This window comes from Sinohyriopsis cumingii, unplaced genomic scaffold, assembly GCF_028554795.1.
Source record: "Sinohyriopsis cumingii isolate HCF-2022 unplaced genomic scaffold, ASM2855479v2 utg001869l, whole genome shotgun sequence".
NCBI classification, from domain to species: domain Eukaryota; kingdom Metazoa; phylum Mollusca; class Bivalvia; order Unionida; family Unionidae; genus Sinohyriopsis; species Sinohyriopsis cumingii.
The window spans coordinates 431,661-575,839 of record NW_028316075.1 but is presented as its reverse complement, the minus strand read 5'-3'; the positions used below and the strand labels follow the sequence as shown (position 1 = coordinate 575,839).

The window sequence follows — 144,179 nt, the reverse complement described above, 5'->3', positions numbered from 1 at the left end:
CAGATACACTCTACCTACCTACCTGCAGTAGCGTGCATTCAGGTCAGCCACTTGCAACACTGTTGATATTTATCCCTAGTGTTCAGTACAGTGACGTCACTGACGCTGGAAATTTCGAGACTATAAATATCGACTTGGGGATTTCCACATTTTGTAGCTATACATATATACTAGAATTCATAAACAGGAACGTCACTCAAGCTGAGGCTATAAAAAGACAGTGGGATTTTCCAAAGGAAAAACCCACAAGTTGGAGCTATAAATAGATAGTGGGATTTCATAGGAATTTCAGCTGATTATAGATACATAGGTATTTATCCACGATCGTCACAGAAGTTGATATTGTAAGTAGTTACTAATTTTATCTATTTTATAGTGTGTGTGTGTGTGTGAGTATGTCTGCACGCGTACGTTGTGTGTTTCTGTGTGTGTGTGTGTGTGTGAGTATGTGTGTGTGTGTGTGTGTGTGTGAGTATGTCGGCGCGCGTACGTTGTGTGTGTGTTTGTGTGTTTGTGTGTGTGTCTGTGTGTGTGCGCGCGTACGTTGTGTGTGTCTATTGGTCTCTGTTTGTCCGTATAAAACTCACTTTATCCCTATCAGATACACTCTACCTACCTACCTACAGTAGCGCGTATTCAGGTCAGCCACTTGCAACACTGTTGATATTTATCCCTAGTGTTCAGTACAGTGACGTCACTGACGCTGGAAATTTCGAGACTATAAATATCGACTTGGGGATTTCCACATTTTGTAGCTATACATATATACTAGAATTCATAAACAGGAACGTCACTCAAGCTGAGGCTATAAAAAGACAGTGGGATTTTCCAAAGGAAAAACCCACAAGTTGGAGCTATAAATAGATAGTGGGATTTCATAGGAATTTCAGCTGATTATAGATACATAGGTATTTATCCACGATCGTCACAGAAGTTGATATTGTAAGTAGTTACTAATTTTATCTATTTTATAGTGTGTGTGTTTATGTGTGTGTGTGTGAGTATGTCTGCGCGCGTGCGTTGTGTGTTTCTGTGTGTGTGTGTGTGTGTGAGCATGTGTGTGTGTGTGTGTGTGAGTATGTCGGCGCGCGTACGTTGTGTGTGTGTTTGTGTGTTTGTGTGTGTGTGTGTGCGCGCGTACGTTGTGTGTGTCTATTGGTCTCTGTTTGTCCGTATAAAACTCACTTTATCCCTATCAGATACACTCTACCTACCTACCTACAGTAGCGCGTATTCAGGTCAGCCACTTGCAACACTGTTGATATTTATCCCTAGTGTTCAGTACAGTGACGTCACTGACGCTGGAAATTTCGAGACTATAAATATCGACTTGGGGATTTCCACATTTTGTAGCTATACATATATACTAGAATTCATAAACAGGAACGTCACTCAAGCTGAGGCTATAAAAAGACAGTGGGATTTTCCAAAGGAAAAACCCACAAGTTGGAGCTATAAATAGATAGTGGGATTTCATAGGAATTTCAGCTGATTATAGATACATAGGTATTTATCCACGATCGTCACAGAAGTTGATATTGTAAGTAGTTACTAATTTTATCTATTTTATAGTGTGTGTGTTTATGTGTGTGTGTGTGAGTATGTCTGCGCGCGTACGTTGTGTGTTTCTGTGTGTGTGTGTGTGTGTGAGTATGTGTGTGTGTGTGTGTGTGAGTATGTCGGCGCGCGTACGTTGTGTGTGTGTGTGTTTTTGTGTGTGTGTGTGTGTGTGTCTGCGCGCGTACGTTGTGTGTGTCTATTGGTCTCTGTTTGTCCGTATAAAACTCACTTTATCCCTATCAGATACACTCTACCTACCTACCTACAGTAGCGCGTATTCAGGTCAGCCACTTGCAACACTGTTGATATTTATCCCTAGTGTTCAGTACAGTGACGTCACTGACGCTGGAAATTTCGAGACTATAAATATCGACTTGGGGATTTCCACATTTTGTAGCTATACATATATACTAGAATTCATAAACAGGAACGTCACTCAAGCTGAGGCTATAAAAAGATAGTGGGATTTTCCAAAGGAAAAACCCACAAGTTGGAGCTATAAATATATAGTGGGATTTCATAGGAATTTCAGCTGATTATAGATACATAGGTATTTATCCACGATCGTCACAAAATGGAACGAAAAAATTGAAAAAGAAGAAGAAAATGAGAAGAGGAAGAAAGAAGAGGAGGAGAAGAAAAAAAGAAAGGGAAGAAGAGTGTAGGAGATAAAATAAGAACTTGGTGGAGAAAAAGAAGAAATTAGAAGAAGAAGAAAACCCAAAGGCCCTTTTCAGGGCCAGCCATATTTCTCGAAAAGAAATAGCCTTTCCATTGCCTACCCTTTTTTTAAAATTTTTAAAAAAAAAAAATCACATGTTCCATTCCCCTTGTCCCTAAACAAGCCCAAACTCTATTCCCCATGTTAAATTCCCCTTGTCCGTAGAGTGACCCACGATTTATTGCCATGTTAAATTCCCCTTGTCCGTAGAGTGACCCACGATTTTTCGCCATGTTAAATTTCCATTGTCCGTAGAGTGACCCAGGGGTCCCTGTAATGCTAATTCCCATTGTCCGTAGGGTGACCCCTTTCACTACTTACATTTGTTTCAGACTTCTTAACTCCGCTAAAACGTCTAACAGTACCGTGACCGTTTGATTTTCACACCCTTGTTTCTTTGCCACTGCTACTTCTTCTTGTTGTTTTTTTTTTCTTACTTCTTCTTCTTGCTGCTGTTGCTGTAGGAGAAAAGCTTGTTCCGCTTCCTTTTGTCGTTGTATAAAATTCTCCAATTCTTCTTTCTGTCTCTGTCTAAAATTCTCCACGTGCGGTAATGAAGAAAAGAAGGTGGCGAAAGTTCCGGAACAAATTCTTCCGAGGTAAGAAAATCCACAAAATCCCAGTTCAACTCTTCTGAAAGTAAGTCCGGGTTCCCTTGGGTAGTCTCCACGATTGGTGCACCCCAATTTATCGTTTTCTGAATTTCCGTCATGTTGAAAAACTGTCGCATGAATTGACTGCGCACAGGCGCTAGCGAATCTATATAGACCACGTGACGTCACAGACTGCTCTCTTCGGATTGGATGTGGGCTGACTGAATTTTGTAACGCGTGTTTGGATTGGTCAACGAACTCAATCCGTTTCAATCCTTCTTCTTCCTATAAATAAGTGCAGTTCACTGCATTCCTTCACCTGTTCTCGGCGCCTCAACATGTGGACCGACGTGCAATCTTCCACGCTTGTATCATCCATGATGTTCCGGACGGACATACCAATGTATGTCCGATCCAAGTGGACAGTTGTCCATAGGACAGACACCAGTCTATAGATACGTAGGATCTATGTGGAGAGGCAAGGATGCCTCAAAAGAGTTTTAGTATATGGTCCAACAGTTAGACGAAGCCTAAGGACAAGAAGAAGTCACAGATGCCCTTTATGTTAATATACCTTAATATTAACATAAAACTAAAGGCACTTTCCAGGGCCACTCCAATATCTCGAAAAGACCTTGACTTTCATTGCCTACCCCTTTTTATCTTTTTTTTTTTTTAAAAATAGAGACCCCTCTCTGTTTCAATTTTCGTCTGTTCCATTTCCATAGACCCATCAGGTCGGGACCGTATTAAAATAGGGTCCCGACCCTGTTCCATTTGACGCTCAATAGTCCCAAATTCCCATGTTAAATTTACATAGACCCTATACAGTCCCAGGGTGGATAATGTTAAATTTACATAGACCCTATACAGTCCCAAGGTTTTTGTCTATGTTAATTCCTATAGACCCTATATCGTCCCAGGGGTTTTGTCCATGTTAAATTTACATAGACCCTATATCGTCCCAGGGGTGTTTTTAATGCTAATTCCCATAGACCCTATATCGTGCCACTTTACTACTCCTAAAGACCCAAAGAAAGCAAGATTCGATGTAGTGTCGCCGAGTGAGATCCGCCACAGTATATAAAGAAATATGCATGTTTGTTGCAGGGAAATAACTGTCGTAGTCCGAACCTGGATATTCCGTGAAAAAGATAAACTGAAATTAAACGCGTCAATGAGAAAATCGTCGTTTCAGACAGAAAGCGAATATTCCGTTATAATACAAGTTACTTCAGTGAGAATTGACTGTATAATTTACATTCGTTAATGATTTGAGAGAAGGTTATTGTTGCTTTCATTATTATTATTATTACTCGTTATATTTTTGTGCTTTTTCTTCTGATACGGTTGAAAAAAGAAGATATGCTATTGCTTTAGAACTCGATATAGATAATATTTGAAATTCATCAAAATGTAACGCAAAGAATAAAACTGATTGAATTCAGTTACGCTGTTAACATCTGTTTAAACTTGTAGCCCTACATTACATGGATTCTACAGATGTCTCAGCTAGGAATGCACTGGGATGGAAATAGCAATTTTAACAGCCTTGCTAAGTATGTTTCAATTTCACAGTTTTGTTTAGCGAGTGAATATTTTTTTAATACATAAAAGCAGCAACCACTTTAAGTAGCGATATTTGTAACAGTATGTAAAAAGTGGTAGAATTAAACAACATTAATGAACTACGAAATATTGACAATTTTGAAAATCAAGCAAAGTGGTGACTTGACTTCAGTGGGAAAACACAAATACAAGATAAAATACGTATTTTACATATACCGCACTAGTAGTCCCCTAGGCCGATAAGTCAGTCCTTCACCCGTGATGGTATTGATTTTCCGGTGAGGGGATGATATCGTGCGTATTCATTTAAAGATGCAATTATCAGCATTAAAATTTGTCTGCACACATCTATGTATAATTTATACACTTACCGGTATTTCTCGTGGCTGTGCAGCTACCGTTGGCTGAAGGGTTCTTTTGGTGACATGTAGATTATATTTCCTGAGCAAACCGTACGTTTGGTGACCTGTAAGTCCTCCTGCAATAGCACAACCATCTCTCATGTGGCCATTTTGAATTTCGCGCTTGATATGGCTGATACCAATTACCGGTATGTGTCTAAAGTATACGCGGGTCTGTTCCGGAATCATTTGCATGCAGAAAAATTGCATATTTTAATGAATAATTGACATCATACACACAACATCGATCATCAGTATCAACACAGACTTGCGGGTTTGGTTTATCGGACTAGTAAGCTTCATACAATGCAGACAAGCCTGGAAACTGTACAAGAGCATACTATTGTGTTTCTCAGTGCGTTATTAAAACGTTATTTTAACACCCTCCTGGTCAGTCTCGAGATGTCAATAAGAGCTGAAATTGTCAGTCTTGTATAATTTGTTAGTCCACTTATCAGTAGTTTAAGGATGGTAGTATTATAGAAGCAGAATAGCAAACAAACACTTCTGTAAAATGAGCAAACTCGCTCAATTGCTTTTTCAAACTAAAATTCGTTTCCACTCATTTCTGAATAATTAAAAATATGTGAATTAGTAACATAGCATATTTATTATTAAGACTAGTATTTGGATTTAATTTTCAAAGTATGATGATTTTATGCTTACTTTCCAGACAATCATTAAATGTTTGTCAAGAAAAAAAGGATCTTATTATTTTTAAATCACACGGGTGTGCCCCCCCCCCCCCCCCCCCCCCCCGAGCAAGAAAACTTCATTATACACGATGAAACAAATTCGTAATGAATGCCTAATACATTTGTTTGCATTTGATACATTTAATTCTATGGGCTTTGTTGTTCATGTGCAATTTGGTCGTGAAATAAGGTCACTGCAGTGTCAAAGCCAGTTAAAGCAGAAACAAATATGCTTTTGTACAAATTAAAGTCATAATACTTTAGTCAGGCTTTACTTACTCTGATGTCTATTTGTCTAATAAATTTAAATTTCTCACACAAACAAATGGACCCATTTTCGAGTTCCGTTGGCCTACATTTCAGTTGCCTGGAATGTGATGGAACCCGGGAATGCCGAAATCTGATTAAGCTAAAGTATATTTCTTTAACGAAACGATTAAAAATATATTAATATTAAAGAGAGTGTTTAGATAGCTTCGTTTCGTTCTCAAGATCCTTATCATTCTTTTAAATAATTTCGTTCTAGTTGTCAAACAGTTTAGCAAATCAATTAATAAAAACCCCAAATCGTATCTTCTTGAATTTGCCACGTATTGCTTGCATTCAGCTCTTTGCATATAATTCAGTGAAATACATGGGGTCAGACTAATCAGTTATAGTTCTTGTGCGTATAGATTTAAATAGTAGAAGGGAAAATTTTATCCTTTGCATTGTCTTGACATTGTTTATCAGGAAGATACACTGTAATATTACAATACTTTCTCGGTTCGCTTGCCAAGATATTTTGCGTCGATTGTTGCTAGTGCATAGGGAAAGTGAAGATATTTTTTCAAAGTTTTCTAACCTCCGTTTCGCTTTCTGTGTAAAACGTACTGAAATAAGACTATATAAACAGGCTCATTAATGTCTAATTATGTGCTTGATAACTATACTTTTAAGTAACGGCATAAACGCTGGTCTTGTGGAATATCATTTGCGTTTTGGCCATCACTAAACGTTCGTTTAAAGGACTATTTTGAATAAATACCGTCCCCCTCCCCGGTGAAAATATTAGATTCTGTTAAATTTTGTAATATTTGTATAATTGTGTCATTTAAGATAAAATTGAAACTCATCTGCATTCATTATGTTTATATACGTCCACTTCATAGCAAAGGGCCGTCGAACATGGGCCGGTGTTGGAAATTGCAGAATAATTGCTGAGTTTTGTAGCAACTTCATACTCCAGATTATATGTGATCACATTCTTGCTCCACGAAGAAATAAATGTCAGCAGACAGTTTATTTCTTATAAACAAACTTGTCTTCAGAATATTATCATGTAGCAAGGTTGAGCTGATACGGAAAAACTACAAATTCATGAGTTTTACCTTTTACGCACTGTTGGTGCCTCGATCGACAATATAACTGCTTCTTATTCTGTTCTACCAGTAATGCACTAAAAATATTCAGAACAACAAAACGATATTATAAACAATGGTATATATTTCTTTCTTACATTATTTATCATGTCTCAATTTTAAGTTACCTTGCGCACATCACTATTTTCTTCGAACACGGCAGGGGCGATTTTTTGAAGAACAAAACCCATCCATAAACTAAGAAGTTAGTATATTAAGTAACATTTGATTGATCCTGATATTTATCACATTCAGGATGCAAGTAATTGTGTGGCTGCTTAAAATAATGTATAACAATAGGATTTAACATTATATATTCAAATAGTTTTGGGGACAGCTAAACATGTGAGAGAAATTAAATATACATTAGAAATTAATCGTGGTGCATTTCTTCACACACACACACACACACCCACACACACAGTCATATTCTTTTAGTTTTAACAGCATTAGCTTTCAAAAAAGGACTGTGGGTCTGTACTGTATCGTACTTCCGTTGAGCAAACAAGAAAAGTACGTTTTCAAATGTACTATATAATATGCACTGCCTCTACCTCATAGCAAATGTATATACGGTACTTCATTTTTCCCCAAACTATGCGATTTTTTTTTTTTACAGATATAGGAAAACTATTACAATGATAAGTTAAAATGGAGATTGTTGAACAGAAGTAGGCGTCAAACTCTACTAAGACAATGTAAGCCAATATATTTGCTGAATTTACAGTACCTGATTAAGTGGTTGATAGCTCAGATAGCAGAGCGCACGATGGCCGTACAGAAAAAAAACTAGGTTTAGAACGAGGAAGGGAATATATTTGTTTCTTCTTTATTTTTGCTACCATTTTCACTGTGACAAATACTGCAAATTTAAAATCTGTTTGCAAATAATATTTTCACAAATGATGAGCAGTGACTATGTGGGGATACTCTTCATATGTGGGGAGGTGGGTGGGTAGGTTCAGGTCATATTCATGTTTCGAAATTGATGCCTTCGCAGCAGCTTAACAGTCTACTTTCATAGCGGCACAAAATGTTTTTTCTTCCCACTTTTCCTTTTTCTTAAACATTTATATATCTATTTTTTACTTTGTTGCAATAATTATTTGGCCAAGGCCAAGCAGGTTATGAATGTTAATAGTCTGTTTTAATTTATTTTGTTTTATTTATTATTTTGTGTGCTGTTTAGTGTAGGGGAGAAACCGCGTCGCCAACCGTATAGGCACAATGTATATTATATATAACTTTTTAGTATGAGAGAGAGAGAGAGAGAGAGAGAGAGAGAGAGAGAGTAATCCTTGGAAAACAATATGAATCATCCACAGAATGATAAAAGGCGAGTTATACATTCACATTTTCATTGGCATGCATATATTTGTTAGATGTGGCTGAGACGTTCTTAGAGACCGCTCCGATGGCCTAGTGGTTAGAGCGTCAGCCTCGGATGCGGGAGGTTGTGGGTTTGATCCCCAGCCGAGTCATACCAAAGACTTACAAAAATGGTACTAACAGCTGCCTCGCAAGGCGCTCAGTATTAAGACCTTAGTGTTAGGACTGGTCGGCCTAGTGTCAGGATAATGTGACTGGGTGGGGCATCATGCTAAATGTCTGCGGCATGATGCCCCAGTGCTAGATATCACTATAAACTGCCACACTGCAGATATCGTAGCGATATGACTAAAAAATTGTTAAAACTACGTTAAAAATCACACACACACACACGTTTACAGAGGTAACAACATTGAGCATGTGCGTCTGTGTGTTTGCGTATCATGCGCGCGCGGGAGAGAGATATGCATTATACATGTACATATCATTTATGACGTAAAGAAATGGTTTTCTTTTTCTTCTTCTGTATACCATATCCCGTGGCCGTTTATTTCCGACGTTTGTTTATTATTTGTTTTAATACATACAGGGCCAAAGTTAAATATAATATCACTGATGACAATTGAGCAAATGGGGTGAGATCACACTTGACAAAACAATATTAGCAACAAGAAAAACAATGGAATAAAAGAGAACTGAACGTAGAAGAAAAAAATCAATGTGAGTAAATAAGGTGATATCAGACTTGACAAATTCAAAATTTACAGCAAGAAAACAATAAAATAAAAGTGGAACTGAACACGGAAGAAAATATAGAAACAAACTTGTGATGTATAGACTAAATGGATGAATTGTTTATAAGCAATTGTTCTGACCAAGTGTCTAGATTTTGAAGTGATTATAGCAATGACAGTTCATTTAAATGAACATGTACCATTTATTAAGTTTTTTGTTAATGTGTAATAAGACAAATATTTCCATGTTGTGGAATGAGTGCTTTAAATATGTAACCATTGCATTTTCTTGACATACTTCTGACTAATTTAAGCAAACAATGCTTGTAATAAACATTAAATTTAGTTGATATTAGATTTATGTACCGACAAATATATCTTTCTGTAAGAGTTTTGAAAAATATACTGGAGAGACCAGCAGAGGGCTTCTTGCCAAAACAAACAATTTTGTCCTATGTATGTACGTATGTATGTATGTATGTATGTATGTATATATATATATATATATATATATATATATATATATATATATATATATATATATATATATATATCTGTGTGTGTTTGTGTGTGTGTGTGTGTGTGTTTACACTGCCACGAAATTAAGAACAAATATACGAAGAATATCTTTAGTTTCCAGAAGAAGACAAATACCACTATTTTCGGTGAGGAATAAAACTATGAAGCTTCTAGAAGATCATCAATCGTATCAGCCAGCAGCTTTAACATTATTTCAAACACAGTTTTTATTATTTGATCTGTCTTATTTTTGCAACGGAACTTAGAACAGTTTCATGTTGACTTGTACGTCAGGTTTTTTCGTCACGGATTACTTGGAATAATAATAGCATGCTATTTATACTCAGTAATGATCAGACTGTATAATCGTAGAACTAAACAGTAGATAGTCAATTTAAAAGCAGCCAAAAAATTAAAATTGAGAACACATCTTATAGTAATCGAGCCGAATACAACATAACCTTGCTGACGAAACAAAACAAAATGCAAATAAATAACAAATACACAGTATATGTAGAATAGTTACATTAAATAAACGTTTCTGAAGACATGGAAACTTAGTAATACTTTTGTTTCCTGAAGAGCTAAGTACTGAATACGAATATCTTGCAGGTATGCACAATTCCAAGTAGTTCAGGTCCGTTCCTGTTATTACCTCCGTTCCAGGGATCCTAGCCATCCGATTAGACTCGTCCTTTTCCATTGAGGTGGCGCTCTAAATTTGCGTATTTTGCATGGGGACTTTTTATTTTTTTTTTTAAAGAAAGAGAATTTCCCCGAGTTTCCTCATTAGTTATAATTGCTTCTTAAGATAGACCTGTACATTTTAGGTATTGCTAAAATAACCATTAATTCCCTTTATTTTGGTGTATGATTGATGCGTGAAGTATGGATTATAGATTATACAACAGGACCTTTTTTTCAGATGAGTATCTATCAAAACTCTGCTAGTTTTGCTTGGTCATTTTTATTTCGCGGACTTCAGAGGTATTCATTCTGATTTATTGAGCATATGCGAGCAGACATTTTTGTTCGCCATGTTCTTAGATCGTGTACAATTTCCACAAGTATATGATCCAAAGGAAGGTCAACCACAATACCTAAAAGTATCAAAGTAGTATGCCAACATTGTCTCCACTGTGCATGTTGCAAATGTGAACAACTTCACCATAAACCTATCTCTCTCTCATAAGTTCATAATATCTGTAGAGTACCCTCTTGAATAATAAGTAGACTGGTCCTTGTCATACATTATACATATAGAGTGCAAGATACAGTTCTTTTGGAGAAATTTAATGTTGCACGCACAAGCCTAATATTAAAATTAATAAAAAATAAAATACACGAGTGAGGTCAAAGAGGTCCATATTTTTGGATGGGTATAATAAAGAAAAACATAAGAATATCATGCAGCAGGAAGGGTGAACAGACCAGTTTTAGAGCAAATCTTCTTTGACAATAAAGGTTCATACGAGAGAAAAAAACAAAACAACAAACAAGGTCAATAATACAAAACCGAAGCCTCTAATTGACTGAGATTTTCTCTGATTGGGTTAGCTCATTTTGTTACTTTATTTTTCTTGTTTTCAAATTTGTACGCGTGTTTATTTACCCGTCAGACACTCATTGTTGGTCGTCAGACTTCATGCTGCTGTTTCTTAACCGAAACTTTTATCAAGACCCACACAATATCGCGATCGAGGATCATGTAAATTAATCGTGATAAATTCGTGTGGGGTAGCTTGCGCACGTGAAAAGAAGTGTTTGAACTTAATCATATCCATATCCCCTGAGCACCAAGTCTGATGAATATTTCGCAGAGTATGTGTATCGACTCCATTAAACACAACTAAAATATTGCAGTTATCTCTGATCACCATAGGTATTTGTGTATATCGCTGAGTAACATAAATCACGTCTGTGTTTTTGTGTCTGCCTCGAGAAAATATCCAAGCTGGATTTGATTGTCCAGCATCACATCATCGTATACTATGAGATTATTAATAAATCCATCGAGGTCATCTACAGATGGGGCTTCATCAATATCGGTGATAAAATTGATAATATCATTGCCGTCCTCGTCCAACAATTTTGCGTTTTCATTAAAATCCTTAAGCACATCGTGACATCTTTGATCATCTACGGATGGTGCCACTAAATATAACTTATCCCACCTGAGCCATCTCATTATCAGATTAGGCAACATTTGCATCTTACCAGACCCAGATGGACCTATGATAATTGCTCTGATAGAATTTGGTAGCGCTGTATGATGATTGATTGGCTCGTGCTTTCGTGTCGCTGAGAAATCAATGATATCAATGTTGTACAAATATAATAAATAATATGGATTTATAATGTTCGATGCAGAGCATCCACCCCCACCAGTGGATTAGCAATAATAATACAAAATTAAAAGCGCGCACTTACAGGCAAGTGTGTGAAATGTGGTACAAAAAATACAAATTTATTTCGTCTCTTATGAAGACAGGTGGTGATATCGCTGCTTCCTTAGGAAAGTTATCAGGAGCTCCATGGGCTAAATACCCAGGAGAAAAACATCTTCCTGGATATAATTATTGCGGTTCTGGAACCCGACTTGATACTCGACTTGACGAGCGAGATCAACCAAGTCCTGGAGAGTATCCAATAAATGCAATTGATCAGGCATGTCACGTTCATGATGTAGCGTATGAAAATAAGGATTTACAACAACGGCAAATTGCACATGTGGAGTTGATTTCACTCGTTGAATTCCATAAAAAATAAATGTCTCAGAAAAACTTGCTAGTTTCCTAGTAAAATCCGCGATGAAAGGTAAACTAGTATTGGGTGCTGGTAATTAATCAACTGATTGTTATTATTATAATGAAATCGATTTATTATAGCTCAAGATGATATTGGAGGGGTAGAGCAGCGATTAGTAAACGTGCTGATTCAGCAGTTATCACACGTCCTGTTGCTGCTAATTGGTTAGCACGACAGGCAATATGGCAAATCTATGTACAAACACCTAAACAAATTCAGTACGCACATTTTTACGTCAGCACTCCCAATAAAGTTCATCAAGCAGATATTTTGTTTTTACCATGCGATACCGTTAAAACTGGTAGACGTCAATCACGCACATACAAATACGCGTTGACTGTCGTTGACTTTGCAAGTAGGTATAAAGAAGCAGAACCACCATCAACTAAAGCAGCAATTGAAGAGTCATCTGCGTTTGAACGAATTTATCAACGTGGCGGTATACGATGGCCACATTTGCTACAGGTTGATCCTTGCAAGGAATTTCTTGATGCAGTATCATCTCGTCAAACGTTAAAATCAGACGAGGACATACCGCAAATCATCGCGATCAAGCAATTGTTGAGAGATTTAATCGAACACTTCCTGAGCGATTGTTTGGATATCGGTATGCGAAGGAAACAATTCACAAGACAAGCGATCTCGTGAATGGGTTGCAAGACTATCAAGTGTGATAGCTGCGTTAAATAATGAAAGTACTCGTGCAATTTCTATGAAACCTACCAATGCAATCACATAAAACATATACCAATACAACGACATGACTTCTTCTCAAAACAACCAGTACTAGGTAATGTGACTGTAAGATATTTATATGAACCTGGTGAATTTGAAGGTTGTAAAAAAGAGAAACTGATCCTATTAGGAGTGTGACGACACATAACATTTCCAGTGTGGTAAAATCACGGGTAGACCTGCAATCTATAGACTAGATTCAGCTGCTCCTCAACGTGGATTTGTACGCGAACAATTAAAAGTAATTCCTGAGGATGTACAATTACCACTGGATTCACTTTTGTGAACTGGCACCTCGACATCGATTACATTCAAGACAGGTTGGCATCACATTTTCGCGTGTGTGACTAAGGCTACTATTATTCTATCTACCTTAAGCTGTCTGGGATTATTATTTGAATATTGCCTCAACATTGCTGTGTTAAAGCTCTCACAATGATTAATCTGTTGTTGTTTCAGCGTCATGATAAATTCAGCATCGAGATCAAAATCGCGTTTAGTTTTATTTGGAAACATTGTTTATAACCAGTTAATTTTTTTCTTATTACATCATCGTTAATTTCCTGAGTTTGATTATTATTTTCTGTGAAGTCTATGATAAACTACCCCAGTTGAGATATTCTTCTGACTCGAGACACTACAAGATAAATTAAGTTTGACCATTCAATATGATCATTAACAATCAAATATTTGTATCAGAAATAGTTAATCCTTGAGACGAACGAATCGTTAATGTATATCATAGAGTCCACGGAGTTTTGTCCATCGTTAACGCGCTCTCACTAACACTGACAGGAATAACAACAATATTATTGAACACAAGATTTCGTTTACTACCACAGCCTGGAATTTCAACGTCGATATTTTGCCGTCGAGTATCTGGTGGGCAATACGACAATGGTACGGGTAGATTTTCATTTTTTTTTCTTTATGTAACGGAAATAATTGTTGATGAAGTGTATCACGAACTATCCTTCTACTTGCAACTATCAAATCTGGTCTCCATAATTCCAAAAATCGTTCATAGGAATTTCTGAAATTATCTCACGCATTATTTCAAACTAAATTTTATTTGGTTGTGGCCTGATTAATTTCTTAAGCTCTCTTAATTCTGGATCAAGCACTCTATGATTATCAGTTATTTTTAAAAAATAATCGACGAACTTTTTGAGCTACTAATGTGGGGATGGTCCAACAAAAGGGGTTAGTTGACCATGATCGCCACACATGATAACATCAGTATTTTTTTTCAGTAACCAATTAAGCAATATTTTTAATGTCTCCAGCGACACTGTTCATATTTCATCCAATATAATACTCTCTGGAATATATTTTTTAACCCATTCGTTCAGGTGTCCATGTATCTCCCTTCCATCAGAAAAAACTATGATAAGTATGAGATTTTACTCCAGTTCGATCATTTTTTTTGGCGAGTCTATGTGTAGGTGTTAATCATGTCAAGATTCTGAATAGTTCGATCGCGCGTGTTGTTTTACCAGAACTTCCCGCTCCATTGAGGTAAACAGTCTTATGTATGGTCACAGGATCATACACCGATGGTGCTGATGACAGTTTTAATATTTGATTATTTTCAAAAAAATCCTTAATTTCAACGTCGGCAGATTCAGAATAACTAAGTAACTTTTCTTGTTTTATTCTCCATTCGCCTAATGATGCACCAGCGCCGATATATAGTTGTTCTAGCAACCCTGTATTTTTTAATTGATATAAAATAAATCTGTGGCGACTCTAACCGCGGTATCAGGAAATCAATTTATCATCGATAATAAATTTATCGAAACGTACGTGGGTATAGAAGATCTTAAATGAGTAAACTGCGGTGCCTCACCATCAGTGTAACTCACAATTGTACCTCATTTAGTTCCGTCCGACAAATTAACTTATAAATGTGTTTCTCTCCGTTGTATCAGCAATGATAAAATCAAGTACAGCATCGTTTATAATTAATCTTGTACAAGATCGTTTATGATCATATGATTCTCCTTGTGTAAATTTGCAATATTTTTTCTGCAAAGATCTTTTGCAATTTTATTCTTAAAATCAGTTATTTCAGGATTTCATCATCAGCATATTTCTTTTGCTGTGGTAATCAAACTTGTTTCTGCGGACTATATTATATAATTGCTTCACTTACAATAAACGATATTAATATTTATGCATCAAGCATATATCGTAATAAAACTATTGGAGCCCAATCGAGTTCGCTAAGATTTGTTTCCAAACCAAACAGCGACAATAAGAGACCTTCGGCAAACTTGAATGAAGTAATTCGTGCAAATCTAGTTATAACAAAATTTGGTAGAGTTCCATTTATGATACTCTGGTCATTTCGTGTGTTGGATGTTCAGATCACTTTAAATATTCCGAACATTCACCCATACCGAGAAAACGTCAGGGAAAACATGCAACCATATCAACCGAGATAACATCTTCATAATCGTGTCTGGTATTCCATAATCCACTGTGCCCGTATTTGACACAACTTGATTTTATATCGAGAAAATCAAACCGAGTTGGTTTCAATGATTTTTTCTCTCTAGCAAAATGAGCCGCGACTGATGGAATCGTAAAACAATTACTGAGTAACTTTTCATGATCATTGGTGTATTTTGACGCAAGATCTTTCATTTTTGTATGAAGAAATTCTATTCGATATATCTCACCATTATGTTTTACAAACTGATCAGATTTGTGTGTGTGTGTGTGTGTGTGTGTGTGTGTGTGTGTGTGATTAGGATGTTTAACGTAGCTTTAACAATGTTTCAGTCATATCGCTACGATGTCTGCCGTGTGACAGTTTATAGTGATGTCTAGTACTGGGACATCATAAGAAAGACATGTAGCATGATGTCCCACCCAGTCACATCCTGATACCAGGTCGACCAGTCCTAAAACTAAGCTCTTAATGCTGAGCGCCAAGCGAGGCAGCTGTTAGTACCATTTTTGTAAGTTTTTGGTATGACTCGGCTGGGGATAGAACCCACGACCTCCCGTATCCGAGGCGAACGCTCTAACCACTAGGCTATTGGAGCGGTCGATCAGATTTGTTTGCTTCTATACAGAACTCTGAAATAACCACAATGACACAGGATCATTCTTACTTATTTCGTTAATAAAATCAAGTATATTTCCTTGTTAAAATCGAACGGTTCTATCTCTTGGAAATATTGTTATAGCAGAAGTCTACGCATGCGCATTATGATCAACGATATTTATCGGAGCTCGTTTCGATAAATATTTTGGCTCATATATCAATTCTCCTGTTATTGTTTTATTGTTATTGGGAATTTTAGTATTTTTTTCTAACTTAGCAACATCATTTATTGCAGCTCCGGTATATTTCGTTATTTCTGCCCATTTGTTTAGTTTTTCACGTCCTAGATCTGTTAGTTTATTTCCACGTGTTGCATTTGTAAAATGTTCCATTACTCGTTTCGCAACTCAAATCAGTTTAGAAAATCTCATCGACATGATATATCCAGTATTAGGATTTTCATTGAGCTGATATATTGCATAAATAACCGTGGTCACAGTATACGCTCGTTCATAATACGGTTTGTCAATACCAGTAAACATTCATAGTTTGGAATTTTTATTTAATGTAACAATATTTCCAGTGTGAAGACGGACAGGGTCACGTTTGTCGCGGATAATCCAAGTATCGTCTAGCTGCGCAATACATTTTACTCTAAAAAATATCTTTGTTGAGATAATTAATAATCGGTGTCGCGCATGATTCTGAATGTTGACTACACATGAAATGCACCATCAGCGCGAATTTTTTTCTTGGCGCAATGAATACTTTCAATCTGAGTTTTATTCGTCGGATCAACCAGAGCTCTCCCCCGCAAATCAGGAGTTCTTCTGTCAAGATCGAATCTAGCTATAGCGGGTTTAATCACAGATAATTCCTCAAACTCCTCCATATTATAATTAAAGCTAATATATATTTTAATTGAAGTATAATTATATTTAAAGATTCGAACAAGAATAACTATAAATGGTTAAGGATCGGCTCTTCATTCTTTGGAACAAAGCTTGTGCACAAGAATTCTGTGGATATCACATGCAAAATGTACGAAGAGGGAGTCTAGGACTAAAACCGCGTTTGAAGTTTGTTGTTGGGGTTAGAGAAGAAACAACTGTGTGTAAAATGCGGTGTTAAAATATACAGAGAGCTGAAACGATATTATGATATGAAAAATCCGATGAATCCCCCATAAAATCATTGAAGATTATCTCGCCCGATTTTCGCTCTAACAATAAAATAATTATTTAGACAAATACTATTATTATATAAATTGAACAAAATGAGTTTGCAAAGCATCCCATCATCAAGGGTTATGAAACTTCTCGAGATGGTATCATCCGGAATTTGCGACTAAAAAACCTCTCGGTTTGGTAATTAATACTTGTTATCTCATGTTCCGTGCTGGGGGAGGGTAGCACATTATTTCTGTCATCAATTCGTATACGAGTGTTTTCATGGCCTAATTGAAAAGGGTCTTGTGATCGATCATATTAACTCAAGATTCGAAAGATAATTCCCTGGGTAACTTACGAGCTATTACATAGTCAAAATTGCAAATTTGGTAAAAAACACTGTTACACACAAAATAAAAGCAAGGAGAGATATTGAATCTGTGGATGCAGAGACAGGTGAAGAAATAATATTTCAATCAATGAATACAGCTGGCAAATATTTTGATTTTTGCATACCTTCGGTTCAGCGTGTCGCGGATAAAAATATACAAATCATCATTGTCGAAGAAATATAAACAAAAAATAATATTTCAGTATCTCCCATTGTATTAGATGATAACAGTCCGCATGAATTGAGATAACTCTGTCAAACTAAGCTATCTCTGGTAGAATAATGAAGTAGTTACCTTGCTTGTTACTACGTAATGACCTCGACATTATTTTTTGTATGTCATTGGAACTATAATACAGTAATTGAACTAACTATATGGCAGTTAGCCGTTAGTTGAGTAGCGTAATTTTGTAATAGTTCATAGTAGAAAAATATTTACACCATGTTACTTCGTCATCATCAAAGTCAAGGCAGAAAAACAGTAAATCACACGCTCCCTTTATGTGTACAATACAGCAAAGTTATTTTTAGATCTCTAGATAAGATAGCTGTATACATAACACGGTAGTTTAACTCGGCAGAAATATATGTGCGATTATTTTATACTGTGTGTTTGGAAATGGAATTAAATTTACGCTGCAGTTTTTAATAATTATGATTTACTCATAATATTCATTTTTTGGAATACAGCTTAGGTAACTTCATAATAATTTCTGAAACATATATCCACAAGGATGGTCTGTGGCGCAGTGTTGCAATCTCATACTCGTGGTCTGGCGTTCTGATCCCATGACTGACAAATTTGTCGATGGTAGGGCGATAATCGCAATTTTTAATTAATATATGGGTAGCTCAGCCCCATTCTCGAACTTTAACGAACAAGTATACCTTCTCATCATGTCACCATGTGGTGGATGCTCTTTTTGCACTCTCTTGGGATTGATTAAGGGGAGAGTTTTGCAATTTTTCTGAACGTAGAGAATGCTCCCCGTTTATATATATATATATATATATATATATATATATATATATATATATATATATATATATATATATATATATATATATATATACTCGTCTTTAATCGTCTTGTTTATCCTAAAAGCAAGAACGACTTAATTTTGGTCCACATGTGCGAGACTCAAAAGTTCAGCGAGTTCATCCTTGACCTCGTCAAGGGTTGCATATTTAGACAAATCGCCTTGAGGTTTACCCCGAGTCTTACTCAGAGTAGATCGTCAGTAAATATCTACCATTATACTTTAAAAACTCTGTTTAAAACGACGGTGGAAGGCCTTAACGTGTACTTGTATGCTCGTGCACGACTTTATGAGTTGGTATTGTTGATGATGACACAGCGTCGAGTACAGCAATTACTTCACGGCCACATATTGGCGGATCAGTTATTGTGTTACTGTATGTGTTGGTAATGTTGAATACCAGATCGGAGTGTTTTGAAGATCAGTGCTTTGCACTCTTCCGACATATTTTAAAAATTATTTTGGTGACGCCAACCCATACGAATCAAAATAAACAACTCCATATGGATCAATCGCGTATGCAACCCAATGAGTAGCTGTACCAGAAATTCCATCGAGATTAATGATATCAGTTTAAACACGGTTTTTTTAATTGATCGCGCATAAAACACCTCTGAAATGTTTAATGTTGAGTCGCTTGGCAGCATCAATTAAATCAAAATTGGACATAGGAAGGAGACGCTTTGCATCTAAAGAAGTGTCCCGGGAAGTCTCAGACCTTGACCGTACCATGAATGACGGGTTCCTGGAATTCCTAGACCCTTTCCCTTTTGGTTGGAAATTTCTATTCCTTGACCTGTTGCTTTCTTTAATGCCATCACAGCAGCAGTTACAACAGCACCAAGTGCATATGCTTTTGCAACAGTTAATGCGGCAGAGGCTATTAACGCTGGTATAGCTGTAAGAAGTGGAAATATACCACCCGTCTTTACTGCGTCTTTAACGGCACCCACAGAAAGATTAGGTCTAACACCGGTCTTTGATTGTTTGGAATCACTGAAGCGCCTGAATTGTCGTTCAGTCAGCGATAGTTTATTTGGACCACCTGTGAGCTGTTCTTGTTTTAGTGTGGTTTTTTTTGGTCAACATTTAATTGCTGATTTCGATTGAAGCATTTTAAGTTGACCAGGTGTCAGAGTAAAACTAACATGGTGATATGACATTATAATATCATGAGCAATTTAATTACATGTTTTCCACTGAGGCATCAATAACTCTCATTCGTTCAGCAACACATTCAAGTAGGATTGTTTTGTCTGATAGAATAACAGCGATTGCCCTGTAACCACAAGAATAACTTCTGGACCTGGTATTCTTTGTGGTGATCGTGCTACTAGAGCTCGGAAGTGTATATAAACGACAGATTTCCTGAATAAATCTAAATATTCCAACGAATAGTAATAGATTGGATACAGCTGAGATATTTGCAAACAAGAATCAACATTCTGATCACGCCCCATAAATGTCATCAAACGATGATATGCGTGTGCTACATGATTGCGATCAAAACTCAGTAATACTTCTTCGGATGTTCCTGATGCTCATTTATCCTTAACGAAACTCAAAAACTACAAGCGTGTCAAATGCCATTGAATTTATTGTTTGTGTGTTTTTTCGTGCATTTTCCTGAAATGCGATGAATATATGTCGCGGTGCAGAAACACCCTGCTGTGATACTATCTGCCATGTAAATAAACCAATAACTTCACTTAAACTACTGTTTTTTGTCATCGGCAACCATGACAATGTTGACAACCACCTTGACTGTGGCGTGTCGGGGTTGTTATGCCGACACTGCGGTAGATGTGTTATGGTTGGGGTGGGGTGCTCCCAATATACTATTTAAATTATTATAGAAGTCCCACCCAGGCTCGATGTTGGTTGGATGTTAAATTAGTGAAAGATAAATGCAAAGCTCCGAGCCCCCAGTCAGCAATACCGACGGTTAAATGATTTAATAAACAAAAATGTGAAATTCAACTAATAACAATTTAATGACAATTCAATAATCAAACGATTACAATTCCTCAAGTACTCTATTTCTGCTCGACCCTGTGATAGCCTATTACATCATATGATTTGTAGTATGAAATAGCTTTCTACTTTTCCTTGTATTCTACTCATATATGTATTCTTTCCTATTCCTACAATTCATTCTCCTCTCCCTCCCGACTTTATCTAAATTCCTTCTACTCCTCGACTTCTCTATACTTTTCCTCTTTTTCCACTTTCCCTTCCTCGATTCCTTTTCCTACTCCTCCTCGACTCTATACCGACTAGACTTGTCGACTCCGACTGCACTGCTAGTCTTACTTTCGTCTCTCTTCTTAGAGACTTGGGAATTAACTAAAGTTCTGTCCCCCAAAAATCTTCCTGTGAAAAGACAAGGACGGTACAATATTTTCCCAAGCCCTCTCATCTCACACCACACTCAGCCTATCATCAGATAATGGTTATTAAATTTGTTCGGTCACGCAGTTATCGAAAAACTCATACATTCTTGTATGGTAAAACAAACGTCATAATACAGCACGAAATCAGTTACTTCTCATACATACATGAGTAAATTGCGTCACATCAATACATATTCCTAATCCCATTATACTAAACAATATCACAACAATCAGACGCATTTCTTTACATTACAACTCATACAAAGTACACAGATATTCAGAATGCTCAAGCTCTGATATATCTATACATCCATATTAACTAATCTTACAGACTTCAACATCTTCCAAATTCACAATTCAAACGTGTAAAATCTAACATATCACACAAAAAAATTCACTAGTTTACTACCAAGTAATCTAATTGCGAATTACAAAATTATTCTGACCACAAGCTAACAATCTACATAATTCTCTACATAATACTCAAGCTCATTTCTCAAATACGCGTGTAAATTAAACGCTACAAAGGTAATTCTACGTACTAAACTATCCTAGTAATTAAGTATACATACTACACGTACTTTCAATAACAATGCCGTAATATTCTGCAAAAATCGCGCAAACAACTTACTGACCTTTACGAAGCTTTGTCTTTCCTTAGAATCTCATCTCTAAATTTTACCGTCAAATTACAAATGGTTTTCTCGGAGTAATCATATTTGCTCAGCAATCTTCCCAGCAGAACTTAATTTTCGCTTGCTAGTTAGAAGTTATTCGGATCGAAATTGTTATCACACCCACCATCTCAATTCCGATTGGATGTTGCTTTGATTCGATCCAATCAAACTTAGCGGACAATGTCCTTCTCGCTGTCTGTCCAAGTGGGGATGGATTTAGAACACATCCCGTCCCTAGCAGGTCCCTCTGATCTTGTAACACATAGGTTGGAAGTAGCTCGATCTAACGCCTCTGCAGATTCAAGATGCCGGGTCGTCTCTTTGGTCACGGTAACCTTGCGTAAGATATTAACTCTAGCCTGCGGCATGTTCAGATATCAAACATAGCTTGTAATAATAATACCTTAGTTTATACACGACATACAAACTGGGATGAACAAAGGTGACATTCATTATTGGCATCCACAACAAAAGTTTTGCTTATCTTACTATACATTCACCAACTGCGCCGGCTAGCCAGATTGCATCATTTTCGTTGTCTTTTCTATCAAGCACAAGTGTATGCTTGGCTCCGAAAATAACCTTTCTGACACGTCTACAAAATCTAAATATATGTGATAGTGGAATCACACATGAAAATTCTTCTTCACCATTTAACATTAATCTACGTGCGGAAATATCCTAAGTTAAATTCTGGATTAGCATCATGAACCACCGGCCACACATCAGCGTCAGCGTTGTCGGCGGTGTTTCATGGTCGTCTTATATTATACTGTCTGGATGATAAGTTGTATCCCTAGCAAACATCATTGACGGACCAGCTGATCTTGAGTAATCATCGCTGTTTCTTGCAAGGCCAATTATCATCCTGGCAATATTAAAATTTTCTAGGCATGACTCAATGGGTCTTCCGTTAATCATGTATATGGCACTTTAAAATAAGCCTTAATACCGTTGTTAACAAAACCAGGTCGATCACCAATTCTGATTCCTGTACCATCTGTTTGTAAAAGTCTACCTTCTTCTTCAATGAATGCTACAGCGGGTAAGAAATATCTGCTTGTATCCTGAACTTGCAGTTCGATTCTTCCACGTTGATTTGGCTCTCGTGCGTCATAAGAATAATACTGATAGTGGCGCACCGATTCATCCTTGAGAACTGGTGCATCTATGTCAAATGCTGTACCAGAAACCCATTTGAACATTTTATTATAATTGTTATCGTCGAACACGAAGAACAATTTCGGCTATTAAACTTGAAGTTATTTTTTTTTCTGACATGGATACACCAGCCAGCTCTGCTAGTTTTTGATTTTCAGCTTGATTTATTATTTTACTAACATTTGCAGGCATAACTTCAGTGCTAGGTATTTTACTGGTTGTGATTTTCGTCGTATTAATCGTGCTAGTCTATCATTGATTGCCGAGAATGCTTTACTAACAACATCACTAACAGCAGCAATACCTTTTTCACGAACAACGTCAATAGCTTTCATTCCCAGTTGCTTTGCAATCGGTATTGCTTTTGGGGCTATCCTTCGAAAGAGTCCCTGAACATCATTGCCGAGTCCATCTCCGTAGATCGCTTTATATGTTGGTAATCACGAATTTATCACCATGACCATTATAGGTCCACGCTGAGCATTATGTATGACAATCTTATTGTCTTGTCACTTATCTAACTGCATTCCCTCAATCACTGTAATAATCATCAACGATTTCATCAATGAGAGACCGATAAACATTATTGTCCATGATACCGCATGTAAATAATCGTTGACAAATATTAGCTGCTTCATTACGGGGAATTATTACTGGCTCGTTCCTCCAATGAAGATTTCTTGTCGTTCAACATCGGCAAGAACGTTGCTGGGACAGAGTTTATTAGGTAACGGATTTTTTTGTTTGTTTTTACACTGCCAGTGGCAAGACCTTTTCCGGATTTTTGCCTGGCTGGTTGTTGTAATACTGGCTGTGTTTGTTGTAACCGTGCAAGATAGTTATCTATTCCATTGATAAATGCAATATATCTTGTATCACTATTTCGGGCCTGATCAACTCCGTCGTGTAAGCGAAATATCCATTTGTATCAGTCATCACGACTTACTGTATCATTAACGTAATCGGGTTTCAAAAGTCTTTCTCTTTGATCAAAACTGCACACGGCAAAAGAAGATAATATTTCAATGCTGTTAATTTCTTTTATGAAGGCAATACTATTTTCGGCACATTTATCATTCACTTCAATTCTGTCTCTTACTTATTCTGGTTCTGAGTATGGTTCTGGTTCTGGTACTGGTATAAGATACTTAATATCGGCTACTTCAGAACGAAGTTGGCCAATATTATCAAGTATTTCTTTTTGTTTGTGTTTGTGGTTGAGCCGCAGCTATTTCACCTGGAAGTTCTCTTAAAATCCTTTTTGTTTTCTTAGTTCTTTGTGCTGTTTTTTCCAGCTGCTTGAGCGGTGAGAAGAAGACCTTTGGTAGCCTTTATAACTCCTTCGGTAGCCTTCGTAACCGACTTAAATGCTTGTTCTGCACCTTCTGCACATTCCACCTGAGACTCATGACGCGTTTGTAGTTGTTGCTTGACAGCATCACGATTAGGGATATATTTTTAAACTGACTCTAGTTTCTCTCGAGCTAATCTAGTTGTGTGCGATTCCATTATTAATATAATAATATTTAATTACGCACACACTACAGCAGTAGGGAGGGTGACGACCAACAATGAGTGGCCGACGGGTAAACAAACACGCATACAAATTTGAAAACACGAGCGTCAAAAATAAAGTAACAAAATGAGCGAACCCAATTAGACAACATCTCGGTCAGTCAGAGGCATATGTTTGGTGTCATTGACCTTGTAGTTTTATTTTTTTCGTATGAAGCTTTATTTTCAATGAAGACTTGCTCCAAAATTGGTCTGTTCACCCTCCCTGCTGCTTTCATTCACTTGACCTGACAAGTCAGTGGAAATCCATAAAAGAAAAAAGTTGATGTGCCCCACCCCTACATTTATACATGCATTTTTCATGTCCGAAGGACATTCTTTTAGAAAACTTCTCACGTGATGTCAAAACGTGATGCTCACAGTGCAAACACAAATCCTTTCCCTTGGTGATAATTCTGATAAACGCTGCTTACTAAATATCTTGTTGCAGTTTTAAAATAGTTGTCATCCAGGCAATATTTGAGATACACTACTGGCCTTGAACCAGTGTGTCAACTGCTTTAAGTGGCTAGCTGTGCTTCCTAGCTGACTAGGAGCAGAGAAGTTGAACAGACCACTTTTTATAAGGTCCATGTTGGAAAACTAAGTTGTTTTTGTTCATTTTTTTCGCGTTAGTGTTTTTTGAAAAGGTACGCGTACGAGTTTACCCACCGTGACACATATTCGTGGCTGCACCCTCTCTGCTTCTATCCAAAAATATTATCAAGACCTATACGATATCGTGATCGGGGGTCATGTAAGTTTATTGTTATAAATCCATGCGGGGTTGACTGAGCCTGACTCAATAAATTTCTAAATTTATTTATGTCCATATCACCACTGAGTCTGATGATATTTCACAGAGTATGTGTATCAAACTCCGTTAAATACAGCTAAAATATTACAGTTGTCTCTGATCACTTTAGGTATTTGTGTTTGCCGCTGAGTAACATAAATCACGTCTGTGTTTTTATGTCTTCCTCGAGAAAATATCCGAGCTGGATTTGATTGTTTGTACAGCATCACATCGTCGTATACAACTAAATTATTAATAAACCCATCGAGGTCATTTACTGGTGGTGCTTCACCGATATCAGTAATAAATTCAATAACAACATCGCCGTTCTCGTCCAGCAATTTTGCATTTTCATTAAAATCCTTAAGTACTTCCTAACATATGTGATCATCAGCCGACGGAGCAACTAAATACAATTTATCCCATTTGATCCACCTCATTATTAAATTAAGTAACAGTTGTGTTTTGCCAGACCCGGATGGGCCAATTATAATCATTCGGACATAATTTGGTAGCGCTGAATGATGCTTGACCGGCTCTTGCTTTCGTGTCGCTGGAAAATCAGTTACATCCATGATGTAGAAACATAATAAATAATATGGATTTATATTGTGTGAAATGCATGGCGAGTACCCCCACAGGTGGATTAACCATCACAACAAAAAATAACAAATCAGCACTTACGGGTAAGTGTGAACGATGTGATACAAAAAAAGTTAAGTTTATTTCCGCCGACAAACCAACGGGCAAGACTAAAGAAAAGGGAGGTGATATTGCCGCGCAGTTAGCAAAGTTACCAGGAACACCATAGGCTAAGTAACCAGGAGAAACACACCTTCCAGTATATAATTACTGTGGTCCTGGTACCAGACTTGATATCCGACTTGATAACCAAGATCAGCCAAGACCTGGTGAGTATCCAGTAAACGCTATTGATAAAGCATGTCACGCTCATGATGTAGCTTATAAAAGTAAAAACCTACAAGATAGATATATTACAGATGTTAAACTAATTCATGCGTTAAATTCCATAAAAATTAAATCTTTGAAAGAATCGTTAGCTAATTGGTTGGTGAGATCTGCGATGAAGGGTAAACTAGCATTAGGAAATTGAAAATTTCCGAGCTGGTAATTAATCAACCATGGAGTCGATTTATTATTGTCCAAGCGGATATTGGAGGGGTAGAACAGCGATTAGCAAGCTCGCTGAAGCAGCAAATGTTACACGTGTTGCTGCTGAAAATGGTTAGCACGACAGGCAATATGGCAAATTTATTTACCACCGCCTGATCGAATCGAAAATGCACATTTTGATGTTAGCGTGCCAAATGAAGTTCATCAGGCTGATATTTTAATTTTACCACATGATACTATTAAAATTGATAGACGTCGATTAACGTACAAATACGCGTTAACTGTCGTTGATGTTGCAAGTAGATATAAAGAAGCAGAGCCACTATCAACAAAGACAGCAACTGAAGTAGTTTCTGCGTTTGGACGAATTTATCGACCTGGTAGTCTACGATGGCCACAGCTGCTACAAGGTGATCCTGGCAACGAATTTCAGGGCGCAGTAGCATCGCTGATGAAGCAACATCGCATTAAAATACGACGAGGACATACTACAATTCATGGTGATCAGGCAATTGTTGAGCGATTTAATCGAACACTTGTTGAGAGTTTGTTTGGATATCAATACGCGAAAGAAATAATTCAAGACAAAAGATTTCGCGAGTGGGTTGCAAGATTACCAAGTGTGATAGCTGCATTAAATAATGAAATTACTCGAACAACTTACATGAAACCTATTAACGCGATCACAAAATATACATATACCCGTACTACGACATGATTTTTCGAAACAACCAGTGCTGAGTAATATTACTGTAAGATATTTATATGAACCCGGTGAACTTGAAGGTGGTAAAAAAGAGCAACTGATCCTGTCTGCATTATTACGACACATGCAATTTCCAGCGTGGCAAGATCCACGGGTAGACCCGTAATCTACAGATTAGATTCAACTACTCCTCAACGTGGATTTACACGTGAACAATTACAAGTAATTCCTGAAGACACACAATTACCACCGCGATCACTTAACTAGCACCCCTACTTCGATTACACTCAAGACAGGTCAGCATCACATTTTCACGAGTATGACCAAGACTACTATCTTTTCTGTCTACGGTAAATTGTCTTGGATTATTATTTGAATACTGCTACAACATTACTGCGTTACAGCTTGCACAATGATTATTCTGCTGCTGCTTCAGCTCTATGACAAATTCAACATCGAGATCAAAGTCTCGTTGGTTTTTTTTGGTCACATTGTTTATAACCAGCTAATTTTTTTCTTACTATATCGCTGTCAATTACATCATTGATGGTTTCTGTAGCGTCTATGATAATTCTCCGTAGCTGAGATATTCTACTGACTCGAGACACTACGAGATAAACTAAGTTTACAAATTCGACACGATCATCGATGATCCAAACAACTGTATCAGAGTTGGTTAAACCATGAGATGAATAAATTGTCTTTGCGTATCCCAGTTTCTATAGGGTTTTTACGCGCTCAGCGCATCCTCAACAACAATGACATCAACTGCGACAACATAATTTATACTAAATTCTGTTTCTCAGTCTGTCCTGGTATATCAAATACGATATTCTGTCGTCGTGTATCAGCTGGTCTATAACACAATGGTACACGTAGATATGAAAACTTTTCTTTATGCAACTGAAAAACCGCCGTTGAAGTGTATCACGAACTATCTTTCTACTTGCCACTATTAAATCAGTTGGTCTCCAACATCGTTCATAGATGTTTCTGAAATTATTTTACGCATTATTTCACATTGAATTTTATTCGGTTGTAGTCTGATTAATTTCTTAAACTCCCTTAAATCTACATCAAGAGATCTATGATCATCAGTTATCTCCTCGTAATAATCCACAAAATTCTTTATCCACCAGTGCGGAGATAACCCAACATACGGTGGTGGTTGACCATGATCGCCGCATATGACCACAGCTGTATTTTTTAATAATAGCCAATCGAGAAACATTTTTAATATATCTAGCGACACTGTACATATCTCATCCCAAATGATGATCCTTGGAATATATTTCTCGCCCTTTCAGTCAGGAGTCCATGTGTCTAACTTCCATCGGAAAAAGCTATGATAAGTACATGATCGCACTCCTCGTTTTTCATTTCTCTTGCGAGTTTGTGTGTAGTGTAAAAAAACAACCCAAGCATCCGAACTCTGCCGAAATAATTCAATAACTCGCGTTGTTTTACCAGAACCTTCGATCCGTTTAGATAGACCCTCATGTGTCTGGATACTGGATCATACACAGGTGCCGCAGACGATGATTCTGATGTCTGATTTCTTTTGTAATAATTATATTTAACCACAGCATCTACGGATTCAGAATAATTATATGACATTTCTTGTTTTATTCTCCATTCCGACCATGATGCATCAGTGGTTGTAAGTTGAGTCAGTAATTCTGAATATTTTCTTTCGATATAGAATGAATCCGAAGCAACTCTGACCGCGGTGTCAACGAATTTGTTTATCATCGATAATACATTTATAGAAACATAAGCGAGCATTGATGATCTTAAATTAGTAAACTGAGGTGACTCACCATCAATATAACCAACAACTGTATCTAATCGTGTTCCGTTCGACAAGTAAGCGTTTTCTCGACTTACAAATATATTTCTCTTCGTTGCATCAGCAATTATAAAATCATATTTATCATCGTTAATGATCAATCGTGCATAATGTTGTTTATGATCATATGCTCCGCCTTGAGTGAATTTACCAATTATTCTTCTACCAAGATCTTTTGCGATTTTATTTTCATCAGGTGGTGGTAACCAAACTTCTTTCTGAGGACGGTATGATATAATTGCCTCACTTACAATCAACGATATTAGTATCTTACAATCAAGCATATATCATAACAGTACTATTGGTGCCCAACGTTTTTCTGAAAAGTGTCTACAAAACCAAATACAACAAATAGGATGAAGACCTATAGCAAACTCGAATGACTCAATACGGGTGAATCCAGTCAGAGTAAAATCTGGTAGGGGTCAGTTTATCGATACTCTTGTCATCTCGTGTGTGGGCTGTCCATATCTTCTAAAATACCCAGAAGACTCTTCGTAACCAAGAAAACTTCCCGGATAACACGCGACCATATCAACCGAGATAACATCGTTGTGGTCATACTTGGTTATCCACAATCCACCGTGTCCGTATTCACAACAACTTAGTTGAACGTCTTCAAGAAATTCAAATCGTGTTGGCTTCCATGAATTTTTCTCTCTTGGAATGTGAGCTGCAACAGATGGAACTGTAAAACAATTATTTAATAATTGCTCAGTATTCTCTGTTGAAAATTTTTACTCAAGATTTTTTATTCCTTCATGAAGAGATTCTTTAAGATATATTTCGCCGTTAGGTCGTACAAACTAATCATATTTTTCATCATCGGAACTATTAAATAGCCATACTGATACAGGATCGTTTTTGCTTATTCCTCGAATAAAATCAAACATGTTTCTCCCAGAGTTTTGAGGATAAAATCTTACGGTTCGATCTCGTGGAAATATTGTCATTGCGCTAGTCCAAGCGTGCGCATTATGATCAATAATTTTAATTGGGGCCCAGTCGACTTATTCTTTGATTCGTATACAATCTCTTCTATTATCGTTTTTACGATTATTGGAAATTTTAATTTACTTCCTAACTCGGCGACATCATTTACTGTAGCTCTGGTATCCTTGACCGATTCAGTCCATTTGTCTATTTTTTTTGACGTCGTAGATCTGTTAACCCATTTCCACGCATCGCGTTTGTAAAATGTTCGATTACTCGTTCGGCTACACAGTTCAGCTTTGAAAATTTCATTGACGCAAGATCATCGACTTTGGGGTTATCATTAAGCTGATAAATTCCATAAATAACAGCTGTTATAGGATACAGTCGTTCATAATATGGTTTATCAATACCAGTCAACATTCCTGGTTTGGAATTTTTACTTAGCACAGTGGTTTTGGAATTTTTACTTAGCACAGCGGTGTTTCCATTAGCAAGGACAGGGTCACGTTTGTCACAGGTACTCCACTTAGCGGAATCTGTTTTTGATAATACAACAAATTTTATTCTGAAAAAATATTTCTGATCGCTGAGATAATCGATAATCATTTTCGCCCGCTCACCGTTCATTGTAGCATCAATGACTTCGTCGACTGTCATCGCGTTTAATTTTGAATGTTGACAATAAGCGAGATGCCCCATCGTCGCGAAATTCTTTTTTTAGCATCTCGAATATTATTAATCTTATAATTCGTCGGATCAGCCAGAGCTTGCCTCGGCAAGTCAGGGGTTCTTCTGTCAAGATCGAATCTGGAATCAGGAAACGAAGTTTTCCAAGGCTTGATTGGAGATAATCTCCCAAACTCTTCCATATTATATTTAAAACAAGTATTTAAATAAAAAATATTATTTATACAGTGACTCAAATAAGGAATCAATATATATGGCTGATGATAGGGTCTTCAACTCTTTGTAAAAAACCCTGTGTGGATGAATTCTGCGGACAACATTTGCAAAGCGTGTGTCGAGGAAGTCTTGGTCCAAAACCGTGTTTACGGTGTGGTGTTGGAGTTCGAGGGAAAACGCAGTTGTGTGTGCATTGTGGTGGTAAAAGATATAGAGAACTAAAACCATATTATGATATAAAAAAATAACAACGTCAAGGACCCTGTCAAGGACAACGTCAAAGACTGATAAAGTTATAAGAACCCTAAAGATTATATAGCTACATTTGTAAAGACAAATTATAATTTAGACAAATAATATTATATATAATAGAGCAAAAAGAATTTGTCCGATGTCCTATCATCAAGAATTATGAAGCATCTCGTAATGGTATAATCAGACTCTGTCAGCGGAAAAAACCAGTTGGTACTGTTGATAATACCGGTTATCTTAGATTCAACGCTGGAGGAAAGAGGTATTGCTGTCACAGGTTGTGTACGAGACTTTTCACGGGGTGATCATAAACGGTCTTGTGGTCAATCATATTGACGTACAAAAACTCAATAACTCTTTACACAACCTTCAAGCTATTACACCGAGTGCGAATTCTTCAGGTGCTAATACTGGAAAATGCAAAACAGTTACAAGGAAGTCAGTTAAATCTGTAAATATCCAGACCGGTGAAGAAATAATATTTCAGTCAATGGACATGGCTGGCAAGTATTTCGGTATTATCTCACGTGGGGTACAACGTGTCGCAGATAAAATAACCAATTTGGCATTTTCGTATAAATATGAACAATGGATTTCATTTTGTTATGTTCCAGTCGTGTTAGATACGGACACCATCCTTGATAAAAACAAAGGAGACAACTCTGCCCCTGATATGTAACGTAGTTTATAGAGTTATCGTCGTCCTTGACCCACGTAGATAGATTTCTAAATTTTTGTTAATAATAAAAAAACATTGTGGTGAATTCTCTCTTCGGAGTTTCTGTCCGGGTCATGTATTCCTAAAGTCACAGAATCTAACAGTTAAAAAAAACAATCTGTAGTACTGTAATGTTAATTCGAGAAGCCGAAATTGAACGCGGAAGTAAATAACTACTGTCTGTCGAGAGCAGCTTAATCATCCTGTGTTACACAAGGAAGTACAAACTTGAAGTGCTGACAGTTGTCTCCGTTGTTTTATAACATTCCCCCTCCCTTGATTTTATCAAGGACTGTCAGTGAAAGTAGGTATAATCGTTTATTTAATATAAATGGAGTTTTGTTTAAGAAACGATATTCTAATTTTCCTGAATCCGTCCGGTTTCCTGGTTCATCTGTATTTTTCTGCGATTATATTTAAGAAAACATAAAAATACAAACAGCAAAAAAATCACGCCCATCGTGTCAGCTATTTTCGAAGTTCCAAATATTGGTTACCTTATATACAATACGACCCGTTCTATCATTGGGTGTCCGCCCTATATGCTCGATCTTAAAAAGACAAACACATACACTCCCACCATGTCAACACGTGGTGGAATTATTTTGTACTCTCCCGGGGTTGATTTAGGGGAGGGTTTGCAAAAATCTATTGAACGTATGTTGTGCTGTTCTTAGATAAGATTTATGCATTGTACCGTCCTTAATTAATTGTATATACTATATGTACTGCGCCGTCCTGAATTAAAATTGTATATACATGTACTCTACCGTCCTTACTGTAAACACGCCCTCCTTGGCCTGCTAGACTGTCATATGGCAATCTAGGCCCTCACATGGGGGTTGCGCTGTCCGTAGAATCAAGATTTAGAATTAAAACTTATGTATTGTGCCGTCCTCTGATAAGCACGCCCTCCTGAGCCTGCTAGACTGTTGTTTGACAATCTAGGGGCTCACATGGAGGTTACGTTTCGTGCCCCTGAGCCTATTAGACTGTCATATGGCAATCTAGGTGCTCACTTGGGGTTGTGTCATCCTTAGTGTATAAAAACCCACCCTTCTGGACTTGCTAGAATGTCATACGGCAATCTAGAAGTTCACATAAGTTTGTAAAATATTTTTCTTTTAAACATATATTTAGTGTATAATGTATTACGAAAATATCAATGATATTATTTCTGCTATTAAAAAATTAGAAAAAGATGGCATAAATATATCTGATGAACTAAATCCTGAAAAAAATTATTTCTGATTTTGAAACATTACAAGAACGTAAATATGAAGGTGGATACACACTACCATCAGAATACAGGTTCGTAAAACGAATTCAAAATTCGGTGTTTCAATCGTCGGCTACAGTAAAAGAAAGTGAAGTGAGGGAATTCGTCCCTCTCTCTCTCTCGCAATAGAAAATATTAGATCAGAACTGTCTGGTGAATATGAGGCAAAAATGACAATCAATACTCGCATAAGACAAGTAAGAAAAATTATGTCAGAAGCTGTCAGTGGTAATGAAAATGAAAGTTAGACTCATTCGTGGAAGTGAAAGTATGTCAGATTTTAATCTTTCTCTCACTGGTTTTAGTCGATTTGTCAGTAAAAAATATCCACCCAATGATTTTATCAAGGAGAAAATCAAAGGAGGAGATTATTTTTTTTTTACTGTTTTTAATGTGTATCACGCGTCAGTGACATTTTCCTGGTATGTACTTGTTCCCTTTATAAAATTAATCGGTTTTAGCGGCATCGCTGATGGCTCGGATAGAAAGTTTAAGTCGTATTCCAGTTTTGGATTGTTTGGCTTTATTAAGATGATTTAGCTGACGTTCCGTCAACGACAGTTTATTTTCACCGCCTGTGATTTTATTGTTTTTGAACGTTATTGTGGTTCCGGTTTTTTATTGATGCGAACTGTACTTTTTTAATCTGACTAGGCGTCAGACTAACACTAATATGATGGTATAATGACATCTATAAAATACTCGTGTTTTTAAATAGTTACATGTTTTCACTGGTGCAGCAATAACTCTCATTCGACCACCAACACCTTCAAGCAACATTGCTGTGTCGCTAAGTATGACCGCGATTGCTCTGCCACCACCAGGAATAGCCGGTGGATCAACTACTGCCGCTCGGAAGTGTATATCAACGACAGATTTTCTGAATAAATCCAAGTGTTCCAACGAGAAATAATAGATTGCATACAGTGTTGTAAAATCGCGTTAAGATATCTGCAAACCAGTGTCAACATTCTGATCACTCCCCATGTAAGACATCAATCGATGATATACATGTGCAACATGATTGTGTTCAAAATCCAGCAATATTTCTTCAGAAGGTTCTAGATGTCTGTTTATCCTCAAAGAAACTTCAGAAACTCCAAATGAGTCAAATACCATAGGATTTCCTTCCTGTCGGTTTACCCTTGCATTTTGCCTGAAGCGCGATAAATATGTGTCGAGGTGCTGTCACTCCCAGCTGTGATGCTATTTGCCACGTAAACATCCCAGCAGCGTTAACGGGGGCACTATCTGTGGTCATTGTAAACCATGATAACAACCACTTACCGCCTGTGTTCATGAAAGAAAGTAATCGCTGTTCTTCAGCAAGAGATGGAGTCATTACTGGCATCCATAGCCACAGTTTTGTTAATATTATTTTACCAGGATCAACTCCAGCAGGATGAAATATTGCATCATTGCCAGTGGGTTTTCTAACAAGTACTACGGTGTGTTTAGCGCCAAACATAACCTTTCTAACATTTCTGCAAAATCCAAAAATATGAGACAATGGAATCGCGCATGACCCCCCCCCCCCCCCCGGGCGTTTAATATTGCTCGACATGTAGCAAAACCCAAGTTGAATTCTCGACTAACATTTATGACCACATGCTCTACATCTGCATCATCGGCGGGGGCAGTATGCTTTTTTGGTCGTCTTATAGTATATTGATTACCATTAGGGAAGTCAGTTGTATCTTTTGCAAACATCATCGTTGGTCCGGCCGATCTCGGAATCGTTGGAGGATCTTGTAAGTTCAGGTATTGTCGTGGCAACGTCAACGTGTTCAAGACACGATTCAATATTTTTTACGTCAATTATATATGTAGCACTGTTAAATAACGCCATTACGCCGTTGTTAACAAACCCAACTCGATCTCCAGCTCCGTATGCTGTATCATCTGCTTTTAAAAGTCTACCTTCAAATTCGATAAACGCCTCCGAGAGTAAGAAGTATATACTTGTATCATGAGCCTGTAAGTCGATTCTTCCGCGTGCGTCAGGTACACGCGAATCATAAGAATAATACTGATAATCTCGCACAGACTCATCTTTGGGAACTGGTGCGTTCATATCAAATGCTGTGTCGAGTATGCGCATGAACATTTTTATTATAGTTGTTTTCGTCTAACACGAAGACCACTTCCTGTTATTTATATTTCTTTGGCTGAAGGTACACTAGACAGCTCTCCTAGTTTTTGATTTGCAGCCTGATTTATTATTTTACTGACATTCGCGGGAATAACTTCGGTGCTTGGTAATTTTACTGGTTGTGGTTTTCGTCGTATTAATCGTGCTATTCTGTCTTTGACTGCCGTGAACGCTCTACCAGCAACGTCGCTGACTGCACCAGGAGCTTTTTTACGAATAACGTCGATGGCTTTCATTGACAAATGTTTCGCGATTGGTGCTGTTATGGGAGCCATCCTTGCAAATAATCCCTGGATAACATTACCGAGTCCATCTCCGTAATACGCGCTGTAAACGGGTAATCGTGAGTTTACTACTCTGACCATCACGGGTCTGTCGTTGTGTATGATCATCTTATTTGTTATTTATTCGTTTAATCGCTGTAGTAGCCGTCCGCGATTTCATCAATGAGTTCCCGATAAACATTAATATCCATGATACCACCTGGAAATAATCGTCGACAAATATCAGCTGCTTCATTAATTATTTCCAGAAAATTATTACCGGCTCGTTTTCCTCCTATGAGAACTTCTAGTCGTTGCACGTCATTGAGAATATTATTAGGACAAGTAACAAGACCACTTCCCGTAAAACCGCTACCAGTAGGTACATCGTGAAATTCTTCTTCATCTGGATAATATATTTCTTCTTCCGTTTGTTGTACAGGTGGAGGAAGTTGATAGGAAGGGTCTTGCTGGTGTTGTTTTTGTTTTCGCTGTTCTTGCTTTTTTGTTTCTGTTGTTCTCGTTCCTGTTTTCGCTGTTCTCGTTCTTTTGGTTTCTGTTGCATCTTATCATGCAATGCTACTCCGCCTAAACAAATGTCATAAATATCGTCTTGTTTGGATATCCGACTAATATCCCTGTTTATTTTATGCACCCAATCAATCCACGTATCACGACTTACATTTTTAACATTCAGGTTTTAAAAAGTGTCTTGATAGATAAGTTTCAGCAGCAAAGGAACCAAACTCCGCTACATCCTTATTACTTTTTAACATGCGTCTTTTTATTTCTCGTGTACCAAATTCAGTACATTTTTCCGTAAAACCAGTTTCATGTTTATGTTCTTCTTTACCAAGATCTTTATCCACGACAGGGTCAACGACAACATCTTGTGGTTGTGGATGGAATTGTGCAGCTATATCAGTTGGAAGTTCTCCTAAAATCTTTCTTGTTTTCTTAGTTCTCGCTGCAATTTTTTCAGTTTGCGCAGCAGTTTGTTGTACAGGCACAAGTAGACCTTCAGTAGCTGTTGCAACTCTTGTTGTACCCGTTGTGACAGGTTTAAACAATAGGTCTGCACCTTCTGCGAATTCAACCTGGGATTCTTGACGCGCTGGTAGTTTTTGTTTAACAGCATCACTCAACGGAAGATATTTCTTAATTGCTTCTAGTCGTTCTCGAGCTAATCTAGCTGTGTGAGATTCCAGCGCTGGGGGCATTATCTGATATAATTTTATTTTAACTGATAGCATCAAAGAGGGTGCAGCCATGGATATGTGTCACGGTGGGTACGCTCGCGCGCGTACATTTTTAAAAATCACTAACGCTAAAAAAAGTAACAAAAACAACTAACCTGGTGGAAAGACTCACTCTCGGAAGGTTAGAGGCTTCGGTTTCTCGTTATTGGCGTACTTTTTTTTAGTTTTCGTAGGAAGGCTTAATTTTCCAAAATGGACTTTTTATAAAGTGGTCTGTTCACCCTCTCTGCTGCTTGACTATTGGTATTTCACTGGCTACATACTGTGTAAGTGACTAAATAATGACTACATCACTTCATTTTCAAGAGCAACACAAGCCGGAAAAAAACAAATTCACAGATATATCCATATCTTTAATCGTTACACAATAACAGCTCAAAAAGTAACACAACAGCCTTAAGTTAAGAAATTTCTGGGCCGATTTACGAAACTAATTCATGCTGTCTATGGCTGCGAAACAACCACTTATGTCCGGTAGTTTTCATAGGTGCCGGGAACCAGCCTGAAAATAGCTCGCATAGGAAAGATCCGACGATATTCCGAATGTTTGCATGATACTAGTGTTTATTTTCGCCTGTTGTTGCTTACTAAACTATTTTACGAATCGGGTGGTAGCAGCACATGCAGGATGATAGACTGACGAAGGAAAGAATCACCATGAGCGGTCGCGTAGGGGACCTGAGCCCCCTGCAGGCTGAGACACTTGAAAAGGTCTGGAAGCTTCATAAAGCTTGTATCGTTTGTTCCACATAGCATCGAGATATTTCCCTATCTATACTGAATACAGTACTCAGTACATTTTCAGGTCATCTTCATTAAATGTTGCTAAATGCACCCAACTGGTTTCACACGAAGTATTTAAAACGTATTAGGTTTAGCTGCATTTAATGACGCTGACCAGAAAATTTACAGATGAGATAAATTCGCGATGCCATGTTGAACGAACTAAACTGTAGCATAATCTGACACGCCCCTCTAGTCACGCTGTCTGAAACGTATTGACTTACTTACCGGTCTTGATGGGGTGGGGGGGAGAAGAAAAAAAAAGACAGTTTATTTTGTTATTCCTATTCTTATTGCAGCATATTGCTACCTTTTCACATACGGAGATCTCATTATGAACGCTAAGAGGTTCTAAGACACTGACAGAAAACACGGATAAAACTAAATATTTGTCAGTCTGTGTACCCGTAACAAGTTATAAATGCAGTCTGAGCATCTGTACGAACCAAATTCAACTTCTTATCTGTTTAAGTACTTGCTTGGTAAGGATCACTCTTCTTTTACATCTTTCTTCCTTGTGTGCACCAATAAAGCCCCTCACTAAAGTCCATCATTTTCGGCAACACTGAAATTTAGATGTAATTTATCTTCTGTCCTCAAGTTGACGGCTGCACGATTCACCCATTATTATGTAGTTCAGCAAATTTTTGAAGCAAATTTGGTAAACCAATCTAATGTGTAATGTGCAATACAACCAATTCTCATAGAATTTGAATTTTACAAACATGCAGTGACTTTTAAAAAATTATGTAAAGAAAACAACATGTCAGACTTTTCACAGCCCATTTTAAAACACAGAAAAGAATGGTATGACCTTTTTATCATTTTATTTCTTTTATGCCCTAACACATTTGGTAGATATGTACATTTGTTGGTTGGTGGTTTCACAATATCATGTCAATACACTAGTGTTATATAGTGCTGATCAAAAATTTAAATTGTAAATTTACAGTGATTAAGAAATTAGAAATTAATTTAGTAGCAATGTGTTTACTGCATGATAATGTTTACACTGGCTATTGGAAACTTGTAAAAGGTGAGATGAGCTATATAATCATTGATTAGACTCTGGTTAGGGATTGGTTTTAATGAAGGACAAGCTGAAGCTATCAGGAGACAATTTAATTTAAAAAAGTTAAAGAGATATACTAGGTGATAAATTAAATATAGGACAGCACATTTTAGCATTTCTTTCAGGATTAGATCAGACCGATAGCCTTCCTATTTTTAGCCCTACTTGGTGTTGACCAGAAGAGCTTATGGGATGGCTTGTAATCTATTGTCCATTTGTTCAGTGACACAAGTTTATTAGTGCTACTCCACCTAAACTACTTGATGGATTGCCACAAAACTTTAATTGCACATTCATCCCAATGTTTAGTTGGTTTTAAATAAAATTGGTGATAAGCGGGTATCTAATATGGCAACCATGGCAAACGAATCTGAAAATCTTATAGGCTATATCACGACCTGGCTACAGTATTATGAATAATATGGCAGGAAGGTGTCCATTTGGAATTTCAAACCTCTAGTCAGCTTAAGCTGACACTCTAATTACATATAACAACAAAAGATTCAATAGATAAAAAATTTAAAAAATAATATAAAGTAACTGGCGTTTTTAGTAAATATATTCATCACAAGTCCTCAATATCTGCTTGATGGTTGAACTTCCATATTACATTTTAACTCATCATGCAAAAGTCTATGATTGATTTGTGAGAGAGTTAATCCTTCTTGGGTATTTCTTGTACTTCTCTGCTTCCTCCTTTCTTCCCACTACTGTTACTTTCTTCTTGCATCTTGTTTCTTTCTTCCCACTTGGTCACTCATGTGCTGGCACCATGATAAGTTCTTGTAGGAATAAAACTAGAGACATAGCCTCTTGTACCCATGCTGGTTCTTCAGGTAATTAATTTGTGACCAGCCATACATGGTCCTAAGTACAAACACAATTTTCTTTACATAAAACAGCTTTATGCCACTAAGAATAACTGCTATCTCTATGAATATCATAATTTGCACCATCTATATTTTGATATATTACTAAGCAGTAATAAAACAGAAGTGATTAAAACTTGTTTAAAACATTGGGAAAAGTGACCACTAATATCAGTTTGTAAAATAACAGTTTTGAAAACTTTAATTATTCCAAAGCATAAATAATTTGTTAATCTCATTATCAATTCCCCCACAAAAGTTTATCAAGGAATTAAATAAATTACATTTCACCATTATATGGAAATGAAAAGTGGACAAAGTTAAAAGAGAGGTTATGATTTAGACTATTTCTAAAGGTGATGATGGATACTGATAAATTTATATTAACTTTGAAAATAATTGAGAGTTCTTCTACTGCATAGAATTTGATCAGTTTATTTGAATATGAAATATGCAATATTAAGTACCTGTTGTTATTAGGAGATGAAAATTTGATGACCTTATGCAAAAAGAACAAAGATTTTTGGCAAGATTTTTTTCTGGCTTGGAAATGTTAATAGAGAAAAGTATACCCTGGACAGGAGATGTTATGAAAGTAAGTTTATTGATGAACTCCCTTAAAGAGGTGAACAGGGTACCCCTTTTAAATAGTTGTATTTGTACCGAGACAAGGAAATCCCAGTCAAGGGGTTACATTATTTGTCTCCCTTTGAGGCTTGCCAATGGGGGAGACATATAATGTAACCCCACGACTGGGAGTTCCTTGTCTCAGTGCAAACCCCAGTGTAGATTCTTTATCTCACTCAATAATTTCCTTTAAAGTAAAAAGGAACTTCTCACTTGTGCAATATAGTTCACACGCAAATGTTTACATGCGGTGCATTAATACAAATATGTTAATGAGGACTGTGTCATGATCATGTAATCCGATTTACACTGTTTTTATGCATGAGCCAAAAAAAAGCAACATAAAACATTGCATAGTATTGAGGTAATCTCACATTTAATATATGAATGTTATGTGAAATTAACAGTAAATAGTTAATATTTATTACAAGAAAATGTTTCATTTTCATCAGTTCCAGTTTAGAAAATTATATTGTAAAGAATGAAACGATACAGGGCCCATACCTATATTGCATTGTATAGGCTATTGTTATAATGAACAGTTACATGTAGCATGAGTGTCCGTGCTTGGTTTATTCACGGGCAATTAGAGATCCGAGTCACTATCGTATACAACTCTCCTTCTCTTTGGAGGTGGTGAAACTGTTTGTGACATACTTGTATTGTAATTAACATTGATTGTAAAATTACCACCAGTATGAAAGACCCTCCAAATACAGACCTTAGCTGATAACCATATGATGAAGTTTCAAACTCATGATTTCTTGGAATTTTTTTATTTTCTGTCTTGGAAATATGGCAAGTGTTGCTGTTAGTAGTGGAAGGATCTGCTACAGGGAAATTAGTTTGTGGAATAACATATGGATGGATAAATGATTGTCTCTGGCTGGTAAGTTCATTATTTGTCATCAAAGATTTCATGCACATGTTTGATTCAACTGGGGCATGATGAGAAGAAAGGATGCTTGACATAACACATTTCTAGCTGTTACTAAATTTTTTGTAGTTGTCGAGAGAGTTGGGATTTTTGTGGCCAGTGAAGTGTATAGCCTGAGTGTCTGGAACATTGTTTTCTATTAGTTTCTGACATAGATATTTTCTTACACTAGAATTTGTAATGCGTTTAGAAGCCAAATTGGGCAAGTTTACTCTCATAGCCATTTTTTCATTAGCAATTTAATTTTTCGGGCACCAACTGGTGCTTGTAAAAACCATTGCTCATTTGGCCCAGGTGTATGCATGCAAGTTGCAGGGGCAAGGTAAAATGGATGGTCAGGGTTACAAAAATCACTTGTACGTTTGTTCATAAAACATTTGTAGATTGTTAATGGACATATATCTGGAAATAGAGGGTTAACATACATCCTTGGTTTTTCATTTCTTGTGTTTTTAATGTCCTCCCCTGTTCTCGTCTTCATCTGTCTCTTTGTCTGTCTCTCTCTAAATATTCTAGTTTAAGTTCACAATCTTGCTTTAATGATACGTCTCCCCACTGTATGTTTCTTCTCCCCATCTCCTCATACCCCAAAGTGCAAAATATTATTAAACCATAAGATGTTTAGTAAATTTGACCATGTGCTGGGTCCCAGAAGCAAGTATTTATAGTTTTTTTTATGTCATCATCAGTTACGGCATCATCAGTTTTGGGTTTGTTTCCTTTTCTTTTCTTCTTCAAGTCTTTCTGTTTACTTTTTAGGGCCTCTCTTGCTTGATAAAATTCAGGGCCATAAACCAAGCTGCAATTGTATCTGTTTTGTCTCAGATATAATTTAAAACTTCCAATCATATTTATAATAAATAATAATTAATTATAAAAAGCCATGTACCTAGGATAAAAAATTCTCTGTTTTTTATCATATGTCATCAATGTTGTGGAGGGCCTAAATTGCTTTATCAATCAAGTTCTTTAATTTATAAAGTAATTTACCTATTAAAACTATGAATAAAATTATTGTTCATTACATAATATTTTGTTGGTAATTAGTTATTCATTCTTGCATTCATTCAAAAAATTCATTTATGTTTTAACAAATTGAAAGTATATCAGTTGCGCTTTGTATCATTTTATTTGTGCATACATTGTTCATTAAATTCAATTGTGTGTTATCAGTCAATATGTAGTCCCATTTTAACCTCTGAATGTGGGGCCCTGAGCAGCTGAGTGGTCTAAAGCACTCTCCGTCACAGATCGTTGCCATCTTTCCTCTTTCTGCATGGGTTTGAGCCTGGGGTTCGGCCAATGTGGGTATGTGAGAAAGCTTGCCATTAGCTTCTAGTGGGTCGGTGGTTCTTTCCGGGGTTTTCCCGGGTTCTTCCTCCACCATTTATACTGGCCGCCATGTATAGCCTATCTTGTGCTGAAAAATGGCTTTAAAACCTACAACAACAACCTCTCAATGTTGTCAGCTCATATTCATTCTGACAAATTGAAAGGAAAAATCTTGAGAGAATTTTGTTATGGGCAGGTTCTGGCATGTCTCATTCTTTTTCTCAAGATATTCTTCTAGTAGTTTTGTGTCCCAATGTCTTGTTTGGTATTCACATTTTTATGCTCTAAAACAAAATTTGTGACATATTGTTCATCCACTTCTGTAAATCTGCTCTCTTTGACCGTTTCAGTGTTTGTATTTTTTGTTTCCACTCCAGATATTGTTACATTGTATTTTCTCCAACGAAAGTTGGTTTGGTTTCAGACACATTTATTTCATTTGTTACCAGTCATCAAAAAGAAAAGAAAGATCCCCTGACTCGTGCTTTGGTGAATTTTATGAAATTGCTAGTTCATGTTTAGCATAATTTGTGAAACTTCCATCGTCCAAAAAGCGTACTGTATACGTGGACTAGGTACCCAGTGGGTGGTAAACAAGTATGATTTTTGCTCTCCTACTTTTAAGATTCAAGATGTTTCCAAGCTTGTAGTCCATTTTCTTTTTGTCTTATCTTTATTGTTTTCTTTGTAATCTTCTTTTTGTTAGTTATTTTTTCTCTCCTCCCAAAAAATATTTTGTTAAATGTCCCAAAGTGTTAGCATTTCTTTGATTGGAAAATAAGTCCACCAGGCCAAGCATAAGACAACAATGGTTGCCTCCCTTGATAAAGTAGTCTGTAGCGCATGGACTCCATGACTGGGATGACTGGTCTGAGATGACTAGACTGAGATATGAAAAGTAAGGATAGCAAAACAGCTAGATTTATCTGTCGCATGGGTGAGAATCTTACAGAGTAGGAAAACTGTTATTTACTAAATTAGCTTTAAAGCAAAATATGGTCTCCATATGAATTTCTTTGCATTTCAAGGTATAATTCAATGTGTAAAGTCCTTATATAAAATGTTAAGTTAGAGATAACGACACTAGTCAGAGCATTTATCCTTTTCCATTTAGAAATTTTATGTTATAACAATAAAAGATGTAAAGACTATTACAAATCGCTTTTAGAAAAAGGATGTTAAGCCAACTTGTGAAAATAAATGGAATGAAATTTTCAGTTTGAATATGAATATATGGTCTGACGTATGCTAAAGTTTTTACAATAACAAGAGACTCAAAGTTACAATAGTTTTCATTTTGTGTTACTCATAGAATTTTACCAATGAATTCATTTCTGTTTAAAATAAAATTGTCATATACTGATAAATGTACTATTTTGTAAAAATGTCTTAGAAACAAAACTGCATTTGTTTTGGGAATGTAATGTGATAATCAGGCTGTTCCACTGGATTCAGAATGAAGTGAACATATATATTGTGTAAAGTGCAAAAACTTATAATGGGAGTTAGTAGTAGAGATGGAATATCTGAACACCTTTCTATGTTTTCTTCGTCTACCCAAATACTACATCTATATATGTAAAATGAAAGAGGATATGCCTAGATTAGATGGGTTGAAAGTTTTTCTTAAAGACCACTATAATCTGGAAAAATACATTGCAATAAAATCTGAAAAGAAAGAAGCATTTCTGTTGATGAGGGAACCATTATTCCACCAATAACTAAGACTGATCTGTTATAATTCAAATGCATGTTTCATAGGATCTTTTTATAGTGTATAATGTGTTTGTATTCTAATAGCTAACCAACAGAAATTTGAGACTGATTTGATGGTATACAGGAACAAAGGACTGTAATGTCACAAAGTCTGTTGCAACTAGATGCTGTATAATTGTATTTTTTTATCAAAACAGAAAATATTTTCTATATGAATATTTGTTTGCATGTGTGTATTATTTTGTAATAAATATTAAAATAAACAACAACGACATGTCAAATGTGTGACTGGTTTAAATTTGCTTTATTGTTTCTACAGACTGAATTCAAACTGAATTCAATATTATTGTTTACATCATTAAATACATTCTGTTTCTTAGAGATGAATGATATAAACAACATGACATAAACAAGATGATGTCATAGCTTAAAATCATTTTCATACGTTCTTGTTTTAATCTTAAATGAATAATTCAATTATTGTCATGGAATAATGCATATACATTATGGTTAAATTAGATTTAAAACATAAAAATATGTCAAACTGGATCAGAAAGATACAAATATCTCTATAGATGACGACATTGGAACTCATTGAATAAATAGAGATAAACAGTTTTATTAATTTTTATTATGCATAATGTATTATTTACTTTATTTAAAATATATTTTGACTTGATAAAATATTGAAGATTGTACATTATAATTCAAATTTCACATGTTTTATTTTTATTTTTGAATTTATCTGTCAGTAGTTTACCAGTAAATGCAAAATGTGTTATGTTCTTTAAACTACGTTAATTTAAAGAGTGAATTTGAATTATGTCCCCTTGTACAGTTATTTAAGAATCATTAAGTATTGTTTTAATTTATAAAATAAACTTAATGAAAGTGATAAAACTAATATCATAAAATATTTTTAATAATATATTTAGACAAAGAGATATGAAATAAGTTTACAATATATTACCGGTATAATTATTTATTTTATAGAGTATTTATTTATATTACTGACAGTATTGTCTGCATATGGTTAGACAGCCAGGACATTGAGCCTGTATGGGCTATGCATGAAGGAAACATGATCAACTTTGCACAAAGAAACCAAGAATGATCAGGTCTAAAACAACATAAAATAATGGAATACTAGAAGCATCATAGAATATTAAAAGCATCATGGAATATTAAAATCATCATGGAATATTAAAAACATCATGGAATATTAAAAGCATCATGGAATATTAAAAACATGGAATATTAAAAACATGGAATATTAAAAGTATCATGGAATATAGAAGCATCATGGAATAAAAGAAGCATCATGGAATATAGAAGCATCATGGAATAATAGAAGCATCATGGAATATCGTCGGTACGTGGGAAAGCCTGCCAGTAGCTTCTCGTGGGTCGGTGGTTCTTCCCTGGGTTTTCTAGGGTTCTTCCTCCACCAGTCATACTGGCCGCCATGTATAGCCTATCTTGTGCTGAAAAATGGCGTTAAACCCTAGAACAACAACAACAACAATCATGGAATATAGAAGCATCATGGAATAATAGAAGCATCATGGAATAGTAGAAGCATCATGGAATAGTAGAAGCATCATGGAATAATAGAAGCATCATGGAATAATAGAAGCATCATGGAATAGTAGAAGCATCATGGAATAATAGAAGCATCATGGAATAGTAGAAGCATCATGGAATAATAGAAGCATCATGGAATAGTAGAAGCATCATGAAATATAGAAGCAGGAGTACCATCTCATACCCACTTTTCCCCCAGAACACATGTACACTCACACACATGTGCATAATTGCACTTGTACACACACAAACCTGTAATTTTTATTCTATCTTTCAGTTTTGGGAAAATGTCAAGGACCTGTTGAAGCACAAACGTGATGACTACTATCTTCTACGATGGTTGAGAGGTATGCATAATTTATGGTACAAAATAACATATACTAAAGCAGAGAGCTAAGATGTAGCAAAGAAGAAATACTGTAGCAATAACAGTTAACTTGATCTATGAGGTAGACATTGAATCTGTTTTCCTATTGTTTTTAAAGAAATACATATGAGGATTCAGGGATTTTTCTATATCTTTGATTTGGGACATATTATGGGCCCTATTCCCAATCTAGAATTGATGTCTAATTTCTATCAGAAAATACCAAGTTCAGACAAAGAATGGTAATACTTAAATGACATTCCTCAAGAAATACACCTGACTTTATTTTTTTAGATCAAAAGCAGACAAAAATCACCATAGAGATAAAAATAAATACTAGGAGACACCAGCAGTATAAATTGTATTGAAAATTTCCCAATAAACATGGTTCATACAACCTTGAGCAATTGTTGAATTTGAGGGGTTGCTTTAAAAAGTCCATGAATTTGTTAAAAAACTTCTTCCAAGAACTCTTTGAATTTCCTTTTAAGGAATATGATATTAACTGAATAAAATATTTAAAAATAATTTAATTAAGAGTTTCTGTTAAATGTGAATAAAATGTAAAATGGGAGTAAATTTTTTAATTAAAGGACACATTACACAGGTTTGTAAAAAATGAATATTCAAGAAGGTTTTGTTTCTGTAAGATAAAACATTTCTTCCACTGAAAGAAATGTAATATTGTTTTGGAATTTCACCAGAAGAATTCTCATGTCTTGGGGTTGATTTAATTTCCAATATTGAAAATTTTGTTATTGCTAATCCTTCTGAATGCAAAGTAATACTACTTGGGGTTTTCTCCAGAAGATTTCTTAAAATGACTTGTATACAGTAGTTGGTCCAAAGGGAAATGGTGTTACTCTTATGTTCAGTATGACCAGAGCAATGGCTGTCTTGAAAATATTGTTGTTGCTACTCCTCCTGAAAGGGATGGTTGTATCAAATTGAGATTATTTATTAAACAACTTCTCATGATGTCTATAGTCGATCTTAATTGTAACATTCAGACATGCCTGCCACATTGGCTATCTTGGAAGCCTTGTTATCAATATATCTCATGAAAAATGTTCATTTCAGCATGGGGTTTTCACTGAAAGACTTCTTATAATGTCTAGTTGGCTGTAAATGATAATGGTGGTGATCTGACTTTTAATACAATTGCCACCAATGATTAGCAATTATTTAAGTAGATAAGTTGTTTAACAAATTTATGAATTTGAGCGAGAAACCTTTTTTTTTGACCACTGCATTGATTTGGGCTTGGTTGTGTATAATCGTTTGCAAAAGTCAATTTGCCCTGGGACCAGGTGACTGGAAAATTGAATTTGCTCTTGGGAGATTTGAGCTTATTCCAGAATGTGAGAACATAACACCAGAACAGAAGCTTAGAAACATTGAAATAAAGTATGGAATATTTTATTGAGATGGTTTTCGATTTATTCGGCAAATGAACATCCTATTTTGGTTTTCGCTTTGCTTTTTTTGTGCACACATTTGTCTTAAAATAATTAATTTTTATCAGAAAGAATGCATTTATTATATATTGGTGCATGTAGATTTGCATTGTGCTACAATTCATTTGACCTGAAAGTCATCCCAGCAGTTTTGTTATTTTGCATAATGACTAGGGAAGAATTTGTTTATCCAGTACCCGTGGCTAAATTAGGACATGAAATCTGGCAATCAGTAGAAATATTCCAATTCAGATCTAACAATTAGCAAGTTAAAGTATAAATATTTATTTCCTATTTGTCAAACCTTGCTTCAGATAGTGAGTATTCACAATATAATTTTTGCACACGAAAATGTGAGGCTGATCTTGACATTAACTTAAAAATGGAAGTGACAGAAATTAAATATTGATTGATAGAGGAATGAAATTGTGGACATTTGCATAAAGGTGTCATGCAGTGCACATATGTGCTAAATAAAGGTGCTTATATATGTACTTGAACTGTGGTGTGTCTTGTGTGTATGATTTGGATTTTTAATGTAGCTTTAAATATTTTTCAGTCATATTGCTATGATGTATGCATTGTGGCAGTTTATGGTGATGTCTAACACTGGGGCATCATGCCACAGACATGTACCATCATGTCCCATCTGGTCACATTAACCTGACACCAGGCCGACCAGTCCTAACACTAACCTCATAATGCTGAGTGCCTAGCGATGTATCTGTTAGTACCACTTTTGGTATGACCTGGCTGGGGTTTGAACCCACAGTCAACTGCGTCTGAAACAGATGCTCTAACCACTAAGCCACCAGAGCGGTCATGAACTGTAGTAAATTTGCATTGGGTTAAATTTTCATCATTATGAATTGAACATGTCCTCTGACACTGAGAAGATTTCTGGCTCCCAATCTTGCACCTGTAGGGGATACACTGTGTCCATTCTGACAAAATAGATGGCTATATCGACATGGGTATTTCACCAGTAGACGTCTTATGATTTAGTTGGTTTAAAATTAAAATGGTCAGTCATTTGTCCAATATGGCTGAAATGTCCACTGTCTTAAAAATATTGTTGTTGTCTACTTCCCCAGAATGGATAAACCTTAAGACATGGAGTTTTCACCAAGAGACATATAATCACGTCTATATTGTCGTAAATGAAATGGTCCAAAGTTGACATTTAGTATGTGTACTGCAGCAGTTAATTTGAAAATCTAGTTACCACTGAAGAGTATCAGAGATGGTTTCAACACTCAGCAGTGAAAAGGAAACAAATGGTCTTATCTTGAATCCCTGGAAATTCTTTTTGTCTAATAGAGCATCAGTCCCTTCAAGGGACTCTCTTTTTATTGTTTCTTCTTCTAAAAATACATATCTATATATATTTTTTTTCAGCAAGACAGTTCAATATTGGGAAAGCTGAGGAAATGATCAGAGCTGTAAGTATTTTTTTAGACATGTTGTTTTGATCTTAATGCCACATTTCAGCACAAGATAGGCTACACATGTCAGCCAGTATATTTGATGGAGGATGGACCCAGAAAAATACCAGGATGAACCACCAACCCATGGGAAGTGAGTGGCAAACTTCTCACTTACCCATGATGGCTGTGCCTGAGACTCGAACCCAAACAGACAGATGGGAGATGGCAGTGATCTGTAAAGATGAGTGCCTTAGACCACTTGGCCACCTGGGGCCTCCTGTTTCTTAGATACAATATTTATCTAATGCTGACATTCTAAATACATGTATTGAAATGAGCATATTGAACTGAGTCAGGAAGACATTACTTTTTATTAGTGAGAAAGGATACACTGCACATATCGTCATCATCATCCCTTATTGAATCATCATTATTATTATTATTATTACCAGTACAGGGAATTTACAGGGTTCTCAGAGGCTAAAGAATAGATATCAGTCTTAATGTAAATGGAATCCAATCCAATGTAAAATATTTCAAAATGGTGCATCATTCAAAATTTTAGCATTTTACTTTTAAAAATGTTATTCCCAATTGATCCAAATATTTCCCAAAATAATGGACTCAGACCTCATTTCCAATAATCCAGTAAAAATATCCCTGCTGCAGGACAACATTTTGTGGCTGTAATTTTGTTACTTTTCCATTTTCAGCATTACAAATGGCGTGAAGAGAACCAGATAGACACAATACTGGAAGACTATAAAGAGTTAGAAGTCATTAAGAAGTATTACACAGGGGGTCACATAGGATATGACAAGAAGGGATCTCCTGTGTGGATTGACCCTTTTGGACTCATTGATATGAAAGGTTACAAGTCCATCTGAAATCCAAAGATGTATACTTTTACTGCAGGCAGGGCATAAATGTTATATCACATATAGTATTTCAGGGCATTGTGTTGTAAATCTTTTCAAATGCAGTGCCTGGGCTTTGCTTTTGCTTAAATAATAAATAATATTGAAAGATTGTGTAAAAGTTGAAATTGGCTTCAGTACATGGTAAATATTTGTTTACTCACCCCTTACAGTATCCTATAAAAATAATGATAAAATCAGTACATTGAGTGCTTAAGAACTTGGAAGACCAGAAAAACTAACATTTTGGTTTGTTATCTCCACTTAAAAAAGATAAAAGACTCCACATTGTTTTGTATTTCTACATCAAATACATTACCTCTTTAATCTTTCCCTACCTGGAAAAACTATCTTTTCTGTTTAAAAGTATATTGATGGGAAGTAACTCTTCCAAGTTGATATAATTATATCCCCATGCCATCTCTAACTGGCTATATGAATACTTGACATTGTCTTTGGAATAATTAACCTAATCACATTAATGTTAGGAATATAGCCCTACTAACTCTGGAATCCAGCCCTCTCAAAGACAAAACTTTGTTTTTTTTCTGGCCATAAGATATAGACAAAAGGTAATAATTGTTGCGCATTATGTCCCCTTGTGATCTATAGGTGGCAACAGTTTTAAGTTTTTACTAGTGAACTGACAACATAATTCACTTTGCCTCCTGAAATCAACTGGAATTTTGTTCTACTTTTGATCCCAACCATTGAGGATTTTCTTATTTTTATTTGGCTGTATTAAGGATTATTTTACAGGTAATATTCTTTAATTTTGTAAATTTTGACCATAATTATTGGAAGTTTCACCTATGTGAATTTAGTTTCTGCTCTCTACATGGTGTACTCCTTCAGTGGCCTGGTAGGTAGAGCATCCATCTTGGATGCAGAAGGACACTGGTTCAAACCCCGGCGAGTCATACCAACGATTTATAAAATTGGTATTAGCACCAGCCTCGTTTGGCACTTAGCATTTGGAGGTTCGTGTTAGGACTGGTCGGCCATGTGTCAGGATAATGTGACCAGGTGGGACATGATGCTACATATTTGCGGCATGATGTCCTGGTGCTAGACATCACTATAAACTGTCACTCAGCAGATATTGTAGAGATATGGCAGAAAAATTGTTAAAGCTACTTTAAAAATCCAAAACAAAAATGTGCACTTACTCTGTATGGCAAAATTGTATCAGAATGTGTTGAGGTATGTGTTTACACACACTTTCATTTTATTTATCACTCCCCTTATGGCAGGTGTCCCTGGTGTTCGTTATTGAGTTAACTATATATTGTTTGGTTTTCTTTTCTTTCTTTGTTGTTTCAGAATAAACTATTAACAATGATGACATGGAAGCTAATGCAAGTCTGCAAGAAATCTCATGCCTGATGACTTGTCAAGTTTAGTCATGGAACGTTAACATTATGGGGGATCCTAACAATATAGATTGTCCATCCACCTAATGTTACTGTTACTCAGGAAGTAAAGCTGTCAGCACTGCTGTCTGTAAACCCAATCACTGTACAGGCTGTTTTTGATTTTGATAAGCCATCAATTTGATGACTACATCCTGCAGTTGTGGATAATCATGAAATGAAATTGATTATCCAGCAAGAATGGAGGCTGGAAAAAATAAAGTTCTTGAAAATCAGTTGTGTCATTCAGATCATTTGTGTATTAATTTAGAGCAAAATACCATGTAAATTGAACTCTTACACCAGTTGAAATGTGTAACTATTTCTACTATTTTCCATCTTTAGAGCAAAAAAGTTCCATGCACAAATGATTGTTTACATGGATTTATCTTTGGCAAGAAAAAAGGCATACTTCCCTTTTGTTTTTAAATAGACAAAAGAAAACCCCAATGATGTCAGTTTATCCTAAATGAGGATCATAAAGATGTAAAGCAAATATTGCTTGATATAGATATTATCAGCTAATTTCTGGATGTATTCAGTATTTCCTAAGAAGCTGTCTTGTAACATTCTGACAACAAACCACTTTATAAAATTCTGAAAACTGTGTTGAAATTTATGTTCTTGCTATATTTTGTACAACTTGTATCTTGAATTATGTCAGAATGTGTGCTTTCCTTGCAAGATTAAACACATAAAAATTTATCCATAGATACTCAACTCCCTCCCTCCATTTGGATGGTTTGACTTCACTTTATTAGAGGATGCATCGATGGTTGCTCACCTGACCAAGGCACCTCAGACTCTCCCATCATTGTCCATTATGTCAAGTCATTGAAAACTAGAACAGTGGATTACCTAGGATGCACAAGTTTTTAAGTTTTTCCACCCTCACATGTACCGCTTGGGTTGTATATGGGATGCCTGATACAGAAAACATTGTTGTTTGTTTTTAAGTCCAGTGGGTAAAAGTACCCTGCCCCCAAAGCATCAGCAAGGCTAGAATGTCTGTAAGTCCAGGCATGGGGTTTTGTTTACCCTGCCTTCAATGCATCAGCAAGGCCAGAATGTCTGTAAGACCAGGCTTGGGGTTTTGTTTCAGCCTTGTCTGTCTGTCTGCTGCACCAACTGACCTTGCTGTCTGCTGCTCCCTTGCAGTGGAGACAAAGGAGTTTAGTTTTAAAGCTACAATAAAAAAGGACAAAAATCTGTTATATTTTACTGTCGGCTGAGTGCCCTTATCTGCCTTGGTGGATATATCTGTTGTATCTTACTGCCGGCTGAGTGCCCTTATCTACCTTGGTGGATATATCTGTTGTATCTTACTGCCGGCTGAGTGCCCTTATCTACCTTGGTGGATATATCTGTTGTATCTTACTGCCAGCTGAGTGCTCTTATCTACCTTGGTGGATATATCTGTTGTATCTTACTGCTGGCTGAGTGCCCTTATCTACCTTGGTGGATATATATGATGAAACATCTTCCACAGTTGGTTGACATCAATTAGACATTGCCACGTCTTTCTAACAAGATCCAAGACTGTGGTAGTTCTCTAGCAATCATTTGATTCACCTGAACTATCTCCAGTTTTCTTCAGATGGGTTTATACAAATCTACAAATATGAGATTAGATACATCCCTGCAGTACTTGCATGCAACATTTTGATTAAAAATATCCTTGACGCTGTTGGCTGGCATGTACATTTGACCATATCATACTTGTACATTAAGGATCAGCATCACAGGGAAGGGAACTGAATCTGATGGGTCCATTGGCAGTTGCCAAGATGATCAACAAGCCCTGATAATGGCAGCACAACTTCATCATGGTGTTTGATTATAGCTTATGATTCAGTAGGAAGGAAATTTTTATTATAAACTATATTTCCCGAGAATATTTACTTGATCACATTACAGTTAAACAGTCACATCTACTGGCCAATGCAAGCATTCTTGCTGATTCTGTGTTCAAGCTTTAAACTAAAGAACATTTGGTATACGGTTAACCACCAATTTGGGACAAGGGGAGATAATTATAATGCCATCGGGAAAGAGTTAGTTCCCATGATCTCTATTAGAGTCTATGTGATATAAATAAGAAAGACTAATTTGTTAATCTTAATGAGAGACTGGAAGTCTAAGGAGGAGTTGGAGTAAATTCCTAGAATTAATATTTTTGGGTAAATATTCTCAAAGAAACACAATATAATATAAAAAGATCTTGTCTTAGATATTATGCAAATTCTTTAAATTTTTGTTGAGCCCACCTTGGTGGAGGTTAAATTATCTACCATGTTGGTTTCTGTGTTTGTGTTATTACAGCTATACATTCATCTTTTTATCCACACTGTAGACTTCAATATCAATGTTTTTAGATTAAGTTCAGTCTTAAAGTTTGTTTTACTTTGAACATAAATTAAGCACAAATTAATTACAAAGGAAATTTTTCCTTAGAATAAATATCTTATGTAATTAGCTGGCACTTACGTATTTTAAATTCGTGTTATGGATAGTCATTCAACAGATAGTGTCAAAACTGAAGTGCTGATTAACTGTTAAAATCCATAAGCTTTTCTTTTATTTCTTGACATAATTTTGTTCTAAATTTAGGGTTCCTTGTATTACATAGTTTGCATCCCAGGACTGCATTGTGGGGTTTCTCCTTGTATTTTCTGTCTTTGAGTGGGCAATGTCAAATTGTTCAATATTAAATTTATATTATGGATAAAGTCAATCTTGGATCCTTTTCTACTTACAGCTTTAACTAAATTCTTCAGAAATCATAGTTTAATTGAAATAAATAAATGATGCCAGATATTATTTAAATAAATAAGTTACATTGTATTAAAATGTATACATATTTTATACAAATTTATTTGGAGAGACATTTTTATTTATTTTAGGAATCTTACATTCCTGTAAAAAGAAGGAAGTTATACGAAGTAAAGTGTGGATAATTGAATCATTCTACAAGAGCTTTAAAGAGGAGCTTGAAAAGGTAAAAGGCACACCAGTTCATATTTGTGTTTTTTTTATTTATCTTTTTTTTGTTAGCTGATATTTTATGATATTGTCCTGTCTTTGAAAAGTCACTACTAAGATATTACCAACAAACTTTGTATGATATTAGCTTATAACAACTGTTTGTTCACATATCTGTCTTATGATGACTTTTAGCTATTTTTATGCATTTGTTAGCACAACATAATTTTTACAGATAATCATGGGCACAAGGAATCCAGTAGGAAATGCAGTCAAGGTGTAGAATAAAATTGTACAGTATTGCTAGATATACTTCTTACATTAAATCAACAGTATATCAGTTTTTCTGTATTATCATTTTTTACACTGAATGTTTTAGGACACCAAATATTTCTTGGCACGGTATTTATTTTTTATCCTTTAATTTTGTGACATAGTTTACAAATAATTTGATTTGTGCACCTAGGTTTTTGGACACAGATTAATTTCACCAGTGGTAAGAAACGAGAAACATACAAATACCAATTTTGGAAAAAGAATTAATGACTTGTTTGATATGAGAAACAACTTAAATAGATTAGAATCAAATTGTCAAAAGTGATGGACATTTATTAAACAGAACCCTTTATAAAAATTCTATTGCTTACAAATGGGGAAAAATCAAAATCATAAAAACATCAGAAGGATATGTTACCCTATTTTTAAAAGAGAAAATCGTAGAGTCACAGTCTTTCATTTCCAGAATTTTGTTTATCAGCTCCTTGTGGATAATACTTGAAGCTTAACTCACAAAGACCAGCTGCATGTCTAAAAATTAGTTCAAGTGGATAATAACTTTTTTAATGCTAGGATGTAAATTACTGGATTTTCCAAGAGAAATAAATTTGATAATTACCAAAAATAAATTTTTACTGTCATTGATAGACAACATTGATAAAACTATGACCAAGAAATATGATAAGCCATTTTGTCACTTTCTTGTTCTAGTGGGAAGTGTGGCCATCTTTTGTGTGGAGAATCACATTCAGATCCTATGGTGGGGTTGGGGTTTTATCGGGGGTGGGGGCATCTATTTCTGTTTAAATGCTTTTTTTATGTTGAACTAGGAAGAAGAATTAGGTTATTACTGATATTTACTGTGCCAAGATACACAAAAACACAGCAAAACATAAATGGCAAACTGTCAACATTATCGCATGTGATACTATAAGACATTTGCTATATGAATCTGTAGTACATATTTTGTAACCAGCACACAGACTGGGTCCATTTCATTGGTTTTGTTTGTAATATGTAGAACTACATTCCACATACTACTGGAAAGCACTTTTGCTTGAACTACATATGCTTGGAAATTTTGAATTAAAATTCCTTCTGTTTTTATTTGGTTTCTTCTCTTTGTTTTTACTTGGTGACATATATTATGTATGCAGATTTATCGTGGATAGCAGAATAATAAGAAATTTCATATTTGTGTCAATACATGTAAGTTATTAGTAACTTGGTGCAGATTTTGGTTCATAAATGATGTGTTTTCTGATATGCTTGCATTTTCTTGTGGACTGTGAAGATGGTATGTTTTTAGACAGCAAAAAGAAAGAAATTTTTCTTTGCCATATGAAACAAAACAGAAAATACAATCTGTGTGGTGTGTATTTGTTGACATTCTTGTACACCTTTATCTGGCTGGTTATTTTGTGTTATGGATTTGTCTTTCCATTTGTGCATTCATTTGTAAGTCCACCCATCAGTCCACTAGCATTTACTTCTCTTGCCCATAACTTCAGAATGGTTGGAGAGATTTTATTGAAGCTTTTCCCAGATATATATTGTGACCAGATGGCTATGTTACAAATCTCATGCCACAAGCTGAAGGTAACAGCAAAGAAAAATATAAGTCAGTGGCTTTTGTCCTGGACTGAAAATATTGTAATGAAACTTTGCTCAGGTATATATAACATGACTAGATGGCATATTGTGTACCATAGCCATGCCCTCAAGGAAATGTAATTCTATGACTTGTAACTTTTCTGGAGTTTAACGTTTGAACCCTGAAGATATTTTAATGAAACTTTAGCTAGTTGTGTATTATTTGTAGACAGTTGTTGTTGTTGTTGTAGGGTTTAATGCCATTTTTCAGCACACGATAGGCTATATATAGCGGCCAGTATTAATGGTGGAGGATGAACCCGGGAAAACCCTGGAAAGAACCACCGACCCTCGAGAAGCTACTGGCAAGCTTTCTCACATACCCACATTGGCCGAATCCAAGACTCGATCCCACACCCACAGAGGTGAGATGGCAGTGATCCATAACGGAGAGCACTTTAGACCACTCGGCCACTTGAGGCCCCATTTGTAGACAGTATGTCAGGTACCATAGTCATATATCCTTCCATATGGTGAATGTCATTGCAAGGGAAAATGTAACTCTGACTTGTTTCCTTGTATGGGGTATACGTTTTGAACCAATGAAGGTGTTTAATGAATCTCTTACCACAAATGTATATTATGACTAGAATTTATGTCAGATACCATAGCCATGCCCCCCTTGCCCTAGGTCAAGGTCACAGCAAAAAATTCCACAATAAAACTGACATTTATCCATGCACGAGTGTAACTTTGGAACCAGTAAAGGTATTTTAATTAAACTTTTGTTCTCACATGTTTTCAGTCATATCCCCTTCCATCTGGATCAGGTTCACAACAATGGATGATGTAAGTCACTTGCCTGTTCCCATAACCTTATTGCTCTTTTTAACTCCTACATATTATGTTGAATGCTCCAGTGGCCTAAGTGGTTAGAGTGATTGCTTTGGATGGGGGAGGCCGTGGGTTTTGGACCCTGTCCGAGTCATACCAAAGACTTATAGACTTATACACACACACGCACACACACACACACACACGGGCATGCTGGAGAAAGCTATGTGTTACAGGATTTCTAAAATATTGAGTTCTGTCATTTTTATTCCATAATTTTATAATAGTTCCTCATGACCTTGCTGTTATGGGTGAGGCATTTTTTATTTACTGGTATGTATTCAAGCCATTTTAGAGATCAGAGCATTTTTATCACTTTGTGCTTTTTTTTTCTTGTAGACTGGCAGGAGGAGAGAAGAAATTGTTATCATATTTGATCTCGAGAAACTAGGACCAAGGCATTTATGGAAACCAGGTTATACCTCTATAATATTTGCACTTAAAAAAATTAAATATCCAGTCAGATTTGAAATTCACACTTCCAACATTAATTTATACAACGTTTTAAAATTTCAGGGAAACACTGCTGTAACACTATGGCCAGGTTTCCACACTGTGCCATTGTGTTATATATCATATTGGGAAATATCAAGAAAATCCATTTAACTAAGGAAAATATTCTCTGTCCATTCTCTTGACTGTATAAAATGGAGGATGGTACTGGACTTCAAACTATGGGCTTCATTGATGAAGTTACCAACTTTAATGATGCTTTTTAAATGAGAAAAAGTGAAAATGATTTGCTTGTGTACATAAATAATATTTAATTTTTTGAAGATAACCATGCATAAATTAGAAAGGTGCCCCTTGAAAATTCTGTAATGCCACCATGATAGTTTAAAATTTTGTTATTGTTACTACTCCTAAGTGGATAGTAAAATTGACATTAGGTTTTCGTTTAAAGTCTTCGTATAATGTCAGTTGGTCTTAAGTTAAAATCATATCAATCTTATTCTCAGTATGGCCGGCTTAGTTTATTTTGAATGTACAATGGTTGTTGCTTTGAAAATCTTGTTATCGCTACTCCACTTGAATGTACAGTCATATTGACTTGGGCTTTTCACCAAAAGGCTTCTTAAAAACATGTCATCTTGATAAGTATGCAGAGACTCTGACATACAGTATGGTCAGCTTGGTGGCCATCCTGGACATTAAGTTATGGTTACTTCCCCTGTGAAGATGGTTGTAATAACATGGATTTTCACTAAAATATTTCATATGTCAGGTTGGTCCAAAATGAAAGGGAAACTGGTCTGTCATGAGATTTGATTGCTGTGGTGGACATATTGAAATACTTGTTACAGTTAGATGTACTTCACCTGACTGATAGTCATAGTGTCATCAGTTTTTATCGAAAGACCATGTTTGGCATCGTGAAAATCTTGTTATCACTAGTCCTTTTTAAGGGATGGTCATAATGACATGTGATTTTCATTTTTAAAAAATCTCATTTTTTTTTATTTGGTCCTGAATGAAAATGATACAAATTTGTGCACTACAGTTTCTGACAAATCTTGTAAAAGCTACATCTACAAGATGGAGGGCCATACAGACATTTGTTTTGTTTCTAAAACTTCTTTCTTGCAGTATGTAGTTGTTACTGTATTAAAATGATTGGTTGCATTGATGACCATCCTGAAACTCTTGATATGGATACGTCATCTTTACATTTGGTCGTATCGAACATAGAGTTTTCATGACAACAGTACAGAAATATGTAGCTAGTTCTAATGAAAATGGTGCTCATCGATCTTCCAAAATGGCACTATAGCACTCTTAAAATTCTTGTTACTACTCCTCTTGCATGGATCATGGCACTGGCATGGGTGTTTATACACTTCTTGCAATATATATTTGGTTGTGAATGAAAATGTTGCAGATCTTGCCACCAACATGTCCAGAAATTTGTGAAGGAGTTTTGAAAACCTGACCTTGAGGTCAAGCCAAAAGTCACTGCTTTCATTTCTGTACTTTATTGGGCATTGAGCTTTTTAAGAAAAGAGACTTAAGTTAAATTTGATACAGTCATATTTTGACCAGACTTAGTTGCATTCCAGTGAACAAGTTGATAGTCAGCACTAAGACATTGTTTTTAAGGTCAGCATTCTTAACTGCTTTCTTTTGCTGTAATGGTTGTAAGTAGAATGACAGAAACAGGTTTGAATGGATTTTTATCATTTTACCCATTTTGTGGATATATCGGAAAAATTCCAGGACTGATGCCGCTAACATAGCTTTGGGTTTTTGCTTCAAGGATTGTAGCAAATTTAGCATGTGATTATTTCTTGGCATTTTCTGAGACAAGTTTAGTGATTTTATGTCCATGATATTAAGATCAAAATCAAATGCCATGACAAAGAATATTGTACAGCACTTTCAGGTATCTTGTGAACATGTTAATTCAAACATAAGAAAATAATTTTCTTTACCAAATTTGGTTTGTTGGAATTTGTCAAGAATATCTGATGGTTTCATTACCCAGCAATTGAATAGAAGAATTGGTCTGATCTTAGATTCCTGGACAGTCTTTTCAGCCAATAGAGTGTCAGGCCCTTTAGGGACTCTTATTTTGCTAAGTTATGGCCTAATATTGTTAGACTCACAAAACGTTTCTTTCTGTACTAATTCCCATGTTATGCAACATTCTGTTAATGACACATTGTCTTAGTTTGATTTTTAGTGTTCATTTAGCATCATCATTTATCAGAATGCCGACCTCTGATTTTTGGACCACCCACTTCTGTTCGTTGCAGTTATTATCTTTATTATTGTTAGATTTCCAGCTGCCTCACTTGGCGCTCAGCATTAAGAGGTTAGTGTTAAGACTGGGCGGACTGGTGTCAGGATAATGTGACTGGGTGGGACATCATGCCCCAGTGCTGGACATCACTATAAACTACCACACTGCAGACATTGTAGCGACATGACTGAAAAATTGTTAAAGCTAAGTTAAAAATCATAATCACACACACACACATTGTTAGATTTCAAGAAAATTTATATGAAGCTCTATATTAACATAATTTTCAGTAGAATTTGATTATTTGCTTCCTGTATTATCATTTAATATAGTTATGGCCACTAAATATTGGGTTCACATTTGGTGTGCGGCTTTATGTTGACGAGACCTCATCAGGGTTCCATTGTCAGTGTTCTATGTCATTGGTAGTGTCTTTACTATATCACCATTGCTGCCTAGTTCATACCTCTACAAAAATACACCCACACTAACTTCAGTGCAAACAACAAAAAGCTATGAACATCAATTTCAGGAATTTGCTTTGTTTGCTTTAAAGTGGTGGCCAATAGTTGCTATAATCTTTTGCTGTGGAATTGACTTGCAGTTATTTAAATAGATAGGTAAATTAATTGATTTATTGATTTGGATGATGTAATTATTTCAACAATGGCATTGTTAAGGTATGGGTTTGTATGCCATTTGATTAAACAAGCATTTGTGGGCTATTGTTTGTCATGGAATGAATAACCAGATCTACACAATGCATTTAAATTAAACACAAAAAATTATGATTGGTTTTATTGTGCATTGTTCAGTGCAAATTAGACGAAGTTATTAGTTTTTTTAAAGAGCTGATATGAAAGAACAAGAAGCTGACAACAAAATCATAGGGTAGTGGCTGACTATTGACATATTTGAAAGGAAAATTCACAATTGGAGACTAAATACATCTTTATTCATTAAAGGAGGACAAAGTGTTTGAGCCATTTTTTTCTTTAAGAATACAATAAATCTCACCATATCATCAAATCAGCTATTTACTTTGTGAATATAAAACTATAAATGACAAAATAAGAGAAATTTGTAGCGGTTGTACTGATTTGGGAGCCACACCATAATCATGTTATTTGCAAATGTATACAGTATAACCTGCATATAAAGACCACCCCTTCTGCCAAAACTGGTCCCTCAAGACAGGTCATAACACTATATAATCAATAAATCTGTGCATGGAGAACCTGGTCTCAGGAGACAGGTGGTCCATCATAGCAGTGGTCTTCAAAGACAGGTTTTACTGTATTATAATGTAAAGCATTACAGTGGTGTTTCCCTCTTTGAATATATGCAGAATCAGTAAAATTTCTTTAATCAGGCAGCAATATTTGACTGCATATTTGTACAATTGTTTATTCTTTAATATAATATCTTTTTATTGGAGGGGCCCAGAGTGGCTGAGTGGTCTAAAGCGCTCACCGTTCCGAATCACTGCCATCTCACTGTCGTCTGCATGGGTTTGAGTCTCAGGCTTGGCAAACTTTGGTATGTGAGAAAGCTTGCCAGTAGTTTCTTGTGGGTCAGTGGTTCTTCCTGGGGTTTTCCAGGGTTCTTCCTCCACCAGTTATACTGGCCACCATGTATAGCCCTTCTGTGCTAAAAAATGGCGTTATCCTTATATCAACAGCAACTTTTTATTGGAGAATGCTCCAGTGTAAGAGATATGTTATAAATGAGGTTTTTTTTCTTCTTTCATGTAACTAAAATTGATAAAAATGAAATTAAGCTATAGTATACTTTGTTAAGGAAGTTTTATTACAAAGGTATCTCACTGATAACTATAATTCCAGGTGTTGATGTGTTCAATGAAATACTCAAGATGTTCGAGGACCATTATCCAGAAACTCTCAAGTATGCTTTTATTGTAAATGGTGAGTTTATCTCCAGTGTCTTTTCCAAACAAAGCATGGGCATATGATTTGTTATTAAAAGTTACAATTTTATAATGCCGATTTAAATTTCCGGTCACTTAACCCAAATTTTTGGTAATAAAATGAGTCATAGAGCTAGGTTTGATATACCAGTTTTTTTTTAGAGATTGTCTTTACATTAAATAAATAAGGGCCAATTCTGCTGTTATTTTTTGTTTTAAAGAAAGGAATCAGTGCCTGACCGCATGTCATAAGTGAGTTTGCAAGATATCCAGGTGCAAGTTGTTGAGGGAGAGGTGTAGTAATAATGACGTTATTTAAAGGGGATGAAACAGTTAGCCGAAGAAATAATCTAACTTGAGGCATTCACAGAACATTTATATGTAAATATACAAATTACAAAGACACATATATAAATACACACACACATACACATACTTGTAGATTGTAGCATGTGTATACTACACCTCATTCATTTTCTTTCCCCGCATAGAACCTCACACATACATATGAACTCACATAGAACCTCACACATATGTATGAACTCACATATAACCTCACACATACATATGAACTCACATAGAACCTCACTCATACGTATGAACTCACATAGAACCTCACACATGTATGAACTCACATAGACACTCACACATATATATGAACTCACATAGACACTCACACATATATATGAACTCACAAAGACACTCACACATATATATGAACTCACATAGACACTCACACATATATATGAACCCACATAGACACACACTCACACATGCATATGAACTAACATAGACACACACATGCATATGAAGATACATAAGACACCCACACATGCATATGAACCCACATAGACACTCACACATATGAACCCACATGCATATGAACCCATATAGACACTCACAGATACATATGAAGCCACATAGACACTCACACACACATGAACCCACAGTCATTATACACACAGTATGTAAGACAGTTATTTTCCTTCATTCAAATGTACAAACATCATAAATCATACAAACCTTTGTCAGTATATTTCTCTCTCTGTCTCTCTCTCTCTCTCTATATATATATATATAGAGAGAGAGAGAGAGAGAGAGAGAGAGAGAGCATTTCTAATCTCTTCTTAAATACTATTCCAGGGCAAACTTTGTGAGTATTGGAAATTTCATACTGTTTCATGGACATGGATCTGTGGTGGAAGCATACATGCCAACCATGTTACTTTTGGTGTAATCATTATGCTTTTTTTCACCAAATTACATTTTACACTAGATGATATATGGATTATGCTTTATTGGTACATTAAAAAGTAAAATAAAAATAAAGCAATAACAAGTTGTTTTTGTAAAAAGAAAATTAAGCTCTTTTTAATTCCTCTCATTTAAATTTAAGAATATTCTTAAAAAGGTGACTGCTGCATAAGAATAGTGTAAGAATACTTTCCTTATTTGCTATTTATAGCAACTGTTTATGACCCATTTCCAAGAAAATACATAGGTTTCTTCATATGTAAATTTTTACTTAACAGATCCATTTTATTGATAAATCAACACTGATTTACAACCAAATTATGGTTTTTGGCCACTTATAATAGCAATAATTATGTTTGTACCTCTTGGGGGGGTTGGCATGTATTTAGAATGGATTCAGTCTTTAATAGGTTATAATTTTGACCTCTCAGCTAAGTTTTACTGGTTTTAGTTTGGTCCGATATTTGTTTGACTGCTTACATCTAAAGATGTGCTAGCTTTGCTGTGTATTATTAATTTGAATTACCCCATACAGTATTACAGTGTTATAAATAGGATTGTATGTAACTATTATAAAATAACATCCTCAGTGTCTAGTTTTCATTAATAGACTTGTTATGATGACTAGCATACAATATGGCCACCAAGGCAGTCATCTTGAAAATCTTGTTATTGCAGTCTCTTGCTGCTGGGCTTTTTCGGGAATTGTGAGCAGTCAGTACTTACCACATCCCAGCATTTTTTCCATCTTGGTATGGAATTTGTGATCAAACCCAACCTTATTTAGCTTTCATTAATTTGCTGAGTTGATATCTAATAGTGGGTATATTTCATTGAGAAAGAATTTGCAACTCCTAAGCTTACTCAAGGTGGTGGCCGATTTGATTCTTCTCATTTTCCTTTTTCATGCACCCATTTAAAAATGGCCCCACTGGCCTAGTGGCACTTCCTTTTCCGGTTGTCTAGATCATGTTAAAACAATTCTGCATCTTTGACAAGAAAATCTATAACTTAGAACAAGAGTTGCTCTAGAAAGGCCCTAAGCAGCGATTACCATTTGTATGGATGCCAGCTTGTATTGTTGGAGGCTTAACATTTGGCTTGCTTCACTGTGGTCAATGGCAAAGAAGTCACTCCATGTGAACTTTTAAAAATGAATGCTATAGCAAATGCGTTTCATTGATGGCAGGATCAGTATTGCAGGAGAGTGATCTCAACATGTTGGACAACTTAGTGGTGACATCCTACCTACTCAAACGAGCAAGAAATCCTCGAACTTACACACTCTGATCTGGAACTTCATAAAATAGTGATAGACCTTTTTGTGATGTTGTGGAACCATAAAGTGCCCCCTTCCCCCCTGCTTCATCCCTCCAGTCTTGAATCCAGAAGTCTTGGGTTGTGAACACTCTGAGTTTGTTGAGATAGGGTTTGGGGCTGTGCCTTTCCTACAACTGTTTTGGCACCAAGGATAATACAGAAAACAAAGGGACTGAATTACAAAGTGATTATAATAGCCTCATGCTGGTATGATAGTTTATGGATGAATGATTGAATGATCTGCTTTATCTGGTGATAGATATCCTCAGGAAATTTTTAGTGGAGCCCAATCTGCTCAACAGCCCTAGTTGTAGGTGTTTCATCACTGACCAGACAGGCTTCTCCATCATACCTGGTTCTAATCAGGACAGCCTTGCACTGAAAGAATTTGAACCTTCAGTCAGGGAAAAATTTTGATGAAATAGAAGGCCCTCCATTTTAAAGGCTTATGAAGGAAAGTGGCAAGTGTTTGGGAACTGTTGCACCCTTTGAGTTCCTTGATTCCTCAGCTGGTTAATGTTTTCACTGACTTTTTCAGGAGAAAAATTTAGCTGCTGTTACTTTCAGAGGCTACTGCTCCATGATTTCTGACATGTTGAAACATGGTAGAGAGGGAACAGGACGTAATAAGGTCCTGTCTGACTTACTGGCCAATTTTGATGTTATTTGATCCAGATCACTCACTTTGTTTCCCAAATATCTTCCATGTGTTTTGAATTGGCACGACACAGATAAATTCAAGCCTTTAGCCAGAACCTCACTGAAGCTTCTTTTATGTAAATTTTGTATGCCCTTTTGATGTACCCACACTAAACCCAGTTTAGATGAGTTGGTTCTGTGGCCCTGATAATGCAGCCGGGCTTCATGGCTAAGAATTGGTTGCCATTGGTGGTCATCTGCTCCATCTCACCAGTTGATGCATTATGAGGGCAAGACCCAGTTTGTGCTCTCAAGTGGTATTGGTGCAAAATACATGGAGATGAGTTGTGGCATCAACCTTTCTTTGTCTTCCAGTAGAAGCATGGAAAGAGGATATCACTCCTCAGGCCCTAGTCTCGTGGCTTTAGTGGGTCATTTGCATTCTCTGAGGTCTCACATGATCAGATATGCTTCATAAAATTTCAGTTCATGAGATTCTGTGGGTCTCATGTTTGGATCTAATATTTCAGTCCAAGACATAATTAAAGCTGTTGGCCTGCATGCACAGTCATTGTTTTCAAGTTTTGATCTCAGACATGACATGAAAATTGAATCTGGTGGGTCAAGTGGCCGCATCCCAGATGATCATGAGACTTGTTGATCACCATGAGATTTTGTTCATGTCAGCGAATCCAACTCACAGGAAAGGGTTTTGCATTTTAATGGATTCACATGAATTTTGTTCTTGCTAAAGAAGAAGTCTGTTTATTGTCATCACAGGCTACATTACCATTGGTTGTGCTGTTCTCATGTTAGGGCAGCTGTTAATCCTTCATATGGGGAATCTAGCTGTTTTTTCATCAAAGGCTCCTGTGGTAGAGTTTGTTTGCTAATTTCACATATTATGCCAATGTGATCAGGAAGTGTATTCAGTATGGAAAGGAAACTTTTTATTACATTCTATTTCTCTGCGAATACTTATCCAATCACACTGCATTTAAACCCACCCATACCTCCTGGCAGATATAATCATCCCAGTTGATGTATCACTTAGCTTAAACCGGTTAACATCTGGTTGATGTGCAGCTACCTAGCAGTGGTAAGTGGAGGTAATGGTAAAGTTTCGTCTCATTGTCAGTATGGTACATAGATGAAAATTGCACCTTATTGGAGTCTAGATTCAAGATTTAGCAGTTTATTTTCTAATGTTAATGTGATCTGGCAAGGATTCCCAGAGAACTACTAACATAATATACTAAACAATTTGTTTTTTTTTTTACAAGGGTTATAAATTGGAGGAAAATTTTTCACTTTCATTTTCTCAAATAATCCTTGTTGTGAAAAGAGAAATGTGCATAGGCTAGGGTAGGTTTAATATTTTCTTTATTTTTATATCTGATTTGCTTTGTTTGGGTTTGAGAGTACAAAAAGTTGAATTTACTTTTGATGTGCATCTCATAGAAGACTGTTAGCTCTGCATGGCTATTTTTCACTTCCTGAACTTCAGAGGTAACTTCTTAAAAAAAAGTTTATAAAGTTTTCAGTTTCTGGATATTTTAAAATTTCATAAGTACACTTTCAAACAATAGTAATGTTTAAACTGAATTTTTTTTTCTGTACTTCAAAGACAAAGCATGTTTTGTGCTTTTTTAAGTACATTTCCACAGCACAAAGAAGGTGTTGTTATCATCATTGTTTTCCTAATAATGTTCAGAACAAAATATCATTCCAGTGGCAAAATATATATATGTTAACTTCCTCTTCTTTGATAGAGCTCTGGAAAACAACGTTTTCCACTGCATTGCCCACTGACAGTGGTATTCTAAAAACCTAGAACATAAGGGTAATGTTTTTTCCCATTTCTTTGAATTTCCTAAACTTCTTGATGGAATTTGTTTATACATGAGAAAAATAGACAAACTACATTTGTTTTGATCCAAGCAGGTGGAAAGAACAAGTTTGATGCAGTATATAAATGGTGAAGCCTTATCAAACAAGTTCTTTCTTCTGACTTGGAAAAAAACACTTGCATAGTTTTGTATTTATCTCGTATCCCATTTTTATTCACACATTCTTTAAAACAATTTACTGTATACCTTTAACAAAATGAATTAGGCATTTGGCATTTTATGAAAGCTATTTTACAGCCCTCAGCATATACATGTACATAACCATGACTAAGCCTTTTTAACTGTGTTGTTGCATCATTGGTGTGTCACATTTCAGATATGGATTTACTCATTAGCTTAGAAGTTTTACAAATGTATTATGAAACATATAAATGGATTTAATCTGCAGTCACGTGCAAGTGAATTTTTTCGTTTCTTCTTAAATGGAATATAGGTTTTGGACCAGTAATTGGCCCCTTTTCATACATCCTGCTTACTGACAAAACAGTCCACTTCGAGGCAAATTTCAGGGCAAATTTTAGAGACTTATGGTAATTAAAGACCATAAAGTTTGTAAAGAAATCTCATTCATTTACAGTACATTCAAGCACTCTCTTATATTTTCAATTAATGCAAGAAATTATTGATGCATGAACTTTGATAATTTAAGGATAAAATTAAGAAATCAAAGATTCAGTGTCTTCTAACATGCAGACAAGATTTTTAATATTCTTTTGGATATATTTTAGCAAAAATCTAAACAACATTGCAGTATTGATCAGTTTTTTTCTTTTTATTTTCTACTTTAACAGTTGCAAGAATTTAAAATGTCAATATACATTTCCCTCCATTTGCCCCAGTGATCTTGACAAGAATGTAACAGGATATAATATTTTTAATCTGAGTCACAATCAGAACAGCTGTTGCTCTCTGTGATCTGTTTACCTTTATCTTACAAATGCTTGCCATTCTTATCCTCAGACTTACTAAACAAATTCTTTTCCTTGGTGGTTTTAATTGACAAATTGTAAATCCTTCCATTTAAACTCGCAGACCATATTTTAGAAACATCTGAAGCTGAAATGGATTTTAATTACAATTTGGTATTTTAAATGATTTACATTGTGGATTGTCTATTGGGAATTAAACATTGGATAAAGTTTTCTCCAAACATGAGACATTTCTAACCATGCCTTGACTCTTTACATGAGTTCCATTATAGTCATCCTTGATTGTGATTTTTAAAGGTTTCAGGTTAAGATTTTAGCAGCAGAGTATTTGTTCTCTCTCTCTCTCTTATATGTTTATCACTTTGCACACTGGTTTCTGTCCAAGATATTGATGTCCACTTCAACTAAATCAAATTTCTCAGCATAGATACCGTGAAATGGACATAAACTGCTTGTCGTTACTTATGATACTTGCCAATTGTCCCCAGTGGCAAAAGCAGCAGTTTTCACCAAATACACCATTCTTAAAAATGTGTGTTGGCATTTGTTTGAAAATGAAAATGTAAAGTAATAAATTATTCCTGATATTTTAACAGTGGACTATTATTTAATATTTTAAGTTGTAATAGTAGTTCCAGGCTGGGTGTGCAATATGGAAATTTTGGGTGTACAATATGGAATGTGTAATATGGAATTACAGATTGCACATCTGTATCAAACACCAGATCAGCTATGTAAGATTAAATGTAATAAATCATTATGAAGCTAAGACAATTCATTCAGTTCTTGCCCTTTCCACAGTGGGGTCAAGGTTACAGTGACAGAAAATTTGCTGCTCTTGTTTTATTTGTTTATAGTTTCGAAACTCCATGATGGATTATGTTCATACTTGACATGAATCATTATGATATGATTATGTGTCATTCTATATGTACATGCTTACCTATATGACCTTGGCTTTATATAAAGGTCACAGTCATAGAAATTTGTTTAGGGTTTTGGTTTAAGTTGTTTTTTTTTTTTTATGTATTTGTCTGTATTTCAATAACCCCTTGATGGATTTAGTTCTTACTTTGGCTGAATCATTGTTAAACAAATCGTTCTGCAATATGCTGATACAAGATTTTGATCTTGGGTCAAGGTCATGCATTTTATGGCACTGCTACAATCCTGGGCTCAACATGTTGGCTGTAGCCTTGTTGAACTATGAATGTCATGATGATGCAGTGCTATCCACATGTATAACTGTCATGTGACAGTGTATAATGTACTGTATACAATGAGCCTGACTTCAATATTAACTTCAGTTGGAAGTGGAGACCATTGATAGATTATTGTACACCTATTGCAGCTCGTTAATTATGTGCAGTGACTTTTGCATACAAGTCATGAATTTTTTTTGGATAAATCTTCATACACATTTAGATCCTAAATATATAATATTTTTTCTGGGAGGTTTTTCACACTAGCTCATGATGTTGCACATGATTTAAGACAAGGTTAAAAGCGTATGAACTTCCATTCAAGTCAAATTATTAACTTTTTTGCAGTTCTAAACAAAATCAGTGTATTCTGCCACATAATAAAGCACCATCTGTACTAAATAAGAAATTTAGGAACATTTCTGCAAAATTTCAGCATTTTTATGCCATGCCTTATTACAAGATTTGTCATTTCGTAGCAGATTAACACTCATGCAAGATCCTGCATATATAGTATTTGCACTGATTTGTTGGTTACATGCTACAGTATGGACATTTTTAAGGCAGTGGAGATAATCTTATTTGATATTTTCAATTTCACTTACAGCACCTCGATTGTTTCCTATTGTATTTAAAATTGTTCGTCCATTCCTGAGTGAAGACACAGTCAAGAAAACTCATGTTCTAGGATGTAAGTATAATTTTTTATATTTTTAAAATTTCCAACAAAACAAGCTTTTGTATCATATATTATTCCACAGATTACTAGATACATTGTGTCATACAGAAAAATGGGTTTTTAATAATGGCTAAATACTGTATGCTAACATACAAGTTGGGTCGAACTGCAAACAGTATGGACCCTGTTCTGATGACACATAATGTGCTAGGAGATCAGGGTCTGTATTCTTGGTTCTACTCATTATTCTTAGCAAATAACATACATTCTAATCTGTTGGCACATTGTGCATCTGCATTTATGGGTCTCTGCAGTTTGGAAACCAAGATAGCAGTGGGTAGGTGGCCTGGCATTGGATTTTACTATTTTAAAACTTTACATTCATTTTATAAATGAACATTAGTTTTATTTACTTTTAGAAGAACCTTTGAGTATCTTTGAGTAGAAACTGGAAAAACATGAAGGCATTTAGAAAAGCGTGTGGACTTTTCAATTACCACCATAAAACTGCTCATATTCCACCATATGTCAGATGAAGAAACTCTGGTGTTCCAGTTTCAAATTTACATGTTTACATTTGCATTAATACTTTGCAGTTGCTCCAGTTGCCTATTGGTTAGAGCATCTGCCTTGGATGCGGAAGGTCATAGGTTCGATCCCCAGCCAAGTCATACCAAAGACTTGCAAAAACATGGTACTAACAGCTGCCTCGCTTGGCGCTCAGCATTAAGAGGTTAGTGTTAAGACTGGTTGGTCTGATGTCAGGATAATGTGAATGGGTGGGACATCATGCTACATGTCTGCGCCATGATGCCCCAGTGATAGACATCACTATAAACTGCCACACTGCAGACATTGTAGTGATAAGACTGAAAAGTTGTTAAAGCTACGTTAAAAATCCAAATCACACACACGCATTAATATTTTGCCATATTTTGCTATGGGTTTGACCTAACTTGATAAATTGAAAGCTTAGAATGTAACCAGAATGAATCAGTATTTTGCCTCAACAAATGTGTCTGGAATTTTCTGCAGATCCCATAGCTTAGCAAATGCAGTATTTGAGGCTGATATAGTATGTTCTTCTAAATACAGAGTAAGGTTCAAAACTTAGATCACTCTTTCATACTTTCAGTTTAACTGATGTCATAAGGAACGCTTCTTGCTATGTTTTACTGTTACACTTCCTTAATAGATATCCTTGCTACTAACAATCCTCACTTCTTTTGCCATAGTATGAATTTGTAATATGGCATAATTTACTCTATCACATGATAGTCACAAATTTGAAAGAATGCTATGTTTCACACAGAAGTAAGAAATTTCCTTCAGAAGATGCACAGATTTCAGTGAGAAACATTTCTTTGATAATTTTTATAAAATAGCTTTTCATGTGTTACTCATTTGATGAAATATTCGAGATTTATTGTTGTTGTTGTTGTTGTTGTAGGCTTTAACGCCATTTTTCAGCACATGATAGTCTATACATGGCGGCCAGTATTAATGGTGGAGGAAGAACCCAGAAAAACCCCTGGAAAGAACCACCGACGCACGAGAAGCTACTGGCAAGCTTTCTCACATACCAACATTGGCTGAATCTGAGACTAGAACCCACGCAGACAGAATTGAGATGGCAGTGATCCGTAACGGGGAGTGCTTTAGACCACTCGGCCACTTGGGGCCCCTAGAAAGCTACTGTTGGAAGTCATTGAAAATGATGAACCAAAAAAGCAAAAAGACCACTCATAAGACTCACCCTCAAAATGTACAGTTTACTTAGAAAGGCCATGTATACAAATTGTATGGCTCATAACAAATTTAAAAAATGAAGAAATAAACCATTCAGGGAAACTTTGAAAAAAAGAAAAATGTTGTCTCCAAACTTTATTTCTTTGAAAGGTGCAGTGCTGGTCCAAAATCTAAAGACTTTTGGCCTGCCATTGTACCATTTGTTATTGATAAAAAACATAAAAGGTAAGACTATAAGATGATTCTGACTGAGGTCATTCACTGACCGAACTAAATTCATTGAAATCTTTGATGAGTACTACATTAACATTGCGGAATCCATTGGGTTGAATGAGTCGATAGATAACTCATACAAGCTATTGATGATAATCAGTACCTAAAAAATACCAGATTCTGAAACTAAATCTGTTGTGCCAGAACATGTTTTCAAAATTATGAAAGGCCCTGTTACAAAGAAATCACCAAATGTTGACAACATGTTTCTTAAAATCCTCCAAATATGGTCACCAGTTTTGTGCTCAGAAATTAAAATACTTTTAAATACTTGTATTGACTAAGAGAGATTTCGACATCCTCTTAAAGAAGCACAGGTAACCCCAGTCATGCAGAAGATCTGATCCAGTGGATAAGGGCATCTATTGACCAGACAGGCATTTTAGCTTGCACTTCCAAAGTTTGAAAGTGTTCTTTGTAATCGTATCCAATTGCAGATTTTGATTTTAAAAAATTCATATTTTTTTAAATCTGCATTTAGAAAGGGTATTGATATTAAATGACACTGCTGAAACTGATGGAGGACTAGAAATGTGCCATGGACAATGGCTTCAGTGTGGGTGTAATACTAATAGACTTGTCCAAATCTTTCAACAGTCTTCTCCACAGCCTCATCAGTAAAACCACGACGGCTCATATCATTAATCAGAACTTTTTAAACTAATTTTAAACTGCTTGTATAACCAAAATAACTGCATTAAACTGGAATCCTCTTATAGTAACTGGGACAAAGTCTCCAAAGGAATACTGCAGGGCTCAGTACAGATACCTTTTGTATTTAATATGGTATTTTCTACTTCGTTAAACAAACAACACTGTATAATGACCCTGATGACAACACCATATCTTCCATAAAGATCCAGATAATTTAATGTCTATTCTACAAAATGAGAGGAAGCTACTGACTTTATTGTCATCCAGTGGTATGCAAGCTATTTTTCTAAGCTAAAATGTGCAGAATGTTTCAGCTTCACCAGAGAACTATGAAATGCTCTATGAATGTCCTTGAAGTAGATATTTTCCTGTAACTAAATTCTAGCAAACACATATCTCAGATGTGTCAAAAGGCAGCGAGACAACAAAAATCTTGCAGCATGTTAACCTCTTTTTGGTCTCTGATACTAATCTGTTGACTGACAAATGCTTTATTAGATCAAGCTTTAACTGTTATCCCATTTTGGACTTTTCTTTAGCAAATTAAAGTCTGAAAGGAAATGGAAAAATATATGGTAGGGCACTAAAATAAGAGTTTGATGATATTAGTACTTCACATGAATCTCAGGTAAGAAAAACAAATTTTGCTATATATATATATATATATATATATATAGAGAGAGAGAGAGAGAGAGAGAGAGAGAGAGAGAGAGAGAGAGAGAGAGAGGGAGAGAGAGAGATTACCACTCCAGTGGGTTTAGCCATTAGGGCGTCTGCCATAGATGTGGTAGGTCACGTGTTCAAACCAAAGCCTAGTCATACCAATGACCTATAAAAATGTTACTAACAGCCACCTCCCTTGTCGCTCGATATTAAGAGATTAATGGTTAACCTGGTGTCAGGATAATGTGACTGGGTGTTACATTTTCCTTGTGTCTGCAGCATGATGCCCCAGTGCTAGACATCACTATAAACTGCCACACTGCAGACATCATAGCAATATGACTGGAAAGTTTTTAAATCTATGTTAAAAATCCAAATGACACACACACTTTTATACGGTAGCTGGAGTATAGAAGATACTTCACAGGAAAACATCTAATTGAGTAATTAGCTTTCTTTTAAATTTTATGCCCCAGAGTCTTGAACACCCTGCCCAGTGAACTGAGAACAATCCCTGATTTCAAACAATACTACAAACTGATACAGACTTGTTCATGACCCCACTCTAAATATGCAGCATTTCATTATGTTTGGCAGTCAGCGACAGTTGAGCTTTAAGGTTACCAATTTCACAGACTTTGTCTGGTTTAAGTCTTACTCCCATAATGCTTATATTTATTACTTACTGTCTTCAATTTTGAAAAATTTGTTTATAAATTTAATTTTTATAACCCTCATTTCTGGATGCCCTAATTAATAAATATACCCTAATTAATAAATATGGTCATTGTACAATCTTTTTACCATCAAGCTTCTATTTCTTATAAAAGTTTTCCAATGTATTGTTTTATGTGATGTCTTATATATGTACATACATTTTTTAATTAGAACAATGTATATTTGCATGCTATATACCGCCATCTTGTCTTTGATTAAACTGTTATCAGTGGTATTGTAATCTTTCTGTTGTGTATTGTTTCATTGTAAATACGTTCTATCTGTATAGCTGTGTGCTGAAATTTGAAGTAATTTTGTTATGTGATGTTGGTAAAATAGCTTTCCCAGAGCTAGACTTTTTTTGGTTACCCAGACCACTGATGTTAAATAAAATTTCTCGTCTCTTGTTGTATTATTCAGTTGGATCTAACTTACATACGAATATTTATGGTAACTGACTTCACGTTTGTAGTCTACCTACATTCAGTGAATGAAGCAGTGTTTACTCATTGTAATTCATTGTTGCATGAAACACTGCAGGGTGTTTGAAAAGTGAAATTTGGATGATTGAGGGTCATAGGATAGGCTGGGATAATCCAAAATTTGAATGTTTGATTTATATTTGTTAAAAATGCCATGGAACATGGTGTTAGTTTTCATTTAGCTAAAAATGTGGATAATAAAGCTCATATGTTGGAGGCTGTAGTGTATCATTATCCAGTTGAGCTTTTCCTACATATTGTAAAGTTAAAAAGGTGATTCCCATTTAGGAGAAAATACAGATTTTTTTAAAAAGATATATTACTGGATTATTATACCTTTGGAGTACCTCACAAATCCAGCCCTCCCCAAAACAGCAAAAATGTTTTCCACCTTTCAAAAATCGCTTAGCAGAGTTTAACTAAATTTTACACAAAGCTTCGTGGCATAAAAAAAATGTAACTTTTATACTAAAGATGCTGAGTCATTATTAAATATGGCTATTCTTACTCATTTATGAAAGACCTTTAAATAACTTCTCAATTACCAGTCTTCGGAAGTTGAGTCAATTTTGTGGACAACATCCTGGTATTGGCCTTTACAGTTTGCTCAAATGATGCTCATAGGGTGTAGAATCTAGCTGTTATTACTACAAATGTTTAAATGCTGAAAGCATTGTACCAACCCAGATTTCTTGGCCAAGTGTCCATGGTAGATGTCCACCAGGTGAGCAATCTCAGGCTTACATATGAGTGTTGTGGTATATAACTACACTAACGAAGCTTAAGGTTTCTATACTTTTCAGCTATCTGTGCCATATCAAATAAACATCTGCCTGTGTACCTGTATCAAAACAGGCCAAAATATTGGGCATCATGACTAGAAGAAGTGTGTGTGAACACTAATGCATGGATTAATGGGTATCTTATTCAGGGTTTGGTGCAGTTGACTGGGTTATTGCCAGACTTGTTGATTTGGGTCAGTGTTCTATCATTGTAAACACTTATATTACCATTGATGAAGTTGTTTACCTTTTTTTGTTTTATTGGACCATCTTAAAAATGATCAAAGATTAGTTGTGATTTTTGGGTTGTGGTTGGCTTGTGATATATTCCAGTATAAATGTTGTATAAAACATACATATGGAACCATTTTTATTCTCAATAAATATGAAATAGGTTAATAGATCTTTTACATTTTTGCCTTAATTTTCATTTCATGTACAGTTTATTTTCATGTACATATCTGGTTTTAATAGCATGCCAATAACATTTCTCACTCCCTTGCACATTAATTTCCAAATGCTTATGTTATTAAAATCTTATATCTAAATTGTCATGACTCAGTGCTTACTTTCTATGTAGATATGTTCACTATTCCTATGCTTACCTTTTGATATACTTCTGCAGCCAACTTTAAAGAAGTCCTTCGGAAATATATCAATGCTGATCAACTGCCATTACACTGGGGTGGCACGAAGGTTGGTCAGGATGGGGATCCACGATGCACAGCAATTGTAAGTGAAAAAACACTATTTAAGAATACTTTTATAAACTCCATCATGTCAAAGAAAACCTTCTGGCTTATCATTGTAATCCCATAATTGAAATAAATACTTTATCTCCTACAAGTAATGTATAACCTTTAACCAACTGCATAGATGCCTTGTTTTGCCAACTATATATTTAAAATGTGTTAATAGTGACAAGTTTATTGGTGGAGTGGACAGACATTTTGTACCACTAGACTATCCTCAATAAATTCCATGAAGTTTTCAGCAACTTTCATTATCAATAAAGAATGCAATCATATGCCTTGTCAGTCAAGTCATTATTCTTCTCTTTCATCAAGTGAAAAGAAGATTATTCCTTGGAAAGGACAGTCAGTCTTGAATTATTTTCCCATTAATGACCAGTGCAGCAAAAAAATTTTTGTTGAAAAGAACAATTACTTATGATACACAAACTACAAAGTGTGCTTTGTACATTATCTTGCATGCCTGTCATCAGATATCATCAGCAATTCTGTTGGAGGAATGAAAGGGTCAAAACATGACAGTCATTAATGGGAATTGCACAGGCTTGCATGACTGAAGTTTTGCAAGCTGATCAAACAAATTGTTCATAATGCTCAGCCATGGAGGGTAATTGAAAGATTTCTAAACAAACTGTTTATTATGTTCAGCTGTGGAGGGTAATTGAGAGATTTCTAAACAAACTGTTTATTATGATCAGCCATGGAGGGTAATCGAGAGATTACTAAACAAACTGTTTATTATAATCAGCCATGGAGGGTAATTGAGAGGTTTCTAAACAAACTGTTTATTATGATCAGCCATGGAGGGTAATTGAGAGATTTCTAAACAAACTGTTTATTATAATCAGCCATGGAGGGTAAATCTTGAGATTTCTTGACCACATAATGAGCAATTCTAATGCAAGTGTCAGTATTCTGGTTGGTGTTGATATGAAACACACTTCTCCTATATGTCAGCAGCCATAAGAATCTGAACCTTTTTTCCTCCCCAGGTAATATTTCTGTCATTACTGTCTTAAAAACTGCCATTACAATATTAAAAATATTAAATGCCATTTCCTTATTTATGTAAACTTTCATTGTCATAATTTTGTGTCTTGTAATAGTATTTGTGCCATGTTGCTGGTGTTGGTATTATATCTTTGCAATTAGCAGATAACCTGCAAAAGTGGGTCACTGAGATCTTTTGTGGGTGTCTTTTTGGAATCAGTATCTCGTCTAATAAAGCAAGTCACTGTGATCTTTGGCAGGTTTTTGTGTGGAATCGGTATATCATCTGCAATAGTGGGTCACTGAGATCTTTTGCGGGTGTCTTTGTGGAATACGCATCTAATCTGCAAAAGCAACTCTTTGTGAACATTTGTGGGTATCTCTTTGGAATCCACATCATTGTCACACTAGGTGAAGATTTTCATAAACTGTTTTCAGGTCATGTCCCAGAATTCACCTATAACAGTGAGACACCAAGTTTAGTGTTTTTCATTTTGCAGATCAATCATGGAGGTATCGTACCAAAGGAGCTTTACCACATATCCGACTTGGAATCTGCCAACTACACTACAGCCACCATCAGTAGAGGCTCTTCCCTCCAGCTGGATTTTGAAATAACTCAACCAATGACTGTTTTAAGGTCAACATTATCATCATCATTCTTGTCTTCTTTCTCATCATCTTTATTATTATTTCTTCTTCTGGTACATTCAGTCTGATTGGTTGTACATTAAAATTTATGGCAGTAAGACCTCAGATGTATTGTGTGACATGTTTAAGCCATTGTGATATTTTCCCTGTCCTTGTAATTTGAAACTACAAAGAATTGGATTTTTGCACAATTTATGCGAAGTTTCTGAATGTGTTGTAGTGGGGTAAAAGACATGTATTTGAAGGTTTGAGAGCATTATTGTTGCTTTTACTATTGATAAGACAGTAAAGCCTGTTTTGATAGACCACCCCTTTTGCTAGCACAAGTGGTATCTCAGAACAGGTTGTCTCAAAACAGTTTTGTGCACAGGACCAGTTTCCAAGGTCAAAATTCAACACTGTTAAAGAAGGAAAATAACACCAGTGACTTTATATTTGTTATATTCTTTATTCATAGTTCTTGTTAAAATATTGCATGGATTCATCTGAAAATACTTGTATATAGTAATATTGATATAAATCTGTTATAAAATATTCATATTTATATCTGAAGATCACATGTACAAGTATTAGCATATAAATTTGCAAAATTAGCATATAAATTGCAAAATTAACTAAGGTAATATTTATTTATCATGTCAATAAGTTAGCTTCATTTATTTTGATCTCGTTCATTCTTTCTTCCAGTGTTACAAATTTTATCTTTTTTGTTGGAGTTTCTGCCACTGTTGTCAGTTTGATAGTATTATCAGTGATCAGCTGTAATAACAACCTTAGGGGTTTTCATCAGTCTCACATCTTACCGACGTATGTCAGCATCACTTGTCTCAACAAGCCGCTTGTGTCCATGAAAATGCAAAGTTGCAGGCTCATTGTGTATTGTTGCTACCAAAATTAGTCATGCATATGTAACATTGAGGTAAAAAATAAATCTATGTGTTGACAGAGGCCCAAGTCCCAACTTGAACACATTTTATTATTTTTAATAATTTATGTCAACATGCTGCCAATTCCGACCCACACTTTGCCTATACTTATTTGATGTTGCTGCCATGCTTTTTTGTTGCAGTCACATTAACAAATGGGCATTTGTTTGGTTCCTCAAAGTTGACCTTTTACTGCATCTTCAATTATGCATGCTCCCTACATCAATGCAGGCTGGCTGAAATTCTTGAATTAAACACAGACTTTAATGCTGCCATTGCATTAACAAACAGGCTTTTATTTGTTCCTCCAAAGTTGGCCTTTATCCACATTTTCAATAATGCATGCACCCTTCATCGAAGCAAGCTAGCTACAATCTTCATTAATACACAGGCTTTAATATTGTCATTACAGTAAGGAACAGGCACTTGTTTGGTCCTCCAAGCATCCTATGCACAGAGTACATGTGTCAATGCAAAAGCTGAAGCTTTTATATAATTTAGAATTAATCTCATTTTCCCCCATGCCCATCCATTTTGCTAAAATAATTTAAGTGTAATTAATTTAAATTTGCATTAAATCAAATTTTAATTAAATTTTATGTAATGATCACGTTTTAGATAATCTTAATTATATGTATTACCCTGTTTGTGTATTCTAGAATTTGTGGATTGTTTTACAAAAAGTAGTTGTCTTACTTTTGCTGAATTAATTCAGAGCATGCTGATAGGTTGTCATTTCCCTATTAATAGCCTCATTTGTCATTTCCCTATTAATAGCCTCATCCCCTTGGAAGCCCCAGTGAGGTGATTATGTTTGTTATCTCAGGTAGACCAAAATCAAGGCCAATTTAAGTACCTGTATCATCTATATAACAACTATACAGCCACATACTACTGGCAGTAATGAATATTGTAGTGAAATGTTTAGTGACCTGTGTTGGTTGACAGTGGAATATAGATCAGATAAGGACTACCATTTTGTATGTATACAGTGTGACCCCGCTATAACACAGTAGTTGGGAGCCATAAAACGATCATCTGGTATTATTCATACACGATCTCTTCCCCAAAATAATAAGCAACCTTTTACGGGTATTTTTTTTCTTGTACTTTTGAAGATTTTTATTTTTGTGCACAAGAAAAATACACGTATATGAAATTTCGGGAACCATGCCATTTCCACGTTATATCCGAGTTGGCATTATAATGAAGCGTGCTATAGCGGGGTCACACTGTATATGTTTATATGTGTGTTTTCTAATGGGATGTGATCAATACATGAATTTTCTAACATGTGACCTATCCTACAATTCATGGATTTTTCAGATAGCTGTACAGTACTTGATATAATATGGATTGTTTTACACAGAGGTAAAACAAATGTAAGTTGTCAGTACACAGGTGTATTTTAAACTTTTTTCCTTTATTTAATCAAAATTTCTATTGTTTATTTTCTCAAAATGTAAATACTGCACACTGACGACAGGCCTCCACTTACAACATCCACTTGTGTCAGCAATATTTCCTTGAGCCTGAGGATGTTGAGATAAATGGGTAGTTCTAGATATAATGTACCAATGAATGGACATAATTAACTCATCCAGAAACAGGAGTAAATTTAATTAGAGACAACAGCCAAAATTTTAATTCTCCATTGACATAAATGGAATGATTCTATAAACAAAAGCCATAACTGGTTTCATTAGCATGAATTGATGGCGGCCTGGTAGAATGGTTGTAATCACTAAAAAGGCAAGAAAGAATACAACCCTGTAACAATGATAATTAAATCTGTAATACTCACTGGTATTAAAGATGAAAACAAAGCCATACCAGGCAGTACTGAACATGTAATTGACCACTGCATCAAACAACTTTAAAAAAGATTTCTCGTTATGACATTATTGGCATTTTGCAGGTTTTCACAAAAGATAAAGAAACAATACAAATCTTCAAATTACCTGCATATCTCAAATTTAGGAAACCAGAAGCCAGCCTCATTTATTTTTTGAATAGTCTTGACATTTTAAATGGTTGATTTTACAAATAATTAAATAAATTTCATTGGTGTTTGTCACTGCCTTTGTGATATGGTTGTCTTAGCAGTTTTGTTTAGAACAATCTGCACTCTGCTTGCGGGGCCCCGAGTGGCTGAGTGGTCTAAAGTGCTCTCTGTTATGGATCACTGCCATCTCACCTCTGTGGGTGTGGGATCGAGTCTCGGATTCAGCCAATGTGGGTATGTGAGAAAGCCTGCCAGTAGCTTCTTGTGGGTCTGTGGTTCTTTCCGGGGTTTTCCCGGGTTCTTCCTCCACCATTAATACTGGTCGCCATGTAATGCCTATCGTGTGCTCAAAAATGGCGTTAAACCCTACAACAACAACAACAACAACACTCTGCTTGCAGAACCTCTTAAGTGGTCAGTATTTACAAAAGTGCTTCATAGTAGAGTCAGAAGACATATTTTGCCAAAAATCATTTTTGCCAGTCATGTTCTGCAGTTTGTCACTTACAGCAGTGCATTTATGTAATAAAATTGATCCATTTATTACAGTTATGGTTGCTAATGACAGGTGGTTGCTAATAACAGAAGTTGCTAAAGACAGTTTTACCCTATCTGTTGTATCTGTTCTGCTGATGAGTTGATGGTAAAGCTAACTCTGTGACGGTCAAACAACAATGAATGGAAGGCTTTCTACCCAAAAATTCACTAGTATTATGTCCAGTCTTTTGATTTACTTCTTGTATATTTTAAGAGTATTTTTGAAACATTGTTCTTCACATCTATATCGTTTCAATTTTTATAGATGGGAGTTTAAGACAGAGAACCATGATATGGGATTTGGGATATTTAAGCGGACTGCAGATTCCCGTCAGAGAGCCGTAGAAATGGAGGTGATCAGATCAACAGAGAGAGTCAACAGTCATCTTGTTCCAGAGGATGGGACCATTACCTGTAAAGAAGTAGGCACATGTAAGTTGATTGACCTAAAAAGAATTTCTTTGCTGTTATTCTATTAAAAAAGAAGAGATGATTTATTGTAAAATTTATAAGGGATATCAAACAGTTTTTTATCCAGAGTGGTGCAGTGCAGCTGTCTGTGAAAAATGTACCATTGAGTTTGGAAAATAATCATAATCGAACGAGTATGCATTTCAGTATTCTGTCACTATACAATAAATGATTTGTTTTTGTCCCAGAACTTATGGTGAAACTTTTTTCACCATGATGATATGTCCCAAGATTTAAGAGACAAAATAAATTGTGTTAAATTTGGGGTCCCCCACCGTTATTTGATAATTAAATGAAAGAAACTAACCTTGTAGTGTTTATATTCCACTGTTTGTTTCTTCATGAGCAGTTTATTAAATACAAAAACATGTCCTCAATCTCCAAATATGTAGTGTATGCATTCATACTGTATATCAGTTAAGTCAGGTAACAAATGACATATTGTTCATTATGTGAATATAGAGAAATGAATTGTGTTTGGTCATCCTCAAGAATTTGAATAAGTGATCACACTGAAAATCGTATCCAGCAAAACAAAAGAGATAGTGTGTGTGTGATTTGGATTTTTAACATAGCTTTAACAATATTTTAGTCATATCACTACAATGTGTGCAGTGGGGCAGTATATAGGGATGTCTAGCACTGGGGCCTTATGCTGCAAACATGTAGCATCATGTCCCACCTAGTTACAGTAACCTGACACCAGTCCAACCAGACCTAGTACTGACCTCTTAATGAGGCAGCTGCTAGTATCATTTTTTAAGTCTTTGGTATGACTCGGCCAGGGTTCAAACCTGTGACATCCGGCATCTGGGGTGTATACTCTGACCACTAGGCCACCAGAGCGGTCAGTTATCTTAGGATTAAAGATGGCTGAAGTGAAACTGATATACCTTAAAATCTCAGAACCCAGAACATCTCCCAAGTGAAGTGAATCAAAATTTACCATAATGGTTAGATTGATTCCCAGTATTATTTATCTGCTGTTATTTAACTGTGCCACTTTGCCTGCTTTGATTTGGGCTTGATTCTCGAAGATTTGAGTTGACCCTTGCATTACAAAACCCTTATGGTGGTTAACTGCCAGAAGTATGACTTCAATAAAGATGGCAATAAAAGAAAACCAGCCTGCCCCAGGAGGGAACAGGAGAGCCATGATGGATCATTATGACAAAAGAAAATTTTGTGTGTGAATTGTCAGGGAGACCACATCTTGTAATCTGGAGACAATTCTTAGTGGAAGTCACAACCCCAGTAAAGACTGCCAACAAATCTTACATCAGTGCGGCTGACATGGAGAAGAAACCTTCCACAAATCTATGCATGCTCTGACATGCCATTCATTACCTGACCACTGGGCTAGACGAAATGTACAGATTAGCACTGCACAAACCTGTGCAACCACCTGAACTGAGAGTGAAGCAGAGAAGGCAGTTAGTCCATTATAAAAATGTTCTTTGTTTACAAAGGAATGAGCGCATCTTGTGATCAGTTGGTTATGGTCTGGTAGCGTTTCAGATTTATATCATAATCTGATAGAGAGAAGTCTTATCGGTGAACATGTAATTTTATGGGGATCCGACTTAAGGCTGACTTTAGATAAACAATACCTCAGCAGCTATCTTATGTCATCGTGATAATTATTGGTGGTAATAATAGCCAGTAAGTATCAAAATGACAAAACCAAATGTCTGAGGAACACACAGTGGTATCGATAATATTTATTACATACAGCTTTGTTTGTATTAAAGTCGGGTACTTGATAGGCATGTTGCAGTAAATATCAGTGTGTTGAATTTAGAAATTGTGGTTTCCATCTTCAAAACCCCAGATTGTGTCTGCTTGTTAGGGGTAAATTTGATACCTTTTGCACATATATGCTGACAGCTGGCCACATTAAATGGGTGGCAATGCAAGAGGGTACTTTGAAGACAAACTCATTGGTGCCAAGGGATTATGGCCATATGGTGGGCATGTAACTCCAGATTAGTGGGAGTGCTATATATGAGTGGGACCACTGAATAACTGTTAATGTATCCATACACAAAACTCTCCGCTCAGTGTATTTTCCTCCTAGCATGCCAGTCAGTCAGTCTAATCTTGACCTTACAGTATTATTGTACAGTTACTGGTGCCTTTTGTTCTGCTTTGCAACTTTAATGGCCACCTTGAAATTTGGCGCTGCAAATTTAACGAGAAGAAAGGGAGAAAAAGTATAAAACTTTGATTAAAAACTTAATCTTTACCTTTTTGAATGATTATTCTAATTCCTGTCTGTATTCTGCCAAAAAATCCTACTTGCCTTTATTCCTGCCCATCTGCTTTCTATCTCTTTTACTTGACCCTATTCTGAAGTTGGTGATGACCTTAATGGTAGTGACCTCTTTAGAGTATGCTTACTAAGTAATAATTCCACCCAACCCATTGCTAGGGCAAAGATGGAAATGAACATAGCAGATTAGGAAATATTTTAAGTTCTTTTGTCAAAAAAATTTGACATATGATCATTTAAAAATCATTACAGATGCAATACCTTTTTTCACAAAGATAACATCCAGGATTTTACTGAGGACACAATACCCAGAACTATACATGTCAACAGATCATTGTTTGATGGTACTTGCCGTGGAAAAAGGTCCCTGAAAATCAGATTAAATACTATATATGTTGAGTTAAACTTCTTAGAAAGAGCGAGAAAAACATGGAGATATGAGCCTCTAGGTTGAATTCTTGCTCTGTTAAATCAGTATGGAATAATGTCTGGAGAATCATTGGTAAATATAAAAAGTAGTTGTTTCAGACATTTGTAAAAATCTGATGAAGTGGACATTACCATACTAGAAATTTCAAATGCATGGACCAAAATGTTCTTTCAAAATTTCTTCGATAAGAACTATTCTGAAAACATCCGCAATGTTAAGAACCTAATAATAGGTTCCTTTATATTTCAAATCAGCTAATACTGAAGATTCAAATTAAACTTTCACTTGCAGGGAGCTACAAGTCCCACTTGATGGAGCCCATGACACTTCAGCAGGACTGAATGATATTCACTATCAACTTCTGAAACTTACCTGATGCAAATCTCAATAAACTACTAAATATTTTCAATAGAATTTGTGAACTTGAAACTTACTGATGTCATGGGCAGAAAAAAATGGGTTTAAATTTGAGACATTTAAAACTGTATGCACTTATTTTAATTACATAAAATTCTTGATGACCCAAAACTCTTTCTTGAGAGTTCCTTTGTCCATGCTATGGATGAGAGCACATTTTTTAGTCTTGTTTTTAAAACTAACTGTCCTTTTGAACAGATACATCTAGGACAGATATCAGGCAGTTGATTTAATTTGAGTACTGGCTAACACAAAGTGATGCAAAACTTCAGTAGGATGTAAGCATGACTATAGCTCCAGTGTGTGTGCAACAGCTTGTAAATCTTGCTTACAGATGCTTGATCAGATACAAAAATATTCTGGGATCATTTATAACTTCCCCTTTGGTAGACTGAGGACAATGAATCATTACTTTATCTCAGACAAATGAAATTGGCTTTCTAGTCTAATTCCAGATTATCCTTTGATCCATCTGATGATTCATATAATGTAGGCATAAATACCAAAACAATGGGCAGTCAAAAACCAAATTTTATTCCACCTTTTGGGCCCCGAGTGGCCGAGTGGTCTAAAGCGCTCTCCATTACAGATCACTGCCATCTCACCTCTGTCTCAGATTCAGCCAATGTGGGTATGTGAGAAGGCTTGCCAGTAGCTTCTCATGGATCGGTGGTTCTTTCCGGGTCCTTCCTCCACCATTAATAATGGCCGCCATGTATAGCCTATCGTACGCTGAAAAATGGCGTTAAACCGTACAACAACAACTATTCCACCTTTTGGCATATGAATTCCTTCTCACCTACAAGCAGCAAAACATAGTCCTGCAAATGCTACAAAATTATATATTCACAGATCTTCACCTTTGTTATCAGAATCCTCTAAAATAATGATTGATTTATTTCGATTTTAAAATGTCTTTGGCAAATCATTTCATTTTTCATAATAAAATAAATCAGTTCATCCTATCATGGCCATACATGCCTGTCTTATATATCAATTCTACCCAGTGAGATAGAATTCATGTATGAGAGCTTAGAGAAGAAACTTCGTTATGCTGAGAAAATGTTAGATGTTTTCAAGGGAAGATTATTGAACAAATCTGGACATAATATTTTTAAAAAATTTCCCTTTGTTGTTTTATTTTATATATCTTTTGTCACATTGTAACATATTTCCCTTTTTTTATTTTTTTATTACTTCCAGTTTACATCTATTTGGAACAGTTTATCTTTGTTTTGCAATTCTTATAGTAGCATTTATAAGACTTAACTTTAAATTTGCAGCATATAACCATTATTGTGCTGATGTCTTGTTAAACTCTAACAAATACAAATGTTTTTAATTATTAAGAAACTGGTGCCATTGTTTTCTGATACTGTAATTACTGGCAGGATTATTTCTTTGATACCTGTTGTATCAGTGTCACCAAGTATAATCAATCCATTTTCACTATGGCATCATAGATATGTGATTTGGGTCTTACGGCATTAGAATGCAAATTGTTTTTCAAACCTTAGGGTTATGGCTGTGGTTCCAGTCCATCACAGGTCAACCACCAGTATAGCATGGTTCCATTTATATATGTAATATTCAAACACTCGTGTGCAATGTTGCTACATTTCTTCTATTTAAACAACCATTTTTCTTTCCCAGATGTGGTGAGATTTGACAACACATTCAGCATTATAAGGTCCAAGAAAATTTCCTACCTCATAGAAATTTTGGAACCCGATGACACTTTTGTCAGAGAAGGTCAAGACTCGACAGCCAGCACACCTAGCCAAGAGAGTGTACCTAGTCAAGGGGAATAACTCCAGCATTGATCATAGAGTTGGTCACATTAATCAACACCTGTTTAGTTAAATTCATTTTTTACCATGATTTTTGCATGCTTAAGCTTTAATGTATTCATGGGAAGATTTGTGTGTGTGTAAGTTAACAGTTGATGTCTTTAATGGTTTTTCCATGCAGTAATGATAAGTATTGCTTGCATGTCAAGTTATATAATGGATCCCTCATTATTAGGTTACTTTTTATACTCTTCCACCTCATATAATACAGGGATTGTTCATTCTTAAACTTAGTTCTATATGTTCCAATCATTGTATGTTACTAGATTTTTGCTCTTGATTGATGTTACCCAAAATGATAATTTTATTTTATCCTGTCACCTTGATGTTGCTTACTATTGAATCCAGAAAATATAGCCGTTTGATCTCATACAGGAAGGATACATTTTTAAACATTTGAATTCTTCACTTAACTATTTATTGAACCATTTATTATAAATATTGTGCTTGGTTATGTTTTAAAGTTAATGAGGTTTCATTTGAAATGATATTAAGCAAACTTACATCTTTGGATCAAAATGTTGTGGTTACATACAAGTTAAGAAAGAGTATATCGGTTTTACACCATAATTGTGGGAATGCATGCAAATTGTGGAAGTGTAGATGGATTTTATATCTAAATTGTGTGAATGCATGCAAATTGTGGAAGTGTTGATGGATTTTGTATCTAAATTGTGTGAGTGCATGCAAATTGTAGAAGTGTAGATGGGTTTTACACCTAGGTTGTGTGACTGTATGCAAATTGTGGAAGTGACGATGGATTTTACACCTAAATTGTGTGAGTGCATGCAAATTGTTGAAGTGTAGATGGGTTTTACACTTAAATTTTGTGAATGTGAGCAAATTGGGAAGTGTAGATGGGTTTTAAACCTATATTGTGTGAATGCTTGCAATTGGGAAGTGTACATGGATTTTACACCAAGTTGTGTGATTGCATATAAATTTCGAAAGTGTAGATGGTTTTAAAATGAAAGTGTGTTATTTCATGCAAATTGGTGCAGGATAAATAGGTTTTACACAACAACTGTATGATTGCAAAGAAAGTTGTAAAGTGCAGATGGGTTTTACATCATAATTGTATGATTGCACATGAACTGGCAAAGTGTAAGTGGGTCTGACACCACAGTTGTGTGATTGCACTTGAATTGGAAATGTCTAGATGGGATTCAAACAAAACTTTTGTGATTGCATATGAATTGGCAAAGTGTAGATGTGTTTTACACCACAGTTGTGTGATTTCATATGAATTGGCACAGTGTAGATGATTTTTTTTATCACAGTTGTGTGATTGGTTATGAATGCAAATTGGGAAAGTGTAGATGGATTTTAGAACTAAATTGCAAGATTGAATACAAATTTAATAAATACAAGGCAAGATAAAGAGAAAAAATAAAACCAGCCTTCATGGAATGTTCAGTCATTAAAATTCCTAAAATGTTGCACACAATTACAGTTTATTTCATTTTAGACCAGCAGTATATTTTCAATAATTTTAAAGAATATATCAAAAGTTAATAAAAAAATAAATAAGACAAATCATTGAAATATTTTTCATAATAAATCAGACAAGAAGAGACAGTAACTGAGTTGAGGAGCCTTGGGATCAGTGCTTTACAATATATAAATACATTAGTTAGTTTCACATAAAATGATCATTTTGGCAGTGAAATTAAGATGTTAAATAAGTTGACAGTTATTCCTAACCCAAGGCAGCAAGTATTGCAGAAAGAGGCAGTTTTATTGCATCTTTAATTTAAATGATTGAATGTTTCTGGTGAATTTTTGCAAAATGAATACAATTCCAGACTGTTAGTAAGGTGATAGGTGTGAAAGTTCAGTGAATTAGTTGGATCTGGAATCACTGAAGTATTGAATCATAAGTGACTGAGCATATAGAACAAATGTTCATCTTCAATCATATGAATGTGGAATGTTTAAATAATTTCAAATTTTTTTTGTCGATAATACGATATTTAATTCTTAAATGAGTTTATTTTGTACAAATATTGACAACTTGTAATAATATTTTCTAAAATGTTTCGTATTCAGTTTACAGATGAGTATATCACAAAATTTTAATTTAATTGATAATTATTTTAAATATATTTTCTTTCCCACTTTTATGATACCTTGACACTATAAAAGTTTCTTTGCATATATTGTTAAAATTATTTTCTCGAGATAAAAATTTCCCTGTATGATCTACAATTCCAAGTGATATCTTTGTAATATATTCTTCTTACAAAAATGTATGTGCCTGTGACATTAATGTTATTGTTAAACCAAAGAGGTTTGATTTGGAAGTCAGCATAATTTGTTTCCAAAAGTTTTCCACCTAAATTTTCTGCCAGGATGTTATAGCATCCTGCCAAAATTTGTTTAAAGTTGGGGTGCAAAGAAAATTGCAAATTTTCCTGGATAAAGTTGTGCTGACCACTGTTTATATTTGAGCATCTTGAAACAATAGTTGTTACATGTATACTGCTGTTCTTGCCACCTATTTATTCTGAAACTCCACATATTTTGTGTTCATGTTACTGTATAATAAAGCTCTATGCTAATTAGCTGACCTGTTGTTACAGTGGGTATTCCGAAGCATTGTAATTAGCATGACTTTTCTGATAAAATCGAAAGTTTGTTGTCAAAAGATGTTTATTTGCATATATGGAGGATCTCAGTTGGGTAATGATTTAATATTGAATTGATGAAATGAGTTGAATGATGTCCAGCTGTTGCGAGTCTCAGTCTGTACTGAGCGTACACAGTAATCAGACAGTTTGTTTTGAATTCCCAATTGAATGCTGTATGAGAAATAGTAATATTTAAGCTCTGAGTGTGCGTGTGTATATGTATGTGTATATGTGTGTATATATATATATATATATATATATATATATATATATATATATATATATACACACACACACACATACATACTTGCAGACTCACACACAAATCTATTGATACTGTGACTACATGCTATGTATTGAACCTAAAAACACTTAAGAAAACAGGATTTAACTGATTGGACAGTTGCTCTAGGATAAAATTCATTATGCTGGCTTTCTGCTGCAGCAGGTGATACCAGTGCTAAAAGCCAGTACAGTCTGTTATTTTGACTGTTTAACAGTTAGAATGCCAGATAATGTTGTATCATACAGAGATAGGGTTGCAAAATTAGAGAATATAGCAAAGAGGGGCACTACACTAGAACCAGTCTTCATGGTAATGGGACTGTCTGTGAACTCTACAACATAAATATTTATCTAAGTAAAGACACTGTGTTCTTGAAAGAGTCAAGTTGTACCTATCTGACTTGAGATTTGAAAGGAAGAAAATGGCCTTTAAGAAAATGATGTTGAAATTATATATGATATGAAAGGAAAATATAGAGATTAGAGGTGTTTCACTTGACATGTGACTATGATGACTGTACATAAGGCATAATATTAAGGGAGACATTAACCTTTCAAAAAGAGCCATGTTGTAATTGGTGAGTAATGAGTTGATTAAATGGAAAAAAATACATAACTAATATAAATTGTGGCAATAGCTTAATTGATCATTGTTCTGTTCGAATGTGTACACTGTTGAACAATTCTTGAAAGCCAGTGCTTTTTCTTTCTCAGTTATGCAGTGGTGTAAAAACAGATGTTACTCATAGCTGAGAGGGTTACTTAACCAGTATTTGAGGTCACTTGAAGGTCCTTATTTTTTGTGTTGGATTTAACACTAGTCACATTTGGACTCATTTTTAAGCACTTTATAACATAATATTTTTTTGTTTTGTTTATTTACAAAAGTACAAATAAAATATGCATTGTCTTAGCAAGTAGCATGTTTTTAAGATTTTAAACATTTATTTCCTTCTTTAATGAGAATGATTGAAATTACTTGTGTTTTTTTATATGTGTGTGGAAGCATGTTGATGCAATGCAGACAGAATCCTATAGCAGCTACTGATGTGCTGATATGAAAACTTTAACCCACAACAAGACAAATAAATGTTTCATGTAATTGTAATGATCAAGAACAAGCCTTTGTATCAATTATCAATAGTTCAGTTATCATTTGTATCAATGAATTGTATCAATGAAATTATCATTTGATTTAATGAAATTATCATTTGTGTCAATTAAATTATAAAAATAGCTAATATTAATATTTAGTTAAATTATTTTTAATATTTGCTCAATGTTGTTAATTTATATAATGCTCAGCTTGTATTTAGAATTAATTAGCATGTACATTTAGTGATATTTACCTTACCTGACATCTCCATTGCTGTATAAAGGAGACCAGTCCATCAAGGACAACTTGAGTATCCATGACAGACTTGTTTGTATGTATATTAGTAGACTGGAAGATAGTTAATATCTTTTTTAATGAATTCCTAAATCCCAGATAACCATGCCTACTAAATAACACAGCAGTTTTTTAAAAATCAAATTTTATTTTTACAGTGGGATTTCAGTTTAAGGTGAAATTATTTATGAAACTTGGTTAAAAGAAAGTGACATTGTAACATTGTGAATTTTTACATGTTACATAGTAGAAATAGACATGGTGTTAGACAGCTACTTAATCAGGCAGATTTATAATCAGAAAAACCTTGGATGTTATATGATGAATCAAACAGATCCCATCTTGAGAGTTGCAGGGGTCCATTGGGATGAAATTTTTTGTCTCTTATGAACAGAAGCATAATTGGAAATTTTAGCTGTACTGGTCATATACCAGAAGAGGTTATGGGATGGCATGTTTTCTCTATTAGTACAAGTTTATTGTTGCTGCTCCTAAACTACTTGGAGGATTGCCATGACACTTTACCCAGATATTCATTCCATGTTCTCGTTTGTCTTAAATGAAATTGTTTATGCTCAAAATTCCACTATAGCCTAAATGGAAAGTCATATAACAGCAGCCCTTTTGAAAATCTTGTTATCCCTATTCCTTCTAAATGGAAGGTCATTTGGACAATGGGTTTTGACCAGTAGGCTTGTTATAAAGAAGTCTAGTCTGTCCTAAATTAACTGTCTAACTTTCAGTATGGGCCACCATTTCCAGTGTTTCATACTTAAGTGACTTTGGTTAAATTTTGTTTATTTTCGATGATCTAGTCATGCTAGAATCATCAAAACATATGATTGTAAACATGTGCTTGTACCACACACATACAAAAAAAGAAGGTCATTGTGACCTACATTTCATATTTTACTTATGTTAAGTTTCTGTTTTAGCTCATAACCAGTTGTTTTTTTAACCCAGGCTACTTACTGTTATGAATGGAATCATGAAACATGGTGAGAGGATGCATCTTAGTGAGTACTACAGCATCATCACAAAGTGGGTCATTGTGGGCCATATTTCATGCTTTACTGTCTTTTGTGCATTTATGTTTATTTCTCAAGTACAGTTTATGCTAGAATCATTAAAGTAAATTATTTCGTTTATCTCTATTAGTACCACACCAGTACAACAAAAGGTCACTGTAACCTACATTTTACATTGTACTGGCTTAGGTTAAGTTTTTGTGTTTAGATCATGATCAGATCAGTTTGTAGCATACTGTGTACATACTATCCTATTTAGAATCATCAAACTTGGTGAGGATATGCATCTTGATGAGTGTTATGCCCAGATTGTGGAACCAAGTCGTTATGGCTCATATTTTTAACTTAACTAGCTTGGGTTACATTTGGTGCCTAATGTGCACTGAGCTCACGACTATGAGTTTCAGGCATGCTGTAAGCTTCGTACTTTGAATCCTGAAACTTGGTGAGAGAATACATTTTTTAATACCAGACACTTACTGCAAAAAGCATTCTCTAAAACCTTTATTTCATGCTTAAATAACTTAGTTAAAGTTTTGTTTTTAAAGTTCATTTACTGGGTGTTATGATAAAATCATAAAAATAGGATGTAATTTGATGCATTTTATTTTCTGCTACACACTTACAAAAAAGGAGGTCACTGTGACAGACATTTTATACTTTACTAACATAGGTTCAGTATTTGTGTTTAGGTTATGATCACAGATCTTTTCATGCTATTGGTACTGTGTATCATATTCTGTGCAAAAATTCCAGTTGTAAGTTAAAATAAATACATTTATTCAGTAGTAAAGGAATAAATACATGTATTCAGTAGTAAAGGTAATAAATACATTTATTCAGTAGTAAAGGAATAAATACATTTATTCAGTGGTAAACTTTACATATTAATGTACTTCATGTTATTGTGAGAATTTCCCTCATCATTTTAACTGTATTTTTATGAATCAGTGTAGGAATTAAATGATTCAACTGTGAGGCCATAAGTGTAGTGGCTGATCAAGTTGTTAATGATACATGAACTGTGCTTGTAATGGTAGTCATACCAGCTGTCACTACAAGGTTTAGATCAAGTCATTAATGATACATGAACTGTGCTTGTAATGGTAGTCATACCAGCTGTCACTACAAGGTTTAGATCAAGTCAGTAATGATACATGAACTGTGCTTGTAATGGTACTCATACCAACTGCTACTACAAGGTTTAGATCAAGTTGTTAATGATACATGAACTGTGCTTGTAATGGTAGTCATACCAGCTGCCACTACAAGGTTTAGATCAAGTCGTTAATGATAGATGAACTGTGCTTGTAATGGTAGTCATACCAACTGTCACTACAAGGTTTAGATCAAGTCGTTAATGATACATGAACTGTGCTTGTAATGGTAGTCATACCAGCTGTCACTACAAGGTTTAGATCAAGTTGTTAATGATACATGAACTCTGCTTGTAATGGTAGTCATACCAGCTGTCACTACAAGGTTTAGATCAAGTTGTTAATGATACATGAACTGTGCTTGTAATGGTAGTCATACCAGCTGTCACTACAAGGTTTAGATCAAGTCGTTAATGATAGATGAACTGTGCTTGTAATGGTAGTCATACCAACTGTCACTACAAGGTTTAGATCAAGTCATTAATGATACTTGAACTGTGCTTGTAATGGTAGTCATACCAACTGTCACTACAAGGTTTAGATCAAGTCATTAATGATACATGAACTGTGCTTGTAATGGTAGTCATACCAGCTGTCACTACAAGGTTTAGATCAAGTTGTTAATGATACATGAACTGTGCTTGTAATGGTAGTCATACCAGCTGTCACTACAAGGTTAGATCAAGTTGTTAATGATACATGAACTGTGCTTGTAATGGTAGTCATACCAGCTGTCACTACAAGGTTGAGATCAAGTTGTTAATGATGCATGAACTGTGCTTGTAATGGTAGTCATACCAGCTGTCACTACAAGGTTTAGATCAAGTCATTAATGATACATGAACTGTGCTTGTTGTTGTTGTTGTTGTTGTTGGATTTAACGCCATTTTGCAGCACATGATAGGCTATACATGGTGGCCAGTATTAATGGTGGAGGAAGAACCAGAGAACCAGAACCCCGGAAAGAACCACCGACCCACGAGAAGCTACTGGCAAGCTTTCTCACATACCCACATTGGCTGAATCTTAGACTCGAACCGCCGCAGACAGAGGTGAGATGAACTGTGCTTGTAATGGTAGTCATACCAGCTGTCACTGCAAGGTTTACTCAAGCCTGTGACTTCCACCCAATAAAACCTGCCTTATTGTGATCGACAGTGATACAACCTTCTGAAGCAGATTTTTAAAAACAATGATTTGAAAGAGAAAAAAAATTTAATCTCTGGTTTCTATGAACACATTATGATAGTACATCTACTTTAATATCACAGAACATTCCCATTCTTATGGATTTGTAGCATAGACCATCATTCTGTTGGTCAGATCACTTTAGTCTGATTTAATTTTCTGCATGATAATCAATGTTTACAGTGGCTGTTGTAGACTATTATTGAAGAGGGGAGCATCATCATTATTGATTATATTCTGGTTCTTTTGGGCCCAATTTACTTTCTTATTTTTGACAAATGCACAGTTTAATTTTTGCTACAAATTTGTACACTGATGAAAGGTATTTTATAATCAGCACACATCAATATTTAAATTATTTTTGATGATAGACATAATCAGATAATCCATCATCAAGAAAACACATTCTTTGTATGTCAATCACTATGAGCAATTTTCAATTTTGGATAGATTCTACATGTAAATAGACTTTCAATATTGCTCCTGTTTGCATGTCATAAATATAATACAATGATACTTGCTGTAAAGGACAGTGTAAGTTTTACATCAACAGTTACCAAACTGTTAGGACAATTTGCATTTGCGATCAGTAAGAACCATACACATGTTGGGCTGATAAAGTCCTAGGCCAGAATAATTGTGATTGAAAGAAGAAAAAAATGGTTTCTGTACAGTAAATTGGAGAACTCAGTCTCCATCATCTGTTTTTACTGAACTGGATGGTTTGCACTTGGGGTTAGAAAGAAACATAAATTTTGGAGGCAAAAAGTCAAGGTCAATGACTAAATTAAAAAAAGTTGTTTCCACACAATAACTTTAGTTTTGCATCACATACCTCAATCAAACTTTGTGGATGGCATGCACATTGGGTAAGAAAGAAGCCTCTTGATTTTGGGGTCTTAAGATCAGACTTCAGGTTAACTGATGGAAAGAAGAAAAATGGTTCTTGCATCAATAGCACGATACCCGCCCCCATTTAGGTAAACTTTTCAAAACCCATATACAAGTATTACTTTATTTGTCATTAAATATAACATAGCACTTACACATTTTATGATCACAAGGAAAAGACCCAAATGGGTAGGAATTCACTCCCCTTCTGACATCTGCCTAATAAACAAGTTTAAGAGGAGCTTGCCAAATCAGTCTGCTGGATGTTTTCTGTTTGAAATTCAACCAATTCTTTTTTATTCAGTTGTCTATAAAACAGCTCTTTCAAGGTTTCTCAGGTTTTGGATCTTCATTCGTTTTTGATACCAGACAGCAACAACAGTTGTCCAATATTGAAAGGTCATTATGCCAGGATGCTTCTGACAAAGGTGGTCAAATTCTGGTGAGTGACTTGTTATCTGTACTGGTCATAGATTAGAAGCATTTATGGGATGACCTGATGTCTGTCTTCCATCTGTCCTTTAGCGCAAGCTTGTTACTTCTGCTCCTTCTTACTGCTTGTAGGATTGCCATGAAACTTTACATGCACATTCATCCCAATGTCTTGTTGGGCCTAAGTGACAATGATCTACGAAGACATGCAATAATGCTGTCGGATTGTGCATCTTGAAAATCTTGTTATAGCTACACCTTCTGAATGGATGGTCATATTAACATTGAGTTTCACTAAAAGGTTTCTTATGATGTATAGTTTGTGCTACATTAAATTAGTTCTGATATTACATCCAGTATGGCTACCAATGAAGTTATCTTGAAAATTTTGTTATCATTACTTCAGAATGGAAAGTAGGGACATGGATTTTTTTTATTAAAGACATCTTATGATATCCACTTGGTCCTGAATAAAAATGGTGACACTCGGACATCCAATACGGCCATCACGGATACACATCCAGAATGGATGGTCATATCAACATGGGGTTTACACTTAAAGACATCTTATGATGTCTAGTTTGTTCTTAAAAAAATCTGACATCCAGTATAGCCACAATGGCAGCCATCTTAAAAATGTTATTGCTACTTGTTCTAAACAGAAAGTCATTACACACTGGGTTTTCACCAGAAGACTAATAATATCTAGTTGGTCCCAAATAAAAATGGTGCCAGTCTGGCCACCATTATAGTCACCATAGCAGCCATCTTGAGATCATCTTGTTGCAACTGTTCCTCTATGGAATGTCATATGGACATGAACTTTTCACCAGAAAACATTGTGGTGCTGGTCCTGAGTGAAAATAATGCAGATCTGATCTTAAATATGGCCACCTTTAAATGCTTGTTTTCACTGCTTCTTCAGAAATTATGGTCAAATTGACATAGGGTTTTCACCAACAGACATCTTATGATATCTAGTTGGGCCTAAATGAAATTGTACCCCACAGCCATCCAGTATGGTTGCCACAAGGAACAGATTGAAAATTAAGAATGGATGGTCATATTGGCATGGAGTTTTCACTAAAAGTCTTCTAATGGTATCTAGTTTGTAGCAAATAAAAATGGTGCCACATCCAATCTAGTTGCCACATTGGAAATTAGTTTTGTCACTCAAGAATATCAGAGATATGTTTCAGGTAAAAAGAAGTAATGGTTTTATCTTGAATTAGATCTCCAATTCATAGAAATTATTTTCAGACAGTAGAGCATCAGTTCCTTCATGAGATTCTAGTTTAAGATAAATGTTTTCCTTTTTGACTATACAAGTTTATGGAATAACCTGCTGAGTTTTGTTATCGCTACTCCTAAACTTCTTGAATGATTGCCATTAAACTTTACATACAACTGTCTTCATATGGTCTAGTTGGTCTGAAATGAAAATACCAGGCTTACCACCGCTCTGGTGGTCTAGTGGTGAGAGTGTCTGCCTTGGATGTGGGAAGTCGCGAGTTTCATCCCCGGTCGAGTCGTAGCAAAGACTTACAAAAATGGTACTAACAGCTGCTCAGCATTAACAGGTTAGTGTTAGGACTGGTCGGCTTGGTATATGCATAATGTGACTGGGTGGGACATCATGTTACATGTCTGCAGCATGATGCCCCAGTGCTAGACATCACTATAAACTGTCACACTGCAGACATCATAGCAATATGACTAAAACATTGTTAAAGCTATGTTAAAAATCCAAATCACACACCCACACACCAGGTTGACCAGTCCTAACACTGACCTCTTAATGCTGAGAGCCAAGCGAGGCAGCTGTTAGTACCATTTTTATAAGTCTTTGATATGACTTGGCTGAGTATTGAACCCATGACCTTCCGCATCTGAGGTGGATGCTCTAACCACTAGGCTACCAGAGCGGTCTGAAACTTGTATTAATCTGATGTCTGATATGACTTCAATGGTTGCAATCTTAAAAACCTTATTGCTGTTCCTTATGAATGTAAGTCATATTGACAAGGGGCGGTGTCTAGTTGGTCTTTAATGAAAATGGTGCCACTCAAACGTATCCAGTATAGCTGCTGCAGCAGCAATCTTGAAAATGTTATAGCTGCTCCTGCTAACTGAATGGTCACATCAACATAGGATGTTCTTTATTGCAGTATCTAGTTTGACCTAAATGAAAAATATTTCCAATCTTACATCCAGTATGGGGGCCCCGTGTGGCCGAGTGGTCTAAAGCGCTCTCCATTACGGATCACTGCCATCTCACCTCTGTCTGTGTGGGTTTGAGTCTCAGATTCGGCTAATGTGTATATGTGAGAAAGCTTGCCAGTAGCTTCTCGTGGGTCAGTGGTTCTTTCCGGGTTTTTTCCGGGTTCTTCCTCCACCATTAATACTGGCCGCCATGTATAGCCTATCGTGTGCTGAAAAATAGCGTTAAACCCTACAACAACAACAACATCCAGTATGGCCACAATGACAGTCATCTTTAAAGTCTTGCTATCATTACTCCTGGAAAGTGACATCAACATACATTTTTCATCATTATGATGTCTAGTTGGTCCTGAATGAAAATAATGTTAATCAGTAAGCCAATATAGCCACTAATGTGCTCATTTGAAAATAAATCATTTTTTTAAATTACAGGCTGTATCTGCCCATGGTTGTCACATAATAACTTCTTATGATATCTAGTTGGTCCTAAATGAAAATGATGCCAATCTTACATCCAATATGGCTACCATGTTGGCCATCTTGAAAATCTTATCATTATTCCTTTTGAATGGATGTTCATGCTGACATGGGTTTTTTCACCAGAAGACTTACATTGATGTTTAGTTGGTCTGAAAGGAATGATCTTAACTCCAATAGGACAAGCATATTTGCCATGTTGAACATTTTGCTATTACATTTTTGGACAGAGGAGTGTCAGCCATTCAAAGAACTCTTGACAGGAAAGGTAGCCATATTTTAACGGTGGATTGGCATCACATATATATTTGGAAAATCTTACTACTGCTTCTCTTCTTGGATGGATAGATGGTCATATTAACACTATTCAATGAAATATTTCTTACAATGTCTATTTTGATTGTAAATAAAAATCTGATATCTATGATGGCCACTATGGCTGCCATCCTGAAAATCTTGCTAAGCACTACTACTCCTGAACAGAAAGTGAACATGGAGTTTTTACCAGAAGACTTCTAATGATATCTTGTTGGTTCAGATTATAATTGTGTGACTTAGTCATCCATTATGGTCACCATAGTGACTGTCTTGAAATTCTATCTCCTCCCAGATGGAAAGTCATATTAACCAGAAGACTACCTATGATGTCAAGCTGGTACTAAATGAGAATGGTGCCAATCTGATGAACATTATGGACACCATGGCAGCTATGTTGAAATCTTCTTGTTGCTACTCCTCATAAATGGAAAGTCATATTGACATGTGGTTATATAGGAAGATGGTGTCTGATTGGTCATAACTGAAAATGACACTGAGCTTACACTGAACTATGGAAATCTTCTTGAAATTCTTGTTATTGCTTCTCCTCCAGAACTGATGTTCATAACAACATAGGGTTTTCACCTAAGAAATTGTTTTAACTTGATTTCCTGAAAATTCTTTTCAGACAGGAGAGCATAAGGACCTTCGAGGGACTCTTCTTATTATCAGTAGCCATATTTGATGCTGGATCAGTATTTGTACAAATGTGGGAGGCAATAAAGGTTTCATGCTTGCTCTAAAATGTGGTTAAATTCATATTTGTTAGTTGAAAATAAATCATTTAAATTTAAAAAAATAAACATTACAGTCATTGTGGTATATTTGATGGCAAATTGGCATCATTTGAAATAATTTTGAAGACCTTTCCACCAGCATGCTTTTCATTAAAATTTGTAGAAATCATCAGGGCATTTTTTGAGGAGATATTTAACAGGTTCACTTTTATTAGTAATGGCAGCCATATTTAATGGAAGATTGGAATGTTTTACAGACTTGAAGACCTTAATGCTGCAGTGCTATCTTTCAAACTTGGACAGATTCTGTGAAGTGGTTTTTGAGAACAAGTTGTTAAAGATTTTTCTGTTATAGTTTAGTTGATGTATTGGATGATGGAGCAGCATCAATTGGAATGCCTTGATGCTAAAATTCTCACTGTAAAATTATGTGCAGACTGGTTTTGAGATGTTATAAATAGTTATGGACTAAGACCAAACCATAAACTAACTTGACTTCAAGGCCAGGTGCGCTAAAAGTAAATCAGTGTGCTTCGTCAAGTTTAATAAATATATGACTATGTTTCCATGTCAGTCATGTTTAATTGATATGTGTATATATTTCATTAATTTCTGTCACACTTTGGCAGCCTTTGTAACTAGTGCACTTTTCATTTTACACTATTTCAACATCATATACCGGTTCCTGAATGTTTAACAAAATTAAAAAGTTGTTACCTGAATGAACTGCTTAGTTTTGTCGAAAGTGGGATATGTTATCATTTATGGAAAACGTTCCAGTGTGTATCATGTATATTTGCTTAAAAGTTGAATCCAATTGCAAATCGCACAGACCCAGATCTGATATCACATACTGCATTGGCAGAGCAGGGTCTATGCAGTTTTTTTTTAAAGAGTAATCAATAGAGCAAACAGTACATGCAAAGATTGGCTGGTGCATTATGTAATGACGTATCATTGTCTGTGTTGTCTCTATTTGGACTCAACTTATCAGTGAGAATATATGGTAGTGTATGATGGTTAATTAAACGGTCAAGTGTGTCAAAATGCTGCAGAATTTCAGTACAAAAAAGCTTTACCTTTTTAATGGTTGTACTATTTTGTTACACACAATTGTGGATTTTGAAAAAAGATAGCTTGTCTTTAGTTGAATTACAGTCAGGGTATAATATCGAATGTCAGCAGTTCAGAATATTATGATGTCATATTCTTTTAATTTTTTTATTAAAATTGTTTTATTTGACCTTTACACTTCTCATTTTTGCATTTCCAGGCTTTGTCTTCAGAGTAAATTTAATCTGGCAGTAAAACCTTACTACACATCACTGCATCATCTTCCACCTTGTGGTTATAAATATCTGATAATCACACAGGGAATCTGAGAAAGACTTTATTATGCAAAACTCATTGGAGAAGTGTGTGTGTGTGTATATATATATATATATATATATATATATATATATATATATATATATATATATATATATATATATATATATATATATATATATATATATATATATATATATATATATATATATATATATATATATATATATATATATATATATATAAAGAATACAAATCATATGGCGAATAACAATCCTTTCAAGTGACTGGATCCAGCAAGGAATTACGCATGTCAGGGATTGATAAAGATAAATGCAATAAACTGACAACAATCAGTGCGAAAATAGTATCTAACTAGCATGAGCGCTTGTCATCTTTAATGAGTCTTTTTCACAGGCAAATACAGAATACATAGACAAGACAAACAAATAAAACAGAAAATCAGTTATGTTTGCAAAACTTTACATGGCTGTTTCTACAGGAATTAAACCTTTAACTTGATTATGTTTCAACTAGTTTATTTCAACTTGATGCTGATACTGGAAAATATCTGTATTGACCTAATGACCTAAAAATAATTCTGATTGGGGTGGTATATATATATATATATATATATATTTATTTTGTGTATATATATATATAGAGAGACGGACAGACAGTAAGAGAGACAAACAACCTAACACACATACTGAACACAAAAGTTGGTAAGAATTTGCATCAGCAGAACAAATAATTAACGGGAAAGATCAGAGAATGCTTGTACTTTTACATTTATTTGAATCTACAAACAAAGAGTAAGATAATTGAAAAAAGTAAAGAAAGAGACGAGAAGTAGTATTAATAAGTACCAGATAAGCTACATATACATGTTGGTTTTGTGCAAATTTGTTGTCAGAAATAAAAATAGTTGTTGAAAAATAGTTCTGAATGGGTTGATTTGTGTAATTGCATGTTTATATGTTTATTGTACAAAGAAACAACCAAGGACAAAGGACAGAAACCGTGAGCAGTTAAAATGTACACCATCTAAGACCAGATAATAAAATATGTACGCAAGAATATATAGGTGAATTTATACCCAGAGAAGATAAGAAAGGAAATGTGTAATGAGAATGTCGTCTGATGCTGAGAAAGAAATAATAACAACAATAATAACTCCCGTAAAGGTTAAGTAATATTTATTTTGGGTAAATATTGCCTCAAAGATTTCCATATGGACCTCATCTGTCATTAAGACAGGATGTTATTACGAGATAGGACAGATTGATAGATTAAATAGATAGTAGAATAGATATATATATAGACTTGCTAATAAGTTTGGTCCAACTGAAAACGATATGGACCATAATACAGTATACTGTCACATAATGCACTGGCAAATTAGGGTCTGTATTGTTTGTTCTGTTGGTTACTCCTAACAAATTGTGTATACTCAGATTTGCCATGACTTTATGTGACAGCAGATCTGGGTCTATGCAGTTTGCATTTGGACCTGAATTATAAGCTAGTTTACATGGTATGTGGAGCCAGTGAAGAATGATAAATAAAGTACAAAGAAAGATTCAGTAACTTTAAGGCAATTCATTTTGATCATAGTTAAAATGTTAAACTTAAATCCATTGTTATTCAAATTTGACAAGTTTCAAAGAGCCTAAAAGATGTTACTGTAAGTTTACAGCAGAAACTCGTGAAGCTTGAACCAAAATAAAAAAATCCATACTTTATGGTGATTCTTTATTTCTTCATAAACGAAACATTTTTGTATTAATAATGTCAGGAATCCAAATTTGAAATGAAAGCTGTGAGACATTTTGAAGTTGCAAATTAAATGTACAACAATTATTTGATGCCAGTCCTTTTATCATTAAATCTCGGGTTTTGCAATGATTTATGTATTTCCATTGAAGAAATGTCTTCTCAGAAACGTGGCTGTTGCGGGAAGTGTTAAAAATACATTAATGGCAGTTACTGTCAGAAAGCGTAGTGATTTGCGGCTTGTCGGACTTAGCAAGACACGTCTAGTCGATGTAGGATCTGTCTGCGAACAAAAGATGAACAAAGAATCTATGGAGTCGGTTTTGCCGTTTGTACTGCACTTTTGTGTCAGTTCCCATTGGCTCCTTCGCATGTGAATGAACGCTTGATGCAACTCCGAGTACCCCTCTCTAAGTCGCGGTATATCCACATCATCAGTTCGTATGCCCCCACATTGACCAGCAGCGAAGAAGACATGGAGCCTTACTATGAAAGTCTCGATGCCCTCGTAAAAGCTACCCAAGCTTGCGATAAGCTCGTCGTACTTGGTGATTTTAACGCCCGAGTGGGCCACGACTGCGAAAGCTGGAATGGAGTATTGGGACAGCATGGAATCGGAAAATGAACACGAATGGACTGCTTCTACTGTCGATGTGTGCAGAGAATAATATATCATGAACACACTCGTATTCGTCAGAAGAGCAAGTATAAAGTGACCTGGATGTATCCCAGATTCATACAATGGCATCTGATCGACTATATCATCGTCGGTAACAGAGATGTCCTCGATGTACGGAAAACAAGAGCCTTGAAGGAAGCCGAGTGCTGGACGGACCAGGGTTATCCTCGATCTCAACATTGTCTTGCCATAGCGCAAAAAGACGAATCTTACCCAAATCAATTTCAACACTGCAAGGTTGAACCATCCGCAGGTGAGAGAGCAATATCAAGCTCTTATCGAAAACCTACTGACTGCGCATGGATCTCTGACTGGTGAGCCATCCTCAAAGTTGAACCAGTTCAAGGACATGTTGAGTGAGTCTGCGAAGGTCATCATAGGACCCAAAAGAAAAGTCCACCAAGACTGCTTTGACTTAAATAAGGAAGTGATAAGCATACTCCTTCAACAAAAGCGAGAGGCCTATATAGAATGGCAGAACGACTTTGACTCAGTCTCAAAACATAATCGCTTCAAACACATGCAGAGCAAAGCCCAGAGAGAACGACGCATTATAAAAAATAGCTGGTGGGACTGCAAAGCAGAGGAAATCCAGCATTACGCAGACACTAACAACTCGAAAGAGTTTTTCAGGTCCTAAAAGATGTCGATGGTCCATTTTGCATAATGCGGAGTTCTCTCTGGGCTTTGTCGAAAGCCTGCAGCACCCCGCTAATCTCTTCTGACGAAACACTCTGCTCAAGAACAACGAGAGTATCACCGAAAGGTGAAAGGAACAACCTAATGAACATGTCCTCCACCGTAGACTCAGCAGCGTTAGACACAATTGTCCCAAAGCCAACTATTTTGGACCTGTACTTTCCTTCAACCACGGAATAAGTCGAGCGAGACATCAAAATGATCGGCTCTGGCAAGGCACCAGGCGCGAATGGAATTCACGTTGAACAATTAAAAACAGCTGGTCCTAAAGTACTTGAGGCACTGCACAACATCCTGTTCAGCATTTGGGAGGAGGAGTCCATGCCACAGGAGTTCAAAGACGCAATGATTGTCACCTTATAAAAAAACAAAGGGAACAAAGCTGACTTCAGCAACTATCCAGGCATATCACTCCTGTCGATTGCAGGCAAGATTATGGTGCGCGACCTTCTCAACCGTCTGGTCGGTAATGTCTCGGAAGTCATACTGCTGGAGGCACAATGAGGCTACAAACCAGATCGGAGCAAAATCGACATGATATTCACAGTGAGACAAATACAGGAAAAGTGTATTGAACAAAACATGAACTTCTACGGTGTCTTCAAGGCCTTTGTTAAGGTCAACATGGATGCACTATGGGTCATCTTAGCACAACTTGGTTGCACTAGGAAATTCATTAAGATGATCCGACTTTCCACGACGGCATGACGCGACTGGCTGTCAACAACGGGGATGTCTCCAAGCCATTCAACATTTCTAGCAGCGTGAAGCGTTCTCTCCCCAGTATTATTCAACCTATTCTTTACACGTGTCCTGAACCATGCTGCACGTGATCTCCAAAAAGTAGTGTACGTAAAGTACAGAATGGTTGGCTCTCTCTTCGACCTTCGCCGACTGAATGCCTAGTCCAAAACAATGGAGAATCTTATTCTTGAAGTGCTTTTCGCGTATGACTGTGCTCTCATGGCACACACGGAAGCAAATGTCCAGATCATCGTTACTCGCTTCGCGGAAGTCTCGCGACTTTTCTGACTCACTATCAGTCTGAACAAGACAGAGGTACTTCATTAACCTGTCCCAGTCACCATTGTATCTATCGAAGACACCCAACTGAAAGTTGTCGATCACTTCAAGTACATTGGAAGCGTCATATCTTCCGATGGATCGCTAGACAACGAAATAATGGCACGCATCAGCAGCGCCAGTCAATCATTAGTACGTCTCCGCTATCGCTTGTTGACTCACAGGAATATCAAACTGCGCACCGCGATAAAGGTATGTAAAGCAGTTGTGCAAACAAACCTCCTATATGGATGTGAGACCTGGACAACATATAAGAAGCACATCAAGCAACTTGAGCGTTTCCACACGAGAGCCCTGCGTTGGATTATGGGCGTCAGATGGCAAGACAGAGTGACGAACCTAGAAGTGCTGGATAGAGCAGGCTTAACCAGTATTGAAGCGATGGTCACGAGAACCCAACTCCGGTGGACGGGTCATGTCATCCTTATGGAGGAGTCTCGAATGCCACGTCAGAATTTGTATGGAGCTTTATCTAGTGGACACAAAAACATTGGTCGCCCGAAGAAAGGATTCAAAGACTCCATCAAGGACATCCTGAGATGCTGCTCAATATCTGTGACAAACCTCGAGTCTTGCGCCAAGGATAGACCTGGCTGGCGTGCAGCTGTTAGTAATGGATGCAAAACCTTCGACGATGCCCGCAAGTAGTTAAGGGGGATCTTATAGGGTCAATGGGACTTATCATTACAAATACCCTTGGGACAATATAGGGTCTATGTAAATTTAACATGGAAAAAAATCGTGGGACAATATTTGGGGTCTATGGGAATTAACATGGTCAAAAACCCATGGGACAATATAGGCTCTATGTAAATTTAACATGGTCAAAAAACCCCTGGGACTGTATAGGGTCTATGTAAAATTGAAACAGGGAGGGTCTCTATTTTTTTTTAAATAAAATAAAAAATAAAATAAAAAATAAAATAAAAAAAGGGGTAGGCAATGGAAAGGCTATCTCTTTTCGAGAAATATGGTTGGCCCTGAAAAGGGCCTTTGGGTTTATGTTAATATTAATATTAACATAGATGGCATCTGTTACATCTTCTTCTTCTTAAACTCCTTCTAACTGCCGGTCCATACACAAGTACCCTCTTGAGACATCCTTGTCTTTCTATATAAACTCTCCTCATCTATAGACTTGTATCTGTCCTATCAACAACAGTCCACTTGGACCGGACATACATGAGCATGTCCGTTCTGAACATCATTGTTGACACAAGGGTTGAAGATTGAACGTCGGTCCACATCTTGAGGCTCCGAGAAACAGGTGAATCAATGCAGTCAACGGCGCTTATTTATAGGTACAGGTAGGATTGAAACGGATTGAGTTCATTCACCAATCCGAACACGCGTTACAAAATTCAGCCAGCCTCATCCAATCCGAAGAGATCAGTCTGTGACGTCACTTAGTCAATATAGATCTGCTAGCGCTTGTGTGCAGTCAATCTATGCGACAGTGATTCAACATGACGGAAACTCAGAAAACGATCCAATGGGGTGTACCAGCAGCGGAGACCGCCCAAGGGAACCCGGACTTACTTTCAGAAGAGGTGAATTGGGATTTTGTGGATTTTCTCTCCTCGCAAGAATTTGTTCCGGAACCTTCGTTACCTTCTTCATTACCGCAAGTGGAGAATTTTAGACAGAGACAGAAAGAAGAATTGGAGAAATTTATACAACGACAAAAGGAAGCGGAACAGGCTTTTCTCCTACAGCAACAGCAAGAAGAAGAGGTAAGAAAAAAACAACAGCAGCAACAGCAAGAAGAAGAAGTAGCAGCAAAGAAACAAGAGGGCGAAAATCAAACGGTCACGGTACTGTTGGACATTTTAGCGGAGTTAAGAAGTCTGAAACAAATGTATCAGACTTCTTTATCACGACCGAAGAGAATACGACCTTCCCGAGCTAAACACGTCAACCCTGTGACTAAGCCTACCGTACCACCCTTAGTGATTTCAACTCAATCATTATCATCATCATCAACAGTACGTAGTCCAGAAGTAGGCCTTGGCCGTGGCAAAGGCTTAAGGCAGTTAAAGTTGATTGCTTAAACTCACCCCTACACCAAAAAAGGCCCTTTTCAGGGCCACCCAAATTTCTCGAAAAGAAATACAATTTCAATTTGCCAATAACTCCAAAAATAAACCCCACCCATTTTACCTTATAGTACGTGTCTGTGTATGAGTGCGTGAGTGTAGCTTCTTATTTTAAAATCACAACTCAAAGACACTTACCTTATATCATTAATTTATTCTTTTATCCATTTTTACAATCCAATTCACAATTCACAACTCAACACTTTAATAAAAAGTTCATTGACTTCTTCTTTCTCCTTGTTTAGTCTCTCTGTTTTTTGAATTTTTTCACCGTCACACTCTTTTCCTCTTCTTCTTCCTCCTCGCTTTCTTCCCTTTTTCTTTTTTTCTCCTGTTTCTTTTTCTTCACCTGTCTTCTTTCTTCCTCAGAAGAATCCCTCTCTTCCTCCGAAGAATCCCTCTCTTCTTCTGAAGAATTCCTCTTTTCTTCTGATTCCTCTTGTTTCTTTTTTGGGCAATCTGGAGACCAATGTCCTTTTTCTTTACAATAATAACAGGTATCTTGACTTTTGTCTTTTTTAGTCCCTGTTTTTGTTCTTTTTTGACGGTCTGGACACTCTGAAGACCAATGCCCTTTCTTCTGACAGATATAGGAAGTATCTTGACTTTTATCTCTAAAGGAAGGAGAGTAGTCCGTAGGCTGGTCTGAAGAGAATTTTCTAATGACCCCTCGCAAAGCTCTGACGAAACGTTCCATCTGGTTAGTCTCTTCCATCGTTGTGCTCGGCTTGAGAGTGAAATGAATAGTGAAAGGATAAGACACACACCCTTTTATATACGCTGGTCTGCTATGACTATAAAGTAGCTCATGGTGTTTGAACATGAGTCATTTGACTTTTTGCTTTCAAGATGAAACGATCCTATTCATTCGAGAAGAAAGAAGAAGAAAGTAAGAGGCAGAAACGTGATCTATCGCCTCGAACCAGGGCTGAAATCTTGGCACAAATTCATGCCAGTGATTTTGAAGAGGACATGAGTGAAGCAGAATTTGAAACCTCTAAACCAAGTTCACCACCCTTAGTCAACCCTGAAAAATACTATTCCATTCGAGAGACGGAAAAGCGTTCCTCTAGAAAATTTAGAACCACGGCTTACAAATACACGGTGAAGTTTAAAGATTTCAAGTCCGAAGTACCGTTAGAGAAAGCAGAAGGGTTCATCACCGGAGTGTGGGATTCTCTGCTCACTTCACTCAAGCGACAATGTCAACCCAAAGAAGACGATCGCTTGAGACTTTCCATACAACACGACGGTTTGAAATCCCCTGTTTGGATCGAGTTTAGCACCCCTGCAGAATTGACCGCTTCCAAAGTCATGGACAAGATTCAACACGTGCAACAATCTAATGACCAGTTTGACATCACCGATGGAAAAGCCACATTGGACATGACCCACGTCTCTCCTCCTCAAGGGACCGGACGCAAAAAGATGTTATTGGTGAACGACCTTCGTAGCATTAAGCGTAGCCTTGTCCAAATTCACAATCCTCATGACCAGATGTGTTTAGCCCGTGCCATCGTGGTGGGACGAACCTATGCCAACAAGAACGACACGGCAGAATGGAAAAGAGACTGGGAGAACATTCGACAATCGGACCGAGCCAAACAACGAAGTGAAGCAGAACTCCTGTTACGACAAGCTGGCATGTCCAAAGACACACCCTGTGGCATTCCTGAGATGCAAAAATTGCAAGATGCCCTAGCTCCACGATACACCTTGAAAGTGCACCCTCAAGAAGTACGCGGGTCTCTGTTGTTTCGAGGGCAAGATTTGAAGGACGGAAAATACATTCACGTTTATCATCACGATGAACATTTCGATACCATTACCAGTATCACCGGATTCCTGGGATACGGTTATTACTGTGAGAAATGTGACCATGGTTATAATAATCGAGAGCAACACAAGCATTGTGGATCGAAATGCACAGGATGTTTGGCCTCTTCACCCTGTCTGAGCGAAGAACCAGTGCCTTGTTCGACTTGTCTGCGCACGTTTGTCAGCCCTACCTGTTACCAACAACATTTGAAGACGCAAGGTTCACAGAAGAAATGCGCTTGTCAACTGCTGAGATTGTGCTCTACGTGTGAACAAGTCATACGTACCAATAATACCAAGGCACACGTATGTTCAGGAAAGAAAAAATGTCACATTTGTCACCACATCGTGGACTTGGAACACCAATGTTACGTGCAAAAATACCAACCCCCACCAGAGAAAGAGGACGGTCACAAGAAGAAAGGCAATTTCATCTTTTTCGATTTCGAATGCATGCAAGAGACCGGCATTCACATTCCTAATTTCTGCGTGGCTCATCGAGCGTGCGAGAAGTGCATTCAAGAACCTATTTTCAGTCATTGCTCTCACTGCAGCAAGATTCCCGGAGGGCGTGAAAAAATCTTTCGGGGGCCGAACACGTTAGCCGATTTTGCCCAATGGGTCTTAGACCCCGTCGACAAGACGTGGAGCAAAGAGGACATCGAACGTTACGGAGATTGTCATCGTCATGCCACGATGATGGCTCACAATTTCTCCGGATACGATGGACAGTTTCTTTTGAGGTACTATACGGAACATGGCACCGAACGTCCTAAAGTCACTTTGAACGGAGCCAAAATCATTTTCATGCAAGTGGGACAAGTGCAGTTTAAAGATTCGATGAGTTACTTGGCCATGCCTTTGAGTCGAATGCCTAAAACGTTTGGAATGACAGAAATGGCTAAAGGGTACTTTCCACACTTTTTCAATACGGAAGCCAATCAACACGCCGTTCTACCCCATTTACCTGAGGCTCACTATTACGACCCCGACAACATGCGTACCGAACAACGAGAAGCTTTCTACGCTTCGTACCAGGCTCAAGCCTCGGACCCTTTCGACTTTCAGGAAGAAATGCTAAAGTATTGTCGTTCCGACGTGGACATTTTACGGCGTTGCTGTTGAAAATTTCGAGAACTGTTCATGGAACACGGAGGGGTCGATCCTTTGAAAGAAGCTTGCACCATTGCCAAAGCGTGTTCCTTAGTGTACCGCCAACGATTCATGCCTGAAAACACCGTGGCTGTCATCAGTCCTCAAACGACCCACTATGTCAAACGTCAATACTCGGTCAAAGCCCTACGTTGGTTACATTACTTGTGCGACAAGGAAGACAAGTGGATTCAGCATGCCCGCAACGGAGGGGGCGAAAAGACCATCGGAACGTATTCGGTAGATGGCTGGGACTTAGAAAACCCCAAGATCGTGTACGAGTTTAACGGTTGCTTATTTCACGGATGTCCCGTCTGTTACCCTGACCGTGGCACCAAAAATCAGTTTTTGCAACGAACCATGGAAGACTTGTACCAGGACACTTGTCAGCGTCGCCTAAAGTTAGAACAGGAAGGATACCAAGTGGTGGAAATGTGGGAACACGAGTACGATCACCGTATGAAAACCGATCCCGAGTTTAAACGCCTCGTGGAAAGTTACCAGTTCATGGACCCGCTGAACCCAAGGGATAGTTTGTACGGAGGAAGGACCAATGCCACCTGTTTGCTGTACCAAGCCGACGAAGAGAAAGGAGAAGAAATCAAATACTTGAACGTGTGTTCGCTGTATCCCTACGTGTGCAAATATTGTCGCTTTCCTGTAGGGCACCCGCAATTGTTCACGGAACACATCGACCTGAAAAACATTCGACAATACGAAGGCTTGATCAAGTGCAAAGTTTTGCCTCCCACCAACCTATACCATCCCGTCTTACCTCACCATTGTCAAGGCAAACTGATGTTTCCTTTGTGCCGTACTTGTGCCGAAACGTGCAACCAAGACCAACCTTGTCAGCACAGCCAGGAAGAACGGGCCTTGACGGGAACCTGGGTCAGCGTAGAATTGTTCAAAGCTCTGGACATGGGATACCAACTGTTAGAAGTGTACGAAATTTGCCACTTTCCCAAGACACAACAATACCACAAGGGTGACCCTACTCAGAAAGGCATTTTCGCAGACTACGTGGATGCCTTTTTGAAACTGAAGCAAGAAGCCAGCGGCTATCCTTCCTGGTGTCACACTCCCGAAGACCAAAGACAATTCAAAGAGAAATACTATGAACAAGAAGGCATCACTTTAGACCACATCGAAAAAAACGAAGGCAGGCGATCGTTTGCCAAAGTGATGTTAAATTGCTTGTGGGGTAAAATGGCACAACGACCGTGTTTACCCAAGACGGAATATTTGACAGAACCTTCCCGCTACTTCCAGATGATTCACGACAAAACCAAATACATGAAACACGTGGACGTCGTTCGAGAGGATTTGATCTTGGTCAATTACGAAGAAGATCTGGACTTTGTACAAGACGACCCTTTTGGAAATGTCATCATTGCGGCTTACGTGACAGCCCATGCTCGCTTAAAATTGTACGAAGCTTTAGAACTGTTAGAAGAACGCGTCCTGTACTTTGACACGGACAGTTGCATTTACATCCATCACCCGATTCAACATCACCCTAACATCGAAGGAGGCCGTTTAGGAGCCTGGACAGACGAGCATCCCGACGACAAGATTCTAAGTTTCGTCAGTGGCGGTCCCAAAAATTACGGCTACGAATACCGGGACAAACAAGGAGAAGTGCACACGACGTGCAAAGTGAAAGGACTGACTCTGAATCATCGTACCAGTCGAGTGGTCAACTTTGGGGTATTGAAAGAAGCCTTGCAATCGGGAGAGGATGGAAACTTTAAAGTGACCACCTATCAACCGAACAAGATTGTACGTTTACCCACTCACCACATCGTCAGTCGACCCTTGGAAAAAGTCTATCAAATTGTATACCAGAAGCGAGTGCGACTTCCCAATCACTTTACGTTGCCGTACGGTCACGTCGGTATTGGTCTGTATATAAAAAGGAACCCTAGGCAAGATCGATAGTTCATTGGGACTACCAAGACCGAGCGAACAAGATGAATACTTTGAAAGAGACATCGTTCCAGTTTGGGGATTGTAAAAAAGTTGCATCTTCCTCTAGTGTGACTAATACTGGATGGATAAGACCCAGGCATTGCGACGGAAAATGTCCGGAAGGAAACTGCGATTGTCCATGTGGTTACCATTGTAATTGCGTAACGGAGTTTGCAGACGAGTGCGATTGTGAGCCTTGCGATGTGTACGATGCTGTACGTTGTGACCTAAGCGATGCCGTAAAGCATCATGGGAACTTTAGTGTCCCTACCCCTATCATGGAAAGGGATGCTGTGCGTGTCAAACCTGTGGGATGCGAAACTGATGCCGCTCGTCCTCTTGGACATTTTACTGGGTTTCGTTTCCTTCACGTCTACCCCCTTACGGATGTCATCCAGCCCTGAGCAAACTCCTACCTATGTCACTTAACCCTCATCGAAACGAACCTGTGAAAGACGAATATTCGTTCCCTGTGCGTTTGTCGGAATACTGCGACTTTGAAAATCGTCTTCAATCGTTCAAAGGAAAATGGCCAAAGTATCTGGGAGGACCGACCCCCGAAGAATTAGCCAGAGCCGGATTTTTCTACTTGGGTGAAGGAGATAAAGTCAAGTGCTTCAGTTGCGGTGTGTCACTTCACCACTGGGAACCGCAAGATTCGGCCTACGTAGAACATGCTCGATGGTCACCGAATTGTCATTACTTACCCTTAGTGGGACCGAGACATTGAAGTAACTTACCATGTCGTTGACGAAGAAGAAACTAGATTGGCTAGGAGTCAAATGTTGGACATCACCGAGACCAGTATTTAAACTTCATTTCAAAAACGATATTGAATCATTACCTAAAGAACTGCAAGAGAAGATTTACAAGGAAGTTTGGCAGGGATTTGCCAGAGTGAAATCTCAATGGGTCACTGTAGAACTTTTGTGTCGAGAAATTCATAAAAGGAAAGTGAAAAAAAGTCAACCAGTGTGTTAGATTTCTTTGGGTCAAGGGTGCATTCATCCTATTATATCGCTTTAGACCGTTTACATCAAAAGACTTCAGTGACATTCTTGGACGTTACCCTGAATGGCAGTGGTCAGAAATTACTCACTATGTGGATTACTTTTGTGAATTGTACAGGCTGACCTATTCATGAGTACTTTACGAGAGAACATTCGTGCTTTGCCTGTGGAATTGAGAGAAAGGATTTACCGAGAGCTGGTGAAAATACAAGTGAAACGTAAAGAACAATTGCATCCGATACGTCACCAGATCTTTAACCACTGGTACCTGAATGGTATAAGAGAACTGATTCGTCAGAAATTCTTTCAATGGTCAGACATTGTTCAAAACTTTGAGGTCGCTAATGATCGACATGTTCATGATTATGGTTACTTCGAGATTCACCTAGTGCAACGCATTGAGGAAGACAAGGTAAAGGATTACAAACATTTGTTACTTGGAATCTACTTAGAGGAAGAGAAAACACCTAAACGAACTCTGACGTTTCGGTTACAGTATGCAAGATTTAGATTCGCTACTGGAGAACGAAGATCTCTGGCTAGAAAGTACGTGTATTGCATCCGAAAAAAAGAGAATATAAAAACAGGCTGCCATGCCACGGTTTATGTCACATGTCATCCAACAGATTCCGTGGAAGGAACTCAATGACCATATTCAAACTGTGGATCATTACCATCAATTATTACAAGAACTGTATCCATTCAATTTGGGACGACAAGTGGTGTGTGTCTTAGTGACTTGTTTTCTGGGATTTCGTTTACCAGCCGATTCTTTGTGGACTCTTTACGATCAGTACTTACCACCTCCATGGCCTTAAATGGTCACGAAAAAGTCCTTTTGCTCAAAGCCTTGCGGTTTCATTTGGATACTTCTCGACCTCAACAGGAAAAAAAGATTCGTCAACTTTTAGCTACCCAAGACGTGTATGACGATGTGTGTGTAGCTTGTGACTTACATCCCCATTGGACAGATGTACGTGCCTGGAAAGAATGGGGTTTTGAGGCTTGGACCCAAGAAGTGGCCCAATATGCACGAGAGTTGTTCAAGGAAAAAAGTTACTTTTCAACCCGTGTTAGTGGCGGTACCAGAAGAACCCGTCACCCAGGACAGGACTGTCGTGGACAGGCCTGAAAGACCCTTTCGGGACGACACTTGTGTGACCTTACCCCCTACTATAAAACTGGTTAGAACATTACCCAAAACATGTTGTTGTACAGACACTTGTGTTTATTCCACGTTCATAGTTATCATGTGCCTTTTATCCTTGTACTTAAGCCTTTGGCTTTTATGTATTTTTGTCTTTCGTATTCATGTTTGAAAAAAAACATTCAATAAACGTGTTCTGAAAAAGTATATAAACTCTTGTCTTGTTTGTTTTTCGTGTCACAAGTGACATTTCTCACACCATGACTACCTCTGCTGTCTCTGCTCCCTCTTCCTCTACTGTCAAAGTCATCGACGAACACTTAGATCGTGCCAGTTGGGAGGCTTTGTATCTTCGCCATCCCTTTAACATGCTCATTGCTGGACCTAGCGGTTCAGGCAAAACCGAATTCGTCAAACGTTTGATCGAACATAAACATCATTTGATCGATCGACCCCCTCAACGGATCGTGTGGTGTTACAAAGAGTGGCAATCGGCGTACAGCCTCTTGCGAGAAAGTCAAGGCGATTCCATCGTGTTTGTGGAAGGCATTCCTAAAGAAGACGACGGCATCGTCTCTGACTCCCGTCAAACCCATTTGGTCATTTTCGACGACATGTTAGGAGAAGACGAAGAAGAAATTAAATTGTGGTTCACGCGCAAAGGGCATCACCGTAATGCCAGTGTCATTTACATCACCCAAAATTTGTTTCAACAAAGTAAAGCCCATCGTACCATCAGTCTCAATGCACATTACGCGGTCTTGTTTAAAAGCCCTCGAGATAAATCGCAAGTGCAAGTCTTAGCCAAACAGTTAGGAACGCCTTGGCTGACTCAGGCGTACGACGATGCCACTCAAACGCCACACGCCTATTTACTCGTCGATTTGAAACCTACCACTCCCGAGGATTTGCGATTTCGTACCCACTTGTTTCACCACTGGTGCCAAGACGGAGGGCCTGTCCTGTACACGTCTCCGTCCTCGACTTCATTTCACTCCCCATCAAAAAATCTATAAAAACCTCAGACCCTTTTTCGTCTGTCTCACACAGCGTGAACATGACGTCCCTTCAGTCGTATCTTCCCGTCAAATTGATTCGTGCCTTGTATGGCATCAGTCGAGAAAAAGATCCACAAACACGAGCTCGTGTCTTAGAAGCTAGTCTCAAAGAAGTCTTACGATGGTTCACGGTGACGGCACGTCAATTACTCCAAGGAATCATTCAGATTCCTCGTCAAACCAAACGCTTTTTCGATCGAAACAAAGTCGCTTTGGTCCAACTGGCCGATTCCCGCATCGACACTCAAACCAAAAAAACAAATCATTTTGAAACCTGGAGGGAGCGGTACTCTAGGAGGGGTCATCATTCGCTCACTCTTAAGATGGGATCCTAATGCCCCCAAAGTTATCCCCAAGACAAAAGTTCAACGAAGCCCCAAGAAGAAAAAGAAAAAGACCAGGTCCCCAAAGAGAAGAACTTCTCCAATGGCGGGACCCTCCTCTTACCAGTCACCACCCCGGAAAAAGAAAAGAAGCCCCCAGAAAAAGAAACAGAGAAAAAGTCCCCAGAAAAAGAAATGTCCACAGAAGAAAACAAGTCGCAAGAGAGGCACTGCGGCCAGGACGCAGCCTTACACTCGCAAACCACGACCTGCCACAGCAGCGGTGACTGCGTCTCCGACAGCCTCACGTTTATCCACTTCTCCGTTGATGTCACCAGGAACTGAAGAGTACTTGGAGACGTTAATCACACCAAGAACTTCTCCGTTGATGACCCCCAAAAGAACTTCCCCAGTGGCAGGACCCTCCAATTTAGTGGCAGTGGCTGCTGCTCACAAAGTACCTTCTCCCAAAATCAAAGTCCATGAAAGATCGGGCATGTTACAAAGTTTACTGGATTTGTCCAAGCAAGAACTGACTAGATTTAGTCCGTTACGTACCCCTGCACGACGTGTCATGCCTGTCCTCAAACTGATACGCCGTAAAGACAATCAGTGGCGACGCGTTCCAGTATAAAAAAGGTGTGTGACCAAGTAGGGTATCAGTGTTCTTTTGGTGCTCCTAAAGACTCAAAGATGTCACCCTCCAGAAAACCCCAAGGAAAGAAAAGGAAAGGACTGCCACCACGTTTAGCCAAACATGGGGACCTGTTATCTGTTCTGTCCAAAGCTTCTCCATCCCTACGAAAAAACTCATTCAAACGGCCTCCAAAGAGGTCATCGATACCGTGTGCGAATGTTGTTTGAACGTTTTGAAAGGCACGATCCCTTTGTCCAAACACCAGAAACAATGCTTAGGCAAACATCGTCACGTTCTTCGCCAAATGGTTCAAAAGAAAATTCCCATTCGTCAAAAAAAGAAGATGTTGGTCCAACGTGGAGGCATTTTGCCTCTCTTGTTAGGCCCCATACTGAAAGGAGTCTTGGGAACCATGTTGGGAGGACTGATGGGAGCAAGATAAAAAGGCCTTCGAAAGTCCCAAGATCTCAGAATCGACCCCTGACAACCCCATGGAAGGACGAAAACTAGCTTTAGTGCCTTACAAACGATGGATGGAATACCATCGGTGGCAAGAACAACGCACCCCGCATTTACCTCCCAATCCCAATTTGAGCGAGGTGTCCCAGTTACAACACGAATTGCAGTCCTTGATGGATCGCCAAGATTTGTCCGAAACAGAAAAATCGCTAAAGTACGGTCAACTCTTGTAACGACTGCAACTCTTTCACCAGAAAGCTTTAGACGAAACAGCTCTACCCACTCTGAAAGATTTTAAGACCTTGATGAAAAGTCCAGCACCATCACCAGTACCAGTACCAGTACCAGTGACCAAGACAGAAAAAGGAAAAGAAGAAGAAGAAGGCTTTCAAACTCCACCAGAAAAAGTACGCAAGTTAACAACACCACCTACCTCCAGAATTGGATGGATTAAAAAGATGATGGCCACCCCTTCTTCATCACAAGAGAAAAAGAAAGTGAAGACAGAAGTGAAGACAGAAGTGAAACAAGAACCGATATCCCCCGCTCAGACATCCTCCTCCTCCTCTTCGACACCTATTGCCGGTCGCACACGCAAAGCATTGCAATCCAAGAAAATACCCCAAGAGAAAAAGAGTAGCATCCTCCAAGAGTGGGTGCCTTATTAACACACCAACCAACACAAAAAAATGGAAAAAGTCTTAGCCAGCATTTACTACGATCCCTCCCATCCTGCAGGTTACGCAGGAGTTCAAAAATTGTATCGTGCTGCCAAAACGCGACTGAAAAGTCTCCGTTTACCTCAAGTGCAACGATGGTTACAAGAACAAGCTACCTACACTTTACACAAACCCATTCGACGCAAGTTTGCCAGAAGTCGCACCCGAGTGGAAGGCATCGATCATCAATGGCAAGCCGATTTAGCCGATGTCTCTCATTTGGCCAGCTACAATCGTGGCTACAAATATTTGTTTTGTGTCATCGACGTCTTTTCCAAATTTGCCTGGGTCGTGCCCTTGACTTCCAAATCGAGCAGCGAGTTAGTGCGAGCCCTGCAACGGGTGTTGAAACAAAGCGGTCGTCACCCTCTTCGATGGCAAACGGACAAAGGCACCGAATTTCTGAACCAAGCTTTCCAAAAAGAATTAAAGAAACGTGACATTCATTTTTTTACCACCGAGAATCCCGAAACCAAAGCCAGCATCGTGGAACGTTTTCAACGCACTTTGAAAGAACGCATGTGGAAATATTTTACGCATCACCACACTCTGAAGTACATCGACATCTTACCGCACCTGGTGCAAGCGTACAACCAATCTTACCATCGAAGCATCGGACGTGCTCCGCAAGACGTGACTCCCGACAACGAAGTGCTGGTGTTTGAGCGTCTGTTCGGTACGTCCCCGACGAGGACTGCCCCCAAGAAAAGTGGAGAGTTGGCCGTAGGAGATTGGGTGCGCATTGGCAAAACTAAACGCACTTTCGACAAAGGTTACTTACCTAACTGGACGACCGAATTGTTTCGCGTCACTGGACGAGTGCATGGCCGTCATCCTGCCGTCTATAAATTGGAAGACATGAACGGAGAAGTACTCAAAGGAACGTTTTATTTGCCCGAGTTACAACGTGTCACCAAAAAAGAAGACGACGTGTACGACATCGAAAGCATTCTCGAACGCAGAACCCGTAAAGTGGGCAAACGACGTGTCAAAGAAGTCAAAGTACGTTGGAAAGGATATCCACCCAGTTTCGATTCTTGGATCGACGCTTCGCAAGTCATCGACTATAAAAAGAAGAAGTGACCATCATGCCCTTTCACTCAGCAGACGCAGCTACATTGACCACTCCTTCTTCACCCAGTTCTTCTGTGCAAGATTTACAAAAACAACCCTTGTGGGTGTGGTGTGGAGAACGTGTGCCTAAAACGCAAATCGTCTTTTTCTGCCAAATCTTCGTGGTGTATTGTGTCATCGGGGCAGCCATTGCCAATTTGAGTTTGCAACAAGGAGACAAACAATTGTGGACCATTTTATTGAGCAGTTGCATCGGGTACCTGCTTCCTAATCCCTCCCTGAAATTCACCTCGAACGGGAACCCCGGGAACCTCGTGTCCAGTGCCAGTGCCAGTCACCAGTCCAACCACAATCAGAACCCCATTTTGGGCGGAGACACGCCTCTGACGTCCAGTAATATCCCCTCGGACAGCCACAGAACTCTGGAATTATGAGTCACCAAAACCAATTTTACTTAACCTTACCCAGTGACAGTTCCATGGAGGTGTTTCCCCACAACACGTTGTGCTGTTACACGGCCAAATTACCTCAAGCCATCCCCTTAGATCACGAAGCCCATTGGGAAGTGGCTTTGGTAGAAATGATTCACCCGACCCAAGTCCTCAATCTCCTTCCCAATCAAAATAAATTTGATGTGGAAGTTAATGACGAGCAAGTGCAACAGTGGATGGATATCCATAGCAAATATGACAAGAAAACCCGTACACCAAATCTAAAGTGGACCACCTATCACTTGTTCATTCCCCCAGGCTATTATTTTAGTGGTCAACATTTGGTCAGCACCATAGCCACCAGGTTTAATGGTGTGTTTCTGAAAGCTTTGGAAAGTGTCAAAAAAAGTGTCACCCTGGAGTACCACAAAACAGCTCGTCGCTTCCTGATAAAATTTCCTGAGGGGCCCAAAATCATGTCTTTCTTATTTTGTCCTGAATTGTTTGACATGTTGGGCGGTGACATGGAGCTGAGGAAGAAATTAGAACAAAAACCCGAATTACCAGTCATTTCTGACAACGAGACTTTTGCCAAGTATTTTCGTACCCCGGTAGAACTGAACCAAGGATTGAATTTGATGTTTGTGTATTCCGATGTGGTGGAGTATAACGTGGTGGGACACACCTCCGTGCCGTTACTGCGTGTCATTCCTTTCAAAGTGGATTCTGCCGCGAACGCTGACGAGGAAGGTGGAAACACTTACCACGTCCACCGCGAATTTGTCCATCCTCACTATTTGCCTGTCAGCAAGTCGTATTTGGACACGGTCAACATTACTATAAAAGGAGATTTGGGACAAAATATTCCATTCACCAAAGGAAAAGTCACGGTGAAACTCCATTTTCGAAAACGGTTCTCTCACGACTCGTAAGTAAGTCATGTATCCAGTGTACCGAGGGGTTGCACGACAGCGAGGACACGGCTTAGGAGACATGTTAAAATCGGCCTTTCGTTCGGTGGCCCCAGTCTTGAAACCGATGGTGACACGCGGATTGCACGCCTTGAAAGATGCGGCACTGACGCAAGGCAAAGAATTTCTCCAAAATGTCATCATCGACAAACAAAACCCTAAAGAAGCCTTCATGAGGGCTGGCAAAAATGTCTTGCTGCAAACGGGCAAAGACATTTTGGGTCGACGAGACACACCTATAAATGCCCTGCACGCTACCGAGTCAGGCATTCAGCAAGGACAAGGCAGAAAGAGACGACGAAGAAAACACCCTTTCACCAGACTTCAAGCGAGAAAGGCCAAGAAAAGAAGAACCGTTCGAGACTTAGACGTTTTCGATTATTGAAACACAGAAAAAATGATGCACCGAGAGTCTTGCGCTTGTTCCAAGACGGAACTGGACCTGTTTGCCATGCCCCCCACCATGATGACGATGCAAGAATCCCAGTGGGTAGAATTTCACCCCGTCTCCTCATTGGCCGATTCCGCTCCCATCGAGTTTGAAATCAAGGGACAGCCCGAAGATTACATCGATCTGAATAGCAGTTACTTGTACTTGAAAGTCAAAGTTCTAGATAAGGATAATGGTGAAGTAAGCGATGAGATTATAGCTCCCGTCAACAATTTCATGCATTCCTTGTTCAGTGAAGTGGACTTGTACTTGAACAACAAACTGGTCAGCAGCAGCATGGATACTTACCCTTACCGTGCCTACCTGGAAAATCTTTTGACGTACGGAATAGATGCCAAGGATACCCATCTCAATGCTTGTGTGCTGTGGGAACCTGACGAAGCGACCAAGTTTAAGATAGATGACGCAAATGACAATGACGGCTTTGGGGAAAGACGAAGCAGAATCAAAGATGGAAAGAGTTTAGAACTGATGGATCGTTTACATCTCGACATGTGGTTGCAAGTGAAATATTTGCTAAACGGAGTCAATGTCCGCTTGAGACTGAATCGCAGCAGTGCCGCTTTCCATTTGTTGGCTGATGAGACTGCTACTAAGACTGGCAATCCTAAAAGCAAAATCGAGGAGGCCAAACTCTACGTACGACGCGTGGAAGTGTTACCTAAAGTGGGAAACGACATCAGTCAAACGTTGAGCAGAACGACCGCCAAGTATCCCATACTAAGGGTGGAAGTGAAAACGTTCACCATTCCCGTTGGACATCATTCCATGATCGAAGATCATCTGTTCCAAGGACAGTTACTCAAACGTTTGATCCTTGGTATGGTTGAGAATGAAGCCTTCAACGGAGCCTTCGCTCAAAATCCTTTCCACTTTCAACACTTCAACGTGAAGAAAATCGAAGTCAGTCGCGATGGCAAGACCTTGTGTACCCGACCTTTCGAACCTGACTTTACCAAGAAGAATTACTTGAGATCGTACTTGTCCCTGTACGAAGCCACCGGACAGTTAGGAACCAATACCAGTCACGGCATTACGTACGACGATTATGCAGGAGGTTATGCTTTGTGGGCTTTCGATTTCACTCCAGACCAAGGCAGCGACGAGGGACATTTCCACCCTATACAATCTGGCCAGATTCGTGTGGAACTTCAGTTTGCAAAGCCACTGGACGAGACAGTGAACGTCATCCTGTATGCAGAATTCGATAATACCATAGAAATCAACAGTTTGAGAGAAGTCATTCTAGATTATTAGAAGCCATGGAAGACTGTTATCCCTCTTTACCTAGTGGAGAAACTTTGGATATGGAATGTGAGGAGACCCTGGAAAAAGAAGAAGTAATCATGATGAAGTCGAGATGGCCAGAACAAGAAGCCCATTTAGTCTCCTATTTTACCAAACACTTGGTCGACAAAATAACAGAATTGATCAAGAAAAATTGCTATGGATGTCAAAACGATCATCCCAGTCAAATTCAACACGATAAATGCCTAATGTTGAGTCAAGAAGAAAAATTGGACGAGTATCTGGACGAAGCTTGGAGTCTCATCTCGGACAAAGACGTGTTGCACCAGTGGTATAAAGACTTGCGTGAACATTCTTGTCCACCATTAACCACTCAAGAGATCCATCGTATCGAAGCTCTCCTGAATCAGAGTGAGGAAACAGAACGAATAACCGTTTATTCGTCAGACATTTTCAAGCAAAAAGTCAGGATCGAATTGACGACTTATTATTATCTGTGAAGAAGAAGAAAAAAACCACACAAATGGATACCTGGGAACTTCATTACCTTTTGAACCACAGTTCGTATACGGCTTCTTGGAATCCTGTCGTCTGTGCTAAAGATGAACTCCCTCATCGCAAACCTAAAGACCATCAAGCTTACGTGATCAACACGGACGACAGTCATCTCCCAGGAACCCACTGGGTAGCCGTCTACTTTCCTCAAGAAGGATGTGTGGAATATTTCGATTCGTACGGATTGCCCCCTTTGGAAGACGATATCATCGACTTTATGAGAAGAAATGCTCAGATCACCCGTTTCAATAATGTGAAATTACAAGGCACAGATTCCTTGGTGTGTGGACAATATTGTGTGTATTTTCTGCATCATCGCAGCCTGGGCTATTCCTTAGAACATTTAGTGACTCATTTCGATCCTCGTTCTTCTGCTAGAAACGATGTGAAAGTAGATCAATGGTTTAGTGACCATTATGCTTATCTTTTGTCTCAAGCTAGGAAACGTAGTGTCCATCAATGGCCTAATGATTTCCAACAGTGGAAATCACGATTTCATTCACAACGTTGTCAGCCTTTTTTAAAGTAGATTGTACATTGAGAAAAAATGTTAGTGATTTGAAAAAAAATTGTTTGATGTTATATTGTTGGATTATTGTTAAAAAATGTTAGAGTTGTTGTTTAGTGTTAAGTGATTTTTGAATAAAAAATGTTGTGTTATGAAAAAAATGCCTTTGTGGTTTGTTCAGCTATAAGAATGTTGGATTGATGCTCTTTCATTTCTTACTATCCCTCTCATGACACTCACCGAATGTTGCGGCTCGAAAACCGTGTGGGGGATGTTTTCCTTCACGTCCGCGCTTTGACTTTAAGAACCGGGGTTGTTTCTAGTCTAACCATCCATTGTCGACTCATCCTCCTAAGAAGATGTGCTCCAAACTAGCTAAACTCAACGAAGCCTACGTGAATTTGCATAGGGTCAGACACAGTCTGATACCAAAGCCAGAAGAAATAGAGAATGTGAGAATGCTAAAAATCACTGAAGACCTGATAGAAGAGCTCTTCAGAGAAGAAGTGAACAGGGAAAAAGAAGAATGGACAGAGAAGTACAGACTTCAGAGACAGCAGCAACAGCAGCAACAGCAGCAACAACAACAACAACAACAACAACAACAGCAGCAACAACCTGAACATGACAGAGGCTTTGTCGATTGCCGTATCGACACCAAAGAGTTCTTCTTCTCTTTCCGAAGAAGCAGACCTATTGCCAGAAAGTCTATCCTCAGAGGACATCGCATTCTTAGAAACTAAAAAAGAATGCCATAGCAAACAAAAAAACAGCCCTTTTCAGGGCTACCCCAATACTCTAGAAAAGAAATAACGATCGATTTGCCAATGTGTGTAGGTAGAGTAGTGTGAATATAAACACTAACTCTTTTTTTAAAAAATGTGAGGGTATGTGTTGGTGTGTTAGTGTTTGTAAGCGCTCACATAAGTTGGTGTGGATAGTAGATTAAAATGATATCTTTTCTTAGTGTTTGAGGTGTATATTTGGAGTTAGATTGAATTGCTTTGCGTATGTGGATAGTCTATTGAAGTGATTTATAAAAAATTTTTAAAATAGTGATGGGTAGCATGAAAAGTGAGTGAGTGTTTCTTTTAGGTCCGCGCGTTGTTGTTTTTTTTGGTCATGATCTAGGTAAGATGAATTTTATGTTATTAGGGGGATGTTTTCCTTCACGTCCGCGCTTTCAGTATAACTTGAAACTCGTTCGGCAGTCCAGCTACCCTTGTTGATTGATCAACACCAAAAAATGAACACGAGACTTGAGAAACTGTTGGAGCTTCATGTGCATCTGGAATATGCCAGGCGCATATTAAATGAACTGGCCGCGGAAGCCATTGTCGAGGAGGGAAGGATAAGAGAGGAGGAAAGAAGAAACAAAGAAGAGGAGGAGAGAAGATATAAAGAAGAAGAAGAAGAAAGAAGATATAAAGAGGAAAGAAGAAACAAAGAAGAGGAGGAGGAAAAGGAGAGAAGAAATTTCAAAATCCCAGAGAGCGAAAATTGGGATTCTGAAGCGACATATCCTGCCTCTGCTCTCTCCCCTCAAAAGGTAAAAAGTAACTGGGGGATAAGATGTGTATGTGGCGCCAGGCCTGGAAGGTGCCACCATTAACCAGGTGTCCATGAAGTTCCAAACAAAACAGCCCTTTTCAGGGCTACCCAATACTCTAGAAAAGAAATAACGATCGATTTGCCAATGTGTGTAGGTAGAGTAGTGTGAAAATAAACACTAACTCTTTATTAATAGTGGAAGTGTATGTGATTGTGTGTTTGTGTTTGTGTTAGTAACTAATAAAGTAAGTTTGTGTGAATAGTAGATTATGGGTTTCTTTATTGTTTCTTAGCGTATGTGGAGAGTATAGTTTGGGTTATATTATATGAAATGAGAAAAGTGGGGATGTTTTCCTTCACGTCCGCGCGTTGTTGGGTCATGATCTAGGTAAGATCAATTTTATGTTTTTTTAGGGGGATGTTTTCCATCACGTCCGCGCTTTCACTATAAGAACCCACAGTGTTCGTTGTTCAAACCATTCTGCAAAGAATAAAAAGAAGATGGCGTCAAACCAAATCGACAAAATACAAACCTTGCAAGACGTTTTAGACAACTTAGGAATAATGGAACAGATGCTTTTAAGACTGGTTGAAGACCATCATTCCTATAGTCCCCATCGTGTGAAGATGGAAATTAATAACTTAAGGAAAGCAAAGGACAAGATTAGTGGTGTCATGAAAGAGATCAAGGAGGAGAAGGAGGATGAAGAGGAAAGAATAAGAATACGCAATTGGAACGAAAAAATTGAAAAAGAAGAAGAAAATGAAAAGAGGAAGAAAGAAGAGGAGGAAGAGAAGAAGAAAGAAGAGGAGGAGAAGAAAAAAAAAGAAAGAGAAGAAGAGTGTAGGAGATAAAATAAGAACTTGGTGGAGGAAAAGAAGAAATTAGAAGAAGAAGAAGAAAACCCAAAGGCCCTTTTCAGGGCCAGCCATATTTCTCGAAAAGAGATAGCCTTTCCATTGCCTACACTTTTTTTATTTTATTTTATTTTTTAGAGATAGAGACCCTCCCTGTTTCAATTTTACATAGACCCTATACAGTCCCAGGTTTTTTTTGACCATGTTAAATTTACATAGACCCTATATTGTCCCATGGGTTTTTGACCATGTTAATTCCCATAGACCCTATATTGTGCCACGATTTTTCTCCATGTTAAATTTACATAGACCCTATATTGTCCCAAGGGTATTTGTAATGATAAGTCCCATTGACCCTATAAGATCCCCCTTAACTACTCCCGCAGAACGCCAGGGAACGCAGTAAGGCATCAACATCAAGAACTATCCCATGCCTCCAGTGTACACACTGCTCCAGGACATGTGCATCTTGTATCGGACTCATCAGCCACACGAGGACCCATCAGCGAAGGGTAGCGCAGGATTGACTTCATCAAGCCCGATGGTCAACCATAAATAATTGTCGGTCTTTCTAAACACCCCAAGACACCCCAAGACTCTCCAAGAACACCCCAATATTACATATATTGGCACCAAAGTTCTCAAAAAACGTACCAAGAAGAGAAGGGAAAAAAAGCAAACACACATACCGACATTGTTATCATCAGTGATTAATAGTATTGGTCGATGTCCCTATTTCCAATAACCTACGGAAACTAACTCTTTTGCATCAAATATCTTTAATTTTATAAAATTATTAAACAGTTTCCTTATTTAATGGCTATGCATCATACTTCTCATTTATTTTGTTACAAACTGTTTATATAAAAATTTTCATTTTAAATCGTGTATCAACATTTTTGACAGAGACGTTCAAAATACATGACCAAAGAATGTTACAAGAACCACGCGAGTGATTTCCCTTGATTTTAAGAAGCCGTGAAAGAAAGTCGCTCTGTAATTCCTTTCGATTTTACATCAATGTCATGCTTGATATATCAGATGTAATGTATCTCAGCTGCCTGATTTTACAGGCCATTTAATGATTGGTACAGTCACATAGACAATTAATTATCGACAATAACTCACAAACCACCAAGTCGTTTAATTCTCTGCATGAATTACTCTATCTCAATAGCGAATTGAGAGAACATGCCAAAAATATTACTCAAATTACAGACTGATTAAAAGAAGAAAAACGATGAAACACACATAACTTGTTTATTTTATAAGTTATTAATGTTTTCGCAAGCATAGTAATAGACTATAAAAGGTAGATTTTCATCGTTTTAAAGTTTATTTAATATAGCAAGTTTCTAGCTAAAATCAGAAGAAGAAGAAAAAGAAGATATGAGTTATCGCATTTACATTTATTTTTAACAAAATAACTTTATAATGTTTCCATAAAGAAAAGATAAAATTAACTTTTAGTAAATCAGGCCATTATCAACACTATCAAACAGTAATGCATATTTATTGATTATTGAGTTCTCTAGCAAATCGTGCTTTCTTCGCATTATATTCACAAAACAAATTGCATAAAGAGTTATTGACCAGTAAAACGATAGTACAGCGTATCAAGGAGTTACTGATGAGTAAAACGATAGTATAACGTATCAAAGAGTTGTCGGAAACAGTACAAATGAACGTCCGATATGTTTTGATCCTGTCCTTCTGTACACATACGCCTCTTACAGAACTTACAAGAGCTTTCTGGAACATTTTGCTACAGAGCTAGATAGAGATGTCGAGTCCGTGCAAGTAAGAGTGCCTGAAATGATGGAATGTGGAAGTGATGTTGAGAAGAGTATAACCAAGCCAATAGAGCATGGATTCCCCTCGGCTACACGCTATCTGTGCACTAAACATCTGAAGGATAATGTCAGGCATTTCCTTCAAAATAAAAATATAGATGGAAAAGGGTGAACGTGATATAACAATGACCAAAATATTTGATACCGGTTCCATCAAAGACGCAAATACTGCAATATATTTTGAAAGTCGATCAGAACGTTTGGAAACAATCATCAATGAACAGCATCCGTCATTTGCACCATACTTTATAAATAAATTGAAACCAAGACTACATAAATATTTTTTTTTCCAAAAAGATAGCTGCAAAAATGCTGAACGCGTGAATTTGACTAATGACAATGCAGAATCCATCAATAACATTCTACAACTTTCCGTTGACTGGAAACCACAACACGCGCAAGATCTAATACATAAACTTTTCAGCGTGACACAGCTCCATTTCATAGATGATAGAAACGCTCTTTACGACAGCGGGAATTATCAGTTAACGAAAAAAGAACACATTTGACACATACATGACAGCGTCTGGAGGTGCAAATCCGAAAAGCAAAAGACAGAGATTTTCGCAAACGTCCTCAAGGACATTAAACATATACAGAAATCAAAGTACATGAAATCACAAAATGGAAAATACACGGTAATTAATAAAGCAATTATTATTATATACTTCTAATTATAAAATATATATTGTGTTTTGGAAAGCTAGATATTATTAAGAATTTACATGTATCTGTAATCGTAGTATTGATTTATTGTATAGAAGATTTCGCTACTAACTTCATGCTCAGTGCTAGTTAATTTAGAAATACAATTAAAACTACAGAACATGATATACTGGTATTGGAAGTCGAACATTTAATACTTCGCAATTACTGCAAACAATGTTGGAGTCAGCCTGAAATATTGAAATTAGTAAGATGTTTTTGCTAATGGTTAGTTGATTCAATATTTAATTATTTACATTATGTTCTAAAAATAAATTCTATAACTGTATAAAGTTGGTAAACTTGAAGGAAAAAAATAATCATAGATATATACTATTATATCTAAACTGTATGAGTATACAAGCATCATCTATGATACTTGGTATGTTCAATTCAGAAATAAATATATAAATAATTATAAATATTTAAGAGAGGAAGACTGACAGAATAAAAAAAAGAATAATGAATCATTATCAACCTGTATCGCAAATGCGATGCTGTCATTTCCCGCATATATTACAAGACAAAACAACCTAACCAGGCCTGACATGATTATGATATTGTACACAAGGATAAAACGTCATTGTCACAATTAACACAGTTCAGTTCATATTATACCACAATATATCCGATCGAAATGTCACAATATAAACTGTGATTACTATAAATTAATGCAAATTGTACACACAAGTATGCCAAACACCTTTAATAAAGCTTAGGATAAAAATTAGCATGTAATGAAATAGTTTGGCTCTTTTGTACAAATTTAAAGCGTGTGGTGCGTTTAATTTTCAAACCTTTTTCTTTTCATTCAAATTAGCGTCCATTGATTAACTTAATAAAAGTGACTTTAGTTATAAATGACTGTTTACATCTTGTTTTTTTTTAATTGCAGACATCAAAGAATAACCGTGTGATTAGTGGGAATGATCATTAGCAGTGTGTTAATTATTGTTTCTAATACAAAATCGGATATTTTATGCAAATTTCTTGTGTGCAGTAAATGTGATTTCTTTTCATTCAGATTAGCGTGCATTCATTAACCTAATAAACGTGACTTTGATTATAATTAACTGTTGACATTTTTTTCGGCGACTTAGAGATGTGTTGGTATCTTCTTTAATTGCAGACGTCAATGAATAATGGCTTGATTAGTGGAAATTAGTATTAGTGCTAATTATTATTTTAAATATGCATGAATTGGGGTCGAATTGTCCCTTGACTGGAGTTGAAGTGTCTTGGTGTCGAAATGTCTTGCTCCCATGTAGCATTGCTACTTATTTATAAATGTTGATAAATATTAACGATACGGTACCCTAACACTCATCGTCGAAATGGGAGTTATTTCCCTTGGCAACTCTTTGACCTCGCTACTTTTTCCGTTAAATAAACAATCGCTAAATATTCACACTTTTTGTTTCTATGTTTGTTTGTGTTGTTGTCGAAATTTAAAGTAGGTAATTTATTGAGTCTTGATGTGTTCTTTGAGAGTCTTGGGGTGTCCTGGGTGTATTGGGGTGTCTTGTGGTTTTTAGTGAGACCCATAATTGGATTGCTAATGCAGATTAACACGTGAGAGAGCTTAGAAGTCAATTTCATCATGTGTAGTTGCTGTCAAAACAAAGCCTGAATCCAGCAAAGAGATAAGCTGTCTCCTTCCTGTACTGTTGTGTGTGACTAATTGCATGTACACTAAACAATGAAAATTCAACCACTTTCTTTCTGTTCATAGACATTAATCCAAGCTTGCTTTGACAAGGGAACAGCTTGGTTTGGATGTTGCCACTTCATTTTATGGACGACCATATGTTTTGTGACTTATAAGCTGTGCTGAAGTTAAATGTCTTCACTCAGACCAAGCCACCAAAAGTAAACAGTAAACATTTTATACTTTAGAAGTGAGCTCAGAACCAAAATCATTAAATGTGTGTGGATTAAGTTGGCGACTGACAGTCACAATATTTTTGTCATGGTGTTGACTTGTGACATTGTACATTATCAACGCAGTTCCAGTAAAGGTTGTAAACTCATTCGTTTCATTTTCTTTCTCCAAAGTGCTGTTTTCAACAATATGTTCCCCACACTTTATGCAAATTATAAACCATGTATTGATGAGATTGGTTGATTAGCATATGTAATGGAAAAATTTGAACTAGTACCTGCTTTTTCCATCGCTGCCAATATGAGATACCTAGTACCTACTTTTTCTATTGTTACCAATATGAGATATCTGGTAATATCTGGTAATTAATACGGAATTTATATGCGTCTGTGATTCATTAAAAATAATGTGAATGTAAGAGAATTATAATATTTACCATTATGTGCAGTTTTTAGTTTACATGTATGTAATTACATGTACATAAAAAGAGAGTCACGGTGTCAATTTTGTTAGAACATATAAAACTTGATCTTGAATTAGGCATCCAACTGTTTAAATCTTCTACCTATCAGCCTGAGAGTCAAGGGACTTTGGAAAGATCTCATTAGACTTTGAAGAATGTGATTAGGATACATTGCTTTGGTACCGGAAATGATTGGGTTGAAGGTGTTCATATGCTTTTATGGAATCAGCTCAAGAATCAAAGTGTTTTAGACCATTGAAGTTATTAAAATAGAATCTTCTTTCAAATTGCGATTAAAAAATCTTCTTGACAATGTCTCTGATTTCAATAAGAAATTGTCAATTGTTGGTGAAGGGGCAAGAACTAATTTTCACTCTATTCAGTCGAAAAGGAAACTGAGGTGTGACAAAAATAAACAGGAATGGAGTTTTCATCCAGGTTATAATGTTCTGGCTCTTTTGCCCATACTTCAAAATTCTCTTGAGGCTAAATTTTATGGTCTTTATACAAATGAATGAAAATAAATGACTTAAATTACATTCATTAACACTCCTTGAAGGCGGAAACAGAAACAGCTTTGTCATATAATTATATGATATCACAGTTATTCAGTCATTTTAGTTGCAACTGTCACATACAGTGAGGATCTAAACAATGGAATTCAAAATGGCTGTAGTGACTGGTTTAACGAAACATCGAAATTCAGACATATTAAACAATTTAGACAAGACAATTTCACATTTACAACAACATGAAGGAAGTGAACTCAAACAGATATTATATGAATATGAGCACTTGTTTCCAGAAGTTTCAACACGAACAAATACACTCTATCATGAAATTGTAGATTCCACACCCGTGAAACACAATCCGTACTTATACTCTCTAGCAGGAATGTTTGAAATAAAGAAATTCAGTATTTACTGGAGAATGATTTTATAGAACCAAGGAAAACTAGCTGGAGTTCACCATGTGTCATCAAAAGCGAAATCATTTCCATTGTCAAGAATAGTGATTGCATCTACAAAATTGGAAATGCGCAATATGTCATCAAGTTAGGCCTTTTGAAAGGATTCTGGTAAATTCCACTCACCGAAAGAGCAAAAGAATTTATGGCATTTGCAAATGCAGACGGACTTTATCAGTATAAAGTGATGCCGTTTGGTATGAAAACTTGTTCGGCAACTTTCTCACGTCTAATGAACATATTGACATCTGGTCTAGATAATTGTGACACGTACATCGATGACATCATCATCTGCAACAACATTTGGAAAGATCACTTGGAAACCATTTGGAGATTCATCGATGGAATCAGGGATGCAAATCTGACGGTTAATTTATGTAAAATTGAGTTTTGCCAAGTTTCTGTTACAGTTTTTAGGACATATTGTTGGGCAAGATCAGGTCAAACCTATAGAAGTTAAGGTCAACGCTATCTCCGAATTGCCAGTGCATGCTAGTCAAAAGCAACTGTTGCGAATTTAGGGCATGGCTGAATAATATCGGAAATTTGTTCAATTTTTTTCCGTAATTGCCGATCTTACGACAGATTGGTTGAGTAAGAAATCCAAATTTAATTGGTCTGCCAAATGTCTTTAATCTTTTGACAGATCAAAGGCCATGCTTAAGAATGGACCAGTTTGATCAGTACCAAATTTCAGCCAGTTAAGTAAAATGTCTGTTGACGCAAGCGATGTAGGGGTTGGTGGAGTATTGATTCAAGAAGATAAAAATCGTGTGGTTCATCCATTGTGCTGTTTTTTTATTATTAAAACAAACAAGCACTAGAAAATTAATTCCACAGTTGAGAAGGAATGTTTGACTTGGATATTTGCTTCGCAGCATTTGGAAATGTACATATCAATTAAGCTCTTTCCACTTACTCTCATCACCGAAATGACAAGACTCAATTATTGTTGACATAACTGGTATCTTTTTTAATTATGACATACTTTTCGTCTTTACAATTTTGAGACTCGGAAATCGCAGCAACAATTTTTATGATCCATACAGACCTGAACACTGACATTAATAACAGCTTCTAGCATGTTAATTATCCCAATCCATCCTAAACAAGTGTGACGTGTCGGGTTTGTTACGCCGACACTGCGGTAGGTGTGGTGTGGGGTGCTTCCAATATTCATTTTAATTACTATATAAGTCCCACCCAGGCTCGATTTTAGCTGGAAGTTAAATTAGTGAAACATAGACGTAAAGCTCCGAGCCCCCAGTCAGCAAAGCCGACGGGTAAGGATTGAATATATAAAAAGTTAAATTCAACTAATAACAATTTACTGACAATTCAATAATCAAAAGATTAAAATTTCCCAAGTACCCTCCTTCCGCTCGACCATGTAATAGCCTATTGCATCATTTGATTTGTAGTGTGAGATAGCACTCCAATTGTCCTTGTATTCTACTTATCTGTTTATTCTTCTCTCCTATTCCTCCAATTCCTTCTCCATTTCCTCCCGACTTTCTCCAAATTCCTTCTCTCCACAGACTCCTCGATACTCCTCCTCATTTTCCTCCTCCTCCTCGACTCTGTCCCGACTAGACTTGTCGACTCCGACTGTTTCGCTAGTCGTACTTCCGTCTCCCCTCTTAGAGACTCGGGACTCACTGAACCGGAGGTTCTATCCCCCAAAATGCTTCCTTTACAAAGCTTTGTCTTTCCATAGAATTTCCTCTCTAAGTTTTACCGCCAAATTACGAGCAATCAGCAATCTTCCCAGGAAAACTAAATTTTTGCTTGCTAGTTAAAAGTTATAATTCGGATCGAAATTGTTACCACCCGCTCCGTCTCAATTCCGATTGGATGTCTCTTTGATTCGATCCAATCAAACTTAGCGGCCAATGTCTTTCTCGCTGTCTGTCCACGTGGGGACGGATTTAGAATACGCCCCGGTCCTCGCGGGTTTCTCTGATCTTTGTAACACGTAGGTGGGAAGTCGCTCGATCTAACGCCTATGCTGATTCAAGATGCCAGGTCGTCTCTCTGGTCACAGTAACCTTGCGTAAGAGATTAACGCTAGCCTGCGGCATGTTTAGACAGCAATCATGGCTTGTACTGATACCTTAGTTTATTCACGACTTACGAGCTGGCGTTGAGCAAACGTGACATGAAGTTAAATCTCGATTTTACTATTAACAGACTGGTATTCCAGGAAACAAGCTTTTATTAGCAGTGGAACCAGAATCTGCGGCGATAAGCTGCTTTTACCTCCCAAAAGAGGAAAGGACTGCCATGGGATGGGGGATTAGGACGAATTAGAGACAAGTTTATGGTCATGGAAGTAGGTGGTAAGTTAAATGGAACCCGTAGTTTTCAATATCGACCATTTGTTGCTCTGATCGTCACATTACAGTACCTTTGTCAGTTATAATTTTTATTTCAATTTGATTCTCGAGGTCAACATTGCAATTAAGCGATGCTAAAGTCTAAAGCAGAAATAGGATTTGGTAGTAGGCTTTCCATACAGCCCGAAATTTGACAGATTTTTGAAGACGTCTGTTGAATTTCTTCTATTTGATGCAATCCAGCCACTGAATAATACACGTTCAGCTCTAAATATTGATGGTTTTTACACATTTTACCAGGAGATTCATTATCTGTCGTATGTCAGGATGGAAGAAGCAAACGGTGCAATTTATGCACATGATTATCTTCATATATTTAGTAACAGATTCCTTGCACCTTAAGTCTAATCTGTTTTTGGATTTAGAAACACGTTAGAACCATTGTCATTCAATGCTGTTTAAAAATTCACATGGAGAGATCTAGGAATATTTAACTTTTACATAAACGAGGAGACACTGATATAATTGTTAAAGTTTCCTCACATGAACTGTTAGCTTCTTGCAAACGTGATGCCTAACTTCCTGTATTAAATTCTCTTTTGTTTTCTTATATAAACACTTGCAGCGTATTGTACCCTTCTGTCGTCTGACTAATTCATTCCATATAATCGCATCTAAATTCGGTGTATTTTTTCCAACGATAAGCTTCGAAGTATTATTTTCATATTTTCTAGGAGGGACTGTTGATATTACAACAGTGCGTGTCGTTGAGGATCAGTCGAAAATAAAATTAAAAGAAATAATAGGGGCTCAAGGCGGAGCATGGGGAGGTCAACGGATAAACGATGTTTTTTTTCAGGCATGTTTTGAGGTTTTTCACAACAAGGACGGGCAGTCGGTTGTAAAAGTTGTAAGAAAGCAAATCTTTTAAAGATGGAAAAATTCTTTTGAGGCAGAGAAGTTAAAAGTAATGGATGAAGGCGAAGAGCGGATCGAAATAAGTCTTCCGCTGTTAGTGAGAGGGCGCATTCTAAAAGATGTCCGAAAACATCCTCACAAATATGACGAATGCTTTAAAATAACTGACAGCGGCCTTTTCTTCAAACCAAAAATTATTAGAAAGTTGTTTTTCAAGAAACTCTGAAAGTGACGGTGAAACATATTGAAGGGAAAAGGAAAGTTCTGCGAGCGGAGAATATCCTAAAAAATATCTTGGTGGTTGGATTTTCGGAATTTCCAGTAGTGAGGGAGAAAAAATTCCCAGATAAAAAGTTCTTCATAGCTGCAAATCCATTTTATTCCATCCTGCGTGGTGCCGTCCTTTATGGGCACCAAATGGACATCTTGAAAAGTTGGATTAGAGGATACACCTTTGGAATCAACACAAATGAACCATTCGATCAAGCTCGACACAAAGCTGTCAAAAAATGGGTAGCAGAGGACGGCAAAGTTTATGCAAAGGACAACTTTAGTATCACTTGCTGACAGTCAGCCACCAAAAGTCTATGTACCTATCTACCCAGATCAAAAATTGAGAAGTATGAAACTATATCAGTCTACAGAGAAAAACCCGCAGTATGTTACATATCCTTCCTGCCGATACCTGGGTGACCTCACTGTCGAACTACAGGCACCTATATATGGCGGGAAGAAGGAATCAAGTGTTACTATGGTGTATGGAGGTACGGAGCTAACCGTCGTTGGAAAGGACATGACCTTCAGCATAAAATTTACTAAGAAGGTATAATTTGCACACGAAAACTAGAAATGAAGTCGATTAGGTAATAATTTCAGCTACAATAATGCAAATGGAAATGATTCTTCCATCCCTTGAGTGCATTATCACTTAGAGTTACTTGGAGAACTCCAAAGCATTGCATCTAGAAAACCTTTTCGTTTAATGGGAGGGCATATTTAACATCACTGTTGTTCTCCATTCTTGACACAGAAGTTAGCTCAGAGATTTCGAACGGTTTCAGATTAGATTCGTTTAATAGAATGTGCAGTGTCTACCGAATCAGTGATAATGGGGAATGTCTGACAAGAATAGAATGTGCACAGTCTCCCATAATCAATACTATGGAAAGCCGCAGGTACCCGGCGGTGATCACAATTTTTCCCTATATCCTCAACAACATTAGAATGTGCACTCTGTTCCTGAATCAGTAATAATGTGCTATGCCCGAAAAAATAGATCTTGCACACAGTGTTCCAAAATCAGTATTAATGTGCAGTCCTCGACAAAAATAGAAGGCACACAGACTTCCAGAATCAGTAACAGTGTGCAATCCCCGACAGCAAAAGAATGTTCAAAGTCCTCCAGAATCATTGAATATGCATAATAATATTCCATTTCTGGAACTTTAAAATTCCAACTTGTCTTACTTTGGTGATACATTCATAAGTATGACTACATTACTTTTCACTAAACACATGACAGAAGTTACAAATTATGCCAGTTATCTGGAGAGAGGTATCTGTGTAGCGTAGTTCGACAGGCCCGATCAGATTCAGTCTTTATGTTTATATTAGTTACTGTGTAGCATAGTTCGACAGGGCCGATCAGTCAATCTTTATGTTTATATTAGTTACTGTGTAGCGTAGTTCGGCAGGGCCGATCATATTCAGTCTTTATGTTTATATTAGTTACTGTGTAGCGTAGTTCGGCAGGGCCGATGAGAGTCAGTATTTATGTTTATATTAGTTACTGTTTAGTGTAGTTCGACAGAGCCGATCAGATTCAGTCTTTATGTTTATATTAGTTACTGTTTAGCGTAGTTCGGCTGGCCAGATCAGAGTCAGTATTTATGTTTATATTAGTTACTGTTTAGTGTAGTTCGACAGAGCCGATCAGATTCAGTCTTTATGTTTATATTAGTTACTGTTTAGCGTAGTTCGGCTGGCCAGATCAGAGTCAGTCTTTATGTTTATATTAGTTACTGTTTAGCGTAGTTCGACAGGGTCGATTAGATTCAGTCTTTATGTTTTTATTAGTCACTGTTTAGCGTAGTTCGGCTGGCCCAATCAGATTCAGCCTTTATGTTTATATTAGTCACTGTGTAGCGTAGTTCGACAGGCCCGATCATATTCAGTCTTTATGTTTATAATAATTACTGTGCAGCGTAGTTCGACAGGGCCGATCAGAGTCAGTCTTTATGTTTATATTAGTTACTGTTTAGCTAAGTTCGACATGGTCGATCAGATTCAGTCTTTGTTTTTATTAGTCACTGTTTAGCGTAGTTCAGCTGGCCCGATCAGATTCAGTCTTTATGTTTTTATTAGTCACTGTTTAGAGCAGTTCGACAGGCTCGATTAGATTCAGTCTTTGTGTTTGTATTGGTTGTTGTTATATACGCTATTAAAGTAAATCAAAGTGACGAGATTAAACCTGTAAAGGTAAGATACAACAACAGAAATAATATTTTCACAGTTTGAGGGTGATTCGTCCCTTTCTCTTAAATATAAAATATATATATAAAAATGCCAAACATGTGGTTAATGGCTTCGACACTTGCAATTAAAACTTTCTTAAAGTTGCAAATATTTTGCTTATTCCAGATAGAATAGTTAAACAAGAAAACAATTTGATATACAAATTTGTATGGGATGGATAAAAGGACTAAGCTGGAAGGTACATTTTTATTAAGCATCATATTTTTCGGGGTTGGCATGCTAGATATAAAGATTTTTTTCTTTCTACGCACTGAAAGCGGTACGAGTTTTTTTTAATAGTTATCTAGAATGTCAGATAAATTGATAATGAATGAAAATTAACAGGAGAGAAATAACAGAAATTAATATTTGGAACCACTGGCTGTATACTAAAAAAAATTTCAGACGTGCTAAAGTTTCTCCTGTTATAGAAAGCTACTAGAATTTGATGAACAAAGATATTGTTTGTTAGAATATGTTTAAAGATGGATCCGAGATAGTAGACAAATACTTAGATAACCACCGTGGGAAAACTGCATTTTTGTTTAATTGTAAATGTATATATTTGAACAGTCTGAACAATCGTGTATTAGAGAATGACGAAAACGCACTTGGTTTTGAATTTACTAGACAATACAAGAAAATAATCAGGAGTTTGTTTTTGGTACATGCACCCATATACATGATTTTCAATTAGTTCGTAAGGATCAATAAGGTTAAAATTAGGCTGATTAGAAACAGGCTTATTCTGACCATTTTACAGGCTGATTCGGACCATGTGAGTATACAATCTTTTTAACTTTCGCAGATGTTAATATAACATTTGCAATTCTTTAAAATATTATATTATTATGAGTTCGCATGTACGTTGAGCAGTTCATAATTTTATAAGAAATGATGATGTATTTCTGTACAGTGATTACAGTTATGAGCCTAATGATAATTGCATTTTGCACATCATATACATGTCACAGTGTGTTATGATTTTAACATTTGTTAAATGTGCCAAAAATGCGACTGTTGTATAGGGGAGAAAATCCAAATTTCCAGTTACATTCTTCCTCACAGGAGTTGTTACACGCTATTTCCATGTGCAGATATGAGCCAGTTGAGTTCCATGGTCCATAGTCGTCTCCGTGGATCACACCAATACAACGATTTGATTCGCCTTTTCCTTTCGCATCAACATTTTCCAAGAGCTGCCGCATAAATCCTTAAGAAAGAAGTTGAAGTACGATGAGAAACAATTTATGTATGCATTTTGTATGGCAAGTGTCCGAAAGTAAACAGCAGAATTTGTACAGTTAATAATTGTGGCGGGTTGTAGGATGGTAAAATTATTTACATGTCTGCCACGCTGTCTTCGTTAACAAGACATTGATCATGGTCATATTTAATGCATGAAATAGAGTGCAGCAACTCTTATGAGGTAGACTGTAACCTGAAAATTAGATTATCTCCCTTATACTACAGTATACCACCTAATAATACATTTAATGAATGATCATAAGATAGCACACATTTTGACTACTGTGTTAAACCAATTATCATTGAGCTGATAATGGTAATTACTGCACAGAACTATGTCATTATTTCTTATAAAATTCTGAACTGCTCAACGTAACTGTCAACTCATGAAAATTATCATATCTTCAACAATTGTAAATGTTAGATAACATCTATGGAAAAAAATTAATACTATGTTGCATCCACATGGTCCGAATCAGCTCATAATAGTGTCGAAATAAGGTTGGATACAGTCAGGCTCATGTGAATGTAACTGATGATTAGAAAATAATTGAAGATCACGCATATAGGTGCATGTGCTCAAAACAAACTCCTGATTATTTTCTCGTTTTATTTGGTAAATAGTGTGATGTCCTTCGTTAGCGTGTGTATACGCCACTATCAAAATTGTCGTTGGAGGTAATTATCAGTAATTGTATTGCTTACAAATATATGTTTGTGCATACATATCTTAAAATTAACTGAATACCCAAACTCTGATTTTAGGTTCCTCTCTTTATTGCATAATGAATTTAATCATTGTCTACGATAAACGATATATTTAAGAAGTAAAATAACATAAACAATGGTCTCATTTGATGATACTGGCAAGTGGTGAATATCACAGTAAAAAACAAAACAAGAAGAAAAGCGTTCGTTTGATAACAAATATCTCAGTTACAACAACTGAAACAAATAGAATGATGGAATTATAAAACAAAGTTCAGTTTACTAAACCTTCATATTGTCAATTCAACTTAATTTGAACCCTTGTTATATGAAACTTAAAGGTGCAGGCTTATAATGGAAAACAATCAAACAGAGAACGACCTGAACGTAGCATAAAATTATTGTTTTCGAGATGTTGGATGGGAAAATTATTTTACACGTCTGCCAGGCTGTCGTCGTTAACCAGAAATTGATCAAGGTCATCTTTAATGCAGAAAAATGGAATGCAGCAACTCTTCTAAGGTAGACTGTAACTGGATAATTGGATTATCTCCCATTAACTGCATTTGACTTGTATTAATACATTTATTGGTTGTTAAAATGACAACGCTCACCTTGACTATAGGATGTGTTAAATCCAGTTATCATTGAGCTAATAACTGTAACTATTGTACAGCACTACGTCATTATTTCATACACAATTCTTAACAGCTCAACGTACCTGTGAATGAATGAAAAATATATTTCAAACCATTTTAACTGTTAGAAACCGTTTAAGAAGAAACTAAATAATTATTTCTCATCGATATGTTAATAATCATCTCGTCATATGGTCGGTATACTCCTTGTCCTAATCAGCCTAATATGAATCTAATCGATGCCTTTGAGCTATTTGACAATCAAGCATATATGAGCATGTGCTCAAAATAAACTCCTGATTATATTCTCATATTATTTGGTAATAGTGTGACGTCCTTCGATAGCGTGTGTATACGTGACTGTTAAAATTGTGGTTGCAAGTAATTGTCATTAATTGTATTCTTGACAAATAAACGTGTTTTTGTGTGTACGTAACTTAAAATTAACAGAATAAGCAAACTCTGATGTTAGGTTGCTCACTTTATTGTATTAGGAATTTGACTATGGTCGTAAAGAATATATTGAAGAATTAAAATAACATAAACTATTATCTCATTTGATTATACTGGCAGGTAGTGAATATCACATTAAAAGAAACAAGAAAAAATCTGTTGGTTCATAACTCAACTGTCAGTTACACCAGTTGAAATAAATATAATGATGGAATTGTAAAACAATTTTCGGTTCATTAAACCTAAATATTGTCAATTCAACTTAAGTTCAACCCTTGCTGTATGAAACTTAAAGGTGCATGCTTATAACGGTAATGGGAATATTGGAATATATCCCTTTTGCTACAGCTGACTTTTATTAATACATTCAAAGATGGTTAAAAAGACAACACACACGCTGACTACATGAAATGCTAAATCCAGTAACAGTTGAGCTGACAATTAGAAGTTTTGTACAGTACTACGTCATTATTTCTTATAAAATTCTGAACAGCTCAACGTTCCTGTGAATGAATGAAGAATATGATATTTCAAACAATTGTAAATGTTTGGCAAGATCTAAAAAGAAATTGAATAATATTTGTGATTCATATGGCCCGAATCAGCTCGTACTATGATCGAAATAACCCTTGTCCCTGTCAACCTAATTTTAATCTAATTGATGCTTACGAACTAATTGAAAATCACGCATTTAGGAGCATATGGTCAAAACAAACGCTTGATTATTTTGCTCAGATTGTAGCGTGTGTAAATGTGACTGTCAGAATTGTGGCTGGTATACAAATATCAGACATTTTATTATTTACAAATGAATATTGTTCGATACATACCTGAAAATTAATTGAATAGCTAACGTTTTAGGTTCCTCGCTTTATTGCATACAGAATTTATCAACGCTCGACAATAAAAGATGTGTACATGTAACTAAACAATATAATTAAGAATTAAAATAACTTAAAGTATGATCTGATTTGATTGTGCTGCAAGTGGTGAATACCACAGTACAAAGAAGCCAAAAGTTTGATTGATGACTAAAATGGCAATTACATCAGATGAAAGAAATAATATGATGTAACTGGAATAAATATCTGAGTTGACTAAACCTAATTCAACTTCATTTAAATCCTTGGTATATGAAACTTAAGGCTGGACGCTTATAATGGCAAGAAAATAATTTATATGTAACAATTTTAGTTAGCAAATTAAAATATTGATTGAACAATATGCAAATTGTAAATGTTAGCGTTAAATTTGAGGGAAGCTGAGTAATATTTGTCATTCACATGGTCCGAATTCGCTGGTAACATGGTCGGAATAATCCTTGTCCTAATCAGCCTGATGTGAATCTAATTGATGCTTACCAACTAATTGAAAATCACGCCTATAAAAGCATGTGCTCAAAACCAACTCTTGATTATTTTCTCATATTATTTGTTAATAGTGTGACGTCGTTCGGTAGCGCGTGTATACGTGACTGTCAAAATCGTGGTTGCTTGTAATTATCAGCAATTGAATTGTTTACAAAAAAGCATTTTTGTATAGGTGTCTTAAAATTAACTGAATAAGCAAACTCTGATTTTAGGTTCCTCAAATTATTGCATAAAGAACGTATTCGCGGTTTACGGTAACAATATATTTCAGATTGAAAATAACATAAATTAAGATCTCATTTGATTATTCTAGCAAATAGTGAATACCACATTAAAAGAACCAACAAAACAACTTTTGATTGAATTGATAAAGAAAATGCTTATCATGGAATTCTAATACAAAATTCAGTTCATTAAATCTTCATATTGTCAATTCAACTTAATTTCTACCCTTACTATATGAAAATTAAAGGTGCGTGCTTATAATTATAAGACATGAAACATAAAACGAATTGATAGTAGCACACAGTTATTAATTGTGTCCAGCTGATGGATGAGAAAATTGTTTTGCTCGTCTGCCAAGCTGTCATCGTTAAATAGAAATTGATCAAGGTCATCCTTAATGCAGGAAAATAGAATGCAGCAACTCTTGTAAGGTAGACTGTAACTGGAAAATTGGATTATCTCCCACTAACTACAGTTGACTTTTATTAATATACTTACTGGTTCATACAAACACAACACACAATGTGACTTTATGATGTGTTAAATCTAGTTGTCGATGAGCTGATAACTGTAATTATTTTACAGCACTGCGACACTATTTCATATAAAATTCTGAACAGCTCAACCTTCCTGTTGATAAATGAAAAATATCATATTTTAAACAATTGTAAATGTTCGGAAACATCAAAGAAGAGACTAAATAATATTTGTCACTCACAGGTTCCGAATCAGCTCGTAATATGGTCTGAATAATCCTTGTCCTAATCAACCTAATTTGAATCTAGTTGATGCTTCTCAACCAATTGAAAATCAAAAATAAATGACCTTGTGCTCAAACAAAATCCTGATCATTTTCTCTTATTATTTGGTAATAGTTTGGCGTACTTCGCTAGCGTATATATATGTTACTGTCAAAATTGTGGTTGGATGTAATTAACGGTATATATATTGCTTACAAATAAACAAATAAATGTGTGTTTGTGTATAAAATTACATTCTCACCCAACTCTGATTTCAGCTTCCTTACTTTATCGCATAAAGAATGTAAGCACTGTGTACGATAAGCAGTATATTTCAGAACTAAGATAACATAAATTAATATCTCGTTTGGTTATGCTAGCTATTAGTGACTATCACAGCAAAAGAATTAAGGCAACAATCGTTAGAATAATAACTAAAATTGCAATTAAATCAGTTGAAATAGATGTAAAGATGGAATTATAAAACAAATTTCAGTTCAGTAAAGCTTCATATTGCCAATTCAGCTTATGTTCAACCCATGTTATATGAAACTTAAAGGTGCGTGCTTATAATGGCAAAGCTGACAACGACCTGATGGTAGCAACTATTGTGTCGGATTGTTGGATGGGATAATTATTTTACACGTCTGACAGTTATCATCGTTAACGAGAAATTAATCAAGGTTACCTTTAATACAAGGAAATAGAGCGCTGCAGCTCTTATGATGTGCATGGTAACTGGAAAATTGGATTATCTCCCACAAACAACACTTGACTTTCATTAATACATTTAATGGTTGGTAACAACACAAGAAACATTCATCACATGATTTTTTAAAACCCTTTATCATTGGGCTGATATGTGTAATTATTCTATAGCACTACATCATTATTCCATATAAAAAAAATTAAGAATAGCTCAACATACCTTTGAATTAATTAAAAATATCATATTTCAAACAATTTTAAATGTTATGTAACAATCTAAAGAAAAAAACATGAATAAGATTAGTTGTTCACATGGCCCGAACAGCTGGTAATATGGTCGCAATAATCCTTGTCCTAATCAGCCTAATGTGAATCTAATTGATGGTTCAAAATTGTAGTTGGAGGTAATGATCAGTAATTGTATTGCTTTCAAATATATGTTTGTGTATACATATCTTAAAATTAACCGAATACCCAAACTCTGATTTTAGGTTCTGCTCTTTATTGCATATAGAATTTAATCACGGTCTACGGTAAACAATATATTTAAGAATTAAAATAACATAAACCATGATACTGGCAAGTGGTGAATATCACAGTAAAAAACAAAACAAGAAGAAAAGCGTTCGTTTAATAACAAATATCTCAGTTACAACATCTGAAATAAATAGAATGATGGAATTATAAAACAAATTTCAGTTTACTAAACCTTCATATTGTCAATTCAACTTAATTTGAACCCTTACTATATGAAACTTAAAGGTGCATGCTTATAATGGAAAACAATCAAACAGAGAACGACTTGAACGTAGCATAAAATTATTAATTGTGTCGAGATGTTGGATGGGAAAATTATTTTACACGTCTGCCAGGCTGTCGTCGTTAACCAGAAATTGATCAAGGTCATCTTTAATGCAGGACAATGTAATGTACAACTCTTCTGAGGTAGACTGTAACTGGAAAATTGGATTATCTCCCATTAACTGCATTTGACTTGTATTAATACATATAATGGTTGTTAAAATGACAACAATCACTTTGACTATATGATGTGTTAAATCCAGTTCTCATTGAGCTAATAATTTTAATTATTGTACAGCACTACGTCATTATTTCATACAAAAATTCTTAATAGCTCAACGTACCTGTGAATGAATGAAAAATATCATATTTAAAACCATTGTAACTGTTAGGAACCGTTTAAGAAGAAACGAAATAATTATTTCTCATCGACATGTTCATAATCATCTCATCATAGGGTCGGTATAATCCTTGTCCTAATCAGCCTAATATGAATGTAATCGATGCCTTTGAGCTTGTTGACAATCAAACATATATGGGCATGTGCTCTAAATAAACTCCTGATTATTTTCTCATATTATTTGGTAATAGTGTGACGTCCTTCGATAGCGTGTGTATACGTGACTGTCAAAACTGGTTACATGTAATTTTGAGTAATTGTATTGTTGACAAATACACGTGTTTTTGTGTATACATAACTTAAAATTAACAGAATAAGCAAACTCTGATGTTCGGTTGCTCACTTTATTGCATTAGGAATTTGACTTTGGTCGTAAACAATATATTGAAGAATTAGAATAACATAAATTATTATCTCATTTGATTATACTGGCAGGTAGCGAATATCACATTAAAGGAAACAAGAACAAATCTGTTGGTTCATAACTCAACTGTCAGTTACACCAGTTGAAATAAATATAATGATGGAATTATAAAACAATCGTCCGTTCATTAAACCTAAATATTGTCAATTCAACTTAGGTTCAACCCTTGCAATATGAAACTTAAAGGTGCATTTTTATAACGGTTAAATGAATATTTAAATATCTCCCTTTTCCTTGAGCTAACTTTTAT

The 144,179-nt window shown here is 36.6% G+C and overlaps 2 protein-coding genes and 1 long non-coding RNA gene across 3 annotated transcripts; all 3 read left to right on the top strand.

Moving 5' to 3' along the window:
• Positions 1-37,287: 37,287 nt before the first annotated feature.
• On the top strand, positions 37,288-89,064 carry LOC149771425 (SEC14-like protein 2). Its single transcript, XM_089948470.1, has 12 exons — positions 37,288-37,462; positions 45,949-46,018; positions 48,894-48,937; positions 49,636-49,792; positions 54,155-54,249; positions 57,336-57,411; positions 61,581-61,661; positions 69,525-69,608; positions 75,542-75,648; positions 77,159-77,298; positions 81,043-81,209; positions 86,021-89,064. The coding sequence occupies exons 1-12, from the start codon at positions 37,373-37,375 to the stop codon at positions 86,176-86,178; spliced, it is 1,269 nt and encodes a 422-aa protein (XP_089804596.1). The 5' UTR covers positions 37,288-37,372; the 3' UTR covers positions 86,179-89,064.
• A 40-nt stretch (positions 89,065-89,104) lies between these two features.
• Positions 89,105-100,222, top strand: LOC149771424 (uncharacterized). Its single transcript, XR_016418292.1, has 2 exons — positions 89,105-93,382; positions 93,522-100,222. It is a non-coding gene; the product is annotated as an uncharacterized LOC149771424 (long non-coding RNA).
• A 4,416-nt stretch (positions 100,223-104,638) lies between these two features.
• LOC149771423 (uncharacterized) lies at positions 104,639-105,187 on the top strand. The gene has a single exon (XM_089948473.1). It carries the CDS (start codon positions 104,639-104,641, stop codon positions 105,185-105,187), a length of 549 nt encoding a protein of 182 aa, XP_089804599.1.
• The last annotated feature ends 38,992 nt before the right edge of the window (positions 105,188-144,179 follow it).

Bases quoted from the DNA above. Each gene is read 5' to 3' on its own strand.
- LOC149771425 (XM_089948470.1), top strand. From the start codon at position 37,373: ATGCAGGATGATAGACTGACGAAGGAAAGAATCACCATGAGCGGTCGC. The intron at 37,463-45,948 runs GTCTGGAAGCTT...TCTATCTTTCAG, and splicing joins AGGCTGAGACACTTGAAAAG to TTTTGGGAAAATGTCAAGGA. The intron at 54,250-57,335 runs GTAAAAGGCACA...TTTTTCTTGTAG, and splicing joins TTAAAGAGGAGCTTGAAAAG to ACTGGCAGGAGGAGAGAAGA.
- LOC149771423 (XM_089948473.1), top strand. From the start codon at position 104,639: ATGGCACGCATCAGCAGCGCCAGTCAATCATTAGTACGTCTCCGCTAT.